The sequence below is a fragment of the Elaeis guineensis genome, chromosome 3 (assembly GCF_000442705.2).
Source record: "Elaeis guineensis isolate ETL-2024a chromosome 3, EG11, whole genome shotgun sequence".
In the NCBI taxonomy this organism is placed as follows: Eukaryota; Viridiplantae; Streptophyta; class Magnoliopsida; order Arecales; family Arecaceae; genus Elaeis; species Elaeis guineensis.
The window spans coordinates 109,941,521-110,074,597 of record NC_025995.2 but is presented as its reverse complement, the minus strand read 5'-3'; the positions used below and the strand labels follow the sequence as shown (position 1 = coordinate 110,074,597).

The 133,077-nt window shown below is 39.7% G+C and overlaps 7 protein-coding genes, 3 long non-coding RNA genes and 1 other non-coding gene across 18 annotated transcripts; 6 read left to right on the top strand and 5 right to left on the bottom strand.

Annotated features, from left to right (window-relative positions):
* Positions 1-9,735: 9,735 nt before the first annotated feature.
* Positions 9,736-17,509, top strand: LOC105040985 (uncharacterized). 2 transcript variants are annotated; one of them, XR_003800281.2, is made up of 6 exons: positions 9,736-10,002; positions 12,331-12,438; positions 12,877-14,317; positions 16,201-16,347; positions 16,441-16,621; positions 16,994-17,509. It is a non-coding gene; the product is annotated as an uncharacterized lncRNA (long non-coding RNA). The 2 variants fall into 2 exon arrangements; XR_012139946.1 differs by lacking the exon at positions 12,331-12,438.
* Positions 17,510-19,120: 1,611 nt separating this feature from the next.
* LOC105040986 (aspartyl protease family protein 2) lies at positions 19,121-21,510 on the bottom strand. The gene has a single exon (XM_010917758.4). The coding sequence runs from the start codon at positions 21,212-21,214 to the stop codon at positions 19,493-19,495; it is 1,722 nt and encodes a 573-aa protein (XP_010916060.1). The 5' UTR covers positions 21,215-21,510; the 3' UTR covers positions 19,121-19,492.
* Positions 21,511-45,178: 23,668 nt separating this feature from the next.
* On the top strand, positions 45,179-51,683 carry LOC105040987 (large ribosomal subunit protein eL20z). The gene is made up of 4 exons (XM_010917759.4): positions 45,179-45,549; positions 48,119-48,197; positions 48,403-48,517; positions 51,448-51,683. Exons 1-4 carry the CDS (start codon positions 45,189-45,191, stop codon positions 51,505-51,507), a joined length of 615 nt encoding a protein of 204 aa, XP_010916061.2. The 5' UTR covers positions 45,179-45,188; the 3' UTR covers positions 51,508-51,683.
* A 620-nt stretch (positions 51,684-52,303) lies between these two features.
* Positions 52,304-60,340, bottom strand: LOC140856587 (uncharacterized). Its single transcript, XR_012139945.1, has 2 exons — positions 59,617-60,340; positions 52,304-53,215 (listed from the first exon to the last, which is right to left on the bottom strand). It is a non-coding gene; the product is annotated as an uncharacterized lncRNA (long non-coding RNA).
* Positions 55,668-60,279, top strand: LOC109505591 (uncharacterized). Its single transcript, XR_012139944.1, has 2 exons — positions 55,668-56,719; positions 58,867-60,279. It is a non-coding gene; the product is annotated as an uncharacterized lncRNA (long non-coding RNA).
* A 5,677-nt stretch (positions 60,341-66,017) lies between the features above and the next one.
* On the bottom strand, positions 66,018-66,692 carry LOC105060724 (uncharacterized). Its single transcript, XM_010944533.2, has one exon. The coding sequence runs from the start codon at positions 66,690-66,692 to the stop codon at positions 66,018-66,020; it is 675 nt and encodes a 224-aa protein (XP_010942835.2).
* Positions 66,693-77,702: 11,010 nt separating this feature from the next.
* On the top strand, positions 77,703-78,516 carry LOC140856319 (uncharacterized). The gene is made up of 3 exons (XM_073253428.1): positions 77,703-77,820; positions 77,915-77,998; positions 78,079-78,516. Exons 1-3 carry the CDS (start codon positions 77,809-77,811, stop codon positions 78,514-78,516), a joined length of 534 nt encoding a protein of 177 aa, XP_073109529.1. The 5' UTR covers positions 77,703-77,808.
* Positions 78,517-83,286: 4,770 nt separating this feature from the next.
* TRNAR-ACG (transfer RNA arginine (anticodon ACG)) lies at positions 83,287-83,359 on the bottom strand. The gene has a single exon. It is a non-coding gene; the product is annotated as a tRNA-Arg (tRNA).
* A 12,885-nt stretch (positions 83,360-96,244) lies between these two features.
* LOC105040988 (uncharacterized) lies at positions 96,245-97,141 on the top strand. Its single transcript, XM_010917760.4, has one exon. The coding sequence runs from the start codon at positions 96,333-96,335 to the stop codon at positions 96,873-96,875; it is 543 nt and encodes a 180-aa protein (XP_010916062.3). The 5' UTR covers positions 96,245-96,332; the 3' UTR covers positions 96,876-97,141.
* A 4,732-nt stretch (positions 97,142-101,873) lies between these two features.
* On the top strand, positions 101,874-114,849 carry LOC105040989 (uncharacterized). 2 transcript variants are annotated; one of them, XM_010917762.4, is made up of 10 exons: positions 101,874-102,214; positions 102,340-102,431; positions 102,562-102,728; positions 103,523-103,842; positions 104,342-104,492; positions 104,790-105,036; positions 106,007-106,078; positions 107,105-107,183; positions 110,053-110,170; positions 112,050-112,710. In XM_010917762.4, exons 1-10 carry the CDS (start codon positions 101,944-101,946, stop codon positions 112,078-112,080), a joined length of 1,548 nt encoding a protein of 515 aa, XP_010916064.1. In that variant the 5' UTR covers positions 101,874-101,943; the 3' UTR covers positions 112,081-112,710. The 2 variants fall into 2 exon arrangements, with proteins under 2 accessions (XP_010916064.1, XP_010916063.1); XM_010917761.4 differs by lacking the exon at positions 112,050-112,710 and adding an exon at positions 114,067-114,849 and having other exon boundaries at positions 101,875-102,214.
* A 3,397-nt stretch (positions 114,850-118,246) lies between these two features.
* On the bottom strand, positions 118,247-122,194 carry LOC105040990 (transcription factor bHLH144). 6 transcript variants are annotated; one of them, XR_012139943.1, is made up of 5 exons: positions 121,959-122,192; positions 121,684-121,780; positions 121,356-121,536; positions 119,075-120,356; positions 118,247-118,655 (listed from the first exon to the last, which is right to left on the bottom strand). XR_012139943.1 is itself a non-coding variant. In XM_073254367.1 (5 exons), exon 4 carries the CDS (start codon positions 120,005-120,007, stop codon positions 119,276-119,278), a length of 732 nt encoding a protein of 243 aa, XP_073110468.1. In that variant the 5' UTR covers positions 120,008-120,356; positions 121,356-121,536; positions 121,684-121,780; positions 121,959-122,194; the 3' UTR covers positions 118,247-118,655; positions 119,263-119,275. The 6 variants fall into 6 exon arrangements, 4 of the variants coding, with proteins under 4 accessions (XP_073110468.1, XP_019704507.1, XP_073110467.1 ...); XR_831312.4 differs by having other exon boundaries at positions 118,247-118,571; XM_073254367.1 differs by having other exon boundaries at positions 119,263-120,356; positions 121,959-122,194.
* Positions 122,195-133,077: the final 10,883 nt, after the last annotated feature.

Below are 133,077 nucleotides of genomic sequence, written 5' to 3'. Positions count from 1 at the left end.
ATGCGATCTACGGTACTATTTCATGGATCGGAGCGCGATCGAACGGTGTGGATGGCTTCCGGTCTTGATCCGACGGTCCAGAAGTTATTTGGGTTGATTAAGGAGTCCTAATCATGGTCTAAGTCGTGATTAAGGCCTATAAAAGGTCCTGTACATAGAGAACAGAGGTAGTGGTTTGGTTTTTCGCACTGTACGAGCCGTACGGAATCCGAGAGAAGAGAGAGGTGGAAGCGTTGAAAGAGAAAGAGCAGGAGGCTCTTGGACAGCAGTCGCCAGGCACTTCAGGGGTTCAAGGGGTCTTTCAAGAGAGAGAGAGCTTTTATGAGGGGAACTTCTAGTGAGAGAGAATTGGGTATACAAGAGTTGAGGATGAGGTCTCCTCTTGTAAATTTTTTTTTTTCATAGTGAAGTTTGTATGCCTCGTGGAGGCGAGCCCTTTTGTGGCTGATCCACGTATTTTGATTGTTTTTTCTTTTTATTTTGTTTCTTCTTTCTTCCTGCTGCATCGCGTAGTACTGAAAAGGTCTTGAAAGGTAGTGTCCAGGCCAGACATCCACCCAACAAGTGGTATTAGAGCAAGACGGTACAAGAATGCAGATTGCAGTGGTGGTGAGCAAAATTGAAGATGGAGAAGACAGGAACAATTAAGATGGAGATCAACAAGTTCGATGGTAAGAGCAATTTCTCCTTGTGGCAGGCAAGGATGAAGGACGTGCTCATCCAACAGGGGTTGATCGATGCTCTCTTATGCGATGAGAAACAGACCACCATGGAGGTGCGGGATTGGAAACGGCTACAGATACAGGCGGTGAGTACCATCCGCATGTACTTGACGGATGAGATGATGATCCATGTACTGAGCGAGACTTCCCCGACGGTGCTGTGGTCGAAGCTCGAGAAGTTGTATATGGCGAAGTCTCTCACCAACATACTTTTCCTCTGGAGGCAGTTTTACCAACTACGGATGACTGAGGGACAGAGCGTGCAGGAGCATTTGAGTCACTTCCAGAAAATCCTCACCGACCTCCTCAGCATTGGCGAGAACGTTGAGGAGAAGACCAGGGCGCTGGTTTTTCTGACATCGCTTCCCCCTTCGTACGAGTTCTTGGTGACTGCTCTTCTAGTGGGGAAGAGCACTATCAAAATGGACGAGGTCACCGTGGCGATACTCCAGAACGAGGTTCTCAGAAAGGAGAACCCAGCTTCGAGCTCAGGTGGCGATAGCTCAGCTTTGGTGGCTTCTGGAGGAGCAGGAGGCGGTAGACGGAGCGACAGGAGATCGCAACGAGGACGGTCTAAGTTCAGGAGGGACTTGAGCAAAATCAGGTGTTACCGGTGTGAGGAGTTAGGGTATCTAGCCAGAGATTACCCTCAACTGAAAAATCGGACAGTGGCTGCTGTAGCGACGGCCGGCAGTGATTTAGATGGAGATGTCCTGGAGATATCTGATGAGATATCTACTTCTTTCCAGCAGTGGATATTAGATTCTGCGTGCCCCTATTATATATGTTGCAGAGAGGAGCAGTTTGACTCTCTGGAGAACAGTGAGGGCACTGTATATCTGTCGGATGGATCGAGCTGTGCGATCAGAGACATTGGGACGGTCAGCTGGAGGACACATGACGGTGCAGTGAGGAGATTGGGGAAGGTCCGATACATACTCGATTTCAGGTGGAATCTTATCTCACTTAGCAGACTGGATTCGAGAGGCTACAGGACAGTAGCTGGTGGTGGAATCCTGAGGGTGCTACGTGGCAATAGGATTGTACTGGAGGGAAAGAAGGGGAGCAGAAGACATTATTACCTGGCGGGGAGCCCAGTGAATGTGGAGCTTCGGGAGCCAGGTGGAGCCCAAAGCGAGGTGGAGCTCTAAGAGGTGGATCGAGCACGAGACAGGAGACTCGGGAGGACGAGAGGCGACGTCGCAAGGTGAGATTCCTATTGCCGCAGGACGATGTCCCGAGCAGGTCTCAGGTCAGGAGGAGCACAGCATACGATGGAGATGGGATCGAGCAGCTTGGCTCGACTCCTATGTTTGTCCATCCATGATCAGCAGGCGATTGCCCCAGGGCATGGGGGGAGGAGATCCAGAAGCTCTCAGAGTTTGGAGGAGGCCGAATATCGAGTCGAGATGAAGATTGTTAGAATTTGACGTCTCGAGATTCAGTCCACAGCAAGGTTTGCGGCGAAAAATGGAGTCCAACGAGACCAAGATCATCCGAAACGGAGCTCGGATGGAGGAGATACGAGATTTTGAAGTCGGCACGAGACTCGAGGCGGCAGAGGACAACCGGCGGCGGGCAGCAGCGGCGCATGGCCCAGCCGAGCGCATGGCCCAGGTGGGCGCGCGGCCCAGCCGGGCGCACATCCCAGGCGGGCGCGCGGCCCAGTCCTGCACGAGCGGGCCGACCCAGGCCCAGGTGGCCTGCCTGGCCCTTTACACCGGTCCATCATGGATCAGGTGGTCCACGGCTGGGCCTGTGGACCGCGTGGGTGTTTTCCACGCATTTCACGCGGTCCACGGCACTATTCCGTAGACCAGAGCGCGATCGAACGGCGTGGGTGGCTCCCGATTTTGATCCGACGGTCCAAGGGTTATTTGGGTTGATTAAGGAGTCCTAATCATGGTCTAAGTCGTGATTAAGGCCTATAAAATGCCCTGTACATAGAGAACAGAGGCAGTGGTTCGATTTTTCACGCCGTACGAGCCGTACGAAACCCGAGAGAAGAGAGAGGTGGAAGCGTTGAGAGAGAAGGAGCAGGAGGCTCTTGGACAGCGGTCGTCAGGCACTTCAGGGGTTCAGGAGGTCTTCCAAGAGAGAGAGAGTTTTTGTGAGGAAAACTTCTAGTGATAGAGAATTGGGTGTATAAGGGTTGAGGATGAGGTCTCCTCTTGTAAAATTTTTTTTTTTTCATAGTGAAGTTTGCATGCTCCGTGGAGGCGAGCCCTTTTGTGGCTGATCCACGTATTTTGATTATTTTTTTTTTATTTTATTTCTTCTTTCTTTCTGCTGCATCGCGTGGTACTGAAAAGATCTTGAAAGGTGGTGTCCAGACTAGACATCCACCCAACATACATCAAGTGGAACTAGATTCAGAGAAAATATATAGATCCGAGTTAAATTGCAAATAACTAGTTCTAGCAACGTGATCAACTTGAGTTGAAGAATTGGTTCCAGGAATCCATTTCCTCTCCCGGTCGAGAACGACAACGAATGCATGAGAACTTACCTACCAAACTTAAAAGAGCGGGAGGCCAAACGCCATATCAAAACACACATACAAGTAGAACATCCTCGTCCTAGAAAAGGACCCACCATCTAGCTATGTTCTTGCTCATGTGAATGCACGCTTGGAATATGTCTCTCAATTTCTTCAAGAAAATCCTTAGCGTATTTTTATTAACAAGAAACGATGCGAGCACATGAAAATTTTTAAATCACATAACATAATTCAGTGCCAGCGTTAGAAGTTCCAATTGGCTGCAACCCAAACTATAGAATGTTCACATAATTTGGGTATGTGTAGGTAGCTTATTGAATAATGCTTTGGTGTAATAACTTTCGAAATTAAGGGTGGCAATTAATTCTATCCCAATGGATACGTAACCCCTTCCGATCCTAATGAAGCCAGTTTTGGATGTAGCTAAAACGCACCTTGAGTCTGATCCGAATATATATAGACCTTCACGGATCCTCGCCAAGACAAAAATAAGTTGTGTTGCGGCCAATCTCCTCGTCGCCTGGTCGTCGGGAACGAGCGCCTGCAAAAAGAAAGTCCGCACTGACCGGAGGCGGCTCCGACGGGACCCTCCGACGGTCAAGTCAGAGAGGAGACTGGGCAACAGTGAAAAAAAAATAAGGAGCTCAACGAGAGAGGAAGAGAGAGAGAGAGGGAGCAAGCCCAAGAGTTTCGAAGGGACCTCTAGCACTGTTGCCTTCCCCAATATATAGTGGAGCATGGTATGGCGTCGTCATTAATGGCGCAGACAATTGAAGAATTGTCAACTCACTGAGGACTGTCAGAGTCGCCGTAAGGGTGTCAAATCACCGTGGGGCTGTCAAATCACTAGGGTTGCCCCATGCCTTAGGTGGGATAATGCCCCTAAGCGGCAGTGCCGCATGCCGTTGTCAGGACTGACAGTTTCTGGCAGTCGTACGGTGTTTGGGAGGGCTGGCCGATCATACGTCGGTACTCGACAATCGGGACGTCGGGTGATGATCCGGCGGCACCGTCGGCTGGTCTGGTGTCTTGCTTAAGTCGGACGTCGGCTGCCATCCCCGACAGTGAGTCGGTAATATGGGTTCGACCGCTCGGTCGGTCGGGAACAGCATGGATCGGTTCGGCCGACACACCTTCGGTTTATCCGACACACCTTCGGTCGGATATTGTCGGCAGCCGTCTGTCGGGGTCGTCGGGGTCGTCCGTCGGTCGGGGTCGTCCGTCGGAGTCGTCCGTCGGGGTCGGTCGGAGTCATCCGTCGGAGTCGTCCGTCGGGGTCGTCCGTCGGAGTCATCCGTCGATCGTCGGTCGGGGTCGTCCGTCGGAGTCATCCGTCGGGGTCGTCCGTCGGGGTCGTCCGTCGGAGTCATCCGTCGATCGTCGATCGGGGTCGTCCGTTGGGGTCGTCCGTCGGAGTCGTCCGTCGATCGTCGGTCGGGGTCGTCCGTCGGAGTCGTCCGTCGGGGTCGTCCGTCGGAGTCGTCCGTCGAGATCGTTCGAAGGAGTCGTCCGTCGGGGTCGTCTGTCGGAGTCGTCCGTCGATCGTCCGTCGGGATCGGTCTGTCGGAGTCATCCGTCGGTCGTCCGTCGGGGACGGTCGGGGTGGTCCGTCGGAGTCGTCCGTCGGGGTCGTCCGTCGGAGTCATCCGTCGGAGTCGGTCGGGGTCGTCCGTCGGAGTCGTCCGTCGATCGTCGGTCGGGGTCGTCCGTCGGGGTCGTCCGTCGGAGTCATCCGTCGATCGTCGGTCGGGGTCGTCCGTCGGAGTCGTCCGTCGGGCACAGTCGGGGTGGTCCGTTGGAGTCGTCCGTCGGTCGGTATATCCCAACAGTTGCCCCCCCCACTCCTAAGTCCGATGTCGTGTTGGCTCGCATGAACACGTGGGCGACGGCTTCGGACGAAAGGAGTGGTTTTCCGTCTCGTCTTGCCCCGACTCTGGCGATCACATCAACGAACGATCCAATATCGGTCGTCCCGACTGTAGGTCAAGCATGCACGTCGGGTCGGAGGTCGGCCAACCTCCGAACGTTGCTCGTCGACATGATCATTCCGCAGAATCTGATAGTCGAGTAGCGTCCGACGTATTCGGATAGGATAACGATGGCAAGTCGAATATCCATTGTCCAGCCCTTGGTCGGACGTATGCGTCGGGATGTATGATAAACGGCGGCAAGCCGAATATCCTTCGACCGGTTGTGACCAGATCGGTATGTCGCGAATGCGACTGCGGTCGTCTTGGTGTTTTGCCCTTCTTAGTCGAAGCTAAGTCGGCAAGTTAGCCAGCCGCATTAGTTGAAGCCCTTCGCCTTCAGAGGTGGGGGCCATCGTAGATATTCCGCCCCTTCGATCTCCATCGTAGAATCCGATGTGTCCTCAACGATCGAGACGTAGATTGAGCCGTTGGTTCGGCGATTCGACGATCAGGCCGACGACGGAGTCGTAGATTCGGCGATCGGCAATCGAGCCATGTTGGTCGGGACCTTTTGCCTTCAGAGGTCGAGGCCGTCGGTTTCGACGATCGGTGATCGAGCCGTTGATTCGGCGATCGATGATCGAGTCATGTTGGTCGGGGCCTTTTGCCTTCAGAGGCCGAGGCCGTCGGTTCGGTGATCGATGATCGAGCCGTTGATTCGGCGATCGAGTCATGTTGGTCGGGGCCTTTTGCCTTCAGAGGCAGAGGCCGTCAGTTCGATGATCGGTGATCGAGCCGTTGATTCGGCGATCGATGATCGAGTCATGTTGGTCGGGGCCTTTTGCCTTCAGAGGTCGAGGCCGTCGGTTCGGCGATCGGTGATCGAGCCGTTGATTCGATGATCGACGATCGGCTGTGTTGCTCGGGGCCTTTTGCCTTCAGAGGCCGAGGCCGTCGGTTCGGCAATCGATGATCGAGCCATTGATTCGGCGATCGATGATCGGCCGTGTTGGTTGGGGCCTTTTGCCTTCAGAGGCCAAGACCGTCGGTTCGACGATCGGTGATCGAGCTGTTGATTCGGCGATCGACGATCGACCATGTTGGTCGGGGCCTTTTGCCTTTAGAGACCGAGGCCGTCGGTTCGGCGATCGATGATCGAGCCATTGATTCGGCGATCGACGATCGACCGTGTTGGTCGGGGCCTTTTGCCTTCAGAGGCCGAGGTCGTCGTAGATTCTCCGCTCCTTCGATCTCTATCAGGATCTGCGCACGAGGAGCGGAGAGAGGGGTGTAGGAGTCATACCTGTGATGCGTCGGTCTCGGACTCCGTCGTCGGGGCAAGACCCATCTATCGGTGGAGGGCCTACTGGGTTCAGCATGGGCCTGACCTTTCTTCCATTTTTTCTTTCGGTCCGTGCCTTAAGTCAGACGCCGGTCGGAAGCTCCTTCGTCCACGCGCATGTACTTGTACGCGCGCTCCAGCAGTTCGGCGTATGTTCGGGGGAGGGTTTTGTCCAAGGAGTATGTGAAATGGGACCCCCTTAGCCCCCTCTTCATGGTCGAGATTGCCATGTCTTCGTTGAGGTCCCGAACCTCAAGCGTGGCCGCGTTGAATCGCATCACAAAGTGTCGTGGAGTCTCATTTTCTCTCTGCTTGAGGGAGAAAAGACTGTCCGAGGTTCGTGGCGGCTTCCGACTGGTGCTGAAATGGATCACGAAGGAGTGTTTGAGCTGCCCGAAGGAGTGGATACTTCCCGAATGGAGGCCGGAGTACCAGGTCCTAGCAGCTTTGAGGAGTGTGGCGGGGAAGCCGATGCAAAGAAGAGCGTCGGTTGCCTCCTGAATTGTCATGAGAGCCTTGTAGCTCTCCAAATGGTCGACTGGGTCGGTGGAGCCGTCGTAAGGCTCCACGTATGGCATCTTGAATCGATTGGGGATCGGTTCGTCGAGGATGAGTCGGGAGAGAGGTTGGGTGGTCTGGAAGTCAACGTCGTTTGAGGACTTCTGTCCGTCCATCTGCAGCTGGGCAAACCGACGGTCGATTTTTTCGAACCTACGTTCGTAGTCGTCGACCCGTCGGTGCTGGGAGACCCCAGGAGTGGAGGGAGAATGCCGTTCTAGCTGGGAGGGAGAATGCCGTCGGGATCGATGGGTGTCGCACCACGGCCGCCCCTCCTCCTCCCTGTGGGAGCGCTGTGGCAGGTGCTCCTGCGGAGGCGACGGAGATCGACGCGGACATCGGCGGCTGCTCCTGGAGGGCATCAAACGTGCCGCCGGTTGCCCGACCGGTGATGGCGGCAGCCCGACCGGCTGTTGCTGAAGGCTTTTGACCGCGTCCGTCAGCACGGTCATCTGCCGCACGATCGCCGCGATCTGTGCCTCCGTGGTCACCGCGGGGTGCGGAGAGCTGGATTCCGCCGCGGAGGGTGGAGGAGAGGCCTCTTCCCGACGGAAAGAGCGCCTCGCCGACCCGGTGATCCTCGATCGCTGAGCTCTTGTCTTTGTCATCCCCCCTTCCTGGCGCGCCAATCTGTTGCGGCCAATCCCCTCGTCGCCTGGTCATCGGGAACGAGCGCCTGCAAAAAGAAAGTCCGCACTGACTTGAGGCAGCTCCGGCGGGGACCCTCCGACGGTCAAGTCAGAGAGGAGACTGGGCAACAGTGAAAAGAAAACAAGGAGCTCAACGAGAGAGGAAGAGAGAGAGAGAGCAAGCCCAAGAGTTTCGAAGGGACCTCTAGCACTGTTGCCTTCCCCAATATATAGTGGAGCATGGTATGGCACCGTCATTAATGGCGCGGACAATTGAAGAATTGTCAACTCACCGAGGACTGTCAGAGTCGCCGTAAGGATGTCAAATCACCATGGGGCTGTCAAATCGCTAGGGTTGCCCCATGCCTTAGGTGGGATAATGCCTCTAGGCGGCAGTGCCGCATGCCGTTCTTAGGACTGACAGTTTCTGGCAGTCGTATGGTGTTTGGGAGGGCTGGCCGATCATACGTCGGTACTCGACTGTCGGAACGTCGGGTGATGATCCGGCGGCACCGTCGGCTGGTCTGGTGTCTTGCTTAAGTCGGTCGTCGGCTGCCATCCCCGACAGTGAGTCGGTAATATGGGTTCGACCGCTCGGTCGGTCGGGAACAACATGGGTCGGTTCGGCCGACACACCTTCGGTTTATCCGACACACCTTCGGTCGGATATTGTCGGCAGCCGTCTGTCGGGGTCGTCGGTCGGAGTCGTCCGTCGGGGTCGTCCATCGGTCGTCGGTCGAGGTCGTCCGTCGGAGTCGTCCGTCGGGGTCGGTCGGGGTCTTCCGTCGGAGTCAACCATCGGGGTCGTCCGTCGGAGTCGTCCGTCGATCGTCGGTCGGGGTCGTCCGTCGGAGTCATCCGTCGGGGTCGTCCGTCGGAGTCGTCCGTCGATCGTCGGTCGGGGTCGTCCGTCGGGGTCGTCCGTCGGAGTCGTCCGTCGATCGTCGGTCGGGGTCGTCCATCAGAGTCGTCCGTCGGGATCGTCCGTCGGAGTCGTCCGTCGATCGTCGGTCGGGGTCGTCCGTCGGAGTCGTCCGTCGGGGTCGTCCGTCGGAGTCGTCCGTCGGGTCGTCCGTCGGAGTCGTCCGTCGATCGTCGGTCGGGGTCGTCGGTCGGGGTCGGTCGGGGTCATCCGTCGGAGTCGTCCGTCGGGGTCGTCCGTCGGAGTCGTCCGTCGAGGTCGTCCATCGGAGTCGTCCGTCGGGATCGGTCTGTCGGAGTCGTCCGTCGGTCGTCCGTCGGAGTCGTCTGTCGGGGACGGTCGGGGTGGTCCGTCGGAGTCGTCTGTCGGGGTCGTTCGTCGATCGTCGGTCGGGGTCGTCCGTCGGAGTCGTCCGTCGGGGACGGTCGGGGTGGTCCGTCGGAGTCGTCCGTCGGGGTCGTCCGTCGGAGTCGTCCGTCGATCGTCGGTCGGGGTCGTCCGTCGGAGTCGTCCGTCGGGGACGGTCGGGGTCGTCCGTTGGTCGGTATATCCCAACAAGTTGATTTCTATGCCAAAAAATAAGAAGATTTTTATAACTTCATTTGACCAAAATCCATCCATTTGCTCGTCTAACTCTATCCATCCTGCCTCTCCTAAGTCAAGAATAGGGCAGGTACAGATAGTAGCCTACATAACCTATATGCTACTATCTTTCTGCACCGTGTGCAAAAATATTTTTAAAAATTATAAAAAAATATTTTTATTATTAAAATTTATAAAATTTTTAAATAATAAAAATATTTTTTTAATAATATTTTTTAATTAAATTATAGATAAAAAATTATAAATTATAGATAAAAAATTATAAATATTTTTTTAATAATTTTTTAATAATATTTTTAATTTTTTTAAAAAAATATTTTTATTATTTTAAATTTTAAATAAAAAAATAAAATTATATGTATTAAATATATATTGAAAAGTGATGAATATATGGTCCAATAAGGCAGAGTGGTGTATATTTTTTTTCACTGCATACAGTATACTATCATAAATTATTTTAAGATTGGGCCCAGATCGGGCCCGGCCCATTTACAGTATTACGTCCCCAGAGGGAGGAGAAACGGCTGGGACGCAGCACCAGCCATTTATCTGCCCGCGAGGGAGCCACGTACCGGAAAATAGAACAAATAAAAACCATCCCAAAATATGCTACTGCTTCGTATCCATCGTCACCTCCTCTTCCTCCTTTCCGTCGAGATTCCTGTCCTTCTCTAAGCTCCCCTTCCCGGGGTCCCAGCTCCAATCGGGAGTAATGGCGGCGGCTGTGGCGGAGGAGCCACCGAAGCTCCTTTTCCGCCGGCTGTTCACCTGTACCTACCTGCTCGACGACGTCGCGATCCCAATAAACCCTCTCTGGTAACACCGGACCCCTCCTTTTATAGTCGTTTGATTATTTTTGTGGGATTGTTCGCATAAATATTTTTTCAAGAAAACAAAATCTTTCTATGGACTGGATGTCTGCTTGATTTCAAGATTTTTCCCCTTTCAGTCCATAAATTATGATTCTATAGATTGAAACCTTATTTAGCTGTAGTTGGCACTGAAATGTTTCCATTAGATCTTGCTCTGAAGAGGACAATGATTTTGATCTAGGGGTCTCATTTTTTCGTCTTGTTTGTGGTTCTCTTTGTTAACAGATCAGAGAGAATGCCACTCTTTTATGTTTTTATTTAATTTTTTCCTAATACTTATTGTGGGTAGGCTAGGGATCCTCAGATGGAAATAGTTTTTGCATGTACTGAATAGTCCGAAGTGCTTTACTGATTTGCTGCAATTTATATGTTTTCTTAGAACCAATGCCACTGAATGTCCACTCTCCATCCTTGGTGACCAGATTGCTGACTCTTAAACATGAAAGGAAGACACCATGCTGCACCTGCACTACGTTTTCTCCATTATGTTAGAGCATTTTTATCGTCTATTTTCTAGGGTTTTTTTGGTTCTTATGATGATGAAATACTGGATTATTATGGTAAAAGATTGGAGAGAAAGCAATTCATGAGAGAGGTAAACTTAACCCTAGATTATTTTGACATCCGATGATAAACAAGGATTGAGTCAATCCTCCTCTTTACTTCTTTTGACTGACTTCAATTTTGAATATACTCATAGATTGTTGCTGTGCTTGATCCAGCCATGCACGAAGCAGGAAAACTACTCTATGCCTAGATCTTAACCTTTCTTTTCCCCTCTTTGATCATTTACTAAATTTTTGACCTTAGATTGAGCAACCTGAATAATGATTTCTTTCTTAGTGCATAACAGGGATCCAATGAATCGAACTCGATCTGTAGATAAGAAATTGTAAGACTTCATGGAATTGTTTAAAGTAGTGACAATTGTTTGTTATCTTAGTCAAAATAAGACAATCTAGTTGAATTGTTTATTATCTTAGCTTTCCACATGTGTCTAGAGGAAAATATGCCAACCTTTTAGGTATTAATAGAATGTAAAGCACAAGTAGTCTCATTGGAAATTCTTTTTCCATTTCAACAATCAACTCTTAAATTTTCCCCAAGCAAACTTTCTAAAGCAGAGGCTGGACAACATGATAAAGTAAAGCCAGATAATAGTTGATAAGGGTGTGGGATACCTGAGCATAGTTGCTGGTTTACCACAAGCATGACCATGTAGTTTTCACCGCCAGATACTCTGTTATAAGTAGCTTGGGCCTTAGAAGATGCAACGACAAACTTGGCTATCAGTTAAGACGGCGCTTGTAACTCTGACCTGAGAGGATGAATGTCACGTTGCACGACTGTTATGGAGATGAAATATATATATATGGATGGATTTACCAAAGCATTGGACAGATACTTGACTTGCTCTCTCTCTCCCCTCCCCCCCCCCCCCCCACCCCTCCTGCACATGCCTGACCCGAAAAATAGATGAGACCTAACACAATGGTGCTCCCTGAGATTTGATTTTAGTCCATTTAAGAAGCATATATATATGGTTTCCATTTGTCCAAAACATAAATCCCTTTCTGTCTTAGTGCTACTCTTTGTTTTTCTGTTTTGGAACATCTATGTATTTCATAGGCTTAAGTTGTGAAAATTAAACTTCAAGATTCATGTAGGTTGGTGGGTGGTGTTGGTGCCTGACTTAATTAAGATCAAGATATAGACAGATGGATCTAACCTTTTCCATGACTCTAACTTCCTTTTCTCGTAATTTATTGTACTCTTGCATTTTAAACACTTGCACCTATGTATGGATCATTCTTGGTGATTAATTTGTCTATTGTTTACCAGTCTATTTTAGTGATTTCTAGGTACATATAGTTCTCTGCTTGACTTTTTTTATTATCAAAACCAATAGTAGGATACACATCTCATGGATGAATTTTAGTTGATTGATCCAGTGGATAGAACAGTTGGTAGTGATATATCCCTTGTTAAAGGCCTGGGATTGAAGCCCATTTATCCTATAGACACTGATATCCATGCTGATCATGTCACTGGAACAGGCTTGATAATGGTTAGTGACATCCTTTGCATCAGTGCAATTAATTAACAGCTAGCTTAGTAACTTGAGTAAGAACAGAAATAAAGATAATTCCAGTTGGTCTAAGCCTTATTATGTTTTCTATTCCTAACATTGGATTTCTCTTAACTTTTTTTCCTTTTATATTCTTTGGTTAATAATGCCATTTTGTACCTCACTTTAAATTGTTCCTCCTAGGATATGGTGCCAGGTGTAAGGTCCATAATTTCCAAAACTAGCAATTCAAAAGCAGATCTTTTGATAGAAGCTGGGGATAAAAGATGTTTTGGCAATCTGTTCCTGAAGGTAGGGCTTCATTCTCATTTAGCGAGCACAAGGCATGAACTAATTGAGACCTTTGACAACATTCAAATCTTCATTTTTATGTTCATAAAATACTCTTTTCTTCTATCCAAGAGTTCCAAGCAGCAAAAATTAAATCTGGATGCATGTATAAGCTCCGGTAATTTGATAATCTGACTGCATAAATTTCTATTTATGATCCTATTTTTGTTTTTCCTAAAATGCTCAGGCTTTATTGATGGTTTATTAATGGTGCATTTTGTTCAGTTCATCTGTAAGTTAAATGATATTCTGGTGTTTCTGACATGAAAATGATATTTCCACCAGGAATTTGTGCATTAAATAGGCAGCATTCGATCCACAATAATGAATTATGATAGAAAATACATGCATTTAACAGCTTTGGGTTGCAATGACAGTGTGTGAAGTATATGCATGCAGGTTCGAGCTAACTCTGGTCATACTTTGGGCTGTGTTACATTTATAACAGGAGATGGGAGTTCATTATCCAAATAATATTAAAAAAAAAATTATTTATCAAATAAATATATTTTTTAACTTATTTACCAAACTAATGCAAATCTATAAAACGTCATTTCAAATGGCGTTTTATAGTGTCTACGTCACCACCTCCCCATCCCACGTGGATCTTCAAAAAAAAAATAAAAAAAAATCATCATCTGAAATGGTGTTTTTGAAAGCGTCATTTGTTTTCAAAAACGTCATTTCAAAAGGCATTTTCAAAGAAAAAATAAAAAAAATCATCATTTCAAATGGTATTTTCAAATGAAAAAAAAAAAAAAAAATCATCATTTGTAATAATATTTTAAATAAAATAAAATAAAATAAATTTTAATTTTAAATAAATTTTAATTATTAAAAAAATAAAATAAATTTTAATTTTAAATGATATTTTCAAAGCCCTTCAATGGCCACCCTAAAAAAATAATAATAATAACAAACAGAAAATCAATCTGTATCATCTCCGTACTGACCAGTATCTATGCCGTACCAACTTATACTGGCCCAAACCGCACCGCACCGAGCGGTTGGTGCCTGCACCATATCATACCGGTGCCTTACCGACCTGTACCGGCCCATACCGCACCGTACATAGCGGTTCGTGTCCATATAGAAATACATAAAACAATATTGAAAATACATCTTCAGAGCCATCATCATGTGTCGGTACAAGTCGGTAAGGCACGAACCGCTACATACGGTGCGGTATGGGCCGGTACGGGTTGGTAAGGCACCGGTTCGGAATGGTGCAGGCACCAACCGCTTGGTGCGGTGCGGTTTGAGCCGGTATAGGTTGGTACGGCAGTGGTACTGGTCGGTACGGGGATGATACGGATTGATTTTCTCTTTGTTATTTTTTTTTCTTTTTTTTGGGAGGGGGCATTGAAGGACTTTGAAAATGTTATTTAAAATTAAAATTTATTTTATTTTTTTACAATTAAAATTTATTTAAAATTAAAATTTATTTTATTTTATTTTATTTAAAACGTTATTACAAATGGTGATTTTTTTTTTATTTTTTTCTTTGAAAATGTCATTTGAAATGGCAATTTTTTTTATTTTTTTAATTTTTTTTTTATAAAAATGCTATTTCAAATGGCGATTTTTTTTTTTTTGATGGTCCACGTGAGATGGGGAGGTGGTGATGTGGACACTATAAAACACCATTTGAAATGGGATTTTATAGATTTGCATTTGTTTGGTAAATAAGTTAAAAAATGTATTAGTTTGGTAAATAATTTTTTTTTTAATATTATTTAGGTAATGAACTCCAGGAGATGGGCCTGGTCAACATCCTTCTAGGATGGCATTCTCTGGTGATGCATTGCTTGTACGTGGCTGTGGAAGGACAGATTTTCAGGTGTGAATATTTACTATATTTCACGGCTTGGAAAAATGTTAACAATGCTTTATTGCCTGGAGAATAAATTACATATATTTTTGAGTTAAAAAATAGAGAGAGCACATGACAATTGGGAAGAAAAGGTTCTATGATGCCTTTGAAAGTTGGAATTTCATGAAATTATCATGGACACTGTTAAATTTGGAGTGGAGTTTACCTGATATTATTTTAGGGCTTCTTGAATGGGAATCCTGTTATCTCTTGTATCTTATCTTTTGCGTTTTTATATCATTCCATAGTGTGAAAGGTAAGCCCTTGAGTTTGAGCATCATTTCTTGTATTTCCTTATCATTTTACAAATGGACATGGCGAAACGTACAAGTCAGACATAATATGTTCATAAATATGTAGGGTGTCCCTCCAGAGTTTGTTGATTAAAGATGTTGCTAGGAGTGTATGCTCAGAATAAGAGCGAAGTGTAGAGCTGGCGGAAATAGGGAGGGCACTACCATTAGATCACCCATGCAGATACTGTGACATTGTTATTGACTTTTTGATTCTTCATCTATCACTATTGCTTTAAAATCTGCAATCGTTATTATTTGTTCCTTGTGTTGGCTTAGAATATGATGGGACAGGGCAGTTCCACAAATAAACAGTAAGGCCTTGAAGTCAAGGTACATGTACTGAAAGTGTCTGCTACAGTGAGCACAACTTTCCAAAAAGAAGTAATAACCGTTTGTGCACAATCAAGGCAAAGGTAAGATGAGATGCCTGTTTGTTTGGTGGAAACTTAATCATCATGATCCGCTCTCCTTCAATTGAAAGTAGAGGTGGGTTCAAAATCATGTGGTTATATGTAACTATAAAAATCATTTAGTTTCTTTCAGATTATTGACATGGTTGGGCATTCTCTTTTTTCAATCTAATGGTTGTCAACAGGAAAATGGATTGGTTTTTGTAAAGCTTCTCAAGAGGGAATTATTTTCTTATAGAGAACTTCTGGTACTTAAATAAAGTTAGATGTCTTATGACGAATTCTTAGTTAATATCTTGTACAGTATGTGAAACATACATCCACATCAGTAATTCTTATAATCTTCTTCTCCATTCTCATCCACTTTCTCACTATGTCATGTACCGCATTCATCCACAGAAAGAAAGGTGACAACACATGTGATGAACACAAAGATGATAGAAATAATCAAATGTGGATGGACATGTGGAGTGTGGTAAAAACATATAGTTCTGCATATGAGTGCACTTGAGGAAAACTAGAATTAGTATGAGAGAAGATAGAGTAATTAAAAATCACTTGAAATGGTTTTATTACTTGCGGCCATTATCAATTTACAGCCCTATGTGGACAGTTGCTTGAGTTTGTCTATGGCAGAACCCATGGGGACAGGGAAGATGAATCAAGATAATTTGTGTCTGCTTTTGCAAAACCGTAATCCTTTATTCTAGTATGTTGAAGACTCAATAAGATGACCAAGGAAGTCATCAAAGGTTTGCTCATCATACTTGTCATTATGGCTATTATGTTGTTTAATTGTATTGATAAATGTTGCAAAAGCCTTAAGTTTTGTTTCTAATGACTAATTTCATCAGAATGCCAAGAATCATAACCAGATACAAAGAAGGTGCTTATTATCTTGAGTGTGATGATGAAAGCTTTCTACTATGATATTATTATATGTTGATACTTGGATTATTACTCTAGAAAGAGACATGGATAAATTCGATGATCCAGCCTAGTAGGATTTAATGCTTGTGCGGCAAGCGAGCCTTGTGCTCCTGACTCTCATATTTAAACCTTACATGCTATTGGATAGGCATTCTCCTACAAAGCCTAAGATATTTTGTGAAAGACAATTTAGTATCATTACTTCCTATATTAGGTACATCTTATGTTCTCAGCGTGGCGAAATGGAACCGGTAGAAAGTATTTCTTTTGATAATCAGCAGAAACAGAGAGACAATTTTCATTTTTCCTTTTTTTCTGGGGAGGAAGTTGGCGTCAGCTCTCCCAATCAGTTCATTCGCAGGCAAGTAAATGAGAAGCTGCATTTTTCTGATCATGCTTCTGATGTTCACGAGCAGTATCTTGATGTATCAGCTTGTTGTCTCTTCGAATTCAGATATTGACATTGCCAATGATGCTTTGGTGTATCCTGCTCGTGAGTACAAAGACTCCACTGTAAGCAACACCAGACCTTCTAGGTTCAAGTTCTTTTGAGCTGGTGGCCTCACCAACTTCTCATTCAGGTTACTACAGTTGGAGAGGGGATGCCCTAGAATCCTCATCTGACAAAAGATGGGGTAAATTCTCAGTTAGATTCTCACTTTTATTTATTTTGTATTTAATGGTAGTGTACAAACAACTGCTTGATAAATCTGCTGAGGAATTTACTTTATGAAACTCCTGTCAGACCCATTCTAGCTGTTTTTTTCCTGAAAGGCTCTTCTATCTCTTAGGGTTATGGTTTATTCCCTTGACTAGGCTTCTCCTAGTCATTCTTTCTGTGGAATCTTATTATAGGAAACATTCAGGAGTAATATGAAAACTGAGTATTTGCAGTAATTCTGCATTCAATAAGACTTACTGTACAATGCTTCTGGATTATCATATCATTTATGGTTGGTAATATGTAATTTTTTTTGAGTGTTTGATTTTCTTTTCCTCTTTGCCAGATCTGAAATTGCCATATCCAAAAATGATCAATGTGGCAGTGCCTGCAAATATGGTCTGTGGAGTGCAAGATCCAGCAATAAAGGCCTCACCATTCCTCTGGTTATATCTGACAGGTTAAAGCCCTAAAATACCATACGAAAGGTGGTGTAGCAGAACTTTTCTACTCTTTTTCTTTTGGTTTATCATGTATAGATCTACATCATTACACTTGAATACCTGATCGTTCCACGTAGCTTAAGATACATGAATCTTCTGGTCATAAATTTAAATATTATCAATTATTCTGGTATGTTACTTGCTGTTTCCATCATTGAAGAAGAAAATGTACTGCATGGAACAAATAAATAGTTTTAGTGACGTGTATGGAAACAAACCAAGATAGTGATATATATTTATTTTGCATTTATGGATCAGTTAATTACCACATATGATGAGGCATGTTGTCATCGCCGTCTTTGCATAAAATATTGACCACAATATTGTGCTGTTTTAATCCAAATACTGTTTCTTTACAAGTTTTACATGGTTGGTTGTTGTATGACAGTAAACGGCCTAATTTGATGAACATTACTAATCTCTATAATAAACTTTATTTTTAATCTGATGCTTATCGATGCAAATCCTAGACAGTGGAAATAAAAAACATACTAGAATTATGCTGGAAAATCACAACCTAACCTACCAGTTCGCTGCTTATTTACCTGTTTGTTACTTAAAGTGCATATTTATCAAGTTCTACCAATACTGACTTGATATTAAGGAGATTTCTTTCGCTTCTGGAATTCAATAATGTAAATAAATGCCCTTTACGAGTGAACTATGTTATTTTTCCACTGTTTTTATTGCTTGCATGCTTCAATGTCAAGGCGCTGCGGAACATGCAAGACTTTGCAACCACATGAAGCACATATCTATACAAGACGAACACGAATATTGCTGTGTGGAAAAATGTAAATTCCCGTTGTCCTTCGAAAAGTTTGGTGGATAGGCTGTGGTTAACTTATGATTGCCAACATGTCTCTCAGGCAGTTGAGGTCTGGGACCGGACAGCTAAGAACCTTTATGCTCCATGATGGAAGGTATGAAGCTCGTCAAGAAACATCCACAAGTGGAATGTGAAGGATTTGGACCTTTTTTTTGTCTCCAAATAAATTATAGTAGCCTAGAAGCGTCAGAACTTCCGTTCCAATTTTGCGCACTTTGTTCCACAAATTAGAACTTTGAGGAAATTATTGAGAGGGAATCATCGATTACTATGATAACACGAATGGATACAATTGAAATACAATCTTGCTGTAGTATTCTTTAAAGCAAAACACTGAACGAAGTGTTTTACAAGTATAATGATTGAGGAACAAGTTTATTTGTTTGTTGGGAGTAGAGTAACAAGCTGATTGGTTAGCTGGGGGACATGAGAGAAATGGGTTTAATGCAAGGGTCAGCAGTCAGAAGAAGAGGAAGATGCATTGATCATAGATCAGAGTAGAAGGAAGCATAAAAGATCAGTAGCACTTGGTATTACTGGAGATTGACAGGAAGGGTCATTGATGGTCGTGGTGAGAAAGAGACATTGAAGAGTAGAATAAAGTAAACATCAATAATTTACATTAACCCTTCAGTTCCTCAGACTTTAAGTGGGAACACGATTTCTTGTATGAGGGGATGGCATTTATTCATCGTAAAAGATTGAATCACCAAAGGCTTGGTATTAATTTCATTCGGTCAAAGATGAAACCAAAACCGTCAATGACTCATAAGGCCATAAATAATTTCCTTATGCTGCAAGCAAATGAGATTTACGACTGATGGAATATTTTTCTATCATTGTTTACATCATTCAACAATACCTGCGGCTGCTGGAAGAACGGTCTAATCCATTGAAGATGGTTTACTATGTAGTATGTGCAATAAACGACATGAAATGTGCTCCAAATGCTGATATCATACTATACCAAAGACCAAAGAATTAGAAGATATTAGTCATGAGTATTAAATAATACCAGGAGGATCAGCTTGGGAATCACAAAACAACAAGATGAACAGATGACATTCTGAATAATTACTTGCTCATTTCAAATGCTTGTGAATTTTTCAGGAATTTTAGACACAGCCAATAAAGCTAGATAGAAGAAACTCGAAGAAAAATTATAGAAGTCTTGAACTTTCTTTCTCACATTTATCCAAAGGGAGTTGAAGTTATTGATTCCCATAAACCAAACCGTGTTTGTTTCTGTACAACAAGTGTATCAGCATCTTAATCGACCATTACAAAAGCACACGAAAATTCAAAAAAAAAAAAAAGGTGAGGAGAAAAAAAAACAAAAGAAAAGAATATGACATAACGTATAGCTTTACCTCTTCTTGGGGAGGTAAAAACAATTCCCATCACCTCCCTCAAAGTCCCAAAATTCTCAAGAGTCTAATTATCATCCTTAATCTATCTCTCTGTCGACCTCCAGAAAGCCAATGTGAGGACCGTTACTAATAGTGCAGAGAAGCTACACTTGAGCACACCTCATCGGCGCAAACCCCAACCGGAACTTCTTCATATCATACATGATGTGGAAATTCTGCTGCTGATAATTACCCAGTATCGACAGCGGCGAGCTCGGCGTGCCGAGGATGGCGAGGCAGACGATCTCCTCCGGATCCAGCCGGATGAAGTAATTCTCCACCGGGAAGTTCCACACCGCCCCGTCCGCGAACCGGATCGCGAACTCCGGCAGCTCCACTTTGTCGACACCCGACACATTGTAGCAAGGACTGAGTATCGGAAAGTCCTCCACCACCGGATACTTATTGTTCACCTTCTTGACGAAGGCCTCCTTTATCGCTTGGTAGGCCGGGTTCGCGAAGTAGCTCAGCGTCGTGCCGGAGTCCACGATGGTTCCGCCCGCCCCCTCCGGCGACAATTCCCACGTCTCTGGAGGGATGTTTAGCACCTCCCGGCCGACGACTATCTCCTTTATCCGGACGTAGTAGAAGGTGTCGGCCGTGTTGTCCTCCTTAGCGGTGGTGTTGACGAAGGAGGTGTAGTTGAGATCGGGGTGGGCGAGGAGGTTGCGGTCCTCACCGAAGATGAGCTTGCTGGAGACGCTGAGGTCGCTGTTGCGGTCGACGAGGCAGTAGGAGAAGGTGTGGCCGTAGAGGGAGCGGAGCTGGGAGGAGAAAGAGAGGGGCCCGCGGCCGAGGCCCAGGAGGCCGGCGGCACCGTGGAAGAGCCCCCGGTTCCAGTGGCCGCACCCGAAAATGACGTTGTCCACGCGGCGGAACTCGGTGGCGGTGCCGTCCGCGGCGGTGAGGTTGACGGTGAACGTCTCCAGGGCGAGGTCGCCGGTGGTGTTGGAATGGTCGCCATACCAGTAGAAGTAGGGGCAGGACCGGTCGCCGGAGCGGCAGGGCCACGGCTGCGAGACGAGGCCGCAGCGGGGATCGCCGCAGCTGACGTTGTGGTAGGTGGAGGAGGCGGTGGGGTCGTAGACGGGACCGTGCTGCTCGAAGCAGTCATGGCACGGGAGGCATTGGATCCAGTTCAGGTCGCTGCCCGTGTCGAGGATCAGGGAGAAGTGCCGCGGCGGCGTGCCGACGAATACGTCGATGAAGTACTCGCCGGCGCCGAGGGTGACGCCGGATTCCAGGGTGGCCATCAGCCGCCCAGCAAGCTCCGGCTGCGCCGAAGCTGCCCCCTTTTCCATCAACTCGGAGGTGACCGAGCGGTTATCGGTCTTGCCCGCGGTCGTCCTAAGGCGGGACACGGTGTTCTGCTCCTCCTCCTGCTCTACAAGCCTCCTCATGAGAAGCGTGTGGATTCTTGAAAGGTCTCTGTGGGTGGAGTTGACCAGAGATTCTTTTCTAGTCCACTCGGCGGCACCGGGGACCTTCGCGAACCGGTGCTTGAGATGGAGCTTCAAGGCCGAAGAGGCCGGCACGGCGTCGTCGTCGTCTTCATCGTCGCTGTAGACGGGGTCATCGTGGCGGTATTGACCCTTCGCTTCGGAAGGGCCGGCGGCATCGAGGGGGTGATTGCAGCTTGACTTGTCGGAAGAGGTGACGGCGTTGAAGCTGAGGAGGGTCGGCAATTCGATGCCGGGGAGGGGAGAGCCATGGGATGTCGCCGAGCTGCTCCAGTTGAAGAGAGAAGCTGAAGTGGGATACGGGAGGAGAAGGGAGCACAGGAGGAGAACCAAGAAGGGGGGAACTGTACTATAAGGAGAAGTCATTTCTAGAGCCTTCCCATGAAACTAATAGCCTACTCCGAGATCCGTCCGGATACAGCAAGGAAGAGATTGGAAGAATAGAAGGCAAAGAGAGAGGTAGTAGCGGTTTTCTTGACAAGGAAGCAGGGATGGAAAGAGGAGGAAGGACGGAGGACGCGTTTTATATTAGCTTATTTCCTATGAAAATTTCGTTCCGCCTCTAGAAGACCGACCATAGAGGAAGCTGGGGCTTTGAAATCAAATGAAATGGGATTGGAATGGGGATGCGATATATGGAAACCTCCTGTGGAGAAAACGCGGTTTCTCCAGACGGGAAGGAGCGGAAGAGGAAGACCCGCTTAGTAATTTATTCTTATTCTTATATTTTCCGTCCTTTTTTCTGAATTTTCTAAGTAACGCCGAGAGACGTGTTTACCTGGTGTGCTTACTCATGGCCACACGGCATGGTTTCATTGTTTCTTTTTAGGTCGTGTTTTAATTCTGCTGAATTCTCTATTTCCTTTTTAGAGACGAGCACTTGGGTTGGAAATGGATTTAATATCCACTAAGTAAGGCTTTTTTTATGGGAGTATCCACTAAGTAAGTTAAGAAGCGGGAAACTAATATAAAACATAACTTAGTGGGAGGTAGAAAGGTCCTGGCTATTCCAGGAGAGTTGAATTCCGGTGCTACTCTGTGGGTCTTTTAACATACCCTGGGCCTTCCTCCAAGACAAAGTGGTCGTCGAGGAGTTGTTGAGAACTGTACTCTTTCCTATTAATTTATGCTACGGTCTAAAGGGTTCGGGAGGAACGGTAACCATGCTTGACTCCCGTTATGCTTCTCTCTATAACGTATGCAGCGTCACATGGTGACTGGTCAAAATAAAAAAGTTGAGAGCAAAAAAATTGATGGCTTCGGCTTTGGTCAAATGTTGGGCCGACGACGGCCGGTGCTTAGTCTCACCGCCCGCGTCCCCACACCTCCTCCAGCGCCGACGCCACTGGTGGAAGGAATGCGCATTGACACCTTCCATGGTCCCCCGTGACACATTTAATGGTCGCCAAACGAATCCATTAACCGCAGCCGTGCATCCGATGGTCCTTTCGTTTAAATCATCCAGGAAACATAAGATGATCTCGAACTTAGTTGGTCCTTTCGGTTTCGAATGAGAATTTATTTTAATGCCGTATGACTTCCAAATTTTGGTCACCAAAATGAAACAAAACTTTGTCTGTTTAAACTTGTGTGTGTGTGTTGATTGTGTCTCCATAAGAAACAGAAACGTAGAGGGAGTATTAAAGACATCTGATTGATGGCATACTGGAGTAGACAACAGCATATTTTATTTTTCCTTGCAATAACTCATTTATTGTTCAGAGAAAAAGGTGGAAAAAAGATGGCATATGGGACTACAACACAACAGCATATTTTATAACTCATTTATTGTTCGTAGAAAAAAAGGGGAAAACAAGAGCCTCAACTCGTTGGAGCAAATATTTTGTTGGCAGCCAATAGGAACTATAAATTACTATTTACTAGCTTAAACTACACCAAGCTTTTTTTTTTAAAAAAAATTATTTAATAATGCAGCTTGCTTACCGTTACATCAACCTCTTTTTAAAGAAGAAGAAACAAGGTGAACAAGATGAAATACAGGGGTTGCGTTAGTTTAAGAAACTATACTATGATGACTTATCCTATGCTACAAGCTTAATGGTGATTGAACATTGAGCAAATTATAATATCTAAATGTCTTCAAGATATTAACTGTCCTAGCATTGCCCTTGCCCAAAAACACTTAATTACGAAATTTTGATGGGATCCTGTGCTCTAATGTTAGATATACCGACTGACCTCCGTCCGTCGATTTATCCTCGAACCGATCCGAACGACGTTCGACTCTATCCATCGGACCGACGGACGACTCCGACAATGACTGCCAACAATATCCGATCGAAGGTATGCCGGCCGAACAGATCCATACTGTTTCCGATCGGCCGAACGGCCGAACCCATATCATCGACTCACTGTCGGGAGTGGCAGCCGACGTCCGACTTCCATAAGGCACCAGATCAGCCGACCGTGTCTCCGAGTCACCACCCGACGACCCGACAGCCGAATCCCGACATACAGTTGGCCAACCCATCCAAATACCGCATAACTGCTATGGGCTGTTCTCCTGCCAAGGACATGCTGTACGACCATCGTGAGGCGTTATCCTGCTAAGGACATGGGTTAATGACCTGACAACCCACGCCAATTTGACAGCCCCCGATGATTTGACAACTCTCCAGTTGTTTGCACCATTAATGGCGGGACCATATCGCATTCTACTATAAAACGGGGTAAGGCAACAGTCTTGATAAGCATGGGTAAGCTCTCAGAAGCGCCTTTAAGCTCTTGAGCTCTGTCTCTCTCCCGCTGAGCCCCTGATTTTTCACTGTTGCCTAGTCTCCTCTCTGACTTGACCGTCGGAAGGTCCCCGCCGGAGGCATCTCCGATCAGTGAGGATTTTTCTTGCAGATGCGTGACCCCGGCGATCGGGCGACGGAGGGATTGGCCGCAACAGATTTGGCGCACCAGAAAGGGGTATTCGACAGAGGTAAGCCAGTGAGCTCCATAGAGCTTGAAAAATCTCTCGAGATGATGAAAACTAGGGCTCAGCGATCGAGAGCTACCGGATCGGCGAGGTACTCTTTCCGCCGGAAAGAGGACCCTCCTTTGCCCTCCATAGCGGAACCCAGCTCTCTGCACCGATGGTGACCACGGAGGCACAGATCACGGCGATCGTACGGTAAATGACCGTTCTGACGGACGCGGTCAAAAATCTCCAACAACAACCGACCGAGTCACCGCAACCGCTTGCGAAACAACCGACGGCACATCCGATGCCGTCCGAAAGCAGCTGCCGATGCCCACGTCAACTTCCATCTCCTCCTCAAGAGCAACCGTCTCAGCATTTCCACCGAGAAGGAGCGAGGCGGCCACGGTGTGACACCCATCGATCTCGGCATCCCTCTCCTTCCCAGCTGGAGCGAGCGAGGAAGGAGAAGCGGCTGCGGACACCGTCCGCCTCACTTTCAAATTCGTTGAGAGGTTCGACCCCTGGGGTTTCTCAACACCGATGGTTAGACGACTACGAATGCAAGTTTGAAGAAATCGACCGTCGGCTTGCCCAGCTCGACTTTCGGACCACCCAACCTCTCTTCCGATTTATCCTCGACGAATCGATCCCTAGTCGGTTCAAGATGCCTCATGTGGAGCCTTACGACGGCTCCACTGACCCAGTTGACCATCTGGAGAGCTACAAGGCTCTCATGACAATTCAAGGGGCAATCGATGCCCTCCTCTGCATCGGCTTCCCCGCCACATTTCGTAAAGCTACCAGTGCCTGGTACTCCGGCCTCCGCTCAGGATGTATCCACTCCTTCGGACAGCTCCAGCATTTTTTCGTGGCTCATTTCAGCACCAGCCGAAAACCGCCACGAACCTCGGACAGTCTTTTCTCCCTCAAGCAGGAAGAAAATGAGACACTCCGACACTTTGTGGCCCGATTCAACGCAGCCACACTTGAGGTCCGAAACCTCAATGAAGACATGGCTATCTCGACCATGAAGAGGGGGCTAAGGGGGTCCCGATTCATATATTCTTTAGACAAGATCCTCCCCCGGATATACGTCGAATTACTGGAGCGCGCGTATAAATACATGTGCGCGGACGAAGGAGCTTCCGACCGGTGCCTGATCGAGGGCACGAGCCAGAAGGAGAAGCGAAAGAAAAATCGAGCTCCTGCTGAACCCAGCAGGCCCCACCATCGATAGACGGATCTCGTCCCGACGACGAAGTCTGAGACTGATGCATCGCAGGTATGACTCCTACACTCCTCTCTTCGCTCCTCGTGCGCAGATCTTAATGGAGATCGAAGGAGCGAAATATCTATGATGGCCTCGGCCTCTGAAGGCAAAGGGCCTCGACCAACGCGGCCCGATCGCCGAACCGACGGCTCGATCGTCGAATCTACGACTCGATCATCGAATCTATGGCTCGATCATCGATCGTCGAATCTATGGCTCGATCATCGATCATCAAATCTACGTTTCGATCGTTGATCGCCGAATCTACTGCTTGATCGTCGATCGCCGAATTTATGCCTCGATCGTTGATCGTCGAATCGATGGCTCGATCATCGAATCTACGTCTCGATCATCGATCGTCGAATCTACGGCTTGATCACCAATCGTCGAATCTACAGCTCAATCGTCGATCGTCGAATCTACGGCTCCATCACCGAATCTATGGCTCCATCGCCGAATCTACGACTCCATCGCCGATCGCCAAATCTACGTCTCGATCGTCGATCGTCAAATCTATGGCTCGATCGACGATCGTCGAATCTATGCCTCAATCGTCGATCGTCGAATCTACAACTCGATCACCGAATCTACAGCTCGATCGCCGATCATCGAATCTACGGCTTGATCACCGATCGTCGAATCTACGGCTCAATTGTCGATCGTCGAATCTACGCCTCGATCATCGATCGCCGAACTGACGGCTCGATCGTCGAATCTACAGTTCGATCGTCGATCGTCGAATCTACGTCTCGATCGTCGATCGTCGAATCTACATCTCGATCGTCGATCGTTGAATCTACGGCTCCATCACCGAATCTACGGCTCCATCGCCGAATCTATGGCTCCATCGCCGAATCTACAACGACCTCCGTCTCTGAAGGCAAAGGGCCTCGACCAACGCGGCTGGCTAACTTGCCGACTTAGCTTCGACTAAGAAGGGCAAAATGCCAAGATGACCGCGTCGCACTCGCGACATACCGACTTGGTCACGACCGATCGAAGGATATTCGGCTTGCCACCGTTTGTCATACTCCCCGACGTGCACGTCCGACCAAGGGCCGGACAATGGATATTTGACTTGTCATCGTTATCCTATCCGAATACTTCGGACACGACTCGACTATCAGATTCTACGACAAAGATCGAAGGGATGGAATATCTAAGACGGCCTCCGCCTCTGAAGGCAAAGGGCCTCGACCAACGTGGCTGGCTAACTTGCCGACTTAGCTTCGACTAAGAAGGGCAAAATGCCAAGACGACTGTAGTCACACTCGCGACATACCGACTTGGTCACGGCCGATCGAAGGATATTCGGCTTGCCACCATTTATCATACGTCCCGACGTATCCGTCCGACCAAGGGCCGGGCAATGGATATTCGACTTGCGACATACCGACTTGGTCACGACCGGTCGAAGGATATTCGACTTGCCACCGTTTATCATACGCCCCGATGTGCATGCCCGATCAAGGGCCGGACAACGGATATTCGACTTGTCATCGTTATCCTATCCAAATACGTCGGACGCTACTTGACTATCAGACTCTACGGGATAATCGTGTCGACATGCCACGTTCGGAGATTGACCGACATCCGACCCGACGTGCATGCTCGACCTACAGTCGGGACGACTCTCGACCATTGGATCCTATGCAACCTGTACGACAGTCAGGATGCCGATCTGCGATCGGGGCTTGCACTGCCCCTAGCACGGCGCACGCCATTGACTACTTTGATCGGCTATGCTGGATTCTACCGAACGTCCTAACGAGGTATGTCGAAGCTATGACCTATACTTTCGAGGATGGCTCGACGAGTCAAACACTTTGAACCGTACGCAGAAAAAAGTTTGAAAAGTCTTTGATTTCATTTAGTTGAAGTGACTTACAAAATTAGACCGAAATCGAGTTACAAAATTGGGACGAAGCTCAATTACAAATATCAAAGAGGAAACAGAAACAAAAGAATACAAAGATAATGGAGCAAATACTCCGACTATTCGTCGGAGTCGACTTCTTGCACTGGGGAGAGTTCGGGAGCAACCGGTGTGCCCGCTCGGGTCGGGGTGGGATCGGAGGTTGGAGCCGCCTTGCCTTCGGCAGCTCATCCCGCCGGCAGTGGGTCGGCCTCCTCCTCTGCGGCTTGGTCTTCCGACCCTGGAGGGATGACACTGCTCAGGTTGAGCTCCGGGTGCAGACTCTGAATCGCGTCTCGGGTGTCCTCATACCCCACCCGATAGGAGGCGAAGCTGCTCTCGAGATGCTCCTCCCGGTACTCGTCCGAGCCACAGAAGTCCTCCACCGCCTGGCTCAGCGCCTCTTTAGCTGACTCTGCCTCGGCTCTCGCTATGTCGGCGTCGGCTTGGGTGGAGGACAGGTTCTCCTCGGCCTTAGCCAGATTCTCCAGGCTAACCCGAAGTTGCTCACGCTCGGCCTCGAGCTCTCTGATGCAGCCGTCCCGCTCACGCCGCAGCCGGTGAGCGGAACGGATCTTGCGCTGGACCTGCTCGCGAGCCGATTGAAGTTCAGCCTCCGAGGCGGTTAGGCCGTTGGTGAGTCGGGAGATCTCCTCCTCGAGCCTAGCCTCGCGGTCGACCGACAGCTTCAGCTGGTCCACCAGCGCTGCTTTCTCGACTTCGATGGTTCTGGCCCAATAGCTCCCTGACACATGGCGAAAAAACTGCATCTCGGAGTTAATTAACCAACGACGGTTTGCATTCCCAATGAGACGGCGGTTTGCGTTCCCAACGAAATGTCTGACACCGGATCGTCCATTGGTATGATCGCCAGAGTCGGGGCATGACGTGATGGAAAATCACTCCTTTTGCCCGAGGCCGTCGCCCACATGTTCACGCGGGCCAACACGACATCGAACTCAGGAGTGGGGGGAGCAACTGTTGGGATATACCGACTGACCCCCGTATGCCGATTTATCCTCGAACCGGTCCGACCGACGCCCGACTCTACCCATCGGACCGACGGACGACTCCGACAATGACTGCCGACAATGGCTGCCGATAATATCCGATCGAAGGTATGCCAGCTGAACAGACCCATACTGTTCCCGACCGGTCGAGCGGCCGAACCCATATCACCGACTCACTGTCGGGGGTGGCAGCCGACGTCCGACTTTCACAAGGTACCAGATCAGCCGACGGTGTCTCCGAGTCACCACCCGATGACTCGACAGTCGAATCCCGACATACAGTCGGCCAGCCCGTCCAAATGCCGTACAACCGCTATGGGCTGTTCTCCTGCCAAGGACATACTGTACGACCGCTGTGGGGCGTTGTCCTGCTAAGGACATGGGTTAATGATCTGACAACCCACGTCGATTTGACAGTCCTCGGTGATTTGACAACTCCCCAGTTGTCTGCACCATTAATGGCGGGACCATACCGCATTCTACTATAAAACGGGGTAAGGCAACAGTCTTGGTAAGCATGGGTAAGCTCTCAGAAATGCTTTTAAACTCTTGAGCTCTCTCTCTCCCGCTGAGCCCCTGATTTTCCGCTGTTGCCTGGTCTCCTCTCTGATTTGACCGTCGGAGGATCCCCGCCAGAGGTATCTCCGGTCAGTGAGGAATTTTCTTGTAGGTGCGCGATCCCGACGATCGGACGACGGGTGGGTTGGCTGCAACATTAGTAAAATTGTAATTTATCTCGAAGAATTTGTAGATATTGTGTGACATACAACAATTGGATTAAAACTGGCCAAAAAAAATTTTATCAAAAAAAAAAAAAAAAGGCCAAAAAGAAGATGGAATCCTACTGGGAGGATGGTGGTCTCTCAATCATACGAGCCACAAGAGCTGGTCATAGATTCTGCAATGGAGATGTGTACAGTTAAACTCAATGATACTATATGGAAAAGACAAATCTATCATTTTTCTTTCCCTCTTGTCAAGGACACCACCACTTTTGTTTCTTGGAGAAAAAGGGTTTGGAATTTAAAAAAAGATGACAAATCTTGATAATCTAGACAGCTATTGGCAATGAACTCCTCGCGTTTTGAATAGAAGTGGTGCATGAAAAAAATGTGGTTGAACTGCTACAAATTTAGATACGGACCTTGATAGACTGTTACACCATTGGACCTTTGCTCGCATCTTACTTAGAAAACTTTAGAAAAATGCTCTCTCTCTCTCTCTCTCTCTCTCTCTCTCTCTCTCTCTCTCTCTCTCAAATGGTTATATATATACATATAGAAATAATAATAATAATAGTAACAACAATAATAATCCTACTAGATTTAACCTATAACCATTTGGTCTTGCTACTAAAAAAGTTGAGAGACCTAACTTTGTCTTTTACTAGAAGCTAAATACAGTAATATGAATCATAAAATGATGGATATTATCAATTAGTTAACTTAGGAGAATCTTGTCAAAAATCATATATACATACATACATAAATAAAATACAGGTAACAAGATGAAAGCTTGAGAGTAATACAATCTCATGAAAGCACAAGGGCATAGCAAGTAAAGAGTTTGACAAAGAAAAGGCATGCCGATTAAGCTCAACGAGTGAAGCAATTAATGGTGATTCTTGTCTCAAGTGTCACCAAAAGTGAGAGAGGAGATTGGAATAAAGTATGAGGGAAAGTTATGGAAAAGTCTCACACGGATGTACCATACAAACTGGCAAGCAGGTCCATCTGTTAAACCTAACCCAATCCAAATCTTAAGGTTAAGAAAAACATCAAAGTCGTTATCAAGACTCATTAAAAAAAGCATTATCCATTTGCCCTGTAAGCTGATGTGACCAAAGGTAAGGTCAAGATTCAATTAGATGCCACATCCAAATTAAGATCAAATGATATATTATATTAGCCTTTTTATGACATGCGAGGACTTATATGGATATATATTTTAGTCCCGTAGGGCCTATATACTAAATATATCTTAACCACTTATGTAAGATCAAAAAATTCAAATAATAATTTCTAACTAGCTATCGTAGGTAAGATCATAGATTGTTCTATGACACAGATCGATGTGATGCTGTGCATATGGCCAGCAAATGTCACATGACACAAAACACATTGTCTCCTGCATGCCTAAGCACCATGTGCACTGTTATGCGTGTAAATTGTTCTTCCTTCAAATATACAACAGAGTGCATGATGATGGAGAATGACAAGTTTTGTGCTGTCAGAGGATCTGTTTCACTTGAACAGCCCTTCATTTTCCTTTCTTGATTAATACACAAACCACATTGTTAAACATCCACGTAAAATGTGAACAACCAAATTACATATATTTGATGCCATAAGGTGGTATAGTTTCTCTACTCCAACATTACAGTTATTGCCAATCTATGCAAAGGTGGATTGAAGTGTGGATGCATGCGGGATTTGTGAATTCCAAGCCGCGTGCTGAGAAAGCATTCCATGCATGACTTATAATTTATGTAAGCATAAGATCAAAACTTATTCGAATAGATTTGGTTGGGTATTGGAAATCGTCATTTTGTCTGACCTTCAATGTTAACCAATTCTATGGTGTTTTCATTATTTCCAGTCCAAATTATTACCAAGTCAATTGCTTGTTTTGGACGTTCACGCCATATGCACATAGAAGGAAGAATACAATGAGGGGATGCTTTCTATATGGTCTACAGTGAGGAGCACATGCCTCAAAGTAGGACTTAATGGCATGAGGATATGCCTAAATAAAAGCCTGGCGGACAATGACTTGCTTCCCACCATCTTATAAGGTACCCTAGGTATGATGTTATGCTGATGTGTATTTGGACTTGGATCTCATGGTTTGGCTTGATCCTTTCTATTTTTCCTACCTTAAGAAAGGAATTTTGCAGACCGAAAATAATAATAATAATAATAATATACATCCAGTCCTCTCCTTTCAACTCAAACTTGACTATGAACATAAAATAAAAACATGTTTGCCAGACTAGGTAGAAGAAATTCGAATAGATAAATTTTCTGTTAATAAGCCACCATGATGAATCTCACAGCTGGAACTCCCAGATTGGTCCGCACGTAATTTCTTGGTTGAAAATTGGATCCAAATTCACCATTCTTATTACATGGAATAAATTTATTTTGCACAGTTAAAAATCAACTGCAGCTAAATAAATATTCACACATCTGTTTATCTGCATGCATATGATGCAATATATCTCATGTACGAGCCCTTGAAACGTATCCTTATTGGGAGTGCCTTTACATCGCAGCCGGTATGCACTGCATATCACCATTCCAAAGTGGAATATATATATACCCTCAAAATTTCTCATGTCTCGCGTGAGTCCAAAAGATGGCCAAACTCGCTATTTAAGAAGTCAAATTAGTCAAAGAGGATGTCACTAGTGCTGCCTAATGATAATTATAAGTAGATTACTGACTTTTCTTAGACCTTTTTTTTTTTTTTTTACATCTTTTGCCGCAGAGGAGACTTCCATGTACCAGGTAAATGGATTCAAGTCTTTTTGCTTTACAAAAAGCAAAAAAGCTAAAATCCGTCTCACTTTTAGTTTTCACATATTTATAATAATAGGAAAGGCTCTTGCACCCATTCTTGCGCCACCTAACATTTTCCCCACACGCCACACGTTTGTGTGATGGGAATTCCCCATTGGCTGGTTAGGCCGGCACTTAAAAAGTTACATCAATCTCCTTTTGTTCTATGATACGATAAATACTAATTTTTCCATATTAAAAATTCTATGAGTCTTCTGCATTTCATTGTCTAGCTGGATTGGCCTTGTATCTTTCACGCAAAAGCTAGAGTGACTGATGTTTTATTTTTTTATTTCACGACATCAACCGTTGGATCGCATTTTATATGGATTTAAAATACTTCAATCTCTTTCTGCTTTTTATCTATTCAGATCTTGAAGCAGATATTGCGTGATTCATGAACTGTTGACGTCCCAAAAGTAAAGGAATCATTCTTTTGCAGAAAAGATACAAAAGATACAAACCAGAGCCATGCAACCATGTCAACATTAGAAATATATACATATATATTAAAAAAGATTAATTAATGGCATAACTTCTTTCTCAGCCTTGCTTCAAGTAACGTGTATCTATTTTTTTTTTTTTTACAGCCCCTTGTTTCGAGGGGGTTGAAGGTCTCGAATTTGACCCCTGCAAGGGAATTTTAACCACGTCCGCCATTAATCATCTCCAAATTCCAGGATCTCAATGCCATGGAACCTTTGAGTTTGGTGCTTGACCCCAACTTCCAAAAAAAAAAAAGAAACTTTTTTCTCTCTCTATCGCCCATTAATTTGTAGATTTATTTCATCGGTTTGTTTCGGAGTTTGGAACCGGAGAAGAAAAGGTTTCGTTGCCAACAATTATACCAAACTTGCATGGTTTCATGTGTATCTTTGGAGTTTTTACTCGAGAAAGGTGGAAAGTAAAGAAAGTGATATCGATTTTTGTTTCATTATTTATTAAAACTGGACATTCCTTGCAAGACGGTTTGTCTCCCATGTGATGTTTGAATTCAATAAAGCTTGAAATAGTTTATAGTTTGAAAGTAATTGGACAGTCAAGCTTGAGGGTGATGTACAGTTGTGTTAATTAAAAGCTGGTCACACCCACGTACAGTAAGAAAAATTAAAAAAAACGACAATTCATGGGAAAATTTAAGATCAAGTTTGCTTATTTTGAAGAGCTCTATGAACTTAATTTTCTCTAGTTCAACAGTCAGATATTGGTTGTAGTGGAGAAAAAAAAAATTGGCGTTCTGAATGGTTCATGCATGCAGTCAACTTTCTGTTTTCTTAGGCAGAAGCATGGTAATAAGCGATAGATTGTTTTGTCTGGTATATATTTGTTCTTTGTCCTTTTTCACAGAAAAGAGGTCCAATACAGTAGAGTAGCCCCAAAACCTCCCGAGTCTTTAGTATTTACCCTTCTTAAGGAGCTAAGAAGCCGACTCCCGATCTCTCGCTTAAGGATCATAGAAGGACCACTGGAAAGATCATTTTCGGGTCGGTTTCTTTGAAAGCCTTAGAAGAAAGAAAGAATCAATTCTTCAAGTTCTGGTATAATGATAAGGTCTTTCCATGTCATGCCACCAGCCTACTTAGTTTTCTTACTGTCCATTGCTAAGCTAATTCGATGTATTTCTGCACTTATCTTGGATGGGGTAGGTCCGAACTAAGAGCTAATGAGTGAGTTTCATTTCCTGAAGATTGAATTGGAGTATAAGTTCTGAGTGATCTATTCTATGTCTTAAGAGCATCTCATTTGATTCCTTCTGGAAGGAAGTTCGTTGAAGTATTTCTCCTTTCAAATACAGGAAAAACAGATTACTTGACAGCAGCCTTAGCTTCACCTAAATGGATAAAGGGAGTAAAATTAGCATTTTGAGTACAGGCTTTGCCTTCTCCCAGTTCAGATATATAGTACTGGAATAATTAGAATAATATTCTGTATTATTTAATTAAATTAATTCATGAGCATAAATTTATTCAAATGTTCATTTTCCTCACAGATTTTACTTATAAATCGTTCACCATATTATTCAGTCGACACCATAAAGTTTTCAGCACTTATCTTTGGTAAACTCAAATCTACCCTATGGTATGAGAAGCACCCACGCGTCTCACCTACCATGCCCTAAAACGATCGGTTTCGCTTATATTTGAAATTTACTAATTCGTGGTGCTTCTCCAGAATTCTTACTAATTCGTTTTGTTGATAGCAATTCTTAGGACAGGCCTGGAAAACAAAATTTTTTTTTTCATTTAAGTATCTCGCTTTATTCCATTTGTCAACAAGTATACAAATCTTTGCTTGTTACAAATGCCTTAACTAATCTGCAGTAACGTGGTGGTTTTGGCCACTGTCTTCTTAATAAAGATTTGATAATATTACTTCCTGTTGGGTGGATGTCTGATCAGGATACCACCTTCCAAGATCCTTTCAGTACCACGCGATGCAGCAGGAAGAAAGAAGAAACAAAACAAAAAAAAAAACAATCAAAATACGTGGATCAGTCACAAAAGGGCTCACCTCCACGGGACATGCAAACTTCACTATGAAAAAAAAAATTTACAAGAGGAGACCTCACCCTCAACCCTTGTACACCCAATTCTCTCTCATCTGAAGTTTCCCTCACAAAAGCTCTCTCTCTCTCTCTTGGAGACCCCCTTGAACCCCTGAAGAGCCTGACGACCGCTGTCCAAGAGCCTCCTGCTCCTTCTCTCACAGTGCTCTCGCCTCTCTCTCTCTTCTCGGATTCGTACGGTGCGAGAAAACCAACCTTACCCCTCTCTGTTACCGATCAGCCCTATTTAAAGGGTTAAACACGGTTTAAAACCTAATTAATGAAGGATCAGGAGTCCTAAACAAAGCCAGATAACCCCAAGATCGTCGGATCAAGACCGGGAGCCACCCACGCCCTCAGATCGTGCTCCGGTCCAAGGAATAGTACCGTGGACCGTGAGAAACGCGTGGGAAACGCCCACGCGGTCCACGGTGGGCGGCCCCACCATGGACCGTCCGGTCCACGGTGGACCGGGGCAAAGGGGCCGCGGGCCTGGGTCGCGCATCCCGCGCAGGCTTGGGTCGCACGTCCCGCGTGGGCCTGGGTCGCGCATCCCACGCGCCGCCGCCTGCGGCCGCACCGCTGCCGCCCGCCGGGTCGCCGGCGGTCCTCCGCCGCCTCGATTCTCGTGCCGACTTCAAAAGCTCGTATCTCCTCCATCCGAGCTCCGTTTTAGGTGATCTTGATCTCGTTGGACTCTGTTTTTCGCCGCGAACCTCACTGTGGGCTCAATATGGGCTGAATCTCGAGATGTCAAATCCTAACAATCTCCACCTCGACTCGATATTCGGCCTCTTCCAAACTCCGAGAGCTTCTGGATCTCCGTGCCCCCATGTCCTGAGGCAATCGCCTGCTGATCATGGATGGACAAATATGGGAGTCGAGCCAGGCTGCTCGATCCCATCTCCGTCGTATGCTGTGCTCCTCCCGACCTGAGATCTGCTCGGGGCATCGTCCTGCGGCAATAGAAATCTCACCTTTCGACGTCGCCTCTCGTCCTCCTGAGTCTCCTGTCTCGTGCCCGATCCGCCTCTTGGAGCTCCACCTCGCTCTGGGCTCCGTCTGGCTCCCGAAGCTCCACCTCGCACTGGGCTCCCCGCCAGGTAATAATGTCCTCTGCTCCCTTTCTTCCCCTCCAGCACAATCCTATCGCCGCGTAGCACCCTCAGGATTCCTCCACCAGCTACCGTCCCGTAGCCTCTCGAATCCAGTCTGCTAAGTGAGATAAGATTCCGCCTGAAATCGGGTATGTATCAGACCTCCCCCAATCTCCTCACTGCACCGTCATGTGTCCTCCAACTGACCGTCCCAATACCTCTGATCGCACAGCTCGATCCATCCGGCAGATATACAGTGCCCTCACTGTTCTCCAGAGAGTCAAACTGCTCCTCTCTGCAACACACATGATAGGGGCATGCAGAATCTAATATCCACTGCTGGGAAGAAATAGATACCTCGTCAGATATCTCCAGGACATCTCCATCTGAATCGCTGCCAGCCATCGCTACAGCAACCACCGTCCGATTTTTCAGTTGAAGACAATCTCTGGCTAGATGTCCCAACTCCTCACACCGGTAACATCTAGTTTTTCTCAAGTCCCTCCTGGACTTGGATCGCCCTCGTTGCGATCTCCTGTCACTCCGTCTACCGCCTCCTGCTCCTCCAGAAGTCACCAAAGCTGAGCTACCGCCACCTGAGCTCGAAGCTGGGTTCTCCCTCCTGAGAACCTCATTCTAGAGTATCGCCGCGGTGACCTCGTTCATCTTGATAGTGCTCTTCCCCACTAGAAGAGCAGTCACCAAGGACTCGTACGAAGGGGGAAGCGACGCCAGCAAAATCAGCACCCTGGTCTTCTCCTCAACGTTCTCGCCAACGCTGAGAAGGTCGGTGAGGATCTTCTGGAAGTGGCTCAAATGCTCCTGCACGCTCTGTCCCTCAGTCATCCGCAGTTGGTAAAACTGCCTCCAAAGGAAAAGAGTGTTGGTGAGAGACTTCGTCATGTACAACTCCTCGAGCTTCGATCACAGCACCGTCGGGGAAGTCTCGCTCAGCACATGGATCACCACCTCATCTGTCAGGTACATGCGGATGGTACTCACCGCCTGCATCTGTAGCCGTTTCCAATCCCGCACCTCCATGGTGGTCGGCTTCTCATCGCACAAGAGAGCATCGATCAACCTCTGTTGGATGAGCACGTCCTTCACCCTTGCCTGCCACAAGGAGAAATTGCTCTTACCATCAAACTTGTTGATCTCCATCTTGATTGTTCCTGTTTTCTCCATCTTCAGTTTTGCTCACCACCGCTGCAATCTGCGTCCTTGTACTGCCTTGCTCTGATACCACTTGTTGGGTGGATGTCTGGCCAGGACACCACCTCCCAAGATCCTTTCAGTACTACGCGATGCAGTAGGAAGAAAGAAGAAACAAAATAAAAGAAAAACAATCAAAATACGTGGATCAGCCACAAAAGGGCTCGCTTCCACGGGACATGCAAACTTCACTATGAAAAAGAAATTTTACAAGAGGAGACCTCACCCTCAACCCTTATACACCCAATTCTCTCTCATCTGAAGTTTCCCTCACAAAAGCTCTCTCTCTCTCTTGGAGACCCCCTTGAACCCCTGAAGAGCCTGACGACCGCTGTCCAGGAGCCTCCTGCTCCTTCTCTCACAGTGCTCTCGCCTCTCTCTCTCTTCTCGGATTCGTACGGTGCGAGAAAACCAACCTTACCCCTCTCTGTTACCGATCAGCCCTATTTAAAGGGTTAAACACGGTTTAAAACCTAATTAATGAAGGATCAGGAGTCCTAAACAAAGCCAGATAATCCCAGGACCGTCGGATCAAGACCGGGAGCCACCCACGCCCTCAGATCATGCTTCGGTCCAAGGAATAGTACCGTGGACCGCGAGAAACGCGTGGGAAATGCCCACGCGGTCCACGGTGAGCGGCCCCACCGTGGACCGTCCGGTCCACGGTGGACCAGGGCAAAGGGGCCGCGGGCCTGGGTCGCGCGTCCCGCACAGGCTTGGGTCGCGCGTCCCGCGCAGGCTTGGGTCGCACGTCCCGCGTGGGCCTGGGTCGCGCATCCCACGCGCCGCCGCCTGCGGCCGCACCGCTGCCGCCCGCCGGGTTGCCGGCGGTCCTCCGCCGCCTCGATTCTTGTGCCGACTTCAAAAGCTCGTATCTCCTCCATCCGAGCTCCGTTTTAGGTGATCTTGATCTCGTTGGACTTTGTTTTTCGCCGCGAACCTCACTGTGGGCTCAATATGGGCTGAATCTCGAGATGTTAAGTCCTAACAATCTCCACCTCGACTCGATATTCGGCCTCTTCCAAACTCCGAGAGCTTCTGGATCTCCGTGCCCCCATGTCCTGGGGCAATCGCCTGCTGATCATGGATGGACAAATATGGGAGTCGAGCCAGGCTGCTCGATCCCATCTCCGTCGTATGCTGTGCTCCTCCCGACCTGAGACCTGCTCGGGGCATCATCCTGCGGCAATAGGAATCTCACCTTTCGACGTCGCCTCTCGTCCTCCTGAGTCTCCTGTCTCGTGCCCGATCCGCCTCTTGGAGCTCCACCTCGCTCTGGGCTCCGTCTGGCTCCCGAAGCTCCACCTCGCACTGGGCTCCCCACCAGGTAATAATGTCCTCTGCTCCCCTTCTTTTCCTCCAGCACAATCCTATCGCCGCGTAGCACCCTCAGGATTCCTCCATCAGCTACCGTCCCGTAGCCTCTCGAATCCAGTCTGCTAAGTGAGATAAGATTCCGTCTGAAATCGGGTATGTATCAGACCTCCCCCAATCTCCTCACTGCACCGTCATGTGTCCTCCAGCTGACCGTCCCAATACCTCTGATCGCACAGCTCGATCCATCCGACAGATATACAGTGCCCTCACTGTTCTCCAAGGAGTCAAACTGCTCCTCTCTGCAACACACATGATAGGGGCATGCAGAATCTAATATCCACTGCTGGGAAGAAATAGATACCTCGTCAGATATCTCCAGGACATCTCCATCTGAATCGCTGCCAGCCATCGCTACAGCAACCACCGTCCGATTTTTCAGTTGAAGACAATCTCTGGCTAGATGTCCCAACTCCTCACACCGGTAACATCTAGTTTTGCTCAAGTCCCTCCTGGACTTGGATCGCCCTCGTTGCGATCTCCTGTCGCTCCGTCTACCGCCTCCTGCTCCTCCAGAAGTCACCAAAGCTGAGCTACCGCCACCTGAGCTCGAAGCTGGGTTCTCCCTCCTGAGAACCTCATTCTAGAATATCGCCGCGGTGACCTCGTTCATCTTGATAGTGCTCTTCCCCACTAGAAGAGCAGTCACCAAGGACTCGTACGAAGGGGGAAGCGACGCCAGCAAAATCAGCACCTGGTCTTCTCCTCAACGTTCTCGCCAACGCTGAGAAGGTCGGTGAGGATCTTCTGGAAGTGGCTCAAATGCTCCTGCACGCTCTGTCCCTCAGTCATCCGCAGTTGGTAAAACTGCCTCCAAAGGAAAAGAGTGTTGGTGAGAGACTTCGTCATGTACAACTCCTCGAGCTTCGATCACAGCACCGTCGGGGAAGTCTCGCTCAGCACATGGATCACCACCTCATCTGCCAGGTACATGCGGATGGTACTCACCGCCTGCATCTGTAGTCGTTTCCAATCCCGCACCTCCATGGTGGTCGGCTTCTCATCGCACAAGAGAGCATCGATCAACCTCTGTTGGATGAGCACGTCCTTCACCCTTGCCTGCCACAAGGAGAAATTGCTCTTACCATCAAACTTGTTGATCTCCATCTTGATTGTTCCTGTTTTCTCCATCTTCAGTTTTGCTCACCACCGCTGCAATCTGCGTCCTTGTACTGCCTTGCTCTGATATCACTTGTTGGGTGGATGTCTGGCCAGGACACCACCTCCCAAGATTCTTTCAGTACTACGCGATGCAGCAGGAAGAAAGAAGAAACAAAACAAAAGAAAAACAATCAAAATACGTGGATCAGCCACAAAAGGGCTCGCTTCCACGAGACATGCAAACTTCACTATGAAAAAGAAATTTTACAAGAGGAGACCTCACCCTCAACCCTTGTACACCCAATTCTCTCTCATCTGAAGTTTCCCTCACAAAAGCTCTCTCTCTCTCTCTCTTGGAGACCCCCTTGAACCCCTTAAGAGCCTCCTGCTCCTTCTCTCACAGCGCTCTCGCCTCTCTCTCTTTTCTCGGATTCGTACGGCGCGAGAAAACCAACCTTACCCTCTCTGTTACCGATCAGCCCTATTTAAAGGGTTAAACACGGTTTAAAACCTAATTAGAGAAGGATCAGGAGTCCTAAACAAAGTCAGATAACCCCAGGACCATCGGATCAAGATCGGGAGCCACCCACGCCCTCAGATCGCGCTCTGGTCCACGGAATAGTGTCATGGACCGTGAGAAACGCGTGGGAAACGCCCACGCGGTCCACAAGCCCCACCGTGGACCACCCGGTCCACGGTGGACCGGGGCAAAGGGGTCGCGCGTCCCATGCGCCGCCGCTTGCGGCCGCGCCGCCGCCGCCTCCGCCTCGATTCTCGTGCCGACTTCAAAAGCTCGTATCTCCTCCATCCGAGCTCCATTTCAGGTGATCTTGGTCTCGTTGGACTCCGTTTTTCGTCACGAACCTCGCTGTGGGCTCAATGTGGGCTGAATCTCGAGGCGTCAAATCCTAACACTTTCTTTACATAGACCTTGGTATTTTTTTTGGTAAAAATGGATAAATTAAATCATGTGATACATTGGCGGGAAAGAGCAAACAAAATATTATAAACAATGGACAAGAAAGTCTTTAAGAGAAGCATGCGTGGTGGTAATATGCCAGGCCATCACAATTTGACTCTTAAACCTGGTTCTGAGCAAGCCTTCAGGAGAGGAGTGCCATCTTGGAACCCAAGCCCTCTTAGCCTGCATAGGCAATTGAAATAAACCCAGAGGGTGTCAAAATCCTTTTTTATTTAAAAAATAAAAATATGAGAGGGAGGGGGGACGGGTGGTTGTTGAGAGGAGGGAGAGACATGTGAAACATGCACGAACTCGGGTATTGGATACATAATTTAAAATGCAAATTATACAAACTAGTAACAATAAAACAAAAGACACAAGTGCTTCAGGCTACGTATGATCTAAACCCCGAGCCACGGAGCCCTTAATTTGTCAACCCACGTAAACGAGGAAAGATCCCATGATCTATCCTACAGAGCCAAGAGCACTCCTTTCATTGAGAGCCATGATCTGTCCTACTCGATTCCTAGCCGGCCCTCCTTCAGGCATGATCTTGATAGGATGATCACGGGCCACCACTCGTCCGTCCTTTAATTCCCAAACACCCGATAAAATCCTGTCGGTCTGTTATTCTAAAATCTACGTTATGTACCAAAAAAAAAAAATAATTCGGCACCTCGTGTCCATACACAAACATAGTGCAGGTCCAAACCCAGGTCAGTCTGTTGGCCACCGACCAGACCAAGAGGACCCAACACCAAGATGCCGTCTTCGTCTTCTTTGCTAGCTTTTTCTTCCTTGCTCCTTTGGCCAAACTTTTCCATGCTGCAACCCAATCTAACTTTCCCGGGCTACCTTTTTCTCGTATTAATTAAGACGCCATCAACCTGCTTATAGCTCACGAGAAGCGCATGGGAGAGCAATTCAGAGAAAAAGATCACTAATTATCTCCGAGTCCATTCCATTTGGGCCACTTTCAGGACAATTTCCGTGGTTCTTCCTCGATGTCTCCCTCGTGTTCCCTGCTTCATAGGTAATCCAATTGGACCAGCTTCTTGACCACGTTACCGGATGCTATGCTATGCTATGCTATGGACCCGGCACCGAAACTTAAATGTCATGGTGACTAGCTATTGCGGACCCAATGGCTGTCACCGCTTTTGCCCAGGTGCAGTGACCGACGTTAGATGCCGCGATCGGTGTTTGTGGTCGTTTCCGCGTACGCTGACTAGACCGTGTCACAACCCCAATTGGGCGATGGTGATGTTCTCGGCTACTGCCAGCGTCATTAATGTCCCAAGTATGAGGTTCGAGGCCCGGTCCAGTTGTCTAAGACACCCACACGAAGCGCGTTTGAAGACTTCTGCGATAAGAAGGCCCAATAGATCTCTCTGCGTTGAATACTTTTTGTGTTCGTTTGCAGTCCAAAATAATATTTGAGTACCAATTGCAGGCAACTTAAATTTTACCCCAAAAAAAAAAAAAAAAAATTGCATGCAACTTAAATTAACAGAGGACATATTGAACTTGGGAGAAATAATGGGTTATATTAGAGGAATTTCTTGCAATATTGTGGAAAAAATTCGTCATGATGACCTCTGTTGAGTGATCTAATTATTAAGGTAAGACGAATGGTTCGAGACAAAAAAAATTATGATATAATGCATTTGAAATGCTAAAAACGTAGGTTTGGCAGGTAGAGGTTGGGGAGGTATGTCTAATGCGGTTGTAGTTAATGGTTCAGCAATTGTGATCCATCAATAATTCATGTTGCCTTTGGAGAAAACCCAGATCAATGGAGAGGCTCGACCCTAGACTGTTAGTGCGGCAAACAAATAAAGAGAAAAAGCGATTCCATTTCCAGAACCAATTTCTTAAATTATAATTTCATTTCTCAAATTCCATGGGCTCACATCATACTTGTCCACAAATTCACAATAAAAATAATTGTTAAAAATAGAAACTTTGGCAGCTAGAAGAGCCAAGCTTATGTTTAATTTTTTTTTTCAGAGACTACTATTGCTCAGAAATCCCACACGCCAACATAATGATGCAACTAGAGTTTGCTTATTGTTTTACATGGCAAATGCATAAGTACAAATCCATCTGTGAAGGGTAACATTTACTGAAATATATTGAGATAACGGATGATGATGAAGATGGGATTTAACCTAGGTCATTAGCATCAGTCCCAATGACTTTGCCAATTGAATTACTTGATGACTTCAAATTTACGTTACATATAATAATGATGACAAATTAAATAATAACTATTATTAGTCTGAAATCTTGCTATATTAGAAAATGATTGACTATTATTTGCATGGTTTTTGTACGGTGCATTTTTATTATTTTTTATAAAAAAGATGTTAAAGATCCTAGCCATCCATTAGTAAATATAGTTAGGATAATTTTGTTTTAGCAGATCAAGAAACTGGTTGCCATCCATTTTTATCTTTTTTCTAAAAATATCCCCTCCTTTCACCTGCCGTTCAACCTCATCCGATCTGGCTGCCCCTCTTCCTCCTCTATCTTTAACCCATCAACTACTCTTTCTCTTACTCTCCTCCTCCATCTTCAATCTAACCCTCTTCCTCCTCCTCTCCTCCATCTTTAATACAATCCTCCTCTGTCTTCAACCCACCCCTTTTCCATCTTCCCTCCTCCATCTTTAACCTACCCCTCCATTCTCCTCCAAGTTCTATAGTAGGGATCGGATTAGATTGAAAGGGCAAAGGTTGTTTAAAAAGAGCCCCTCAATTTCGATAAAATTATGTTCCTCTACCATTCATCTCATTATGAAAATAATCTTGAATTTCAAAAAAATTACAGGATATAGCCAGTTACCGATAGATTAATCTTGACCATCCATATTAGATCGAATGGCCAGAAAAACCCTTTGGAGCACTATAGAAAATCTCATTTGTATTTGTATGATCTTTTTTTTTAAAAAAAAAATTGTGTACATACCCTTCTAAATATTAAAATTTTTATGAATATCTCCTCAAAATTGATATATTTGCATGTAGATCTTTGTAAAATACTTGTTTTAAGTATATACCCTTCTTTTCTCTTTTTTCTTACATATGCACCCATACCATCTAATGGCCTTAAGAAGTGAATGATTTAAAATTTAAATGAGTTTGAAATATTGTTAATGGGCAGATATACAAAAAAAAATTATTTAAAAAGACATACATGCAAATAATAGCTTTGCGAGGGTATTCATACAATTTCACATATTTAGGACTGATATGCAAAAAAAAAAAAAAATTAATTTTATCTATTTCTATTTATTTAACACTCAAATTAGTCTAATACCCACTCTTCATTTTTTTTTTAAGGATATCCTTTGAGGGCCTGTTTGGATATCTCAACCCAAAATCCTAAAAGATTCGTGGGTTGGGCCCAAACAACCAGCTAAATAAGATTGAAATAAGCTTATAATTATAAGAATTTAATCTTTTTTACACTCTATAAGATTTAAGCCAGCCCACTCTAGTGGTTTTCTAGATTTTTATAATTATAGATTCAAGTTAGTCTAATTTAGTTGGTCATCTGGGTCCAACCTTCAAATCTTTTGGGTTGTTGGACCTAAGCATCTAAATAGGCCCTTAGAGAGTTTTTTTTTTGTTTACTAAACATGAGATTATTCTACTTTATTCTTGATTTATAACAAATATTTCATCGAAAATCAGCTTGTAATATTTATTGTTACAGGTGTATATATGAAGGTATGTATTAGAATATAGAAAGGGATTAGAATCTTTTAAAGACATATAATAGATTGCAATGATTAAACTTCCTTGCTATTGTTGTCCTCATGCGTGGAAGAATATTAATCATTTTCGAGCAAAATAATTAAAAGACTTTAGAACTCTTTAAACCTTTTTTTTTGACGCTTCAATTTTCTAGAAGAAGCAAAGATATAGTGTATAGGAGCATCTTGTCGTAGTAATTTTACATCAACCATGTGTCTGCAACAAAAATAAATTTAAACTTTTAAAGTTAAATATTGCAAATTTGATGCACTAAAAGATAAATGCTATAAATATCTCTTAATACTTTCCTTTAAATAATTTGTAAAGCTAAAAGTATGACTTGACTATCTTAATATAAAAAAAGATACAATAAATGAAGGATTTCAATGGCAGTGAGAGGGACTTAAATTCTAATGATGGAACCTTCTGCAAACAAAAGAGAGAAGAGAGCGGTGACATAAAAAAAAAAAAAAGTTTAATTGGTTAATAAGTTTTCAGTGAGATCTATTAATCTATTATCTACTTTCGAGATAAAAAAATATAATTTTATTTTTTATTTTTTAAATTTAAATAAATATAATTTTGGCTAAAAATATCAACTGAATCATTATATTAAAAATATTCATCCAAAAATAATATTCTATGAGGGTATGCATATAAATATCAATTTGAGAGGGTATTTAAGTAAATTTTAATATGCAGGAGAATATTTATGTAAAAATTTAATCAGAATTTTTTTTACATATATATCTTTTTGAATATATAAAATTATATAAATATCATTGTAAATCATTATTTGTATGTATAATTTTATAAATAATTTTTTTTTTGTATGTTCACATATTAAAGTCATTTTGGAAAGATATTTACATAGATTTTAATAATTAGAAGGATATGTATGTGAAATAATTTTTTTAAATTAAATTTTTAAAACACATCTTTTCCTCTACGTATTTTAAAAAAAAAAAACATTGGATGAACTGAAATTTGGACAATGACATTAGGACGTTATTGTCCTTTATTTCCGGATGCAGTTATACTAACCGTTACATGATTTATTGATTTGTACTATATAATATTTTTTTTTTAACAGTTACATCATTCCCATTTTAATACCGAATAATTTTCTAATCCCAAATCACTATAACGGTCAATTAGCTGTTTACGTTTCAGTTCGGTTCCGTTTCAATGGAATAATAACGCCGTTACTGAAATCTTGCTCCATATCGGCTCGCGTCCCTTTCGCGTCTGATACAAGTCAATGTCCATGTGCAATTGAAAGCCATAATCCATAACGCCCAGAATTGACATGTGGTGTCCACGAGGCCACGTTTGCCAGACGTAACCCGGGCCCAAGAGAAATAATATCCAACACGGCGTGCACCTGTGTCCGTATACGCGCCAATCATAATCGTTCGTTCCTGTAGATCTTATTCATCAAAATGTTCATCTCGATGCACAACTGCGGGAACGTCTCGCTGTAATTACCGGCGTAGCGTGCACAGCCACGTGGTGCATGCCGTACAGGGCCTTTTTTTAATTATCCAACGGTTCGGATCTACCCGAGCACTCAGCTACCGGACAAATAACACCGAACGAGTAGATATGAAGGGAAAAAATAAAAATAAACTCAATAAAAGGGCAGAGGAAGACCAGCGGGCTGCTCTCTGGTTAATTAATCACCAAGAAACTCTCAAAGTCTCCAGCGGGAGGAAGCAAGCAGAGAGCAGGAAGGAAGGAAAGAAGATGAGTGACGAAGAGGGGAAGAGCAAGGGTGAGATGGGTGATCACCACCACCACCACCACCATCACCAGCAGTACGGCACGTTCCAAGGCGCTCCCAACTATCCTCAGCCGCCGGCGATGGGCTTCCCCCAGCCGGCTCCTCCTCCCGGCGTCACCGGCTCGCCTCCTCCACCAACTTCCGGCATGCCCTACTATTCTCAAGGTTACCAGGCCGTCCCAGGTACATCTTTCTTTGATCTGGATCATCTCTGTCTTACTCCCTCTCTTGAGGTTAGGGTTTTTTTCTTTTCTTTCTTTTTTTTTATAAAAAAAAAATTTCTCTCCCTTTTTTCAACCTAATTGGGATCAATTTTGCTCTAAGCGGTTCTTTATGTTTATTTCTTGGTCGAAAGTGGAAAGTCGAAGCAAATGGAATTCTTGATTTTTTTTTTTTTTTTTTTTTTGCGAATTTACGAGGAATATGTACTTGATTTTCCTTTTTCTTTAATGAAATGATTTGAATTTGACAATTGGTTGCTTGATTGGTCATATTGGGGTTCTTACATTGACAAAAGATCGTTAAAATCATTAGCCCCGTTAGGACTTTGGTGCGACTTCTTTGCAAAGGAAAGGCCATTAGATGGGACTGTTTTAAAAATAATACAGCAGCAAGGATCAATTAGCTTAGATCCTGATCTGATGAATATGGGATCCGACTCGTTGGTTTCTTCTTTCTATTTCTTCCTTCTCTTTCTTTCATGGCAATTGCAAAAATTTCGTTAAAAAAAAAAAAAAAAAAAACAGAGACCAGCTACTGTGGGCAAACTTCAGTATATGACTGGCATTACAATCTTTCTTCCAGTTGGCATTCTTCTGACCAGATATGTGTGCAATTTGATGTCTCTAATTTATTGCTACCGCTTTGATTATTAGCCACAAATTAGTCTGCACTACTAAATGGTTAAGTCTCATACTGTCCATGCTTTTGCACTTAAATTCCACTTAGAAATCCACCAGTTGGCTTTAGTAATTTCTTTGCATGGATCAACAGTAATACTGTGAAGCTGTGCTCTCATAACTACTAGCTTTGAAACCTTTCTGCTGGAAGAGAAATTCTGCTGGAGCGGTCCTAGTAATCTCTTGCAATCTCTGAAAATCTTACTAATTCCAGATTGTAGGCCTACTTCAAGCCAAGCCAGTTGACAATAAGTTCTTGTAGGCATTGATGTTGCATCTGTCTGTTTATGTACAAATCCAATATTTTGTAGATTGGGATGCATGCCTGAGACACATTTAGAGATGAAATATGTTTGAGTCTCGATATTCAATATTCACCCGTTTTTTCTCTCAGTGGGTGAATACAGTTTAAAGTAGATTATCTCTGGCTCAATGCAGTTTTTGTTGCAAGTTTTGGGCAATACAATTTTCGGTTGGTTTTGCAAGTTTCGGGTAATGCAGTTTAAAATAGATTATCTCTGGGCAAGATTTCTGTGTGCCTAGAATTTTTTTTTGTAAGAATAATAATCTTGTACCTAGAAATTATATTGTATCTGTGTTCATTATTTAGGAATGTTATCCATGTTTCATACAAATTCATATCATTCAAGTCTAGCTAAGCACTTTTTCTTGACAATAGTGATGCCCAATGGGCCTGGTGTTGGAGTTAGGACTATCATAAATCTTTATCAGGTTGATTTTTGAGGGTTTATTTTGGAGATCTTGAGTAAGTTGGCTGTACTGAGCTCAGGGCCTAGGATTGCCCAAACATAAGGGGCCTTAAATGCTTATTAGTCTTATGATGGTCAGGATGAAACCCTACTGGATATAGCATCACTGGTATAAAAGATAGATCCTTGGTTTTCTCAAAGCAAAGAGGGAATAAACCTACTTTCAATTATTACTTTTCAAAATTTCTTTATTTCATGTTTTCTAGTCAATTAAAATTCAATTAGAGAAGAAAGTCCTCTCTCCAATCAGGCTATTATGTTTTGTTAGTTAATGATATTCTACAATTTCTTCCAACATAAATTAATGCACCAATTATTTGTCAATTTTTACAAATGTCAAGAGAAGCACTTGCAAAAGACATTTTAAATTCTCTATTAGTGATGGTGCTCTTCAATACCTCTAACCAGTTTAGGATGTTGCTACGAAATACTGGAATGCAATTGCAGTTCTCTTTTTATATGCAATATTATATGCCGAAACATAATTATTTGTAGATATCGTGCTTATGTACATGTTAGCTTGTCGTTATCCAACAAATTTTCAGCTTTCTTGCAACTGCATTTTTATTTTTTCCCTCAATGAATCCAAGGAACATAGTTGTTTAAATCCCCAAACAAAAAAAAAAAAAAATCATTATATCTCGCAGTGCTAAGTTTGAGTAGAAAAGCTTTATGATTGTGTCAAATACTGTCAGCAACTCAGTTGCAAGTTGCGCCTATGTCTTTCTATACCTTAATGAATGCAAGGGATATAGTTATTTTAATCCTCAAACCAAATAATTATTATTATCATGTCATTCTGAGTTTAATAAGGAGAAATCTTATGATCCATGATTCAGTCAGACATCTGCTAAATATGTTTTGCATAAGACATTGTACATCTAAAAATTTTCATTATTTTGTGATTCATATCACAAGGTTGGGCTTTTATGACAAGCACACTTTAAGTTGTTTCATGGATTAAGTGATATTCATGTGTATACGGGGTTGTATTTCTCTATGTCTAGACCATAAATCATAAATAGTCATCTGAGTGTCAATTCCATGCGCTTACTTGTCTCTATATTTATGATTCTTTTCAAGGTTATGCACCAGTTGTTGAAGGAAGACCTTTAAGAGAGCCACGTCTCCCTTGTTGTGGCTGTGGTATTGGGTGGTTCTTGTAAGTAATTATGGTTTCTTTCAATCAAATATTGCCTTTTCTTTTATCTATCTAGTCAGTCAAAGCTTGTACAATTTGCTTGCATTACATGATTCATGATCAGGCTGCTTTCTTTCTTTTAATTTTCTGTTGAGTATGATGCATCTATTCCCTGTGTTTTCAAGTGGTGCATGTTTAATGACTATAGATTGGTTCTTATTGAAAGGTTCATAATTGGTTTCTTTCTCGCGGCTATCCCGTGGTATGTTGGAGCTTTTCTTCTACTTTGTGCTAGAATAGACTACAGAGAGAAACCAGGGCTTGTTGCCTGCACAATTGCAGTAAGTAAAAACTTTCTGTCTCATATATGTGTAAAGTTTTTTAGGATGCATTTTAACTATTTATCTTTATCTACTTGTTAGCTCATCTTTTTCCAAGTGCAGATATATGTTAGAAGCCGTTTACTTCTATTTGTGTCATTATTTCTTCAAAGGCAGGCCTGACTTTCACTTGCCATCAATCTCAAAAAATTATGTCTTTATAATCTGTGCTTTATTGACCTGTAGTCAAAAACTTATTTCTTTACCACATGCAACCTAAATATACAAAATCTGAGTGCTATCACTGGTACATCCTTATCTATAAGTGAGTGAAGGAGATCTGAAGATGGATGGTTTGGTTTAGAGACCAGTCTATTTTAGGCCTGATGAAGGCTTTTGTTCTATCCTCTGGTTGGACCACCTTCATTGATGTTGGTGGTCATTTCTTTTGCAGCTGATAGTAATATATTTAGTTTTTTTCTTTTTCTTTTTTTTTTCTTTTTTTTTTTTTTTAACTGCTGGCAACACAAGTACCATGTGGAAGGCAGTAATTAGTTCAAGTATGGTATGTGGGTTATAATAACAAAGTTGGTAGCTCTAGATGCACTGGATGTTCAGGTATAAAAAGTGGGCTATAAGGTGGCATTTCAGAAAGGCCATTTGAACACCTTAAGCTTCCTAGCTACTCTCTCTTGTGCATGTGTGCCGGGTTGGGGGGGTGATGTTTTAAGCATCCAGTAAACTTTATATTTTATTACATTTAACTTTAGTTATTGTATCTATTCAGAGGAAATACATTTTCTACCTTGTGCTATGCAATTTAGGACTCTGATTTTTTTTCTTTGTGATTTTGACCATGTTTTGGGTGTTTCACTTAACTTTATTCTTCAGTTCTTGTCCCTAGACATACCTTCTAGAATATCGAATTGATAAAGTTAGATGTTTGAAAAGTCATTACTTAGTCTGTGCTGACATATCCAGCTTGGATGCAGTTTCATGAACTATAGTAGAAAATGCTTGAGAAATGGACACTTGCTGTAAGTAAAGGGGACTCATATGATCTCAAGGATTGATGACTTGGGTCTTATAAAGCCGGACATCTTTGAGTTGAAGTCTTGTGACGTGGCAAAACCTTATAAGCCTCTTTATCAATCATATACTTGCACATATTTAATATATTAGATTTCAAATTAGACAGTTGTAGTGATATTCAATCCAGAGTAGTTAATCATGAAGAAACAATATAATGTTCCAGGTAGGTACTAATGCTGAAGGGAATAGAGTTCGGGAAATATATGTTGAAGGGTCATTCGTTGCTGAACAAGAGAACTTTGTGGGAAAAAATATAATGTTCTTGGTAGGTACTAACGCTGATGGGAATAGAGTTTAGGAAATATATATTGAAAAGTCATACGTTGCTGAACAAGAGAACTTTGTGGATTTTTTTTTTTTTTTTGTGGTGGTGCGGCGGCGGCGGCGGCGGGCAAGGTGGGGGGGGGGGGGGTGTGTGGAGGGGGAGGTGGTGGTGGTGTTGGGAAAGAGGTTCTAGGCCCAGCTGAATCTGTTAAGGAATGAAAGAATACAACAGCCCTTCCAAGGGAAAGGGAAGGTCTTACAAATCAGGCAATAGGAGACTACAGGAGTCAGTTTATCAACCACCTTCTCCAAGCTTGGATATTCCTATTTCTGCACAGAACTTTCCAACCTGTTACAAGATAGATGATTTTCCTCACAAGTTCTTTTTTAGATGCAGCCTTCTTCAAGAACAGACGGTTGCTTCTCTCTATCCATAAGGACAAACAGTTTGCCAATGCATCCTGATTCCGGCCATCCTAATTGCCTTCGCCACCCTCATTGTTCTCCAGTCTGTCCAAAAGGAAAACAGTGAAGAAGCTCTTCCCTTAAGACCATATTGATTTTTCAGCTCTTTCCATATTTGCCTAACAAAACAACAATTAAGGAGGAGATAAGACATAAATTCTTCTAGGTGAATCCTACTCTTGATAGTCAGGCAGGAGAGGATTTTTACCTTCTCGAGAGCTGCAGCTTTCCAGAGAGCTGAATAATTGGGACAAAAGCAGGACTATTGTGTTTAAAAACTTGTAGGGAGAGCTGATAGAAATCTGGTCTCCTGTGTTTAAAGGCTTGGAAGCTTCCAACTTCCATCTAGGTCGGTCCTTTTCATCTTTCGAAGAAATTTAGTATTTCTATTAGTTCCTCCCACTGTTGATACTAGCTCCATGTCAAGAGGTGCTGAAACATGGGTTTCCAGAGACATTCCCTCCTACTCCCAAGTCTCAACAATGTGGCACAGCTTGATTCATCTATACTGATTCATCATGACAGAAGGAACAAAATGGCTATTGTTCAGTCCATGTCTCTTCACGAGACCTAATGTTTTTACCATCACCAAGGGAAAAGGCAAGAGCCTTCCAGCAAGGAGAAGATGTTTTTATTATTTCTCCTCAAATAGTAGATAATAAAGAGCATTTTCTTTTATTCATGGGACCAAATCTTCATCAATTCTAGTGGGCTCTCTTAATATGATCTCTCCAAGATGAATTTTTGCAGGTGAAGCTTCTCCAGCACCATTTGTTTAGGCAGGCAGTATTAATGCCATCAAGGTTGTTAACACCCAGTTCGCCTTCTTCAATTTGAAGTTTGAACACTGACATATAATAGATTTGGAGGTCGGCTAAAACAGCATTAATTATGGGTGCTCATCCAGCAATAGATAAGAATTTACCCTTCCACCTAGACAACCTTTTGTCAAATTTCTTTGGTTTTGAGATGCTAGGAGGAAGAGCCAAGCAAATAATTTATTGGTTTATACTAGGTTCCTTGTTATGCTAAATAAACTTCATCTTTTGATAAACAATTTGATGGTATTCTTTGGAAAAACATGGAGATTTTCTTGTGCTCAATGTGATCTGTTTTCATGTTGTGAGCAGGCCATTATTGCTGCAATCGCCATAATTTTCGGAGCAACAAGGGGAGCTCATGTTTGGTGATTCATAAACAGCATGTTATCGCTTTTGTATATGTAATTTATTCAACCTTTGTGAGCTGCCAGATGTTTATATATGTTTGGAATGTCATTAGTTGTCGAAGGTATGAAAACTCCTGGTAATGTATATCAGTAGTTATCTGTTTGGTTCTATTAAAAGTGACCAGTCTTGTGTTCGAATCCTTGCATTTCCATTCTAGTGTTTTATGTGGCAATAAGTGGTTGTCTTCTTCTTCTTTCTGCTTGCTTGCCTTTGGATGTACTGTTGTACTAAATAGCTTAGTACCCTGAGAGCAGGAAACCTTTTACAAGCTTGGCACATCATGGCATCAATAAGCACAGGCCATCCGTATCATGAGGCTCCCACTGGATGCGTCTTTGTCCCCTTTCGATTCAAGCCAAGAGAGCATAAATCGCTAGAGTTCAGGGAAAAATCCAAAACAAAACCTGTATTGATGTACTCCGGTGCAGAAGCCTCCGGTGACTAGAAATGCAAATGGACAATGAGTTTTTTATGATCATTTTGAATCTCTCAAACATGAAAGCGTGTCTGCCATCCAGGGTGTCCCAGAGGATCTGCAGGTCCTCCACTTTGAGAATCTTCCCGTTATTTTTAACAGTCCGCATTAATATGAGTAAGATCCCGTTTCGCAGGGGTCTTATTTAGAAAGCCAAAGAAGCCAGAACATGAAAGCATCATGCCCTGCAACAGCGTCCCTTTCTCTCCACGCTCAAAAATCAAATATACAAAATATAGTCCTCCAGCCGGGAGAAGCTGTAGCATAGTGAAGTGAAGCGTATTAAGCAGGGATTGTACACACATTACCATTTACCATCCCATTGATAACACAGTTTATCACATACTTTAATTACATTTACTATTTTCATGTACATAAGAACTGGTGAAGAACATACGCATTTAACAAAAAACAGTCTAGTCCAAACACCACCTTCCAGCATCTACTGTAGTTTATTAAACCACAGTGCCGTCTCTGCCGTCTCGACCAAGACGTGAATTGCAAGACTTCAGCACCCACTTCATCAATTTGATGAGAATCACCACGACGTGGTAAGAAATCATAATTGTCGATGCCGGCAGCCAACAGATTAGTATTAAAGCTAGAACTGCAAGAACGGTATTTTCCCTTCAAAGGAGAGATTCACCCATCCAGAAAGCATGGGCCATCGACGATACAGCCTCCCACAGGGTGATTATAAGAACCCATCTCATTAGCCGGTTTTTCAAAGGCAAGCCACTAACAAGAGAGAGAATAATAAGCATTGATGCTCCTAAGGCGATCGAATCAAATATCGCAAATGAATTCAACAGTCCCGGATCCTTAGCGTTATTGCTTTCTCCAGGAGGAGGATTAAGACCAGCTTGAAAGGTAGCACCGGCAATTACCGTGGATACTGTCATCATAGTGTTGTGCACATCTTTAAACAAAATGTCATCCTTCTTACAAAAATTGTTTAAGCCAATCCGCAACATACTCTTCCATGTCCACCTTATGTTAGGCTGCGAAGCAATTTGCTGCAGTGAAGAACATACTTGCCGGCCTTTCTTGCTTCCAGAACTCAATAGCAGTTCACAAACTTCCATGTCGCCAATGTCACTTGGACACTGAAGCAAGAGATCAAGAGCTGTGCAGCCATAGTCATTCCAAAACATTCACCTCAGTGGTGCTCTCTTGAAGCAAAAGCTTTAGCATCTGAAGTGCATTGAAAATTAGCAATGATAGACAGAAATTAAACAATAAATAAAACTGAAAGATGATAGTCTAAGCAAAAGAATTTTTAAGATATTGAGTGAAGGCCTGTGATTCTAACTAGAATTGACTAGGTTTTCATTGCCTCTGCAAAGATTAATTCTTGGAGAATGGTATAGGCTACTAAGTCAATTTTGTTTCAAGTTTGATTGGCTTCTTTGGAACTTGAGCATTAACTGCCATACCTTCAGTAGAGACTTGGAAGAAAACATCGACTTATGCCTTCTATTGTGAAATCTGAAACTAGTTCACATAAGTACTTTGGTTCCGCTTCATATTTCTCTGGGGCCTAACAGAAGTTGATGGAGAGAGGGAGGTGTGGGCGGTAACGGGGAAAGTCCCACACCTGCTCTACTTGATTATTCCCACTATCGTGAATAGTAGTGGAGAAGGTTTTTTTTTTTTTTTTTTGATGAAAAGGGATGCAGCTAGGCCACCCGGCTTTTATGTAATGATCCGGCCAAAAGACTTCACGAGCCCAATCTTCCTCTGTACGAATTTCAGAGCATGAAAAAAAAGAAAAAAAAGACTCCTAATGAGAATTGCCTTTCTTCTTCGAGCCTGATGAAAACTGGACTCTTTTTCCTTGAGTCCAATCGGGAAACAAACTTATCCAAACCATCATTTTGCCTATTTTAAAAGTCCTTCTACCCCTTCCTTTAAAATCCGAGTTTGGGATCTCTCGATGAATTGGGCCGGTTTTTGATTCTTTTTATCAGAGGAGTTCATTGTAATTTTAGTCACGAGACCTCATCGATGGCAAAAATAATGTTGTTATACCTTTCTTCTTTCTTTTTGCGTGTTGTGGTATAGGTGCTGCGGTCATGGGTTAAGAGGTCGGATAGCTCGGATGGTTGGCTTATATCTTTGCATCCGCATATATTAGATATTGTCTGCTTTGATCGCTAGCGCTGTCGCATGAGGCCTTACGATTTTGTCCTTTAAAAGATACCTCACATGAGAGAGAAGGTTCTAATCCATATAAAATATATTCTCTCTTGATTCATAATCGATGTATGAGTAAAGATGCCCTCTATACCACAACATAGCCCTCCAGTCAAGAGAAAATATGTGTGTGGGGCAAGAGGCACTCTCACAGACAATGCCAATATTATGGTCAAGGGTCAAGAGGTCGAATGGCTCGGATGCTTGGGTTGACTCCGCACCCGCATATGTGAGGTATTGTCTACTTTAGTCTCTGGTAATGTCGTATAGGGCCGCATAATTTTATCTTTTAAAATGCACCTCATGTGAGAGAGAAGGTTCTAATCTATATAAGTTATACTCTCTCTTGACTCATAATCGATATGGGACTAAAGATATCTATCCCACCCACAACATAACCTTCCAGATAAAAAAGAGTATGTGTGTATGGATATGAGGCTTTTTTCCACAGACGGCGCCAATCTTACAGTCATGGGTCAAGAGATCCGATGATTCGGATGGTTGGCTCATGCCTTCGCGCTCGCATACGTGAGATATTATCCGCTTTGACTTTTAGTGCTGTCGTACAGAGCCTCACGATTTTATCCTTTAAAAGGTGTCTCACGGGGAAGAGAAGGTTCTAATTCATATAAACCATACTCCATCTTGATTCATAACCGATATGAGACTAAAGATACAGCCTATACCACAATATAGCCCTCAAGTCAAGAGAGAGTATATATGTGGGGGCAGAATGCATTCACACAGATGGCGTCAATGTTATGGTTAAGGGTCAAGGGGTCGAATGACTTGGATGGCTGGATTGACTTCGCACGTGCATACGTTAAGTATTGTCCGTTTTAGTCTTTGGCACTATCGCACCCACAACATAGCCTTCCAGGTAAAGAAGAGTATGTGCGTATGGATATGAGGCTTTTTTCCACAGTCGATGCGAATTTTACAGTCATGGGTCAAGAGGTCCGATGATTCGGATGGTTGGCTTATGCCTTTGCGCTCACATACGTGAGATATTATCTGCTTTGACTTTTAGTGCTGTTATACAGAGCCTCACGATTTTATCCTTTAAAAAGTGTCTCACGGGGAAGAGAAGGTTCCAATCCATATAAACCATACTCTGTCTTGATTCATAACCGATATGAGACTAAAGATGCAGCCTATACCACAACATAGTCCTCAAGTCAAGAGAGAGTATGTATGTGGGGGCAGGAGGCATTTACACAGATGGCGCCAATGTTATGGTTAAGGGTCAAGGGATCGAATGACTTGGATGGCTGGATTGACTTCGCATGTGCATATGTTAGGTATTATCCATTTTAGTCTTTGATAATTGTCGCACGAGACCGTATGATTTTATATTTTAAAAAATATTTTATATTAAAAAAAAATTAATTCATATAAATTATACTCTCCGGGCCGATCGAAGGGTAAGTCCATCAAATCCTTACTTTAGATCCATCCTCTCGTTAATAGTCTGTAGTCATCCGTTTCCGCCACCGCATCGCATCCATCTATGAGAAGACGAACGGCGCCGGGAGGTCGGAAGCTAAATCGACTCGTTATCCATCGCCACACTCGTGACGCTTGGATTTTTTCTTCTCAATTAATTTTTTACCGAGAGAATGCCGTCGGCATGCTCGCCCCTCCTCCCTGCCCTTTTTAAGCACCACCTCCTCCTCTCTCCTTTGGTGGAGTCCTGCCGTCCTTCTCTTCTTCCTCTTCCTCCTCCATTCCGTCTTCCTTCCACTGTGCTCTGAGAAAAGAGCTATAGCAATAGCAAAGGGGCTGGAGTTAGACGGGGAGCCAAGCCCTTCCCCTCAGAAGAGCGTTGGCCACTTTCTTCTCAAGTTCTTTGGTTCCGCATTCCTCCTGGCTTTCTCCTACCGCCTCCTCTTCTCGGGTGCCATCGGTTTCTTCGTCTTCTCCGACTCCCCTGCCTCGGAGATACCAGCAGCTAAAGGTGGGAATTTGAGGAGAGGTAAGAAGATTTTCTTGGTGACATCTTGCGTTTTTTGAGTTTGGTTTTGCTTATAACGTGCAGTGGAAGAGATATGAAGTGAACAAGGTTTTGGTAGTGAAAGAAGCTAATTTTGGCTTAGTTGCCAAAAAAGAACCCTTGCTTTTAGAAAAAATAAGAAGAAAAAAAAAAAGCTTAATGAAGCTTCTGGATGATTCCCAGAAGGAATTTTGTTTGAAAGCTCAAGTTAAGAAGCCAAAAAGGTTGGGGATTATTCTTATCCTCCTTGTAAACGAATAGGTGATTATATTGCATATTTTGTGTATGCGTTTTTGAGAAAGAGGGCTCTTGGAAGCATGTAGATGCTGGGTGAGAGGAGAGAACAAGCAATGCCTAAAATTTATGGTTTTTTAAGTTAAGCTTTTCTGCTAATGTTTTTAGTGATGTGGTCATGTGAGGCTGGTGATGGTGAATGGCTTATGTTCTAAGTGATTGAAGGGGCAAATCAAATATCAAAGAGGTGATGAGTAACCTGCACACATATTATGGTAAGCTTGTAAAAGATACTTCCTGTAATTTGATATGGGCAAAAAGAGCTATATAGCCCAGTGGTTGCACCTCTCTTCTGCTAAGAGGATCTTGGGAGGTATTGTCTTAATTGCTTGAATGGGTAATTCTTTCATCAATTTTATGCAGACAATGAGTGGTGCTCACCCACCATTGTTATCAACAGAAGGGGGAAAAATACTACTTTTGCTAAAAAGAGACTCCATAGTAGTCTTTTCCTTGTTGTCCTAAAATGTGGCTTATCAAAAAAACTAAAAAAATAAAATTTTAATAAAAAATTTATATAATTTTTTTTAAAAAATATTTTAATATTTAATTTTAGACCTCTATATTTGTTGAGCCGGTCCTGATACTTCCTCTTGACTCATAACTGATGTGAGACTAAAGATGCCCATCCCACCCACAACATTGCGTTTTGGCTGTCGTTATCACTCTGATTGGGTCTGACAAGCTGTTGGAGTAGCATAAAAATACTTTTTTTTATTTTTGTGCCTACTTTCTTTTGTTTTTCTTTTCTGACCACCGATGGCTATGACCAAGGTCATCTCCTCTTTGTCACCAGATTCATCTCTTTTTTGTCATCGGGCATTGCCGTCGGCTATCTGTTTGAGCCTTATATTGTTAACAAGAGAAGAAAAGAGGAAGAGAGGGATTGCTTTATTTTAACGAAGAAGAGGAAAAAAGAGAGAGCTATCTCTCTTCCCTCCCTTTTCTCTATTATCTTCCTTCTCTCTTCTCTCACTAGCTAATTTAAGGGATTTATAAAAAAAATAGAAAGGGAATTCAAGAGACTTAGTAGTTGATGCAGAAGTATCAAGTTGTTAATATACATAATATGATTTTCTTTTGATGATTGGGTTGATTTTATAGAGGAGAAGTTGTCTGAGGAAGAAGGTTTTGAACATAGTGCACAACATCCTAGTTCGTAGGTCTCAGTGTGGGACTGTACTTATTGTGTTAACTCTATCTTCAATAGAGATAAAAGTTCTTAGACACAATCATCTACATGATTATAAAAATTTTTATTTATAATTATACCTGCATGCATGATTAGGTGTTTTATTTATATACTGGCTGGTGTATCATGTGTTGATAAATTAAAGTTGTATGGTTCATGATAATTGATATTTAATTATAGATATCATATTGAAAAAGAAAAGTTGTGATTTAACATAATTGATGGGGTGTGGGTGGTATTTAGATTAGTCGTTATACAAGAAATATGGTATATATACTGGATCAGTCTCGAATTGAGGTGCTGCATTATTTTTGACCTATTACGGACTAGAGAATGACTATGACTAATCTAATACCAAAAATCAGATTCTAACTTTAATAATATAGATAGGGCATGAGTGGTAGTTGCATTAGTTGATAATGCAACAAACGTGATATGTGCTCTAGATCAATCCTTAGCATAGGTGCTCTAGATCAGTCCTTAGCATGGGTGCAGCATCGTGTTTGACCTACCACGTAAGCATAGAAAAAGGAGAGCATGTGAACTAGTCGGCCTTGTGTGAAATATGGCGTATCTACCATAAACTGAGACATTTTGGTCTACTATGAGTTAGAACATGATTATAACTAGTTCAATGTCAAAATTAAATTAAGATAATAAATCATGTCTAATTGAAGGATACCTGGATTAGCCGGTACTTGTGAAACATGATATTTATGATATTGGCTGCATGTTGAGATGTGGTTGTCGGTCACAGATGAAAATGTGATATATGTTCGGTCTATCACTGACTGAAGCATGAGTGGATCTAGTCTAATATTGGAGTGATAATATGGGCATGATCCAATTATATTAATCAGATAATGAAAAATAATTTCGCTGAAATATTGTTAAATCGAATTATTGTTTATAAATCATATATATCTCGAAATTTTTGTAAGGTGATATATATACGACTGAATAACTACACGATTAGACTGGATGTGCATATTGGCATGGTTTATGTGTGATTTATAGTATACATACTATTATATTGAGCATTATTTAAATATGAATCTTACTATTTTCTTATCGGCTAATATTATCACAAAGGTGTTCATATGTATGTTGGTGTGATTGCAGGAGATCTTGGTGGGTTGTAAAGCTCACGACCTTTTTTTCCTTTTTCAGAATTGCAGGATAGTTCAAGCAATGGAGTGATCCTATAGGCTTTCCATGATCTCTAGGGTATTATTCTAAGGTTCATGTGGTCGTGTCATATATTCGATCTGAGTGTTGGATTCGGGTACGATATTTCATTAACGTAAAACTAAAATAGAAGGAACTGTCACAAGGATTCAGCTCCTCTTGGAGCAACCGGAAAAAACAAATGGAACTGAAACTAGAAAGCAGAGCAGATGGAATGAAAAGAAACATTAAGATGGGATGTTCAACATCCAAATACTGGAGTAGGAAATCAAAACTGCTAAGAATCAGAACGGAGGGAAAGCAAACATCAAAGAGATGTCAAGCAGCCGGTCTTTACTCTCCGGAGGCATGAAAAAGTCAGGACTGGTTTATCAAAATAGAAACTGAAACTAGCCCAGGTTCACTGACAACTCTACCCATCAAAGGATGAGTGACAAGTCTGCTAAAAACTGCCATTGTGAAGCAGACTTCTATCAAAAAGACCTCATGCAGAAAGGCTATTGGCGGTGACTAGAAAGGTTAAACATCAGCTGCGTACTTTACGCGTGTGTGTGTGTGAAATTTTTATGTTATGAAAGCATGTCCCTTGAGGTCAATAAAATCCCCCAGAAGTGTGTGTGTGTGTGTGTGAAATTCGTATGTTATGGAAGCATGTCCCTTGAGGTCCATAAAATCCCCAGATGCGAATCCCACCAAAACCGTAACTATTGAGTATATGCTGCAATAATTTACCTTGCTGTGTCTCCGAGCTGTAGCGAGGTGCAAAGCTGTGTTTCCACTCCCATCCTTCATGTTGACGAGCTCCTTGAAGTTTTCTGCAATGAACTTAGCTGCCTCAAACTGGTTATATTTCACACTCAAGTGCAAGACCGTCTCTCCTTAATTTATCCGTCAGCGCTTGGCTAAAAGACTGATAAGCTGGCAATAATTCATTCAGCAGAGCAGCATGATTCTTGGCTGCGGCCAAATGGAGAGGGATTCGCCCATCCTTATCATGGCAATGGCGTAAAGAAGCATCCACCTCCAAAATTTTCTTCACGATACCCTCATGTCCTTTGGTTGAAGCCAGGTGCAATGGGTAGAAACCTCGCTTGTCTCGGACTCCGATTAATCCTGGTTTTAGTCTCAGTATCTCTGCAGCCAAATCAGTGTGCCCCGATCCAGGAAGCTATATGGAGAGGCGTGTCTAGAGCAACTGGAATGGTGACTGTATCAAAGGACTAGTGGTTCTTCTTGTAGTAGCTGGTGTAGAGCTGCCACATCTTCATTTACCGATATCTCAAAGAGTCTAGCATCCATAGTTCCCTTAACCGTTGCTACTTCATTAATCTGTTGTGGAGTTGCAGATGGGCGAGGAAAATTAATAGGTTAATACATTGCTAAAGTTTGAATGTCCATTGGGCTGCTTGCTTCGTCGAAGTTTGTAACAATCACATCACCTCCAATTGTCATCAGGGCTAGGTGGCAAGTGCATGAATCAAGAGCCGGCTGAAAAGTTGTCAGCAGTATGGAAGTTTGCTTGGAATGAAACCATCCAAAGGTCACATTTCAGATAAAATATCTAAACTGGTGGACCTGAGCAACCAAGCGTTTTTTCCATGGACTTACAATAAGTCATCCATCTGCGAACAAGTCTCTTCTGTAGTAGAACCTAAAAGACAGGAATGCAGTGCGTGCGTTATAATTTAACAGTAAGGAGTTCTTTATTACGATAAGCAACATTTTGACTGAATTTCTTTATGTATTTGTTGAGGGCGCTCCCTGGAGTTGGTGAATGAAAGGAGATTAAAGAAAGATATATCCTACGTCACAAGAATAGATTAAACTTGTTATCGAAGCCTATGTGCTAAAAACATGCTTGCAGGTGAATTAAATTCCAAGTTTCCAATTAGCATTGCTTATTTATGTTTAATGGTAGAATTGAATGTGATTCCTTTGTGCATGCTGCAATGTTTAGTCAATTTGACTTTAGTATTTTGCTTATAGCGCATCATGGCTAACTTCATACTCTGCTCCAGCAAACCTGAATAAACCTATGGGTCTTGCAAATAGATAAGACTAGCAATACAAGGCCAATGTGCTGAACTTTGTATGCGTTTTAAATTCTAGATCAGTAATTGGCATTGCCTTCTTCTTCTTCTTCTTCTTCTTCTTCTTCTTCTTCTTCTTCCACCATTAACATTGACTAATTCAAAGAATGCTTCACAATTAACTAATCAAGACATGTTTAGTTGTCTATAAATGAGTTTACAGGATCCACTTTGCTAAAGTGACTTTGCTAAGAACCCTATACCTAGTTTATGCATGACTTTGAGGTCATATTTCCATTTCCCGACGATGATACATGAATGCATCAAATATTGAGTCTGAAAGCTCACTATATGAAATGAACTTGCATCATTTAAGCATTTGAGAGAGAGAGAAACAAGCACATGTGATGGCCTTAGTTATGTGCAAAGGACACGTAAGAGATAGCTTGAATTTAAGCATGGCCGTCTATCATCCAAAAAAAAAAAAATTAAGAATGGCCGTCTAAAGGTCAAGCGAAATGTATAGTTTTGGGCAAGTACATATCAATGTTTTGATCGTTACAGCGGCTGATATAAAAGTTTCGGCTACCTATGCTACATTATATATAAAATAATAAGTGAAAATTAGATGTTATAATATGTAATTTGGTCTTATTAATAGTCTATTATAAAATAAATATCTTTTCCTTAATAAAATACTACTTTATCCAAAATTTAATTTTTATATCAAATTTTTCTCCAAATTGATTGCATGGTTCGAAAATATAATATTTCTTATTCAATAAAAGGTGAATAAAAAGATGATGCTATTATTTTCATCTTATTATCTATTATTTTTCATTATAACAGCATTATAATAATGTTGTCGAAATTTGTAGGATCAAAAAAATAGGTAAGGCGTTTCTAGAATTTTTTTTTTTAAAATAGTTATTTCTCCTTCGTATGCAAAACATACAGAAAATCTTTTTTCCAAGATACAATAGCTACACAGAACAGTTGTTTACTATACTTATAACTGCTATTGAACCAAAATGTTGCTCAAAAAATGCAAGAGAGAGAAAGTGTAGATTAATGATTATCTCCAATTTTTAAGTCTTTATATAAGACTCCAACAGGTGCTTAAACATCTTTTTAGAAGGTTACAACCTTCTGAATTAAAAATTTGAAGTTTAAACTGATTTGGAACTTAGTTGGCGGTTGCCAACCGCTCCCTACTTATCCGCCCCCTCTCCCAACTTCTTCTTTTCGTTCTTATAGTATATTATATATATATATATATATATATATATATATATATATATATATATATATATATTAAAAGCTTTAACTAGAAGCTCTCCAAAAATTTTATTAAGATTTTTACTTGAAAATATTAATATATATACAACAATCCCCCATTATTTGTAAATAAAAATTATTAGATTAAATCTGGTCTCTAAGTGATACATGTTCAAAAGTGGCCAAGACTTGAACTTTTAAATTGAAAGTAAACATGAAATATTGTATTCATACCACAAAGTCATTCTGGTTCCTCCTGGACAGCGTCTTTAATGGGTCGTGTGCACTTAAGGATTTTATGAGTTAATCCATAGAAGCGACCTCTGACTTCTCTACTTACATAGGCGAGCTCATCAAAAGTGTTCACAACACTTTCTCACTTCACTTTATTTATGTATAAAGCTATGAGTCTCGTTAAGGATTTTTAGTCCAATCTACCTTGTTGTGAAATGTAGTGCATCGGCTAAGCATAGGAATTTCTTAGGAATAGTCTTTGTCCCCACTATTCCATAAAAATTTTGATGCACTTGAAATGTCAACCTCGTTGATAATTTAATAGTAAATCTTGCTAAAGTGCCTTTGAACTCCTATGCACATAATTTTTGATAAAAAGAAAATTTCTTAAATCGATATCAAAGTGATAGAATAGGATTTAATCAAGATTACTTTTATGAACCGGTAATAGTCCCATACTTCTCATGGCCTTATCAATCTTTTCACCAGATAATGGTTTAGTAAAGGGGTCACCAATATTTGATCAGTGGGTAAATACAAAGTACTATTTTATCTTTTTTCACCACACTTCTTATGTGGTTATATCTCATAGCAATATGTTTACTATTGCTTGAGATTCTCTTATTCTTTATGTTATAAATAGTTGCTTGGTTATCACAATCCAAAGTGATTGGTCCTTTGGGTATTTCAATAAAAGGGATACACCTCAGAAATCTTTTCACCCATAAAATTTTTTTACTTGCTAGTGACATAGCAATAAACTTAAATTTCATAGAGGATAAAGCCATACATGATTATTTTTTGGAAGACCAAACAATTATAGTACCACCCAAGGTAAACAACCAACCACTAGCGGATTTGAGTTTACTTTGTCACATGCCCAATTGACATCACTATAACATTCTAAAATAGGAGTAGTATAATTATAATGCAATCCATAATCAATAGTATACTTATCTCAAGCATCTACTAATTTCATTCCAATATTTTACACTAGGGTTATCAATAAATCTACTCGAAATTTCAAGAGCACATGCAATATCAGGCCTTGTATAATTCATAGCATACATCAAGCTTCCAATAATCTTAGCATACTCCTTTTGATTTATTGGAGGTCCGCCATTAGGAACTAATTTAGTATGAGGATCTACAGGAGTCTTATTAGTTTTACAATCAAAGTGATTAAACTTCCTTAACAATTTCTCAATATAATGAGATTGAGTTAAAATATATTTATTATTCTCTTTAATTACTTTAACTCCTAAAATAACATCAACAACTCTTAGATCTTATTAAATACTTGAGTTAAGTAAGCTTTAGTCTCATTAATACAATGCATATTAGTGCTAAAAATCAATAAATCATCAACATAAAGTGTTGTTAAAACTTTAAAATCATTTGTACTTTTTTATAAAAATATAACTTTCTACTTTACTACACTTAAAATCAAATTTTTTAATCTCCTTTTTAAACTTTTTGTACCACTGTCTAGATGCTTGCTTAAGACCATAAAGAGATTTGTTAAGTTTATATATCTTGTTTTCTTCACCAGAAACAACATATCCTTCGGGTTGACCAACATAAATTTCCTCATCAAGCTCTCCATTTAGGAAGGCAGTCTTCATATCCATTTGATGTACTTCAAGATTATAAATAGATGCAATTGCAAACATAATTCTAATAGAAGTAAACTTAGTGACCGAAAAAAAAATCTCAAAATAATCTAACCCTTCCTTCTGACTATAACCTTGAGCTACAAGCCTCGCTTTATATTTATCAATGCTTCCATCATGTTTGAGTTTCTTTTTTTAAATCCACTTACAACCAATAGGTTTAGTATTAAGAGGAAGATCTACTAAAGTCCAAGTGTTATTATCATTTATGGATTTAATCTCATCATCCATAGCCTTTCTCCACAAACTAGCATCGAGTAAAGATATAGCTTCTTGAAAAGTTCTAAGATCCTCTTTCAATGTATATATAAACATTCCAGGACCCAAATTCTTTTCAATTCTACACCTTTTACTTCTCCTTAATTCATCTTTAAAAATTTCTTTTCTTTTTTCACTTCCTTGTGGATCAGACAATGAAACCACACTATTAAAATTATTGCCACTATGTAATAGTGCAGAATCTATGGAAACATCATTATTCACCACATGAATATTCAATTCACTTAATAATTTTTTTTCAATTTCTATCTTATCAGCATCTTTAATATTTAAATGCTCAAAAAAGATTGCATGTGCAGCTTCAAATATTCTACTTGATTTAATATTAAGAAATCTAAATGCTTTACTATGCATAGAATAACCCAAGAAAATAGATTTAACCACCTTAGTACCTATTTTGGGTCTCTTTTGAGTATTATCTAAAACATATGAAATACATCCTCAAACTCTAAAATATTTTAAACTAGGTCTATGACTATTAATCAACTCATATAGAGTTTTCTCTTATTTTTTATGCAAAATTATGTTATTAATACAACGAGCAGAATATAAAGCTTTACCCCAAAAGCTAATAGATAATTTAGAATATATTATCATGGTACTTACCATATCTAACAATATTCTATTTTTTCTTTCAGCTACTCCATTCTGAGGAGGTGTATTAGGAGGCAGAAGTTTCTCTTATAATTTTATTTTATTCATAAAATTTAATAAAATTATTATCTTGATACTCACATCCTCTATCAGATATAATTTTTTTGATTCTCTTATCAATTTTATTCTCTATCTCTTCTTTAAATATTTTAAATTTATCAAAAGCTTCATTTTTATGTCTAAGCAAATAAACATAAGTAAATTTTGAAAAGTCATCAATAAAAGTAATAAAATACTATTTACCTCCTCTAGTCAGTTTACTATTATTCTTACATAAATCTGTATGAATAAGTTCTAACAAAGAAATAATCCTTATAACAGATTTAAAAGGTGACTTGGTAGTTTTAGATTGTGCACAACATTCACAAATTTTCATAGTTAAAATAGAACTATCTTTTGGAATAAAATCATATGAAATCATATGATTCATAGCATTACTACCAAGATGTCTTAATCTATAATGCTAAATATTACTATCATATGAATCAATAATATATGTAGAAATAGAAGTATTTTATTAATACTAAGCAAATACATATTGTCTTTGGCAAAGTCTTTTCTAACAAAGCATCTCTTTTTAGAGATTATAACTTTGTTGGACTCAAATACAACCTTAAACCCATGATCATCAAGCTTTTTAATAGATACAAGACTCTTTCTAAGACCTGGAATGTGATAAATATCTTGAAGAGTTAACACTTTTGCAGAACTAAGGGGCAATTTCACATTCCTTTTCCAATAATAGTGCTTGAAGAGGAGTTTCTCATAAAAATAGATTTTTCATCTTTAAACTCTTCATATATCTTGAAGATATTCTTGTAGGGAGTCACATGACATGTTACACCCAAATCTACCCACCAATCATCATCTGTGTTGATCATGAGAACCTCGATGAGCATGGCAATCAAATCATCCTTTTCTCCAACCATGTTGGTTTCATCAAATTTTTTTCCTTTGCGGTGGTAGCACATCTTGGCAATGTGCCTCATTTTTCCACACACACAACAGGGACCTTTCTTCTTTTTCTTGAATTTGTCATTCTTTGCTTTAAGCCTCTTATTCTTAGCAGAGTCTTTCTTCCACTTTGGGATTTTTGTTTTAGGTTAGAGATTGAAGGCTTTTTAGAAGATGGGCCCTCAACGTTATGCACTATTACTTCTTTTCCTTGATTAACAACTTCATCTCTCTTTCGGACTTCACTCTCAATTTGAATATGCTTAACCAGATCATCCAATGACAAAGACTTCTTCTTGTGTTTTAAATATTTTTGATAATCACTCCATGAAGGAGGTAGTTTTCCTATGATAGTAGAAACTTGAAAAGTCTCTGAAATTGGTTCACCAGCATCAGCACATTCAGTTGCAATATCATTAAGTTCATTGATTTGATCAATGACAGCCCTTGAATCATCCATTCTATATTCAATAAATTTGTTAATAATGAATGATTTATTGCCAGCATTTTCATTTACGTACCTATTTTGTATTACACACCATAACTCAACAGTAGTAAAATATTTATGAAAGATGTCGAACAGTGAGTTGTTCATGGCATTCAAAATGGTGTAACGGCAAACATAATCATCATCAAGCCATTTCTTCTGCTTTTTAGAAAGTTCACCATTTTCAGATGCATCTTGTGGATATGGAGTTGACAGCATGTATGCAACCTTTGCAACAGTTAACTAGAAGAAGATCTTCATACTTCATTGCTTGTAGTTCAATCCATTGAAATGCTCAAGCCTTTCTACATTAATCGTCTGTGCCTTTACAATTTTCGGATCCATAGAAATAACTATTCTTAACTTATTGTAGAAATTTATAGGATCAGAAAATAGGCAAGGCGTTTCCAGAAAACTTTCTTAAGAATAGTTATTTCTTCTTCATATGCAAAACATATAGAAAATCCTATTCCCAGGATGCAATGCCTACACAGAACAATTGTTTACTAGAAAATGCAATAGAGAGATGGTGTAGATTAATGATTATCTCCAATTTTGAAGCCTTCATAAAAGACTCCAACAGGTCCTTAAACACGTCTCTAGAAAATTACAATTGTTTGAACTAAAAATTTAAAGTTTAAACTGATTTGAAACTCAGTTGGCAGTTGCCAACCGCTCCCTACTTATCCGCCCCTTCTCTCAACTTCTTCTTTTCTTTCTTATATTATATTATATTATATTATATATATATATATTTTTATATATATATATATATATATATATATATACATATATATATATATATATACATATATATATATATATATATATACATATATATATATACATATATATATATGTATGTATGTATGTATATGTATATGTATATGTGTGTGTATAAAGCTTTAATTGGAAGCTCTCCAAAAATTTCGTTAAGATTTTATTTGAAAATCTTAATATATATACAACAAATAACTATTTTAATGGTTATCGTGTTAACGTTAAAATTGAAATACTGCTTTTGTGAGAAATAATGTGTGGTTTAAAATCTGGAACATACTTTAAAAAAATGAAAAAAGAAAGAAAATTTTATAGATGTGATTTCTGTGCAACCGAATAGAAGACTATGGTTCCAGTGATTAAAGGCTAGGCTAGCTTATCATTATCATCATCACTAATTGTGAACATAATAATGATAGAACCTTCAAAGCAAAGGCCAATCGTGCTCTCTATAGCATTACTACCTCATTATAGATTAGAGCTGTTAAACTTGGCTCCCACAAAATAATCTAGTTCAATGAATGGTGTCATACATCCTGTCGAAATCCAATCGCCCCTCCCAGTAGAAACCATGCGGTTTTTATTTCCAGAAACGAGTCAGGTCTTTTCGTTTAAATATGACTGTTGTGAATTTAAACCTCCGCACACGACTCCACCACCGCAAGGGCAAATAAGGATTAAATTATTGGGTGAAAGGAAGGTCATCTGCCAAACCTCATGAGAAATTATTGGATAGAATGGTTATACTGCGTGCATCTTGCATCATCCAATAACGAAACGGCGCATCATCCAAAAGAATGAATATTTTTTTATTCAATAATGAATGGTACATTGGTTTGTTATTAAATGGTGCAAGATAGGTACAATTGGACTGTTCCAACTAATAATTTCTCAAGCCCCATGCAAAGGAGATATTATTACAATAAATGCTATTGATCCAGACAATGAACACGACTACATCTATGCAATAATTTTTCCACACGGAGACTGCGGTAGAATCTCAGAAGAAGATGATGAAGGGAGCATGTACCCGGCTCCATCACATTCCACTCCCCTACTGGACGCTGGTACCTCCTTCGACCGTTGTTCTGTCGTCGTGAGCGCTGGCTGCTCTTTGTTCTCAGTGTCCGTTCTTCCTTCCTTCGATCACTCTCTCACTCTCGGTTCAGGGGACGAAGAATGATAGGGAGAAAAGCAGGGGAAGAAGAAGAGGAAGCACAGGGTTGGACATCATGGCTAAGTGCACGGTAGAAGAGAAGAGAGAAGATAACAAAAGGGAGGAAGCGGCGGAGTTGGAGGGGCATCCCTACGACTTCCACGTATCGGGTCCTCACAGCCTCGCCTCCCCCAGCTGGAGAGATCTCATCCGTTCCAACTGGTTCGTGTCTCTGTTCACCCCATATAAAGATTTTTCTCTCTTCTTTTGTTTGGATTCTATTAAAAGTCGATTCTTTCTTTCGTTTTTCGAAGATGTTTTGTTCGTTTGTTGGTAAAAGAGTTTCGTGGTTGCTGTGAAAACGTGGGAAAGGGAATCTTGGGATGGGAAAATGGATGGGAGAGATTATTCTCGGGTGGATACCTAGTCAGGACACCATCTTTCAAGATCTTTTCGATACCACGTGATACAGTAAAAAAAATAAAATAAAATAAAAAATAATCAAAATAAGTGGATTAGCCAAAAAAGAGCTCGCCTTCACGGGAAATGCAAACTTCACTGTCAAAAAGAAATTTTACAAGAGAAGATCTCACCATCAATCCTCGTACACCCAATTTCTCCTTCATAAAAAGTTATTCTTCACAAAAGCTCTCTCTCTAGAAAGATCCCCCTGAATCTCTGAAGTGACCGCTGTCCGCTATTCAAGAGCTCTGCTCCTTCTCTCTATAGCATCCTCGCATCTCTCTCTCTCTTCATGAGTGTTCAGGCTCCTTCACAGTCGCATAAAGCCATCCACGCACCACACCAAAAGCCGAGCCACACCATAACCCTTCTGTTCACGTTCACAACCTTTTAAAGGCTTAAAATCCATATTAAAACGTGATTAGGAGTCCTAAGATCAACCAAAAATCTTTTCGAATCGTTGGATCTCGACCGGAAGCTCCCTGGGCCGTCGGATCGTGCACAAAGACCTTTGAACCACACATGGACCGCGACTTCGGTCCACGCGGCTCCCGTAAACCGCCAATGCCGCACGATCCACAGTGGACCGCACGAGCACTGGGCTGTCCCGCCCGCGTGCACTGGGTCGGCCCGCACGCTCGCCCGCATTGGGCCCGCCCGTGCTTGGGCCGCACGCACGCTTGGGCCCAACCGTGCCTGGGCTGCGTGCGCCCGCGCTGGGCCCGTCTGCGTGCTGGGCTGCGTGCGGCTCCGCACTGGGCGTGTCTCCACCAGGCCAGGCGGCGCTCCGTCGATTGCCGTCGCCTTGTGCATTGTGCCACTACTTCGATCGCTCGTATCTCTTCCGTCCGAACTTCGTTTCGGGTGATCTTGAACTCGTTGGACTCCATTTTTCATCGCGAACCTCACTGTGGGCTCAATATGGATCAAATCTTGAAACGTCAAATCCTAATAATTTTCATCTTGACTCGATATTCGACCTCCTCCTGACTCTGAAAGCTTCTAGATCTCCTCGCCCCCATGTCCTGGGCAATCATCTGCTAATCATGGATAGGCAAACATGGGAGTCGAGCTAGGCCGCTCGATCCCATCTCCATCGTATGCTGTGCTCCTCCTGACCGGAGATCTGTTTGGGGCATCATCCTGCGACAATAAAAATCCCACCTTGCGACGTCGCCTCTCATCCTACCGAGTCTCCTGTCTCATGCCCGATCCACCTCCACTGGGAGCTCCACCTCGCTCGGGACTCCTCCTGGCTCCTGAAGCTCCACCTCGCACTGGGCTTCCCGCCAGGTAATAATATCCTCTCCTTTCCTTCTTCTCCTTTAGAGCAATCCTATCGCCGCGTAGTACCTTCAGAATTTCTCCACCAGCTACCGTCCTGTAGTCTCTCGAATCTAGTCTACTCAATGAGATGAGATTTCGTCTAAATTCGGATATGTATCGGACCTCTCCTAATCTCTACACTGCACCATCATGTGTCTTCCAGCTGACCATCTCGATGCCTTTGATCGCACAGCTTAATCTATCCGATAGATAAACAGCACCCTCACTGTTCTCCAGAGAGTCAAACTGCTCCTCTCTGCAACATATATGATGGATGCATGCAGAATCTAATATCCACTGCTGGAAAGAACACTACAAGAAATTTGATTTTTTGCGACGAAATTTTAATGACGAAATATATTTCGTCGTAAAAAAATAAGCTTTTGCAACGAAATTTAAATTTCATCCCCAAAAATTAGGTATTTGCGACGAAAAAAATTGCGTTGCAAAAAGTTATATCTTTTGCAACGAAATTTTTATTTTTGTTGCTAGAAGTTGATTTTTAGCGACGAAATTTTTTTTCGTTGTAAAAAATAATTTATTTGGTGATGAAATATTTTTTTTTCGTAGTTAAAAAATTATTTTTTGTGATAAAAAATAATTTTATCGTCAAAAAATTATATTTTTTACGACGAAATTGATATTTCGTTGCTAAAAAGAAAGGCTTTTGCGATCAATTTTATTTATATTTAGCGACGAAACTATTGCGTCGCTAAATTTTATTTTATTAAAAAAATTTTGAATATTTTACGACGAAAATTTAAATTTCGTTGCTAGAATTGATTTTTAGCGATGAAAGTTTTTTCATCGCAAAAAATTATTTTTTTTGACGACGGAAAAATTTTTCGTTGCTAATTTTTTTTTTGCGACGAAAATAATTATGTCACAAAAAATTAGATTTTATGCGATGAAATATTTGTTTCGTTGCGAGAAATTTGATTTCTCGATCATTTGCGATGAAATTAAATTTTCGTTGCCAAAAATTAATCATTTGCGATGAAAATATTTTTGTTGCAAAAAATATATTTTTTTACGACAGAATATTTATTTTTAGCAATGAATGTATTTCGTCGCTAAATATTTTTTAATTAAAAAAAAACCTTTGATATTCTGCCCTAATTGAAAAAAATCCTGTTGATTTCTCCCTCCCCGATCTCCGGCGACAGTCCTCCTTCCCCGGTCGCCGGTCGTCCTTCCCGGTAAGTCCTCTCCCTCCCCGCCACCATCCTCTCTCTCTCTCCCTCCCCACCGCCGTCGAGCCCTCCCTCCCCGCCACCGTCGCCGCTCGAGCCCGCCCCCCGTCGCTGATCGAGCCCACCTCCCAGCGCGCCGGCCATCTCCCTCCCGCCTCGCCCCCCTCTCCTCCGCGCACCGAATCCTCCCTCTTCTCTGCCTCCTTCCCTCCGGTTCCCTCCAATCCCTCGAAACCCTAACCTTCCAATCCATAAAATGAAGGTGGCGGCCACCTCTCCTCCCTCCCTTTCCTCCTCCTTCCATACTTTCCTCCTATTCTTCCTCGTCGGCCGCCGCCGAAATGACTACCTCCTCCTCGTCTGGGCTACTCCAAGGATAAGGCCCTCGTCGCCTCCAAATCCCTCCTCCACATCACCACCCCCGACAAGCCTGACGCCGTCCTCGCCTTCCTCCGCCGCCACGCCGGCCTCTCCCCCCGCCAGCTCCACGCCTTCGTCCGCCGCCGCCCTACTGTCCTCGCCACCAACGTCCCCTCCAATCTCCTCCCCAAGCTCAAGATCCTCGAGCGCCTCCTACCCTCTCCCGTCCCCCGCCGCCGCCTGCCGCTTCGGCCTCCCGTCCCCCGCCGCCGCCTACCGCTTCGGCCTCCCATCCCCCGCCGCCGCAGCGTCTGCAAGGCAGTCGCCGTTGGTCGACCCATCCATCCCCTGTCTCTCTCCCTCATTTTCTTTCTCAGTCTGGTTTGTCTGGTTTCGTAGGGCCGCCGCCGTCGTCGCGTCGCCGTCGGGCCGCCACCGCCGCACCGCCGCCGGGCCACCACCGCCGCGCCGCCGCCGGGCCGCCACCGTCGGTTGCCGTCACTGTCACCATCACTGCTCACGAAAGAGTTGAAGGTGAAACCATTTTTTTAATTTATATATTTTTTTAATTTTTTTAATAAATTTTAATCATTAAAAATAATTATTTATTATTTTAGTAATTAGATATAATGTTAGATATAATTATTTGTTTGATATAATTAATTTTAATCATGATTTAAAAATATTTTAAAAATAATTTTTTTTAATAATAATATATTAATTGTAGCATAACAAATTTATAAGCCTTAGAATTTCCGTTCGAGGATAGCGTGCATAAACCAATATTTTTTTTATGAAAAAAATATTGGTGCTTTACACACTATTCTCGAATTGTCCTCGTGGACAATTTGGGCACGTGAATGAATTTAATATTGCAACACATGTGCTTCTATATCGCAGAGTTTTGTCGGTATTTTCGATCATGTTCTCTGGATACATAGCACAATTTTAATGCTTGTGTATCTGGAGAACTGCGTTGAAATGTTGCCGAAATTTTTTTGGTATACAAGACATGTATTGCAATATTAAATTCTTACGTTCCTGAATGGAATAGGACCATCACCCTATAGGTAGGAGATATAAGGCGTTAGTCAACTATTATTACATAAAATTGATTGTATAGTTTGCATCATAAATATGTAGGTATGGATCGTGGTTGGATGTCTTTGCGTGATAAGTTCTGTCCCGAGTATATTACGGGTGTGACGACTTTTATGAATGTGGCGTCCAATCATACTAGAGAAGATGGAAAAGCTCGTTGTCCATGTCGTCGATGTAGGAATTTATTTTGGTGTACCTTATCGGACATTCAGAATCATTTATACGAACACGATATAGATGTGACTTACAAGAGATGGACTTGTCATGGTGAAGATTTGCCGACTAGCTCGAACATGTTGTCCAGGAGTCCCATAAATCTGTCGTCAGTCGGTGGATCATGCAGTCGTGAAAGACAAACACTTGGTGAAGAAGATAGAGAAATTTTAGAGGATCTTCATCCGAAATTATTTGAAGTAAATGTAGAAGCGAGAGCAGAATATCAGCATTCCATTCCGAGACAAGAAGCTGAAGAGGACAGTAATATATCTATAAATGATAGATTCGAACGTCTATTAAGAGATGCACAAAGTGATGTTTATCCTGGTTGTAAGAAGTACTCTCTGTTGTCCGCCGTAATAAAGTTATTACACATGAAGACACTTGGTAAGTGGTCAAACAACTCGTTTAATTGGTTGCTCAAATTTTTGAAGGACTTACTGCCAGAGGGAGAGTTACTTCCGTCAAGTCATTATGAAGCCAAAAAATTATTGAAAAGACTCGGTTTGGGAGTCGATGACTTGGGCCTACGCTGTGAAAAGATACATGCATGTCCGAATGATTGTGTTCTGTTTCGAAAGGATAAACAAGATCTACAAGCATGTCCAATTTGTCATTCAAGCAGATGGAAAGAAAGTCGTGGTAAGGATAAGAAGAAAAAGAAAATACCATGCAAGATTTTGCGGTACTTTTCGATTACACCACGATTGCGTCGATTGTTCATGTCGAGGCATACTGCTTGTGACATGCGATGGCATAAGGAGGTAAATAATATGGACGATGATGTCATGAGACATCCATCAGATGGAGATGCATGGAAACATTTTGATCGTGAACATCCGTGGTTTGCAGCTGATTCACGAAATGTCAGGCTAGGGTTGGCAACAGACGGATTTAATCCATACGGTAATCTTAGTACTGCTTATAGTATGTGGCCTGTTATGGTATTTCCTTATAATTTACCACCATGGAAGTGCATGAAATCACCTTTTAATCTATTGGCCTTGTTGATCCCGGGTCCCCGTGCCCCTGGAAGAGACATAGACATATTTTTAGAGCCATTGATCGAAGAGTTACAATATTTGTGGGAAGAAGGATGCGAAACATATGATCATGTTGTAGGAGGCATCTTTCGTATGCATGCAGCATTGCTTTGGACAGTTAACGATTTTTCTGCATATGGCGATATTTCTGGATGGTGTACAAAAGGGTATAAAGCATGCCCAACTTGTAACGATGATATTACATCGGACCGTATTCGTGGAAAGATTTGTTTTACCGGCCATCGACGTTTCTTGCCAGATGATCATAGATGGAGGAGAAGTCTTAAGTTCAATGGCAAGCATGAACGACGTGCGCAGCCAAGATTCTGGTCTACGGACAATATTTTAAATCAGTTACCAAACTCACAGGATGTCATATTTGGTAAGGATCTGGCCAGCCAAGTAGGGGTGCGAACAAGTATCGAAAATTGGAGAAAAAAGAGCAAGTTGTTTGATCTTCCATATTGGAAAATGCTTCTTCTTCGACATAATCTTGACGTCATGCATATTGAAAAGAATATATTTGATAATATATTTTATACCATTCTCAATATCGAAGGAAGAATGAAGGATACCGTGAAGGCTCGTCTTAACTTAGAGGATATGCGGATTAGAAAGGAATTACATTTGATTCGACGAGGGGATAGGCTGGTGAAGCCATTGGCATGTTATACACTGAATCGAAGAGAGAGAAATCAATTTCTTTCATATTTGAGATCAGTGAGGTTTCCTGATGGATACGCCTCAAACTTGAAATGGTGCATCAAGTCGAAAGATGGGAAGATCGTCGGGATGAAAAGTCATGATTGTCATGTACTTCTACAGCATGTGCTCCCAGTTGGTTTGCGCGGATTGTTGTCGGATAATGTGTGTGATGCGTTACTTGATCTGGGAACTTATTTTCGGGACTTATGTGCGAAGACATTGAGACGAAGTCAGATTGACATATTGGAGAAGAAGATTATCATTACTCTCTGTAAGCTCGAGATGATATTCCCTCCCGCTTTCTTTGATATCATGGTGCATCTTTCTGTTCATCTTCCACATTAGGCTAGATTGGGTGGGCCAGTACATACAAGATGGATGCACCCAATTGAAAGGTAATTGCATGATATTGTAATATTTATTATTTATTATTGTATTTTTATTATATGTGATATCAATTGATAATTTATTGAATAGGGAGATGCGTGAATACAAGAGTGCCGTCACTAACAAAGCACGGCCTGAAGGTTCAATAGCAGAGGCACATGTTATGAATGAATGTCTGACGTTCTGCTCTATGTACCTTCGACGAGTGGAGACCAAATTTACAAGGCCACAATGGAATATCGATGTTGACGAGATTTTGACCGATGGATTGTCCGTGTTCTCCAATGTTGCCCGACCATATGGTAAAAAAGATTTTCGAATGTTGACACCACAAGAAACGGATGACATGCATTGGTATGTGCTAAACAATTGCGAGGAGGTAGAAGCCTACATGATGTGAGTATATACATTTAATTTTTATTTGTTGATATATCAATGAATGTACGTGGACTCTAAATTAAAATATACATGGTATTACTGTATCACTTCAGAGAACACGAAAGTGAGCTCAGAAGAAGTAATCCTACATTAGCAGCGGCACGACATAGGAATCAATTTGCATCATGGTTTGACGAACGGGTAAGTTATGTTCATGTTCATCCATGATTAAAAGTTTGTTTATATAGTATTTATTTTGTCAAATTTAACCTGCTTATTGTTCTTTTAATTGTAGATAGCTCAGCTACGTATAGACAATCCTAACTGTATCAGTAATGACTTAGCTGCACTTGCACGAAAACCTGACAGACGTGTATCAGTATATTCAGCATGCATAGTCAATGGTGTGCGATTCTTAACGGAAGATCGCGATCGTGATCGAACCACACAGAATTGTGGAATAAGCGTGGAGGGCGAGCACAAGGGTGAAATAATAGATTTTTTTGATGTTCTGCATGAGGTTATAGAGTTGAGATATAGTGGTCTTCGATGGATTGTGTTATTCAAGTGTCGATGGTATGACTTAGGACGACACAGACCAATTGTTATAGATCCTCAACTCGTCAGTGTCCACACTGATCATGTATGGTATGAAAGTGATCCTTATATTTTTGCAAAGCAAGCAAGACTAGTGTGGTATATTGATGATAACAAAATGAAAGAGCCTTGGCGAGTTGCAATAAGGGCTCAGCATAGGCATTTGTTTGATCCTGCGCTTTTCACATGCCCGAACGATGAACATCTTAAGAATGAAGTCTGTGCAATTATTGAAAACGAAGCATATCAAATGCAAGCACCAGATAACATATTAGTGCCAGATGATACGATTGACATAGGACAATTACAAAGAGACGACTATGAACCTGAGGATATTTCTGTTGTTGGATCGTCGATAAGGGCACGGACACGAGCACGATCCAATAATGACTTCATTAACGATGATGATGATAGCACTTCAAGGTCGAAGTCTTCTATGACTCCCGTCGAAGATGACTATATGGACACGAGTTCAGAATCTGAGAATAATAATTAATATGAATAAGTAATTCAATTTATTTTTTTTTGTTATATCATGTAATACTTGAGTTTTTTTTATTACGTACTGATTTAAATTATTTTAATCATTGCAGCATCATGACTGGTCCTGGACGTAGACATTCACGGGGTAGGCAGCAGGCTCCGCTTGATGATACACATCCTCACTTTAGCATTTTGCATGATGAGTCAGAGGATTTAGATGAGACTCAGTTGCCCGAGTCCACAGAGCAGACTAGTGCTCAGCCAGAGCTTGCCCAGCCGGAGGCCATGGTACCGCAGCATCATCCCCTTACAGGTACATCTCTATCAATTTATAAATCATATATATTTTTTTGTTATATGCATTTAGTGATACATGATATATGTTCATTTCACCAATTTTTACATGTAGGAACACAGCATCGACGTGCAGTGCGTGGTCCTAGTAGGGGTCTTGTTTTAGAAAAATATGTGCATACACATAATGAAAAACCGAAAGTACATATATTTCGAGATCATCTGGTTGGCACAGAGGCTAGTATCGTCGCAAATGAGATCAGTTTATATATGTGGAATCATTTTTCGTGGGCTGCTGAAAGTTTCAAGCATGTAGCTCCTCGATACCGTGATGCTCTAGTCTCTCACATCAAGGTAAGAATTAAATTTGGATGTCTTGCATATCATTACATGATCCATATTATTTTTGGTTATATAAATAAATTTTTTATTATATGAATAATTTCATGTATTTGCTTTTTGGTATGATTACTGTGTAGGATAATATTGACTTCGAGGATTGCACTGACGAAGAAGTGACGGCATGTATTCTCAAAATGGCTGAAAATAGATACAGAGATCGACGATGTAGGCTTCATAAATACTGCAATGAGCTGCAGGCGAAGGGGATTGATCCTGTGACCCAGCCATACAGAAATTGGGCTGGGTCTAGTGACGATTGGCGGTGTTTATGTGAGCATTTTGGAAGTGAGGCATTTCAGGTATGTCTAGTATTCCAAGTTTTTTTAATTATGTTATGTCCTTTATTGGTTATAATTGTATGTATTTTGTAACGACGATCGGAGGCGAATAAGGTGAATAGGAGCAAGATTGATTCTATTCACACGCAAGGAAGTGCCTCTTTTGCACAGGGAATGAAGAGGATGGTACGTAACTACATTTGCAATCATACTTTGTAACTTTTTATTAAATATTTATATTATTTTGATATCTTTTTTTCTTTTTTTTTTGTTTGAACAGGGACTATCCGGAGTCGACGCCTATGCTAAATTCTATCAAAACAAGAGTGGCGAGTTCGTGACCGAGGAGGCGAGGCAGCGTCATGTAAGTATCATTACTTTACATTTTGAATACTTTTAAAGAGTTTGAAAAAAATTTATGATTTTATTTGGTTTATTGTGAAGGAAAAAATATTAGAATTGAGAGAGCAGGCGACGAGGGAGGTGGGATCTGACGGTGATACTGGATCGCAGCAGGTTTGTTTGATGACAGATGATACGATTTTGGATACCGTCCTCGGACGGCAGCTAGGATATGGTCATAGCATGTGGTCCAAAAAATCACGCAGTTCGTCATCCGATCGGTCTGATAATGCATCGGTGTCAGAGGCAGTTAGGACATCCATGAGCATGATGCAAGATCAGATTAGTTACTGGATGAATCGTAGTCAGACGCTCGAGAGGATCGTAGCTGCGGTGGCGGGACGGCTCGGTATTGATGCTTCTGAGTTAGCACCTCTACAGTCACATGATGCCGCCTCTGCACCACCATCGCGACACATATCGGGTCAGGGATCGACGCCTGGAGAAGGGAACGAGGCCAACGAGTCAGATCATACTTAGTTTGTACTTATTTTAAATTTAAAATGGTGTATGGACTTATATTTTTGTATATGACAAAGATGATTATGAAACTTTTTGATACTTGAAATTGGTCTTTTGACTTAGAATATTTTTATTGTGTTAACATACTATTTATTTAAAATATGTTTGATCAGATAATTTGTATTTGAGTAGGTTTTTTTGGAAAATAAATAAAAATTTTATTTTTTATCCAAAATTTATTTTAGCGATGAAATATTAATTTCGTCGCAAAAAAATTTGTGAACCTAAAAAAAGTAAAACTTTTATTATTCATTGCGACAAAATTTTTTATTTCGTTGCTATTTTTGCGATGAAAAAATAGTTTCGTCGCTAAAAATTATAACTTTTTACGATGATATTTTTATTTCGTCGCAATTATGGCGATGAATATTTTTATTTCGTCGCCCTTCTAGCGACGAAATTATTATTTCGTCACCATTATAGCGACGAAATTTTTTTTTCATCGCAATTATAGCAACGAACATTTTTTTCATCGTAATTATTGCGACGAAATTATTTCGTTGCTATTTTTGCGACGAAAAAATAGTTTCGTCGCTAAAAATTTTACCTTTTTGCGACGAAATTTTTATTTCGTCGCAATTATAGCGACGCATTTTTTATTTCGTCGCAATTATGGCGACGAATATTTTTTTCGTCGCAATTATTGCGATAAAATTTTTGCGATAAATTTTTTGGCGACGAAATCCATCGCTAAGTTTTGCGACGAATTTCATTTTCGTCGCAAAAAATAAGAAAAAAAAATTTTTAATCAAAATATTTAGCGACAAAATTTTTTTTCGTTACAATTTTAGCGATGAAAATTTAAGCTCTTGCGACAAAATATTTTCATCGCTAATACAGCACATAACTTCGTCGTCTGGGTTTACTATTTTTTGCGACGAAATAAAATATTTTCGTCGCTAAGATCTTTTGCTACGAGGCTTTCTCTACAAATTTTTAGCGACGATATATTTCGTCGCAAATACGTTTAGCGACGAAAATATGATTTTTAGCGACGAAAAAATTTCGTCGCAAAAAATCAGATTTCTTGTAGTGGAAGTAGATATCTCGTCAAATATCTTTAGGATATCTCCCTCTAAATAACTGCTGGTCGTCGCCACAGCAGCCATCGTCCGATTTTTGAGTTGAGAGCAATCTCTAGCTAGATGTCCCAACTTCTCACACTGGTAAAATCTGATTTGGCTCAAGTCCCTCCTGGATTTGAACCGCCCTCATCGTGATCTCCTGTCACTCCATCTACCACCTCCTGCTCTTCCAGAAGCCACCAAAACTGAGCTACCACCACCTGAGCTCAAAACTGGGTTCTCCTTCCTGAGAACCTCATTTTGGACTATCGCCGTGGTGACCTTGTCCGTCTTAATGGTGCTCTTCCCTATTAGAAGAGCAGCCACCAAGGACTCATACGAAGGGAAAGCGATGCTAGCAAAACCAGCGCCCTAGTCTTCTCCTCAACATTCTAACTAATGCTGAGAAGGTCGGTGAGGATCTTCTGGAAGTGGCTGAGATGCACCTGCACGCTCTGTCCCTCAGTCATCCGTAACTGGTAAAACTGCCTCCAGAGGAAAAGAGTGTTGGTGAGAGATTTCGTCATGTACAACTCCTCGAGCTTCGACCATAGCACCGTCGGGGAAATCTCGCTAAGCACATGAATCATCACCTCATCTGCTAGGTACATATAGATGATACTCACCGTTTGCTTCTGTAGTCATTTTCAATCCCGCACCTCCATGGTGGTCGGCTTCTCTTCGCATAAGAGAATATCAATCAATCCTTGTTGGATGAGCACATCCTTCACCCTTGCCTGCCACAAGGAGAAATTGTTCTTTCCATCAAACTTGTTGATCTCTATCTTGATTGTTCATGTCTTCTCCATCTTCAGTCTTGCTCACCATCGCTGTAATCTGCGTCTTTGTACCGCCTCGCTCTAATACCACTTGTTGGGTAGATGTCTGGCCAGGACACCACCTTCCAAAATTTTTTCGATACCGCATGATGCAGTAGGAAGAAGAAGAAATAAAATAGAAAATAATCAAAATAAGTAGATCAGCCAAGAAAATGCTCGTCTCCATGGGGCACGCAAACTTCACTATGAAAAAAAAATTTACAAGAGAAAATTTCACCCTCAACTCTCGTACACTCAATTTCTCCCTCACAAAAGCTCTCTCTAGAAAGATCCCTCCTGAATATCTGAAGTGACCGCTGTCCGCTGTCCAAGAGCTCTGCTTCTTCTCTCTACAGCGTCCTCACGTCTCTCTCTCTCTTCATGGGTGTTCAGACTCCTTCACAACCGCACAAAGCCGTCTGTGCACCACACCAAAAGTTGGGCCACACCATAACCCTTTTATTCACGTTCATAGCCTTTTAAAGGCTTAAAATCCATATAAGAACGTGATCAGGAGTCCTAAGATCAACCAAAAACCTTCTTGGACCATTGGATCTTGACCAAAAGCTCCCTGGGCCATCCGATCGTGCACAAAAACCCTTGAACCACGCGTGGACCGTGACTTCGATCCATGTAGCTCCCGTAGACCGCCAGTGCCGTGCGGTCCATGATGGACCGCACGAGCGCTAGGCTGGGCGCCTACGTGTGCTGGGCTAGCCCGCCTGCGTGCGTTGGGCCGTCCCATGCACTCGCCCCGCTGGGCCCACCTGCGCGTGCTTGGGCCCAACTGTGCCTGGGCCGCGCGCGCCCGTGCTGGGCCTGTCTGCGCCCTGGGCCGCGCACGGCTGCGCGCTGGGTGCATCTCCGTCGAGCCGAGTGGCGCTCCACCGGTCGCCACCGCCTCATGCATCGTGCCACCACTTCGATCGCTCGTATCTCCTCCGTCCAAACTCCGTTTAGGGTGATCTTGATCTCGTTGGACTCCATTTTTCGTCGCGAACCTCGCTGTTGGCTCAATATGGATCGAATCTCGAGGCATCAAATCTTAACAATTATAATTTGCAGCTTTCATTTTCTCTTCGTTATCCCTCACTTCCCAGCAATAAAAGGAGAGATTTTTTTTTTCCTCGAAGGAGTGCCTGCTACTACGTCTCAAGGGAGATTTAGGTGTTTTGTTGGTTATTTAGGTTAGTTTCTTCAGGAGTCATACAGGATAGATGATAGAGGAGTCCAGAAGCTTTTGGGATCTATCGGTTGTGAATTAGGAGTAAATATTCATTACAACGGTGATATCATGTCAAATTTATCACAATCTAATGAGAATGCTTGCATTTCATCAATTGTCGTGTATTTTATCGATTCTTATGATGATATCCTACACTATTCCATCAGTTTTGACTTTTGATTGGTTTGTTACAAATTTGATGGGGTATCATCGTTGCAACGAATATTTACTCGAGAAGTAGAATGGTCAAGGAGGATCTTGCAAAACAAGATTGTGGCTTATGCATTTTCGCTAGTAAAGAAACATTGTTATATTACCTTCTAATGTGTTTTGACGAGAATATACTTGGTACTTAAAATGTTGTAACGTTGCAGGAAGTGAGCTTTAGTTTTGCTTTCAGATGCATATGTCACTTCCATGTGTCCAGTAGTTCATGAGATAGGAATTTCAGCCATGACTTTGCACAATTGGCAGATTCGTATACAAGATTTTGATTATGAGACAACTCGCAATGATGTGTCATTTTAATTTTTGGGCCTCATGAATTCATGTCACGGCTGTCTGAAATGGAAATAGATTTGAGAGGACCATGGAAGCAGCATCCTGTATGGTTAGGAACCCAGACATCATGATGTATTGCCATGTCAAATGAAACACGATGCAAAATGCTATATGAACATCACTCATAGAAGCATCTGCATTGGACCGTTGGAGCACGGCTCTGTATCATGAAAAAGAACCTTGCTGTGAATCAAGAAACACAAATAAATAGCAAGCATAGCAACATATACAAATATATGCTACATATAATAAAAAAGCCCCGTGTCTAGCATTTGTGTACAACTATTCATAGGTTGGGTAAAGGCTTTAGGGGGGAAAAAAAAAGTAAAGGATAAAAACGCAAAAAGTATCGTAGTTAAGGACTTGGAGTCAGAATGCAGAGCTCGAGTAGACATCCAAAGTAATATTTTGATAGAGCAATGCAATTATACGCGTTTCTTCTTAAAATTTCTGTTATCTTTGATCTCTCCTCCAACAAAAAATGACAAACGAGTTAGTGGTTTCTCTGAACTCTTATCGTTGACTGGCTTATACACGAACTTGCTACATATCCTGATTTCAATGAAATTCGGATATGTGGGGATGACAAAAGCAATTGAGCTCCCATTTTTCTCTCATTTCGGCTCCTATTATTTCTGTAGTGGAAGCGTTTTAGACCCTTTGACCTGGTTGAATGCTCAGTGATCATAGATATAGAGGTTAAAAGCTGTGGAATAATATAGCCCGTAGATTAGCATTTAATATTTTGATCACTGCGTATTTTTTGTAACAAATTTTTATAAAACGAAATAAAAGTTTAAGAATTTCTCTCATTTTAGCTCCAATTATTTCTGAACGAAATAAAAGTTTAAGAATTTCTCTCATTTTAGCTCCAATTATTTCTGTAGCGGAAGCGTTTTAGACCCCTTGATCTGGGTAATTGCTCAGAGATCATAGATATAGAGGTTAAAAGCTTCGGAATAATATGGGCAGTAGATTGGCATTTAGGATTTTGATCACTGGGTAATTTCCGTATCAAATTTCTATAGGAGGGCAAAAAATTAAGGACTTTTATAAAGAGCGACTCCGCTGGGGATCGAACCCAGAATCTCTGGTTCCGTAGACCAGCGCCTTATCCATTGGGCCACGGAGTCTTGACTAGTGACGAGAGCACTGAAAATCAAAAATGAATCCTCGCATCCACAGCATCCACGGCATCCGAGGACCCCACGAATCGTGAGTGATAAAACCATTTATAATCCTAGATACTCACTCTATCGATTTATCTAGTTAGATAAATTAGTAAAAACATGATGCATCAATTTGGGGTGTTCTATTTTATTACCATCGAACATTTTAATATCATGTTTCTAAGGAGTATTTCATGGAGCATTTTGGTTTCATCAATTGATACTGTCCTCTTATTCAAGTTGAAATATCTCATGGCACACCGTGATTCCATTAGTTCTAGTGCTTGGCTGATCCAAGTGGAAGAAAATGTGGTGGATGACCATGAGATCCTCAAGTAATAATTTATTTTTAATTGATCTTTTTTTTCACTCTTAATTTGGCCATAATTTTTTTCCCCCTCCATTTATCTACTAACCATTAATGTAAGCTTGCATGGTCATCATAGTCACGGTGTGCCTTCCGAAAATATCGTTTACATATCTCCATTAGGTTTTGCCATCAACTTTTAATATTTTTGCCTTTTGTTTGATAATTTTTTGTCCTTTTTAAACCAAAAAGAACCCACAATTATATGTTAGTTTCATCTAAACAATCTTAAATCTTATCTTGCAAGCATATTGATAAAGATGTTTCCATAGCGTCTTTGAAATCTCAGGACTACATTGTCATGGCCCTCTGATTTCTTTCTCCTTGCTTGCTTCCTTCGCTCACACCTAAATGGTGACACCAAACCAATAACCAGCTCAGGCATTCCAACAGCCACACAAACTCCTTACAGCCACAAGTTTGTTAGGATAGCATAAACACAGCAGACACAACATCCACATCCATTATAGTGCAAAGAGCAAGTGATGGTAACTTCTACCTTAATAATTGGTGGTACATCAACAGATAACATGTTTCTCACTTCTATTCCTTCTCAAACCTCTTATGAAGTTCTGACTGGCATCAACAAACAGATCCATGAGGGTTCTCTTTGAATTAAAGGTTCGTTTCATATACCTCAAGGATGAATAAACAAAACAAAAACCCATGATATATCAAACTCTCCTGGCTTATTGGGGAACCTATGATCACCGGTGTCAATTCAGTAAATCAAAGTCAGTTATCAGCTTTGTGATGACCTCCAATAAAAATGTTATCAGTTATAGGCTGTTGTTACTAACCAAGATCTTTAAACAGAAAGAAGAAATGGAAGAAAAAGAAACAACACCGCTAAAACATATGAGTGTAGCTATGCTCATAAGAAAGCTGCCAATATCATACCTTGCATTAATTATCAGACCATCAGCTACTCATCCTTCTTGGTGAAATTTTTAGTTGGATCAAATCTGTTGCTGAGCCGATGGTCCGGTCCAACCGTAAACTAACATGCACAAACACATTTGTATTGCTCCTTGTTTTTCTCTTTTATTTTTTTATCCATCTTTGTGTACGATGGTTCATGGTTGGATTGGTCCACCGCTGATGTGGCATAGAGCCTGGATCGGACATTTACTTTTGCTACAAAGAACAAGACATTTCAGCAAAACATGACTGTAGAAGCGTCATAAGGCAAGGGGCTTGTGCATGTATTCAATAAATCCAAGCAACACCAATAAAAGAAATGTTTGGTGTCCTTGGTGTAATAGCCAGCTAGGAAATGACAACAAATGCTCCATACCAAAAGAAAATCCCTCCAAGAGGCCCTCTTTTTAGGTAGAGATTTCAGGGACTACTTGACAGCCTACCTCCTTGAATCATTTTGCTTGCAGCTGCTCCATCAACAAAGAGTTGGCACATCCCTTTTCCTTGCTCCACAGATATCATTCATTCATCACTATTATAAATGAACTGCTGTATCCCCTGCCTCCCCATGCAAATCTCCTTTTCTTTGTAGTTTTCCAATATCTGAAGCCAATGGAGCGCCTCAGTCTGGTTATGATCTTTAGCATCTGTAGTCTGGCCCTCCTGAACTCTGGAGCTGCCACCACAACAGAAGAGTTGGATAGCACTGCCCCGCCGCCAATGATGGTAACCGCCACCCCTGGTTGCGCTGCAATGGCTGCACCGGCCATCGTTGTAGCCATGGCTTCTCTGCTTGCCTGGTTGCTTTGAGTCTTTGACCAAATCCAGATGCTGCTGCTTTATATTCTGCTGTAAATGGTTCCTTTTCCAATGAATGCCTGTAAATGTAACAAATATGTATAATTTTGGTGTACGTGCATATTACATCTGTAATTGGATCAGTATATGAAAAGCAGTTTGTATACTCTAGTAGATTCATGATTGTTAACAGTTGAGCATGGATGGAAATCTAGATAATAGCAAGATACTAGGATAGCAACTCACATAGAAGATAGCTTAAAAGATGGTATGATACTAAGATGTAATGGGATACATATTGGAGTACCTGGCAGGTGAAATTGGAACCTGCTAGAATGGAAGCATTGTTCGCAAAATGATTACCATCTAAAAACCCTCAAGTCCAAATGCTGTAATCTCAAGAGTAAAGAATTCCGAAAAAAAAGAAAGCTATATAAAAAAGAACACTTAGATTGCAAAGGTTTAAGTGGGCAACCGCATGGTTGGTTCAGCATTATCTAATGCCAGAAAGACTTCTCTAAGACTGGTGGTGTACAGGCTAAACTTTTTGATTCAATGAAGAGTAACAAGTAAGGCTGCTATTTTTGAAGCAGATGAAACTCGTACATATTTTACGGACAGGTAATTACTATGCTATCACCAACTTCCTGAGCACACTATAATTGATAAATGTCTCAGAAAAGATCATAAAGGATATCGTTGTTACAGTAATCAAGTTGTGGCCAACAAAAATTATCCAGCTAAAAGACAATGAATCAATGATATTCCAATATGTAAAATTAATATGCATAAGTATAGATATTCCATATATATTTGCAAAAAATATCATAGCAGGAGACAGTTACCATGGCCGTGAGCTGCCATAATGTAAGGTATACAAGAAATGAACAGGGTCATGACAAAATCAATCACGAACGTATTGCTTATGGATGATTTCCACTGACTACATGTCTCAAGTACGTTTTTTGACTCCCCTAGATTGACATAAATATACTAAGGAAGCTATAATTCCATTCTGTGAAATGGTTGGGTTTAACTTTCACTTCTTAGTGAAAAAAGGGGGAGAAAACATAGCAGGATAAAACTACACACAGAACCCATAAAGAGGAAGAAGATTAAGAATGTTGCAAGCCATACCCATCATGCCTCACAAGACATGATTACTTTTGTCTGACAGCACTAAACAGATCCCTTAATGAACATTTTGGAGCTTCAATGCGAAAAACAATTTCCACCATCTTGTAGAAAGAATCTTTGCAGAACAACGCTTCCGCAGCAACTTCAGCAACTTGATCTCTAGATATGGAACCTTCATAAAGAGTATTCTGCAAAGCATTGCAAAAGAAAGAACAGATCAACAAATTAAAATAAGAAAAAATGAATATTTAAGTACAAATTAAAATTGAAAGGCCAAAAAGGGATATTGTTAGCTCTGGTTCCGTGACTATATTTCCAGATGGGGGACATTCTTAACACTCCAGGCCTTTAGCCTTATGATTGTATAATTTATACCAGATTTCCTAATATATTGCTCTGCCTGCAGCTTTGCTATCAAAGTAAATCCAAACACATTCAGAACTATGTCAGCTGGTTTGGCCAACGCAGCTCCATTTACCAACATAGAACTGATAAGAATGAAACTGCTCTTTTTTTTTTTTTTGACTGAAACCGGAGGTAGCAGGATGCTACCCCTTTTTATTGCTGGTAAAAAAAAAATAAAAAAAATCAAAGTTACACTTTCAAGATAAGCGAAATATAGAAACTACATTGCATATAAAAGGAAGAAAAAAAATAATGAAACTGTTAACCCCAATCTCGCGGCGTGTTTCTGCAAGATTCATTGTGCCAAAGTAGTATACCTGCAATATTATTAATTTCTAGTTATTGAAGACTGGATCAAATATATGAAGACAATGTCTGAAAAACGGCACAAAGTAGAATATACGAATTGCCAAAAATTGAAATTGCAAAATGATGGTACCGAAAGCAAAAAAAAGCAACTACAACCCAATAAAACATGCCAGGCATGATCATATCATATCTATATGCACATTAATTATGTTCTGATGAAGAGCAAGCTTGATTTTCTCTGAGTTAATTATGTAAAAATATGAACTCAACAAACAATTACTAGGCAAAAAAAAAAACAGAGAGAGAGAACCAACCGGATAAAAGGATTTGACCATGATAGCCACTTTATAGAGAGAGAAAGAGAGAGAGAGAGAGAGAGAAGATATGACAGCAGAAAAACAAAGAGTAAAAATGACCTCCGCACGAGAGAAATTTAATGGGGGTTTATTTAGCATTCCTTGTCCTTTGGTAACGACGATCAACCAAGATCGCTCAAGTTATCCGTACATACTCCCACTTGCATAACGAGCTCTTTTTGAGAATAATATAAAAAAAAAATTTAAATACCAAAATAATTCAAAATCAAACTTTTTTACCAAATTAATGCAAAAGAAAAAAATATCATTTTGAATGACGTTTTTTCCCCCTCCACGTCATCCTATTTTCCACGATGGCATCATCCCAAAAAAAAAAAAAAAACGCCAATTGAAATAGCGTCTTTAAAAATGCCATTTTGAATGGCGTTTTTAAAAACGCCATTCAAAATAGTGTTTTCAATTTTTTCCACCAAAAAAAAAAAAAAAAAAATCGAGAATTAATGAAATTTTTTTTTAAATTTGAAATTAATAAATAAATTAAAATTTTAATTTTGATTGAAATTTAGAATATAAAAATTTGAATTTGTAATTCAAAAAAAAATAAATTTGGATTTTTTTTTTCAATTTTTTTTAAAAAATGTGAAAAAAAATCTTAAGAAAAAAATTTAAAAATTAAAAATATTATAGAAAATGAAAAAAAAAGAGAAAGAAATATGAAAGAAATAAAAATTTGAAATTTAATTGAAAAACATCATTTCAAATGCTTGTCAAAAAAATTAAAAAAAGAATTTAAAAAATAAAATGTAGAATTAAAAAATAAAAATTTTTAAAAAATTAAAAAAATAAGAATTATAAATTAAAATTTAAAAAAAAAAATAAAAATTTAAAGATTAATTGAAATAAAAATATTTTTTCAAATTATTTTCTCAAATTAAAATTAATTTATTTAAAAAAGATTCAAAAAAAATTTAAAAATAGCCTAAAAAAATTTCATAAAAACATAAAGAAATGAAAAAAAATAAAAATTATAATTATAATTGAAGAACAAAGTCTATAATTTTTAAATTTAAGAAATAAGAATTAAAATTATAATTAAAATTAAAAAAAATATTTTAAATTACTAAATTGTTGCTCCTTGGATTGATTTTGATGATTATAAAGCATTTGAAGGGGTACTAATGATTTTCACTTGAAAAAGACTTATTGCTTTTCAGGGGCAAAATCATAATTTTATTGAACCCTGATTTGAAAGTATCAAATGATAGAACAAAAGATTTGTGATCCATTGGTGAAAATTTTATTATTTTTGGACTTATATTTTAAAAGATATGCATGTTTGAAAAACATGAGTCGACCCATGAGTCGACTCATGGCACATGAGATGATTGGCACGCTGAATTTTTGGATGGCACAAACTTGGCACACCCTGTGAGTCGACCCTCAAGGCATGAGTCGACCTCTACGGGTTTTGAGCCAATTTTACAGAACCTTGCTTCCCTTTTGGTTTTCTGGTGTTTTTCCACACAGGTCGACCCATGAGTCGACCCCCAGACATGAGTCGACCCATGAGTCGACCCCTGTGACGGGATTGTTCCACAACGGCTAGTTTTTAACCCGTTTTAAGTACTTTTAATGCTCATTTAATGTGGTCTAACGGCTCTATTTTAGTCCAGAATATTTTTCACTATTTCTTGAAGCTATAAAAGGGACAAAAAGGTGAGAATCATTAAGAAGAATCAATAAGAGAGATTTTGAAAAAGGAATTTCAAGCAAACTTTTCAGTCCTAGCAAAAGCTCACTCAAAGCATTCAAGAAGCCTTTAATCCAAGTTCACCAACTCTTCAAGTGCACATTCAAGTCTCCAACCACCTTGAAAAAATCAAAAAGGGTCTTCTTCTTGAGTAAAGTGTATTTAAAGTCTCATACGCTCATTAAAGGAGCTTTCTCTATACTTTTTGTGCTATTCATTGTTATACTCTGTTTGAGTTAGTGTTTTTGCTTTGGAAGGGTTCCAAAACAAGAGAAAGTTGATTCGAACCTTGAATCGGAGTGTATTGGGTTGGCTTGTACCCGAAAAATAAGTGGACTAGCTTGGGATAGCTAGAGTCGGAGTTTCCGACATTTGTATTCTGGTTGAATACAAGATTAGTGGATTGGAATTCCCAAGTAGGAGCTTGGGGAGTGGATGTAGGTGCAAGGTTGGCACCGAACCACTATAAATCTTTTTGTTTGTGTTGTGCCTAATTGCTCTTCTTTGACTCTCCATTATTCTCTTGCATTCTTGCATTTAGCCATTAGTCTTGAATTAACTTTACTCTCCCAAGTTATTTAGCTATTGTCAAACATTTTTTCATAAGACATAAGTTAAGCATAAAATTTTTAGAAACCCAATTCACTCTCCCTCTTGTAAATATGGAAAAATATGAAAAAATATGAAAAAAAAATTTGTAAATTGAAATTAAAAAAAAATAATTTTTTTTAAATTATTGTAAAAAAATTATCTGAAGAAAAGAAAAAAATATTGTAAAAAAATAAAAAATACCCTAAAGAAGAAATAATTTCATAAAAATAGAAAGAAATGAAAGAAATTAAAAAATAATATAATTGTAAATTAAAATAAAAAAAATTAAATATTTAATATGAAGTAATAGAATGTCAAAAAGATAAAAATGGAAGAAAACTAAAATTATAATTTTAAATTATAAAAATTATAAATTAAATTAAAAAATATATCATAAAAGAAGTAAATAAAAGAGAAAAAATGGTAATAAAATAGAAATTATAATTATAAATAAAAAAAATTAACTTTAATTTAAATTAAAAATTATCATTCAAATTACTATCCTCATTAAAAAATTTAATAAATCAGAAAAAAAATCAGGAAAAAATAATTATCATTCAAATTACTATCCTTATTAAATTAAAATTTTTAAAAAATATATAAAAAAATAAATTTAAAAAATAAAATTTATCAGAAAGAAAGCCAAGGGATCAACTCACAGAGTGTGGCAGTCAAAAATTTTGCATGCCGTTAAGCCCTTTTAGCCATGAGTCGATTCATGGGGTCGACTCAAAAATATAAATCTATTTTTCTTACAAAATAGGCTTCCAAAAATATTGAAATTACATCCAATAGATAACACATCTTTTGTTCTTGCTTTTGAGACTTCCGAATCAGATCTGATAAATACTTTGTAACCATTAAAATCAATTCAAAGAGCAATTAACATTCGATATATTATTATTTACGTTATAATTTTTATAATCCTTTCAGCATAATTTTTTCTCTCCTAATGTTCCGAGACACGTTCGAGTATGTGTATCCATATGCATAAATCATAATATCCGATCATTTGAAATTAAATAATATAAAATAAAATCAATATTTAATATTATTAAATAAAATAAAAATATCAAACGTACAAAAGAATAGTATAATAAAAATATAAAAAAATACTAAATACAAATATAACAAAGACTAAGTCCCACAAGGACGTCGCGGCGCCCGTGGTCGCTTGGACCATCTCAGGAAGGTCCTCGCCGGCTGCTCCTGCTGTGATGGCTCCTCCCCTATATCAGTGGAGGAGATCTGCTGATCATGCTGCTCAGAAATAAATGATGCTGTCGGATCATCTACGGACTGAGAGACCCGTTCAACTCTCTCATCTGGATACACGGATGGACCTGAAAAGAAAGTATCATACTCATGTGGCCAACTGGTACCCGGTAATGTCATCTGGGGGATGTAGGAAGAAGAAGACGCTGTCATCTGTGGATGAAAAGGCGGTGGCATCTGTGCAGCATCGAATGATGACATATGCGGAATATGCGGTGATGGCATATGTGAAACATATGGTGACGGCGTATAACTCATATCTGGCGCCCGAACTGCTCCATACCAAGGCGCACAGGTATGTGGATCAACACCAATCGCCATCAATATTTCGAAACTTGTTCTCTCTATCTCCCGCAATATTTGAATCTGCTCGTCCTCATCAGTCGTAGATAAAGCACGACGAGCGTCCAACACGAGATCCGACATAGAATCAGTCTATAAAATAAAAATAAAATAGTTAGTATAAAACAGTCAGTATAATGTAAAATATAAAACAGAAATATAACACAAATAACATGAAGTAATTTTCATAATCTTATCAAAAGACGCACAGTAGAACTCTCGCCCTCGTATCCAGAAACTGCATACTGAGACTGTCCAATGACTCGCACCGTAATGCTAAAAAACCAAGCCATGTAGTCATCAGTATATGAACGGCCTCTCAAAATAGGATCACCATGAACAATGTGATCTCGACGTGCATCCCAAATATCGATATACTGTGCATGTCTGATACGCCAGTCAATACGAGCTCTCCCTCGTCGATCAATACGATGAAGTCCCTGGCTGGTATCAAACTGCTCTGGGATGCCCTGAGTCCGACCAAACTGCCGCAGGACACGATCGGGAAGATGCCACTCTACCACATCAAAACAAATAAGTGGCACCCTAGCAGTCCATATGTCGTGTCCAACTGTACACATCTGTGGCAGTATAGCCAATATCCCATCTGTATATGGCTCCCACAAAAACTGATATAGTTAAAATATCCCATCTGCAAGGAGAAGGGAGAGAGAGAGGAAGAGAGAGAGGAGGGGGTCGGGGCCCACCGTCGGGATGCGGGGCCCACCGCCGGGGCACGCGGCCCGCCGCCGGCCGTCTGTGGCCGACAGCCAAGGGAGAGAGAGGAAGAGAGAGAGAGAGAAAGAGAGAGAGGAGGGGGCCGGGACCCACCGTCGGGACGCGGGGCCTGCCGTCGGGGCGCGCGGCCCGCCGCCGGCCGTCTGTGGCCGGCGGCCAAGGAGAAGGGAGAGAGAGGAAGAGAGAGAGAGAGGAAGAGAGAGAGGAGGGGGCCGGGGCCCGCCGTCGGGGCCCGCGGCCCACCGCCGGCCGTCTGTGGTCGGCGGCCAAGGAGAAGGGAGAGAAAGAGAGGAAGAGAGAGAGGAGGGGGCCGCGGCCCACCGTCAGGACGCGGGGCCCGCCGCCGGCCGTCTGTGGCCGGCAGCCAAGGAGAAGGGAGAGAGAGAGGAAGAGAGAGAGGAAGAGGGAGAGGACGGGGCCGGGGCCGGGGCCCGTCGCCGGCCGTCTGTGGCCGGCGGCCAAGGAAAAGGGAGAGAGAGAGGAAGAGAGAGAGAGAGAGGAAGAGGGAAAAGAGGGGGCCGAGGCCCGCCGTCGGGGCGCGCGGCCCACCGCCGGGATGTACGGCCCATCGCCGGCATGAGAGAAATAGAAAAAGAGAGAGAGGGGAAGAGGGAGAGAGAAAGAGGAAGAGGGAGAGAGAGGCGGGAAGAGCTCACCGCCGTCGAGAGCTCGCCGCCGTGCCGTCGGAGAGACGCCGGAGAAGATCGAGAAGGGAGAAGGGAGAAGGGAGAAGGAGAAGAGGGAGAAGGAAGAAGGAGGGAAAAAGGGGTTTGGGGAGGGAAAAACGCCATTCTCTTTGGCGTTTTCTCATTTTTTTTTTATTTTTTTTATTTTTTTTAATTTCTTTAATTATCTATTTGTAATCTTTTAATAAATAAATTTAATTAAATAATAAAAATAATAATTTAAATAATAATTTTTAATTTAAATTAAAATTAAATTTCTTTCAAATTTATAATTATAATTTCTATTTTATTACTATTTTATTATTTATTTTTTTTATGATATTTTTTTAAAATTTATTTTAAAATTTTTATCATTTGAAATTATAATTTCAGTTTTCTTCCATTTTTATCTTTTTAGCATTCTACTACGTATTCTTTTTCTTTACTTAAAATATTTTTTAAAAAATTATATTTAAATTTATTTAATTATTTAAAATGATATTTTTTATTTCAATTATAATTATCAATTTTATTTTTTAAAATTAAAAATTAAAAATTTTATTTTTCAATTAGAATTATAATTTCTATTTTTTTTCAAATCTATTTTTTTTCTTTCTTTCTTTTTTAGGGTATTTTTTATTTTTTTACAATATTTTTTTCTTTTCTTCAGATAATTTAAAAAAAAATTATTTCTTTTAAAGTTCAATTTACAAAATTTTTTTCCTCATTTTTTAACTTTTTAATGTATTTATTTTTTGATCAAAATTTAATTCAAATTAAATTTTTTTTAAGTCACATTTATAAAATACCCTAAAAAAGAAATTATAATTAATTTTATTTTATTTTATTTTTTATGATATATTTTTTTTAATTTAATTTATAATTTTTATAATTTTAAATTTTAATTTTAGTTTTCTTCCATTTTTATCTTTTTGACATTCTATTACGTATTTTTTTATTTTATTTAAAATATTTTTTAAAAATTATATTTAAATTAATTTAGTAATTTAAAATATTTTTTTAATTTTAATTACAATTTTAATTCTTATTTCTTAAAATTAAAATTATAAACTTTATTCTTTAATTACAATTATAATTTCTATTTTTTTTTCAATTCTTTATGTTTTTATGAAATTTTTTTAGGCTATTTTTAAATTTTTTTTGAATCTTTTTTAAATAAATTAATTTTAATTTAAGAAAATAATTTGAAAAAATAATTTTATTTCAATTAATCTTTAAAATTTTATTTTTTTTAAATTTTAATTTATAATTCTTATTTTTTTTGATTTTTTAAAAATTTTTATTTTTTAATGCTACATTTATTTTTTAAATTCTTTTTTTAATTTTTTGACAAGCATTTGAAATGATGTTTTTCAATTAAATTTCAAATTTTTATTTTTTTCATATTTCTTTCTTTTTTTTTTATTTTCTATGATATTTTTAATTTTTAAATTTTTTAAGATTTTTTTTCATATTTTTTAAAAAAAATTTGAAAAAAATATCGAAATTTATTTTTTTTTGAATTACAAATTCAAATTTTTATATTCTAAATTTCAATCAAAATTAAAATTTTAATTTATTTATTAATTTTAAATTTAAAAAAAAATTTTCATTAATTCTCGATTTTTTTTTTTTGATGAGAAAAATTGAAAACGTCATTTTGAACGGCATTTTTTAAAAACGCCATTCAAAATGGTATTTTTAAAAACGTCATTTCAATTGATATTTTTTTTTTTTTTCGAACGATGCCATCGTGAAAAATAAAGTGATGTGGAGGGACATTTTTTTCTTTTGCATTAGATTGATAAAAAAATTTGATTTTGAATTATTTTGATATTTAAATTTTTTTTTTGTATTATTCTGAAAAAGACCTCCTTGCATAATGCTTGAAATTATTCCTGCGATTGGTGGTGTGCACCACGCGGCGGTACACCGCTATATGAACGAGGGATTATGATTAGTGATGTATGCCGTCACGTGGTATATACAATATAAAAAATAAATTTTCGTACGATACCGCTTCGTAGAAATATAGTTTGGATCGGAGATTGAAGAATATTGCAAAAGAAAATTAGAATAGCATCATTGTGCTGTGGAGTGGGCAGTTAGTTTCGTAGCCAAACGCTCAGGAGGAGCTTCATGCATAATTGCTGCGATCTTGTCTCACTCTTTTCAGAATTTTTTTTTTTAATTCTTAAATTACATTTGATGCATTATCAGATAGATTATATAAATTATTTTCAAAATAAATTATTTTTAATTAAATTATTAATAATGTTAATTATTATATTTGATATATATAAATAATATTACAATAAAATTATTGAAAATCTTGAACGATATATTTGATATGATAATTAAATTTTTTAATAATATTAAATTAAAATTTTAAAATATTTTAAATAATTTTTTAAATATTTTTTTTCTTCCTAATGAGAAGCGACAGAAGTAATATCAGTGTGATGGTAACGCAGATAAGTGATGAAAAATGGCACAGAAGAGCTATGGAGGTGGTGGGAGACAAGAGTAGAAGAGTCATGGGCAAGCAAGAGGGCACGTGCAGAAGAGTCGTGAGGGTGGTGAGGATAAGAGAGGAGGAGCCACAGATAGGTAGGGGGTAGGGGATAGAGAAGTCATGAGTCGAGAGGGGTATGGGCACACGTAGAGGAATAGTAAGAGTGAGGGAGACAAATACAGAGGGGCAGCAGTGGTGTGGTAGGAGATAAGTGCAGAGGAGTCACGGACAAACAGGGGGTAGAGGAGCTATAGGTCGTGCAGTAAAGAGAGATAGAAAAGCCACGGGTGTTGGAGAAAGGTGTGAGAAGAGAAGAGCAACTTCATGAATTACAAAGAAAGAAGTGCTGGTTACAGATTTTGTATAACTTTTAAAAAAAATAATTTTATTCAAAATTTTTATTATAATATTATTAAAAAAATGATAATTTGAATAGTCAATTTTTTTCAAGACTATTTAAATTATCTCAGAGAAGATCATGTGGGTTGTCAAAAAAAAAAAAAATTATTATCTAAAAAATATATCAAAAATAGCAATTCAACGGATTTATTCTAAATTGTTGGCGATCTGAAAAGATATCGGCCATCAAATGCAATTTTATCGGTTGTTTTCCTACCGATGGGAGGCAAAAAAAAAAAAAAAAAAGTATCTACGGATTACAGATGCGTGGAATTTCGTATGCAGTGTAGTGCATACGAACTGTTCGCATGTGAACTGATGGTACACGATGATTAAGGCGGAACCCGCCTGCGAAAGTTCCCAAACCCTAAAAACCCCGCGGTCCAGAGCGGAGGGCGAATCCGAAAGATGCGACCGAAATCCGATCACGCCAGTGGCGGCCGTGCCGCCACTGCGTCCGCGGCCTCCCCACCGTCGGAATTCGACTCGATTGACCCGATCCTCCACCTCCTCCGCTTCCTTCCCTACGGCTTTCTCCGCCCGCCGCACCTCCGCCTGAAGCTTCCCTCCTCCTTGGCCCTGCCCTCCCCGATGACCGTCTTCTCTCTTGTCCTCCTCACCTACTTCGCCGTTGTCTCCGGCCTCGTCTACGACGTCATCGTGGAGCCCCCCGGGATCGGCAGTACCCAGGATCGATCAACCGGCACCGTCCGCCCTGTCGTCTTCCTCCCTGGCCGCGTCAACGGCCAGTACATCATCGAGGGCCTCTCCTCTGGCTTCATGTTCGTGCTTGGTGGCGTCGGCCTCATCCTCATGGACCTCGCCCTCGACCGCAACCGCGCCCGCAGCGTTCGTATCTCCTTCGCCTCCTTCGGCATCTCCGCCATCGTCATCGCGTACGCGATGAGTATGCTCTTCATCCGCATCAAGATCCCCGGCTACCTCTGGTGATCCCCGTTTCGGTATGTCTCAAAGTTAGCATCTTGGATGATGTGGACCCTTTTTCTGGATCTAAGCTTAGTAGCTTCGAGGGTTCTTGGAGCTTTGTCCCCTTTATCTTTCACTGAGGAAGTGCGAAAACCTTTAGGTCTGCTGTTGAATCAGTTACTTTAAGTTCATGGATAATCATAAGTTTTTGTTCGAATCAAAATGGATGCTTGTTACTTGGTCTGATTTGACTGCATTGTGGAATATGTTATAGTTTGAACCTTTTGTTAGATGGTAGTTTGCAATGGTAGATCTTGGTTTTAATTGATCATTAGTCTTATGTTTTCTTTGTAATTCATGGCGTCGTTTGATTCCGGACATGGTGAATGGGAATTCTTTGATGTTGATGTCTTGGTATCTACTGAGCCATATTGTGAGGCACCAATGATATGATCATGGACATTTCATTGTGGATTTGCTGATTATGTTATTCATCTTGAGAGCAACAACAAAAGCAACACTTGGAGAAAGATTGACCATCTTCTTTGTGATAGATCTGCAGCAGGTTCCAATATAAATTTTTCTCCGTACAAAGTTCAGGATTCGCATTTGAATCAAAATGTTCGTGAATTGCTTTGACAAGTTCCTGATTTACAGAATCTGGAAAATGCTTTCCCTGATAGATGAGTTTCATTTGAAAGTATTATATCCCATTTGATTCTATTGGAAATTCCATGAAAAATTGGTGGTAACAGGAACAGCAAAATGATTATTGTCTTTAGATTAAATTCTTGTATGTTATATGACCACCAATTTGTTACAATAATCGCGTTAGCAGAACAGCACAATGCTTTTTTCTCATCAAAATCTCTGATTTTCTGAAAATAATTTTTTGTTGTCTTTGTGCTGCTAGACAGTGTGCCCCTTCTCTGTATGTAAGCTAGAAATCCCTTTCAGAATATTTGCTCAATTTAGTAAAATGTGCTTTTGTTCTTTATGAAAGTATCTTGTTTTTGAAAAAAAAATCAATGAAAAATTTCTTTACCATGTTTTCTTTTTTGTGTTCTCTCCATTTCTGCAGATGTTCCTCTTCTTCTTCCTTTTTTTTTTTTTGAAATCTGTTCTGACGATTTAAATCTTGAACTCCTTAATTCTCCAAAAAGTTTTGGCATGTGAAAAATTGTGTTGTTGCTTGTTCAACATTGAATCATTTAAGTAGATAGAAAACACAAAGAAGTTTAGCAATCAAAGCCCCAAATGTGTCAAACAGTAAACCCTCACCTAACAAATTTAAAATTCAATTGAATTGCAGGTGGCTTTTCTATGTAGTCTTTCATGGTTGATATGAAAGTTCCGTCTTGTTTTCAAGTATCATATGTTTTTCTTTACCATTTCTAACTATGCATGCTAGGATGAAACGTTATCTTGGTTACTTTTCTGGCACCAATATTTCAACTTTCTTGTATCTACGTCTCCTACACTATCAAAATATGTGGACACACCAATTTTTGTCATGTGATCCTCTCTGTGGACATGAAGCAATATGAATTTTATTTCCATTCTCAGTTTCTAGGCACCCCGACTTTCTGTTGTTTGAAGCCGTTTCAAGGAAAATTGAGCATCCATTGGAGTCTATTCAGGAGAAAGCACCATGCACTGTTAGAACTGAAAGTCTCGTCTCACTAGATGGGTTTTTCAGGCCAAGTATTTTATTTGTATGTCCAACAATATATAGGCAGGATGTCAAGTGCTTCTTTTAGTTAAAACTTAAAAGCAACACGATATTGATCTAAGCCATTTGATGCATATGGCTATATCTTTTCTGTATCATCTTTTAGGAATAGTGTTGCCCATATTGTTGACAAGATTCATAGTTTCTGTGTGACTAAACATATAAAAAAAATCTAATCAGAAATGATCAATGTTATAATTTAATTGCAATTAAGCATGTTTATCGGGGAGTTGTAGTTTATTGAATAAAAAACTGTATTCTACACTTGTTGCTGTTTTAGGTAAGTGTTGATGCTGATTCCAACAGAAATTTAAAAGACTTCAGTGTTAAGAGAAACATCTTGCTGGCTCAGTATGAACATTCATGCAAAATGAGCTCATACATAACTAATAGTAGAGCATGGAGGGAAGGTTATAACGTTTGTAAGGAAGGTATTGGCTTGTTTAGGAGTATTTAAGTAAAGTCAAGGGAAAAATCTTTTTGGTGCTGTGAACTTTGGGGTATTTGCAGAGTCGTAGTGGGTTTTATGAACTAAAGGTAACTAGTCTGGCTGTTTGAGTCTATGGAGTTGGAGGCTCTGATGTAAAATCATCAATATCTATTAGGATTAGATTTTTTTTAATTGCCATGTTGTCCGATATTTGCAAATAGTTTTTGGCTTCCTACATGAGGAAACTCATTGGCTTAATGTGGCAACTGGTTCTTGTTAATGTATTCAAAGGACCATGCTGTTTGATTTAAAAGTGAAAATGATGTTCATGCTGGACAACATCATGAGCTTTTCCTGATATCAGATTTTGAGCGTTCTTTTTTCTCTTTTGTGTTTGTTATCTACCATCATGCAAATATCCTTCAGCCTCCTGTTGGGACTCCTATTATAAACACGTTCAGTGTTTTAACAAATATACTCCCTTCATGACTCCTCTCCATTGACAAAGGAACTAAAGTACATAATGGAAGTCGGTTTGTTCCTTTTGAATGTGACATAGCTCACATGTGCCAAGTTCTGGTTCTGTGGAATTAATTAATCTTATGAAACCTCTGTTACCAAATCTCCTAATTTATGGGCATTTCTTGGCCATATTCATTGGAAATCAAGCTAAATGGTTGCTTTCTTCTCACCCAGTATGTGAAAATGGCGTATACTTGAAGCATTACATGCAACTATCGATGAAATTTAAGATATTTTATTGCTGAAATTGCAAATAGATGCTTCTTAAGTTTGATTATTACAATCTTCAAAATAGGCTTTTTAAAGGTATCGGTCTCCTCATTTTGGAGTGGAGTAGTGCTAGATTGTGCATGCTCTTATTGTGATATGAGATCTGTTATGCTGCAAGCTATACATTGTTCTGGCTTCTTGGTGGAGGTGAAAAGTCCTACACAAGCTTATGCTGTTATTACACACAACTGTTGAATTATTAACAGATTCTGAAGTGGAAGTTGAGTCCTGCAATCGAAAGAGCAACTGCTTGAGGCTGAATTTCAATCTCTAAGCACGTACTCTCAAGATTATATTTTCTCTGTGTTTCTTATGGATCTTGTGGGCTACATTATGTAACAGTTATTTGCAATTTAATGAAATCGATTGGTAAATGACCAGACCTTTATTTCATCACAAGCTGTCTTGTTTGTTATTCTTGATCAGAAAAAGAAAGCACTTGAACTTAAGACACAGTGACAAGCAAAAGAACATAGCCAGAAACATACATGGTGTGGCCTTCAGGTAAAATGAAAATACCTTCTTTGCAGAAACACTGTGGGCATTAGGTGGGAGAAGAAACTTCTTGACAATAGCACCGCTTTTCCTAACCAAAGAGGTTAACATCGTAGCATTATGTCGCTCCCTGAACCTCCTGCAGCTCTGCTTCAACTAGCATTTTTCTCCATGACCGTCCATGGTATTGTATGATAACTTCCTCAGAAGCACATGCATTCATGAACAAAAAATTCACAAATCCCAGCCAGTTATGTCTGTAACCCATGTTTACTTGGATTTTAATAAGCTAATTCCTCTCCGAATCCGCATGTTCCTTATCATGAAAATACGATAGAAAAGAGATTGTTAATCATTCTACAGAATAAACACATTACAAACTGAAAATTTTGACATATGATGCAACACCGGAACGACGTGCTATTGTAAATTTGGTTACAGATCTTGAGCAACAAAGACAGCCAAAACAATATGAAAATTGCACCTGTTATTAAACATGACTAGAAATCAAGTAATATTGCAGTTGTTATGTTCAGATGGTTGACCAAACCAACCTTGGCAAACGCTACCCAAAATATCAGCAGTAGCGTCTTCACACAACCTTGAGAGACATCCATCAGTAGTTGGACCGGCTTGTTGGCTCGAACATCATCCTCATCCTCACTGGAATGGTATGTATGTGTTCTCCGGAGCGTATTGGAAGCTTATGGTAAACATATCTTAGTTGAACCACATGCTTCAGGGAGATTCATCCATTCAAGGTGGTCATCTCAAGTGATGATAGCTTTCCGCTGCATATATCTTCAGATGCCTCAGCTTAATGCAACAATCCACCGCTAAATTTTAGAGGACCCTACAACGGGAAGGGCTCCATGAACAACCAAACTTGTTGCAGGCCCTCCGCCACGGCGTCTACGCGTCCATGCGGTGCAGATATCTTATACACAGATCTGCATTAATTTGTGGATAAAATTATCTATACGAATTTAGGTCCGTAAATATATTTTATACACTTACACTGCATTTTTTTATGTAGATATTTTTTTATTTTTAATAAAAATAAAAATAATATAAATATTATCCATTCAAATTTATTTTTATATCCGAATTAATTTATATATGAATAAAAATTTAAAGATCCAACTAATAGGTACATCCATATTCATATTTATCAAAAAAAATAAATATAAATATGAATAAATAATTATCCAATTTATATCTAAATCTATACGTAACTCTATATAATTTTATATAATACTTATTAATTTTTAAAAAAAAATATAATTATATAAATATATTATTAATTTAATTTATTATTTATTTAATAATATTTTTTTTGTAGTCATAAAATTTGATTATTTAAATTATATCTATTATAATATAGATATTTTTAATATCCGAATTAATATTTATTAAAAATAAATATGAATATAAATTTTTATATCTGATTAATATTTATATTTATATTTATTAAATAAAATAAATATAAATATAAATATATTAATATTCGATCCGTATCCGATCAGATTTCAAGGTTTTTTAGCCAGGTTAGGAAGAGAGGGTTTACGGGCTTTAAAACGGTTCTACGCGTGAAATGGAGTTGTTGAGGGGGCGTCTGAGTCCGATTTGTTGTTCGTCGGAGAATGGAGGGGAACGAGATGAGCGTGGCGTTCGAGAACCGGGTGTTCAACCGGCGGTCGGGGCTGGGCGGCGGCCGGATGGGGTGCACCCTCGTCACCGGCTTCCTCGGCAGCGGCAAGACCACCCTCCTCCGCCACCTCCTCCACCACCGCGGCGACCTCCGCCTCGCCGTCCTCGTCAGCGAGTTCGCCGACTCCGACGTCGACTCCCTCCTCCTCGACTCCGCCCGCCTTAACTCCGCCTTTAACCTCTCCACCGTCTCCCTCACCCACGGTACGCTCTGTCGTGTCATTCTCAAACCCTTCCCTCTTTTTACGACTCATCGATCCTATTTGCTTGAATTCGTTTCTTTTTTTTGCTGTCGGTCTTGGATTTCCATCATCATCGTCCAACATCAGGTTGTGGTTGTTGCGATGTGAACGGCCCGTTCAGAGAATCTCTCCAGAGGATAGTCGATAGCAAGCACAACTTCGATTGCCTGCTTGTCGAGGTTTTCTTATATTTCTTTTGATTCCTCTTTCTTGTTCGTGTTGTTCGGCATGTTTGTTTGTTTATTTGACTGCTTAGATTACAATCTATATGGTTCTTGTTTACCTGAATCAACCGAACATGTTCTTTAGACATCGGGTTTGGCAAATCCTGACAAGTTTGCAGCGGAGCTGGAAGAAGTTGGCATAAACTTGGATCTCACTGTTGCCGTGGTTGACGCTGAATCCATTGATAAGATTATAAACCTTGACATTGTAAGGAAGCAGTTGCAGCATGTGGACATTGTCTTATTGAACAAGTATGCTTTCATAATACCGGTTTTATCGTTGTTATTTCATAATTGGTGGATGCATCATGGTATTAGAATATTGTTGTTAGCTTTAACTCTTTCATCATTAGTTTTATGAAGATGTTTGGAGGTGGAGGTATTAGTGTGAAAATATCTAGAGGGTTGGCCTGGTGCTCCTTATGCTGTTGATTTTGAGACTTGCTGAGCTTATCTCCATGTTCTGTGCCGCATATAATCCATACAATTCTTGTAAGCTTGCAAATCAAAAATTTAGGACAAGAGTTCATAATGCCCCATTACATTTTTTCTTTCTTTCTTTCTTTTTTTGCTTTCTTAATTGTCTCCTATCAAACCCATTTTTGATTCTGATCCCCGACCCCTTTCACTTGGCTTTCTTCAACATCATAGGGTCTTTATTTCCATGTAGTTCTATTATGGGAGAAACTATTTTGAAGCTGTACCATCATTACAAATGGGCTACTTGGGGGGAAGAAAGAAAGAATTTACTTAGCTAGTCATATTTATTTAGTGAAATATGCAAGTTTTAGAGACTTAAATAGCATTTTTGCACTATCAGTTCAGCTTTCTGAAGCTGAAATTTGTGCAACCTTCTTTCATGGTATTTATCGTACAGAACTTTAAAAGCATATTCTGTTTTACTGCTATTTTTTTTTTTTTTAAAAGAAGCTAGCTTCTTCTTATGTTTCTGTTGGGATCCTTGGTATATTAAGTTCAGTATTAACTTTCTTTGAATGTGAAGATGTAAATCCTCAATTGAAATCATTATTAGTTATCTCTTGCAGATGTGATTTGGCTAGCCTTGGTCAGATATCTGATGCTGAAGATCTTTTGGAAGGATTAACAGGTGGTGCTAAGGTTGTTCGCACACAGTTTTGTAGAGTTCCTCTGGATCTTGTGATCGATTGCAGTAACATGGAAGCTTTAAATGTGGTGGAGGAAGTTAACAATGCGCCTGCAGTACTTTCCCATGAATCTTTGCCTAAGATGGTATTCCGAGGAGATATGTATGCTAATACCTCAGCAACCATCTCATCTATCAGCCATTCTGGTGACCAGCCTGAAGCTATTGCAGATAGATTGAAGTCTGACAATTCACAAGCTGGTAGGGCACATACCCTATCATTTCTATTAGAACTTTATTGCTTAGGTTGGATGTATCCATTTTTAAAAATGAACAAGCCAATTTATTAGTAATTAATCCATTTATATTTGCATCATGATATAGTTCTTGATGTCAAATGTTTCAATAATTGCAATGTGCTTTGCGTTTATGCTGACTGGTGTCATGCTAGTAAATTTATAAAATTTATAATGCTTTCTGGATCTTAAAATTGTGTCATAGCTCACAAGTATAAATCATAAATGTATGATTTCTCATTTGGCGATTTAATTTCAACTAATGAACATCTTAAAAGAAAATAAAATTAGGATTGCATGGCTTGGGTGGTTATTGCTGATTTATGTCATAGCAAGATTCATTGCTTGCACACACACACATATGGGCTTATCCTCTTTGGTTGGATGACCCATGGTAATTGCAATAACTTGAGACTTTGGCATAGTTTTTTTGTTTGCCCTGAATATTTTCCTTATCCTTGTAGGTTTACCACAAGGGGTATCTTTTTCATCTGTTACTTTTGAATGTGAATCTCCCTTGTCTTTGGCCTTGTTCCAATCAAAAGTTCTTAGAAGCATGAGATGCGCAACCGGACTTCTTAGGTCTAAAGGAATTGTATGGTTTGCTGAGGATAGGTATGTCTGATCTTTTCTTTGTTATTTCACTGTGTATTAGAACAGCTTCGAAGCACGTTTCTTCTGTATTTTTTTCTAATTTAATTTTGTTGGCTTCATTTCATTGACATGCTTTGCACATCTACTTTCCTTCGCTGTTGTTATCATTTCTATCATTCCCTTGACAAGTAAAAGATATAGTAAATCATGTGAATGGCATTTTATTCCATATGTTATTTTCTGTATAAGACTTATTAAACATATTAGGGCCAGTCTACATGGAGTAACAAGTTGATTCTCCTCTTCTTTTCATTCCAGAGAAAGTCGTTTTGTTTTCCAATGGAGTGGGGTTAAGAGGGTGGAATGTATGAGTGGACAGCCTTGGGAAAGTGCACCAAAAACTTGTCTTGTGTTTATTGGCATTCATAAATTTGAGCTGGAATCTATCATTTTACAGCTTTCAGAATCAGCTGATCCTCATACAAAGGTATCATCGGAGTCTGGTATTTGCAAAGACTTTGCCCGAACTTTTGCACTGAAGGTTGCAACTGATGGCAGATTTAAGGTAAGGCTCTTTATTTGTGCTATAGAAATAACCCTTTCCCCCTTTACTATGGTTCCTGTTGGTAAAAAAAAATTGTCTTCTCGGGCATATTTTCAAATTAGTTAGCTTTTATGGAATTTTATACAAGGGAAGAACCAAATAAAGTTGCTTCTAAATAAGCATAAGCTCAGCAATGAACATCATGATAACCAATAAGCTTTATTAGCTAAGCTTATTCATTATGCAACTTCTGCAGCTTAGCATACTTCAGGAATCCCATTCAACCAAAAATAAATCTAAAGCAAAATTCCAATATTACATAGGTTGCATGTCAATCATTTTAATTATTGCTTATGAGGTTCCATTCATCCTGCTGTTACCTCTAATATTCCTTCGTCTTTAAAAAGGTTAGAAGTTTGTCTATCCTTGTGCATGGAGATTTTTGGTTCAGTTTTCCATATGTATGTATGTATGTATGTTATGTTATGTTATGTTATGTTATGTTTATGTTTATGTTTATGTTTTGTTATGTTAATGTTTATGTTATGTTAATGTTATGTTTATGTTTGTGTTTGTGTTTGTGTTTGTGTTTGTGTTTTGTTATGTTAATGTTAATGTTAATGTTGATGTTATGTTATGTTTATGTTTATGTTTATGTTTATGTTGTTTATGTTTATGTTATGTTATGTTTATGTTAATGTTTATGTTATGTTATTGTTATTGGTATTGTTATTGTTATTGTTTATGTTTATGTTTATGTTTATGTTTATGTTTAGTTATGTTTAGTTATGTTATGTTATGTTATGTTTATGTTATGTTTATGTTATGTTATGTTAATGTTAATTTTTATGTTTATGTATATGTTTATGCTATGTTATGTTATGTTATGTTTATGCTATGTTATGTTATGTTTATGCTATGCTATGGTTATGCTATGCTATGCTATGTTATGTATTTATTTATTTATTATTTTTTTTTATTTTTTTGGTAGGAGCCTTCTCTTTGTAAGGAGCCTCTTGTTATATTTGGCCTGAAAGGATCACCATTACGTGGAATAAAAGAGGTAATATCAGTACATGTTTTATGAATTTTCAATGATTGGTAATGTATAAAATTGAGGATGTGTTTGTGATGACTAACGACATTAGATATCTTTAAAGTTTTATTATTATCTGTCATTTCTTCTCATTCATGAACATTCTCCTGCAAATATATACCAATAATTATTTGCAGCAGCTTTATATGGCAAAATAAGTAATTTTAAGTAAAAATTGGTGTATACTGTCGAGCCTAATAAACATTCTTGACCCAGCTAATACCTTAAGCTTTTGGATTCAAGTGGTTATGTAACATGGTATTGAAGCTACGGTTGCTTGAGGTCATGAGTTCAAACCCATCTAGGTGAATTATTTTTTAATTAATTAATCCATTTTTTATTTTGACACACATTAGGTCCCAGCTTATTTGTCCCTCCATATGTGTGGTCTGGGGCCAAACATGTGGAGTGATGTTAAGTCTCATATGCATCATTGATCCATTTCCTAGCAGCCTAAGCTTCTGAGATCAAGTGGTTAATTGACATACCCAAATTTTTGTTTGCATTGTCTTTCTATTGGTTGTCTTGAAACAACATTATAGAACACAACATATGCAAGTGTGAAATGCAAAAATATGTGGCTGAAGCATCAATCATATTCAAGAATCAAGATGTCAATGGATCATATATAATGTGTGACCTTAAGTACTCTTGCTGTAGTAATAATATATGGTTGAAGCATCAAGCATGTGCAAGACGTGAAATGCAATGACAGTGATACCTCTGTAAATCTTTTAGTCTATCATGCTTACTGTCATAAAATCATATTAATGTCCCATGTTTTGTCATCTCTTTTATTGCAACAGGTTCTGTATATTAGTTGTTCTCCCTTCTTTTTACATTGTTCTAGTTTTTGCCTTGAATCTATTTCTAAGAAATGGTGAACCGCACTAGTATAACAGCCTCATGTGGCAGCTACTTAGAATCCTAGTATTGATAGCAGTTTCTGAATCTTCTATATATTAAGTGATCCTTTTCTCTTCCTTTATACAGTCTCATCTGAATGGAGCTCTAATGCGTGTGGTTAATGGTAAAGGAAGCATCTTCCTAACTGCTACTTCTTCTGGTGAAGGTAATATTCTCACTTAACATAGGACTTAGTGCTTGAATAGTCTCAAACCAACCATGTAATGTGTGTATGTTGCTGTAGAACAAGAATAGCAATTACATTGACTATCATTTAGACTTTTAGCCAAGAAATTGTTTATACGGAACAATCACAATGGACGGTCCAACCAATGGCTACCTAAACTGGCAGTTACCAATCCATTATTTTTAACTTGATCATACTTTTACTTGATCAAAGCATTAAAAAGATATCTGTTTTGATGGATCATATGATTGTCATAAAAAAGCATAATGGAAGTGTGAAAAGAATATTTTATATCCAAAATCTTTAAGCCTCTGTAATTGGATGTGATGGAGTTTCAGTGACTTAGTGGGTGCTAACTTTTCAAGTTGTAAAGTCATTTGGGATGGTACTCAATGACCTAGATTTGAATCCTGCCTCCAGCCAGGTGGCTGAGCAGGGGTAATCCCCTTCCCCTTTCTCAAAAAAAGGTTTCAGTGAGTGCAAAATAGATTATCATCTTCTATTGCCTGGATGTTTTATGTTATTTGTTTTTAAACTGTTCAGTCCATAGGCTAGTGAGCTTGCAGGCTACATAGCAAGGGTAACCTCTCTTTAACAGATGTGCTCTGGAATGGATCGTGAATGCATCTATCTGACCCTGAACCACCCTGAACCAGACAAGTTAATTGATGCTATCAATGTCTTAGTTAAATAGGATATGCTAAAGCTTATACGCATAGAGGATATGACAGTTTGCTGGACTTCTTTAACCATATTAGGAAATTTTGAATAAGAAATTCTTATAATATCAGAACCACTTAATATATGTACTTCTATCTGATGTAGTATCATTAATTCAAGAAGGTTGCCCACTTAAGATGTTGGGCGGCCAGGGGATCACATAGTGTTTGGGTAGGTGCACAAGTAGGCAAACTTCTTGAATTCCCCAAAAAGTGTGTGTGTGTGTGTATCTGTCAAACATATGAAAGTAGTAAGAGAATTAGGAATAAATCAGAAAAAAGGGTAAATAAAATAATCATGTTTGCATTTATTGGATGATCTATCTCATTGAAACATGGCATATTTTCTAGTAAAGCAACAATGTCTTTCTTATTATTTATTTATCTGACGATATTATTAATAGATCAACGAAGAAGCAATAAACTAGATAAATTAATGTAATAAGCAACTCTACCTAATGACAAATAATCAACAAAAACTGGGGAATAAGCAACTAACATAGTTATATTTTAATTTATAACCAAGATGACTTGTTAGGTCAATAAAGAGAAAGATAAGTGGAGCCATAGTTTGCCTGCCAGACTGTCCTATTGCTTTGGCTTCATCAACTAGTTAACCTTCCCTAGAAGATACACTGGACATGCTCTAAGTTCCTAGGTTGCATATCGGAGCTTGCTCATATAAAGATATATTCTTGTTGGTGTTTTTTTAGCCTCTGCATAACAAGTGTTCAGCTAACTAAGTGGAAGCTAAGGAAAACTAATATACATACATTATTTTCATAACAGCAAAACCTTTTTATCTATAAAGGTGCTAAAGTATCAGGGGCCTGCCCAAACTGTCCATCCAAATTGGCATGCACCATGCTGGGCTAGTAGCAGCATCCATCACAAGTTGGAACAGCCCCCATTAATTATTTTTAAAAATATTTTTTAATTATAGAAATGGTATTAAGTTTTTTTTTCAATTTGGTGTGGTGTGGCACATGTGCGGGCATGATGCTGGCACTTCATGTTTTGGGGATGCCCCTTAAATCCCCAATAAAAGCTTGAGGAATTCAAAATGAAGTATATGTTTGACAACAAAGAAATAGCCACTGGCATCTTTTCTCAACATATACAAATTTAGATTTCTAATTCTTATTTAGTTTTCACCTCATATGATAATCTATTTATGATGTAAAATTTAGTAACAATAAGATCAAGAAATAAAACCAAATTCATTAACAAAAGTTATACGAGGACTTTGTTAAAACAAGACTCTCCAAGACAGCCACAAAAATCCTGAAAAATGGTAAAATTTACTCAGTTTACTTCTAACCTGGTAACTGTTGTTTCTCAACAGACTTCACAAGACTAAACTGCTGGAAAACAATGGTGCATTGACCATATGTAATAACAGTTCACCTGATATCTGTATGTAAATTTATGGGAACAATGGTGCAACAACCATATGTGATAACAGTTTTCGTGATACTTGTATGTAAATTTATTGGCTTTCGAAGCTTCCAACCATTTTGCTTCTAAAAGCTGAGTGCACCTTGTCCACATCCTTAAACATTTATTGTTTTGGTTGGTGGATTAAGTTCAACCTGCTTCAGATGACAGTGAAAACCCATATATTTTTCGCGTCACGAGTTAGAGGGGGAAAAAGATAGGAAGTAAAAAGTCAATGAAAAAAGTTCATCTATACTATGTGTCTGTATGCATGCATGCATTATATATGTGTGTATGCATGGATGGATGGATGGATGGATGGATGGATGGATGTTAGGCCCTTCAAACTTTTAGTTGACTCTTTTATTGGTATCTGGAGTTCAAACAACGGGATGACAAACAACAGGAGTTCAAACAGCATTTTTACTATAGTTTTTCGAAAAAGGCCTACCTATCATACCAACATTTGTTTACATGTTTTTTATGGTCTATCACTACCAAGTCGTCACGACTATTTGATGCTTACATGTCACCTACTTGAGTAGCTAGTGATACATAAGTTTCTTGTGTATCATTGACTGGTCAACCCTGATTTTTGATAGAATACATACATGAAAATATAAGTTTCTAGTAGTTGTAAAAGAGTTATATTTCTGAAAATGGATGTAGCATTTTTTTTTTTTTTTGCCCAGAGCACAATCTGCAGATTATGCTTTGTGAAGAGTCAAGTGTAGATGAAGCATTCCATGAAATTCGATTGGCTACCAGTGCAGTGATCTCCAAATTATGCAAAAACTTTTGCCCATGCAGGTAAGTTGAGAATGATGTACAAGTAGCACATGCTTTCTGAGTTGTTAATTAAGTCATTGATATTTGTGGATGTATCTTTTTTTCCTTGTCCATTAATTTGACCATGTTCAATATGAATTCTATAATGATTATTTTCGTTAAAATGTTACCTAATCATGTCCTTGTAATCATCCTACCCATTGATTTTGTTAAAAATTGATACAAATAATTTAAGCAGAGTAATAAGAAAGTTTGTATGTTGGAATAAGGGCATGATAGCTGCCAGCAGAAATTTATACTCTAGTGCTCTACCAGAGGATTTTGTAGAAAATTTTCTATCTCCTTTGAATATGCACTGTTTGGATTTTTTTGGAAATCCAATCTTTATCAGTATATAACCAACACAAAGCAGAAGACTTTTAAGCCACTCAGAAGCTGATATTCAAGTATCTTGTCGAGGTTTTAATTTTAAAATAATTGCCTTTTGTAAGAAGCATTTGCAAGCAAACAATAAAGTTGTGTAAGCACAAACAAAGTAATGGATCAGTGCTTAATTAATTCTATGGTCATCTGAAATGCTAATATGACATTCTTTATGCATTTGCATCCTGTCTAGCAACTCTTCCCATGTCTAGTCAGAGATGCATCAAACATTGTCTTTGGCTAGAGAATTAGGATCTTCAAAGATAATTTGCTGATCAGAGACCTTTGAATATAAGATCAATACGTTATAACATGAGAGACATGTTTAAGTAATATTAGAACTGGAGCAGAATAAATGACTTAAGATGGCTACCTGAACATTTTTCTTCTTAAAGGAGAATACTGTAGATGAGATTGAATTCATACCAACACCCTCATAAGACCATCAAAGACAAGTAATGACCATATGGGCATGAAGGTAAGGTTGCTACAGATACTGCATATCATCAATTGATGCCAGAATAACAAGGATATCTATATTGCTTTTTGCACAAGAACTGTGTTAGCTCCTGTGCATCCTAAAGTACAATTTTTCATGTAGAGACATTTCCAGGAGAAGTTATTACATTCAAAGTTTTAGCAATACAACTTTATGTTTCATGGTTGAATACCAAAGATCAAGGTTGATGTACTGGTGCATACTGTCCTGCATCAGGCATATAGTATCATACCAATACCAAACTGAGACTCAATACAAGGCGTACCAAGTCTCGGTTTGTAGAACCAACCCTTGTACTAAGCATACCGACACTGTATTAGCATGATACTTATAGGGTGTCCAGTACCAAGATTGCAAACCTTACCCAAGATACAAGGTAAAAAGATATAAAATATGTCATTTGTCAAGTTTTCTAATACTCTTCATTGTGAAGTAGTTACTTGATCACCTTCATATGGTTAAAGAGGAAATCTATTAGATGCTAGTCTATATTGTATATAAAAATGACTTTCAAATCAGGGAATAATCTCGTCTATCTGTTAATTTTTATACCAAGAATATCCCTCCTATTTATCTTAAAATGCATTGATTGCCCCACTAGTTTTCTGACCTTTAACTACCATACAGACTCTCTCTCCTCCTTTCCCAATGACCTCTTTCATAAATCTCCCAAACAAGTCAGACTCTCTCTCTCTCTAATAAGAATAAAAAAGAATGGGCTTTCAAATTCAACTCTCAACCAGATTCTATCAGTCTCTCTTCTCTTAAACATGCATGTTTCTCAAAGTTTTCAGGGTGGCAGTCATTCTCTACTTCTCTGTGCTCTATCTACATGCATCGATGGCATGTGGCAACTTGCTAAATCAGTTACATTTGGGAGTTATATTTTAGAGGGTGCAAGAAAAATTATATCTGACATTTAGTTAAAGAATTCTAGTTAGGTTACTGAACCAAAGACCTCATGCCTTTATCTGATAGGTATCACATCATGAAGGTTGCATTAAATTAGCCTGATGATCATTTACCTTGGAAGCAACATCAGCAGGCACTAGAGGATTGGCAAGAATATCTAGAAGACATGTTTGTCTGCACTGGACAAGTTTGTCTGCATTCTGCAAGGCTAGATCACCAAAGATGTATTGAATGTGAAAGCCCAAGCCTTATTGAAAGGTTTGATATATCTATAGTCAAAAAAATTAAGAGGTTCCGAAAATATAATAAAGTTATAATAGCCAAATGAAGACAAAATGTCATTTTTATATGACTGCTCAAATATTCTATTTGCAAAACTAATTGATTCAGAAGCGAATGCTTCAATTTCTTCTGGTTTACTTTCATTTAATATAATGCTTTTAGTACATAGTTCTTATAAACTATATTAGCAATCAAGAAATGTTATGGTAGAAAACTAGAGCACCATGATGTCACCATCCGAAGTAGTCCATTTCTCCATGATGGTTATATACATAGCATCTTTTTTCACCACCATTTCTCTATTATGGTTGCTACCATTGATCTTACCATGATAAGTAGACAAAGAACCTAAAGTGATGGCAAGGTTTGCTGAACCAGTGTTGGAGGGTGTATCAGCCGGCAAGCAATTCGGTACCGTATGGGGTCAGTACCATGCCATTTTGGGGCATATCAAAATGGAGAGAGTTGGAGAGGGAGGGAGGGAGGCTGAGAGAGTGTGATCGAAAGTACCAATCATTGTTGTTGGAGTGGGGAGAGGAGGGAAGGAGGAAGGGGGAAGGGGGAGGGCTGAGGGGAACCCGAACTCTAACCCTAGTGGGGGGGTGACACTTGGTGGTGATGATCGAGCCGGCGGGTGGAGGATGATCAGATGGGGGGTGCTGCTCTCATGAGTGGGGAGGGGGTGGGGTTGGGGGGCTTCATCACGAGCCTCAAGGCATGAGGGTGGGGAAGAGGGAACGATCACGATTTGTCAGCAAAACTGGGGGCGTGGGGGGGGGGGGGGGGGGGGCGGGGGGGTGGCCAAGGCCAGCCTATTTAATCGAATGGCTTGAACTAGGCTTTTTTCTTCTCTCGGCCTATTTACTGAGCCAATAGGACAAGCCATCCTCGTTCCCTATCAATTCGGGGCGGTATGGCCAACATTGAGTGATGGAATGGTTATCATGAAGTTTTTTTTAGTATATAGCACTTCTCTGTTCACTACAATAGGTTTGACAAAATTTTCTCATCAGCTGAAAGATGGACAATGTTTTAATCAAACCAGTAGTGTAATCATCATGTCAATGTGAATGTGTTGTTTCTGTTGTTAGTATTTTATGAACACTGCTGTAATAAGATAACGCAAGTTTAAATCACATAATGAACTAGAGTTGACTTCCATCAGAGAAATTCCGGAGTTGCATCTATAGTATAGCAAAACGAAACTAGTTATAGTGCTTTATAATGACAAGCCCAGTGCTGTTGGATATGGGTTGAAGCAACTTGCATGGAACTTGTTTTAATTTGATGGAGATGAAAAAACACTTGTAAATTATACTAGGACAGGTTAGACTAGGTTGCTGGCCGTGGTTTTAGGCAAAGTTGTCTGTTCTTAACTATTGAACCAATATTGGTATCAATATTTTATTAGCGAGGCATGCATAGATAGGCTCCGATAGGCAAGGCTTTAATTCTCGTGGAATGAAGCTGTCTCGATTTTTTCATGGAACTGGACATGCCGCTGTTCTATCTTGTCCTGACACATGGAATGGTCTTGTGGAATAGGAGATGTCCCAAGAAGTGCTATTCGAGATATTGGAACGATGGTGAGATGGTCCTGTCTTAGCACATGGCATGGTACCCCATCCCAGTGTCTCGCGGGACATCCCACCGGGACTTGAATCCTCGTTGATAAGAATCGTGATGTTTGTTGATTATGATTTTTGCTCTGATAGTTGCAATATATTTTCATTTCATAGCTTATGATCATTCTCTAACATTCAATTTGCATTGCATTGCATGGATATCATTTCACCACCAGGTCAGATCTTACAGCTCATCATGTCCATTGATAATGCCACATTATCCAACATGTTTTGAAAAGGACCAAAGGATTTCAAGGTATTTATGACTTCTCTGTCTCCAGCATTCAGAGCATGATATTGTTTCTGACAAGAATCTACATAGTGCACGAGGTTCCTTTGCTGCAATCAGAGACCATTTGATTGAATAACTTTTATTCCTTCGATGAGATCTTTGATTATGCTGTGGTTAATGACATGATGTTGCTTGAGCCTCGAGGAACTCCATGCAATTATCCATGGCCGCCAATTTCACCTGGAAATCAGATTCTATAGTTTAGATGAAAAGGTCATCCAGCAACTAGTCTATACAGCTCATCCCAGAGAATGCGGCATTGCTAGCTTCCAGCGCGCATGGTTTTTTGCTTGTCAGATGCAGGTTTTCTGAAATATATGCTTTGCTGATCTTACTTGGAAGTCATGATGGCAGCCTTTATATGAGGATGTTTATAAGTTGACAGGCACAACAATTTACTGATTCATTCAGCTTAAAACTATTTATGCTTACCGAAGTAAACATGGTATACTGCATAATACTGCACTTGGAATTGGAAAAGATCTGTTTTTGTTCAGTTGAACGAAGCAAATCCCTCTGAATATACTCAATCGAGAGATTACAAGTTTGGATAACTTATTTGTACTAGACAATTGTAAAAGATGTATAAACCGCTTAGTGATCCTCTGAACAAATGTACTTTGCCGTTTATAATCTTGAAGAGCTAGAGAATCAGCTGTGGTTGGAAGGAGGCGTGTGCTTGGTCTTTGCCATTCTGTCTTCTCAAGAATTTGACAGCTATTTAAATTTCGTGTTTCAGGTTGCCCCCCAAAACTTATGTAAAATGATGCAACCATTTCGCGAATAGACGAATTAGGTGGACTCAAGAGTATAGCATGGGCTCCATGTTCCATGGCTTTCAAATGTTCTCAAGACTTGACTCTATATTTAGTAATTAAAACACTCAGATCAAAAAGTTTGTAATTTGAGCTCAGGATTTTGGTGTTCTGGTTATCGGTTCTTGATGTCCAGGCTATGCTCCCAACGATACGGTGGTGGTGTCTTTCCAATTGCATGAGTTGTTGATTCGGGATGAATGGCATTTGGTAGCAAGGATATGTTTGCCACCATGATATCTGTTGTTGGGGAACGAGAGAGTGAATAGGCCTGAACAAATATGTAGGTGGGGCCGAGCGGCTTTATGTGGAGGATTTTTCTTGAGTATGCTACCGATGGATCGGACTCGATGTCACCATTGGTAAATAAATGGGCTTAGGTAAGGCTAGTCAACTATATAGGATACTGGCACCACACACACACACACACACACACACAAAAAAACAAAAAAAACAAAAACAAAAACAAAAACAAAAAACAAAACAAAAACAAAAAAAAACCTAACTGGGATAGTCGCAGCTACGTGGTAGGAACCATGTATTTTCCTGTAAATATCATCAGCCGATTTAAAATTTTATCAGCAAGGACTTGGGCACTAAGGCAGAAAGTAACTCAACTAAAACACAGCTCCATGATCAGCAGTGACAAGTGGAGGCTTGGCCATACCATTCCGCATTTGCGTAAAGATATCTTCCACCGTCTGGCTAGTCATTATTGAAATCACATTGCACCTCCACTTATTTCCAACTGTTATACAGCACGCACCGTACTGTGATGGCTTAGCCACCCGGAATAAACCGCAGGAAGAAATGACAGGAAACCCCACCACAAGGTTCCCAGTAGGTTTTGGCTGATGACAATGACGATGAATCATATAAAACCTTAATGTCAACTTTGATGAGGTCACATAACTCAACCAGCGCAAGCATGTAACAATGAGCGTATATATTCTATTCATTTGATTGAAGGGATCTCTAGTTGATGTAAGCTTACTCATTAAGAAATTGATCAAGTCACTGGGTGCGAAACTTTTGAATTCAGAGGAAACAATTTTCATGTCTCACATCACGTGCCTCATACCAATCTTTAAAGTAATAGGTGAATTTTTCTTTACCAAAAAAAAATAAAAAAGGTCATAGGTGATTTTCTGTTGTTTCAACCAAAGGTCCATTCAAGCATGTGTAAATAACTGGTTCTTTGACCTTTAGATCATGCAACACAGAATTTTTGGTTTTAATATTTTCAACTTTCATCATCATTGAATTCGCTTTCGTAGCATAAAAGATTGCCAATTTGTTCAAGATTACAAATGGTTAAGACTTGATTGTTACTTCACAAAGTTTGTACACAAACAAGAAGAATGGTTTGATTACGGGAATTCAAGTTTATCATGGATGTTTAATCAAGTTGAGACGGTTGCCAGTTTGTTCCTTGATAGGACTCCATATTGCTATAATTTACATCTCAAAAGATTTTCGAAGTTCCCAATCGACAATACTAATAGCTACACATATGTTTAATAGTAACCAAGGGTTATACACGATGAGCCTGCATGGCCTAATCATTCACAAAATGTGAGGTTAGAGGCACCGGCATCATAAACAGGCAGATAACTTTTCTGACAAAAACAAGTAGATAATTAGCAGACATACGAGCACTGTCGGATGACTACCGATGATATCACTTATTTTTTATTCACGATGTATATCAAAATTTCACTAAATTTAAGCAAAAATTTTCTATTCACTTAACCATGAACCTCTCCTACCCCATTTTATTTCTAGGTGCATATTTGAAAGTTGAAGAAGCAAAAGAGATATTCACAATATTTGCGTAGGGAGTAGAAACGAAAATAAATTTTGTATCAAAATCTATAAACAAAAAATTATTTTGTTTTCATATTTATAATAAAAAATATAATTATTGTAAATTTTAAAAATAAAATAAAATTTTCATTTCAAATTTTACAAATGAAATCAAAATTCCGTTTCCAATCTTAAAAACAGAATATATTTTTGTTTCTAATTTAGCAACAAAATTATAATTTTGTTTCTAAATTAAAAATAAAAATAATTTCGTTGCTCAAATAAAAACAAAAATATCATTCCGTTTCTAATTTAAAAAATAAAAAATTCAATCCATTTTTATATTTTAATATAAATAAAAAAATTATTAAATTAATTTTTATAAATATATTGATGAATTTTTTGATTAAACTGTTATTTATTTATATAATCATATAAAGATATTTCTTGATAGAACAGTTACTTTTTAATGAAGTAATTAGAAAATGATTGAGTTAGAATCGGACGAAGAAATAATCTTAAGATTGAAAGAGATGCTAGAAACACTGGCTACTCTATAAGTTGAAGAGATCAGAGAAGAAAATATGAGCTAAATAAAATTATCAATATGAAAATAATTGAAAGATGATTATTTAATATTTTAATAATTAAAATAACTAAATTGATTATATATATATTAATTAATAATATATTAAATTAATTTACATAATATTTAAAAATTTTATTTTAATTTATTATAAAATATAAAATAATATTAAAATAATTTTAATTTTAAAATATATTACAAATAAAAAAAAATTATTATCCTTATTAAAAATAAATATTAACTATCCGTTGATAAATTAAAAACAAAAACTCATTCCGTTTCTAAAATTAAAAACATAAATTCTTTTGTTGCTAACATTAGCAACAAAATTTTATTCCATTTTTAAATTTAGAGACGGATGATTTTTTCGTTACTAAAATAAAAATAAAAAAAAATTCATTTCTAATTTAACAACAAATGATGATTCTATTTTTAAATTTAATAATAATTGATATTTTAATTTTTAAATTTAAAAAAAAAACTTTATCTTTTTTAAAATTAAAAATAAAATTATTATCTATTTTTAAATTTAATAACAAAATTTTTTTTATTTTTTATTTTTAATTTTTATTACAATTTTATTTTTAATCTATTTCAAAATTTTTCATCAAATATTGATCCGTTGCAAATCCATTTCTAAACCATTTTTAATATCTTTGAACAAAATTTCTTTTCCGTTTAGAAACGAAGAAAATCCGTTCTTCATTTTCATTATAATTTCGGCTATTTTTTTTGTAGTGACAGAATTTTGACTTAAATCTGCAGCCTTACCAGAATTGCCTGGGGAGTCAAATTGTAAGCAAATTTCTGAGAAAAAAATGGCTAAAATAAAAAGCCAGTCACAAAGAAAATTAAGAGAAGGAAACCCCTCCACAAAGCTTTTACCACTGCATATTCCAATTCGAAGACATGTCACCTAATAAGAAAGAACCAACACGACAGCTGTGTAGAAATCTCAGACTTGAGAAAGAAATGAAAATACCTGCACCACCCAAACATAGGAAAGGGTCATTTCCAACCTCTCGAGTTACACTGCTCACAAACTACAAGGTGGAGAGAGAGATGCTGCAGACTATCAAGTGCAGGGTTTCATGGGCTTGACCAAAAGGACGCCACGTCCATCATTGCACTCGATTCAAATGTCTCGTGTATGCTAGCTTTTGTTTGCTTCTTTACCAGATCCTGCGCATCATAGAAAGAAAAGAGCAAAGCGTGGGTGCTGCCCGGTCATCCATCAATTATTAGTGTTTCTCTGCAAATAATTATCTGTCAAAAAAGAAGAAGGCAGAAGGCAGGTCCATTCTGCCACAAATTAACAAACAAATCGCAGCACCTTAAAACAACAAGAAGCACCATAAAACAATACACATCTAAAAATGAAATACCACTAAATAAAAACCTAGCGAACATAGACATGAGAGGCAGACAGATGTAACCGAAGCCGGGAATTTCATACTAGATTGACCACTAAAAGGATATGGAGCTACAGGTCAGACGTAGTAGTTTGGCCAACATAACAGAAAGATCACACAGATCGAATGGTAACATGATCTAAGCGCTACATCATAAGAAAGTAAGGGGCAAGAAGAGAAGGCATAGCCTTTTAATTAAGAACAGAACCACACATTAGGCATCCAAACACCGTGGGCAATACCAAGACCCACCACAAAAGAAAAGGTGTGCACCTCTCCACTCCCTCGCTGCTGCAGCATTTTTGTCCCCACTTGTCTCCATCCATGCTCTCGCCATGGAGCATAAAGCCGGCGTACGTGGGGCATAAATAACACAACCAACATACAGCATCATGACAGTTTATGCTTTTAGATGAGGATTCAGTTTCCTTTTGAGTGGTAAGCTTAGTGAGACTACCCACCATGCGCGCCATTTCAGCTGTCCAAATTCTGCACTCCAAGCTTCTTCACTTCCACCTTGAGGGATTTCAGGTACTTGACAGCTTCGTCGAGAACGGCAGGCGTGTCCATCCGGTCTCCACCGGGAATGATTCCTCGAAGTGTTTTAACCATCTTCTTCATTTTCTCCCGCTTCCTCTCGCTGCTGCTCGCATCAGTAGAATTGAACTTCGACTTGCTAGATCTAATTCCATCTGAAAATGAACAGGACGAATCCGGAGAACTGCCAACCCAATTGCCTGGAGTCCGACCGGTGCTGACCACATCATCATCTTCTTCCTCTGAACTAAGCAATGCATCGATTTCTTCCGCATCCTCTATGTGAGGAGAGGAATACTCTCCCTTGTTGTAGTCATCTCCATCCATACTTTTGCCAGCTTCATGGGCATGAGTTCCATGTACATCAAAGCTTGAAGAGCCAAAATTGTGGGCCAAAGAAGGGTGGAACATGACCCGGCTTTTGTTATACGTCTGGTCGAAGATGACGAAGTTCTTAGGACATGTTTCAGAGGGTTGGAACTCAACTCCATTAAGTGGAACGGGAAATTCATGATGCTTCATGCCTGTCAGAGCTTCGCCAAAGGAAGGCGCAGCGGCAGAATCATCAGCATCGCAAGCCCCAGCAGCAGAGTCAAGAGCACAACTGCCCACTTCATAACCACGAGATCGGGAAGCCTTCTTAGAAAAGAATCTTCGGTCTCTCTGCATAGGTCTCGACCGGGTATTATCAGACTGCTACACTGCTGTAAATGGAAGTGATCTGACCTGTGTTTAACTGCTGCTAACAAGAATGATCTGAAAGTACTAAGTTGGAAATGTTGGAATTCTTCAATCAAACATCCCAGTCAGAGTAGCCATTTGATTCTAACAAGTAAAGAAGAGCTTATCTTTCGTGAGTTGGCTCTCTTCCTGATTGGACTTCATCAAAAATTTCTTTGAGATGGATCAAGTAACGAAGGAAAAAGAAGGTGTTGCCCACGTGTTGCAGATCAACTTACGTTCGACCTAGGAGTTCAATCTACGTGACAGGCTTAAGCAACTGGCGGAAGTACTCAGCCTACCATTTGGCATAGAAAGTTGTCAGTCTACTGCAGCTTTCAAGCTGAGACAACAATCATAAAGGAGAATTCAAACAGGAATAAAAGATCAAAAATTGCAAAACTAAACTGACAAAAAAAGAACACATAAATTTCAACTTTATCATGGATTGGATAAAATAAAATGTCTACAACCTAGATATTAGATTCAAAGAATTCCCTTATATGAAGCAAATTAATTCAGCAGTGAAGTAGAGCAGCAAACTATGGGAATTCTGGAAACTTATGGTTTAGAGCCATCCACATCACTGACAACAAACAAAATGGACATGTCCACTTCCATCAGCCTATGAAACACGACGACTAAAGATACGTCAACTGGATCTTCAACAAAAGTTGACTGGTTAGTTAGTGGGGAAAAGGAAATTTTCAACAAAAGTTGACTGATAAGTTAGTGCAGAAAAAGAAAAATTCAACAAAAGTTGACTGATTAGTTAGTGGAGAAAAAGAAAAATACATGCCTGGTTAGGATTCACTCTTTTGAGAACTTTCTGAATGTCGGCACGAATGCTTTTCTATTGTGGGTGTAGCCCAAAAGCAGCCGTGATGAGAAACGGCATATAACATGTTTCCACTGGGTGTCAAAGAGGAAGGAGATAACTAAAGAGGACATTACATTCCATGGAGGTAGTAACCATGTTTCCAGTCAGCCAGCCTCTAAAGCTTACCAAAGGCAAAGAATGATAGATGAAGACAATATAATTGTTTATTGATACCGTGCACTTAAGATTAAATTGAACCTAAACATATGCATTTCCCATTTTGAGCAAAACGGTGGACTAACCACCCCACCAAACCAATACATAAGGAGTCACAAGTTAAAAACTTCATGATAGAATAACAAATTTTTGACCATCTTTTTCTACAGTATAAAAACATAAGAACAAAAGCACAATTATATCCAAAGGGAAATGATGTGTTCAATATAACTGATAAGAAACTTCACATATATAGTTCACCTGACAAACTTGCATCAATTGATAATAAGCAATAATTCTAACGCTCATTATAACGTCTCCAGCCTTCTTCACTATCCGGTTTATCTTCAGATTGACCGCAACGTACATTCTAACTTCCTCAACTCGATATAATCAAAATTCGGCGAAGAGTACTCCCGATGATCAAAATCCACGTCGTCAACTGCACACAAAATTAACCCCATAAACTTCCATACTTCCCCAAAAACGCCACACATGAGAACAGATAATCCCAAATGCTTCTAGTCGAGATGTAAACGGATTTAAAGAACTGGATAGAAATTGAAAGAAACAGAGCAGGAGATCACACAGAATAACACGGAAGAAGACGGCCAAGCGCACGCACTCCGCGAAATAGTTGGTCGTCCACGACACCCACGGCATACTGTCCGATTTTAACTCCTTCTCTGTGATCCAACATGAACGTAATCAGATTAAAACATAAACCCGCGCAGCTAGCTTTTTAAAGACAAGACTCCAAATCCAAGTTTCGTTTCAAAAGAAACCCCCTGACATGAAACCGCGAGACCAAAAAAAAAAAAAAAAAAAACAAGAATCAGAATGAAATCTCCATGAAACCACAACCTGGAATCAGAACCGAGCGAAGCGAGCTGGGATTCAGTTAACTTCCGGACGAATAGACGGCGAGAGATGGAAGAGAGAAAAGAGGGGGGAAAACAAAAATACGGCAAAGGGGAGGGCTTTCCAGTCTCTCCAGGAGACAAAGCGGTGGAGCCGGTGCGTCTCAAACTGAGATACCCAGCCCGAGGAGGCCTCACACCAACACTCTCGTATAAATCCTGTTGCCCGTTATTTCTTTTCACAAGGACATTATTTAAATGCGATGGAAGCGGTAATAAATGAGGCGTGGTGTGGAATGGATGGGCCTGGGAAGGCGCGCCCCCACCGCACCAGCGAGTATATAGGGGCTTCCCTTGGGATGCCGACCGTCGGATGGGGGCCTCGGGAAGCGGGATCTCCGTCGATCGCGGGTGGGAGGACAGCCGTCGGATCCAGCGCGCGTGCTACTAGATCCCGGGGTGGGGCCCAGCGGATCTGGGGGGACAGGCGGAGGGGAGTGGGGAACGTGGCGAGCCCTGGCACATGTGCGGCTGTCGGAGAGAGAAGTGGCCATCATCATCATCATGTATGTAGTAGTGTGGAGGGGGAACGGAGGGACCACGGGGGTTGGGATACGGAGCGACAGCTAGCCTAGAGCCATAGCACGCGCGGCCACTTCCGTTTATAGTAAGCCAAGCGTCCGGATTGATGGGTCTATTCCATGGCTACTTTGGGTATCATGTCCTGGTTTCCAGCAAGGATGGTTCTTATTTTTCTTGACAGGAGGGGGAAAAAATATATATGTGCATATAGTTTCAGTGTTTTGCTGTTGGACTGGCTAAGGGCAGTGATTATTGTACCCACTGCTGTAAGGCCATGATCACGAAGTCTGGGAATCATGAGTAATTGGGTCAGGAAAAGGAACTGCGAGGCAGAAAAAATATGATGACAAAACAGTCAAATTTCAGAATGGATATAGATTATGGGAAAGAAAAGCGAAGGGACTCCTTGTTCTTTTAAAATTTCCAACCGGCAAAGTTTGTGGGGTTAGTCTTTGGTTTTTGCTCAAGATTTTGTTTAAAAATAAATAAAATAGTTTTTATTTTTTTATTTTTTGGTAGCGTTCACAGTGTTTTGTGGCATCCACAGTTAGATTCGTGGTAAGTAGATTAGTATGCTGGCAATTGCAATAAAGAAGGAAAGGCGCAGCTGAACTGCAGCGGTGTCTACAGTGTCCACTGTTTTGCCCATGTTTATTTATGTATGCGTTTTTTTTGGTAAAAGTTGTTTATGTATGTATTTACAGGCAACTACCATAGGATAGGTAATGATAATGCCACCAACAATAGGGTCAGAGATCTTAAAATGACAGATACTGTCTCTAAATTTTTTGGATGAAACCTACTTTTCTACGATGTGTGATGTACTGTAGCATGCGATGTACTGTGTATGATAAACAGTCAACAAATAATACACACTGCATGTACGCACGGTCTGTGCTTACTCATTTTAGATTATCAATAATAAAATATCATATGTATTTATAAGTCATTTTTTCCAATAACATCCAAGTTTGAAAATAAAATAAATAATATATAGAAAGTCAATGATACTGTAAGATTTATTTATAATTTAGACAAGTATCATTAGCTTGCTTCTACCAACAACTAAGTGCAGAGTGTTTGCTTATGCTTGAGGTCTTCATGAGATGGGACCATTGTTGATAAGAGCACGTGAACAAGGGTGTTTTGATTAATCTGTGCCGCATAGGGCCAGCGGAATGGTGGAGAAAAAGAATCCCTTTCCCTCCTAGTGACATTTCATGTTCACGCCTAATCTCAATGGTCAATGGGCTTCTCAAATCTCTTCCGATCATCATGGTAAGGAACCCATGCTCCGATAATAAGAGGTGACCACAGAGATGTAGAGAAATTTTTTATGCATCGTGCACGATTATTGGCTCATGGATCGGATAGCGGTACGAGAAAAAAAAAAAAAATTTGTCCTGCACAAAGAATTTCTCCAGAGCTGTAATGGCTTGCTTTCTTTCTTAAAAAAAAAAAAAAAAAGTTGTTGCTGGCCTTAGGGTTCCCAATGAGCTTAAATTGGATTAGGTCGAATCAGGTCAAAATGTAGATGGAGGAGAAAAAGCACAAATTTGGATTCCTTTTCTACTGGGGCTTGGGCTTGAGGTATTGATCCTGGACTGGACTCGAGCTTTATTCTAGCTCTGGTCGTTGTTTATCTATATTTTATGTTTTTTTTTTTGAAAAAAAGAAGAAGGAGGAGATCAGAATGTATTTGGATCTGAGTCCTATACCACTTCTAAAAAGTATAATTTTTAGTTGGATTAGATCCACCACTTGGTGGATCAGTCTGGCCATGAAGCACTACGCACAAACATGTATATATCTTCTTCTTCTTGTTTTTATCTATCACACCAACTGAGCAGTGATTTAGTCCAACCAATAATCACTCATCCAACTTGCAGAGCTAAGTCCAAGCACTCTAAACTTTTTCATCATAGTATATTCTTTTTCACTCAAATCTTAAGATCTTTTTTCCATTACATCCTCTTTAAAAGATACTTGATTGGCATTTCTGAAGGGGAAGTGGATGCATTATGCATTCCAGAGCGTGACATCATGCATGATTCCTTTTCATCTGACGTTGTGTTTAGCTCTAAAGACATGATTCCAGCACTAGGTGCTCTTAGATCCAAAAAATCAATGCAGGCATAATTATACTCTCTTCTTGTTTTCTAAGGTCTATGATTCTTTGTGCCAGAAGTTTTTCTTTTTCACTATTTAAAGTTAATGAGCCAATGTAAACCTCGTTTGATTTGGTTAAGTCGATGAATTAGCAACATGCCATTGCGTTACCCAACTCATAATACACAATATGTGATCTAGCTGTCAACACTAACTTGCAAAGACTAGCCAACACCTAGAGGGTATGATGATATAAGGAATGTCAATTAGAGGTTATTGATTGAGAACTTAGTTCATTTTGTAAGCAAGTGATGGTAAACAATGATTTTTTAAAAAAATAATAATATTTTGAGAAGGAAATCAGGTAGCGAACTGGCTTGAAACCAAGGAAACTCTAATTTTGAGTAGGCTGGTATTCATTGATTTTTCCTTTTATGATCTTAGTAGAAGTATTGTATCAGATGTCTAAGTAGTTTACTTTTGAGCATTTGGTAATTTGAGATAGGCTTCTCCATATCAAAATAATAACAATTAAAATAATAATTTGTATATCTATTTTAAAAATATAAATCAGCATAACATGACTATAACTTGAAATCAATTCAATAGACTAATATCATTATCAGATGGGATGAAATTTGACGCAAATTTTTTTTCTAGTTGCTGTGGCAAGTTCTGTCCCATACTTAATTTGATTAAAAATTAAGAAATATGTGCCAGAAAATTCAAAAACTTAAGAGCAATGAATCATAAAAAATGAGTACGTATTATGCCTTCTACCGTGCTTTCAAATGCTACAATCGATCAATAGCTTTTGCTTTGGAAATAGAAAAATTTTTCCTGACAATATCACAGCCCTTTGAGAATTTTGATGACTTCCTTGACTGGGAATTAGAGGGTTTACTTTAAATTGAGTGTTGCTCGTAAAACATCTTGAAACCTTGATTTGTCAGACTTCAATTCATCAAGCGAACTATAAATAGGGTAAACCTTGATGCTTGATTTTATTTTATTTTGTTATGTTAGATAGAGAGTAGTTGTCATGAGACAATCAAATCCATAAAATGATAGATAGCCGGGACATCTCTTTCCTGAAAATTTGTTAGAACAAGATTGACATCAACAACAAATAAGTCTGTATATTATTTTCTTAGTCATCATTAATATTTGATTGGATTATGCTTGTTCTTACCATACAAGTGAGAGATGCATGAGCAAACCAACTATACAAATTTTGAATAATTTAGTTAGGGAACTTTTTATATACTTGATAAAACTAGTGCGCTTGGATGTCATATGCACTTATTATCTCTATCTTATTTAACGTACTAATGGACTCAACTCTTCCTTAAAATAAGAGCATGTAGTTATTAAAGAAGTTTAATATAATTCAAATAATAAACCACATATAAGTAAATCAAATATACATAAGTAATTTCAGTTACCCGGGACAAAGATTAATTAAAGGAATTCTATGAGTTGCTCCAAATTGCTGATCAAACGAATAATAAATAGGGACTCAAAGTTCTAATCGATCATTGTCAAGAGTGCGGCAAACCTTAGGCTTGAAAGTTGAAAGAATTTTAAATTAATCAGATATAATTATAAAGGCTTATACTTGACATTGAAAAAAATTATTTTAATATTTTTTTTAAAAAAGATTGAAGCACAATGATACCCCAGCATTGAAAGAACGAAATTTAAATGTTTTCAAATGCATATCTATTCTTTAGAAAAATTATTTACTATTTTCAAAATCCAAAATTATTTTTTAAGAGAAAAAAAAAAAAAGAAAGGAAGGTTCATCCATATTATGATTATTATAATTATTCAGATCGAAATATTTAGAAATAGCATCCATATTTTGAATCCAAAAGACAGTGGAGTTTGACCAGCAACACAAGTTCGAGTTCAAAGAAAAATAATTGTTATACTATAGGCATTATTTATACAGTGTTTCAGTAGAAATAAATTGAGAATGAAGCGAAGCCAGCATACAAGCACCAACCAATCCATGGTATTTGTCAAATGCCTTAGTATTTTGAAACAATCTACCTCTTCACGATACCGTTATGTGGTATTTGATATGAAGTGATGAGCCTAGGATCAAAGATGATTTGAGTGGTAGTGATAAAGTTGACATATTTAGTTATATCATGATGATCCTATGCGAAGGTAATCCTCAATCTCTTGTACTTCTCAAATCACCATCCAACTCGATGGTAGAAAATCTATCTTTGGAAATGAGTATCTAAGATCATCCTAAAGCAATGATCTTTAATTGTAATGTAAGGAGAAAAATAGCCCTTAATCCAATAAAAAGAATTGATATATCAATATATCATTAATATATATATCAATGTTATACATAGTATGTTATATTGATAATTGCATATAGAGTATTTATGACATATATTATATTATAGATATTATTAATCATGCTATTATTTAACTTTATTTTAAAATTATAATAGAAATAAATTATTATACATTATATTTATAATATAAAATTATTAAATATGTTAATTTTGTTTACCTTATTTTACTAATAAAATTAAATATTAGTATTAAAATAATAATATATGATTTGTATAAATAAAAATATTAAGTTTATAATGTCCATCAATATATTTTTACGGCACTGATAATTTATACAATTAATAAATATATTTTTAAAATAAAATTATATATTAACAATTAATATATCAATAATTATATTACTCATTTATTATAGTATATTTTTTATATGATTAATAAATATATTTTTTTAGAATACACCTAGAGGTGCAAATGGGTTAGGTTGGATCGGTTATAAGTGACCCCGATCCAACTCGGTTCCTTGAGGTTCTAATGTTGAACCTAAACCCTATCCAATAGAATATCGGTTGGACCGGGATCACAGCCAAAATTGTGGACCCAATGGATAATCTGGGTTTGGTCAGGTCTACTAGAACATTACAATTTCCAATATATCCGATAAATTTCTATCCTCTACTATATATCCATCATATACCAATATGCTTTGGAGATCCAGGAGTTTAAGACTCCCCAAAAATTCTCTCTACCAATCCTCAAAAGTTGTGTTGCTCTTCAATCCCCTGGCACCATCTCACTTAGAACCCATTCCAATAATAAAAAAGCTCTAGAAGTCCTCCAGTCGACATCCATACGAATATCCGATGGCCTATAGCTACTTCTGTTTTCAACTCATCCATGCACAATTCGCCTTTAGCCTTCCTAAGCGCATGTCATAGTCCCTAGAGAGCATCCTTGGCGCTACATTCAACCTTGCGTTCCCTACACAATCTACGTCTTTGATCTTGCAACTATTCCACATCAGTGTCAAATTTGGAGGTCCGCCGATGAATTTATGGTACACAAATCATGCTCATAACGATTCTAGAAATTTCGTTACAGCTTTACTTGGTAGTTGCATTGTGACTCTTGTTGTTGAATATAAATTCCTTTTCTTGTTGTTGCTTAGATCTTTATAATCACCTAGGCATGGGATATTGCAAGAATAAATTAACAAGGATTTTTTTTAAAAAAAATTGACTATCTCTATGAAAATGGCATATTTCTTAAGCTTAAGCATCCTTTAGACATAAAATGCAAGGGTCTTGGCTTTTCCACCATGCTAAATCCCTTACGGGGCTGCATTCCAAGTACGGAGCTGCATTCCAAGTTTGGATTTGGTGGGCTAGAGAGTAAAAAATTTAAAAATAATTTAGAAAATAAATGAATAGGTCAAATCAGATCAGATCAAAATTCAATAAATTCATATTAGACTCAAAAAATGAAGCGAATCTAATTTTAGAACCTAAGTCACCCCATGAACTTTTAAAGTGGTTCGGATTGCGTTGGATCGGATCATGAATCAATCCGATCCATTTGCAACCTTAAATATATTAAGAATAGTTTGGATATTATATGGTCAATGATATTCCTATAAAATACCAAATAGATTACTCATAGACAGGATTGGTTGAACGGTAAGGCCATCAAAGCCCTTACTTTAGACCCCAACCCCCAAGCCCCCCGCTAGTTACCATTCGTCTCGGCATCTCCATCGGACCACCGCATCCAGCCATCCACCTGCGAGAAGATGAACGATGCCTCTGCCCTGAAAGGTCGGAAGCTAAATCATAGCACACCGCTTCATGGTATCCCACAGCATGGTGTCGCCAAAGATTCACTGGGGGAATATCCGACAGCTATCACCAGCTTGCCGCCCGATCGTTGGAAGATCTTGCGAAGAAGACCCTTCTCATCAGGGACGGTGAGATGGGAGTCATGAGACTCAGAAGTGGTTCTTAGTGAAGAGGCGGAGGATGTCATCGACGGAGAAGAACAGATGCGTATCGAGGTCACAGGTGAAGAAGTCGGCAATCCGAGTGGTGGGGTCGTCAGAGAGCTTATAGAGGGAGGCTTCAAGGTGGGCGAGGGCGACATTGGTGAGGAGGCCATCGGAGGCACTGGCGGAACCATCATCGATGGAGAGAATGCAGACTTGTCCGACGGCAGCGGTCTGGCTTGAGGGGCATCTCTGACGGGGTACGGCGAACTTTCCAAACTTCCGACAGTGGGGGGGTTCTGGACTTCCAGCTGTCGAGCCCACTTGAGGGGCGTCTCCAATGGCGGCAAAGTTCCAGGCTTCCGATGGTGGGGGGGTTTTCGGACTTCCAGCGGCTGAGCGGTGGATCAGTGGTAAGGAAGATGGAAGGGCTTTGAGTCTCCGCATGATGATCCTTTTTTTTTATTTCCCGAGTCGTGATACACGTGGCAAGCCATGCATGGGAGGAAATAAAGGTGCGTCTCCAGCCTACCGTGATTAATACTTGGCTTATTGTGATTAATACTTGTCAATTCCCAATCAATCAACAAATTTCTCCACAATGATTATATTTTTTTTATAAAAGTAAGTCTATTTTTTGTTGCTCCATGATTTAATTTTGATGATTACAAAATATTTGACGGGGTTACTAATGATTTTGACTTGAAAAAAGATTTATTATATTTCAGAGGCAAAATTATAATTTTATCAAGATCTGATTCACAAGCCTCAAGAGTAAGAACAGAAGATTTGTGATCTATTGAAGGTAATTTCATATTTTTTGGATATATATTTTGAGAGAAAATTAAGTTTAAAGAAAAGGGTCGACCCCTAAGGTCGATCCCTGTCAAAAGAGATGAACGGCATGCTATTTTTGGCTGGCACACCCAAAGAAAATGATCCTATGAGTCGACTTCTGTTGCTGTGTAAGTTAGAGATACAGAATAGTTACTTTCTGTTCTGCACCATAGAGGTCGATCCTATGAGTCGACCTCTACGACGGAAAATCTCCATAACGGCTAGTTTTTCATCTCGTTTTGATCGTATTTAATATTTATTTAATGCACTCTAACGGCTCTAATCCTGTCCAGATTACTCTCCACCATCTATTGAAGATATAAAGGCACTTAAAGGAGGGAAAAAGCAAGGTTTTCAAGCATTCATTTCAACCCTAAAGAAAAAGCCCTCTTCAAGTAAAAGAAGCTTTCATTTCAAGTTCACCAACTTCTCAAGAGCTCATTCAAGTTTTTAACAATCTTGAGAAAAATCAGAAAAGCTTCTTCCTTATTATATAAACTATATTTAAAATTTTAATTTGCTCATTAAAGGAGCTAAACTTATATTTTCGTGTGATTAACTCTTATACTCTATTTTTGTCTTGGTCCTTAGTTTTGGAAGGATTCCAAAACTTAGAAAGATTGGTCCGAACCTTGAATCAGATTGTATTTGGATTAACTTGTACCCGAAAAATAAGTGTTCTAGTTTGGGATAGCTAGAGTCGAAGGTACCGACGTTGTATTCTTATTGAATACGTTTTAGTGGATTTAAATTCTCAAGTAGGAGCTTGGAGAGTGGATGTAGGTGCAAGGTTGGCACCGAACCACTATAAATCTTGATTATTTATGTTGTGTTTACTTGCTCTCTTTCTAAGTTTCTTTATTTTCTTGCATTCTTGCATCTCATTTCTACACATTGCTTAAATCACTTTCTACATATAATTTGCTTATTGTTATTTAATCCTTGTGGTTCTAAATTAACTTTAAAATTTTTAAAACCCAATTCACCCCTCCTCTTGGGTTGTATAGATGGATAATAAGTGGTATCAGAGCTCGGTGCTCTAGCCCTATTTTGATTTAACCATCAAAGAGCCAAAGATCTATGACAACTCAAGTTGGTGCTTCACTAATCGAGGGACAGTTCACAAACTGACCTTCACTTTTCAATGGATCAAACTACACCTATTGGAAAGCTTGGATGAAAATCTTTATCTAAGCACTTGACTATGATATGTGGAGTATCATAGTTAATGGACCACACACACCCACTAAGATAATTGATGGTGTAGAATCAACCAAATTCAAAAGAGAATGGGATGAGGTTGACAAGAAAATGGCTCAACTCAAATGCCAAAACCATGAATATTTTATATTGTACTTTAGATGCTAATGAGTTTAATTGTATTTCAATATGCATGTCGGCTAAGAAAATATGGGATAGGTTAGAAGTAACACATGAAGACACTAATCAAGTTAAGGAATCAAAAATTAATATACTTGTGCACAAATATGAACTCTTTAAAATAAAGTATAATGAATCAATAACTGAAATATTTACTCATTTTACGGATATTATTAATAGTCTAAAAAGTCTTAGTAAGTCTTATTCTAACAGTGATCTTGTGAGAAAGATTCTTAGGTCTTTACTAAGGACTTGGGAGGCTAAAATGATCGCAATCTAAGAAATCAAAGATCTGAATATTTTATCTTTGGAGGAGCATATAGGATCGCTAATGACACACGAGCTAAGCATGAAACAATATCAAGAAGAAGATGTCAAGAAGAAGAGGACAATCACCCTCAAATTCACTGCTTAACTCAATGAAAAATCTGATGAAACAGAAAATGAAGAGCAAAATGAAGAAATAGCCATCATCACTAGAAAGTTTAAAAAATTTTTGAAGAAAAAAAAATAAGAGATGAGGAAGAGGCCATCTATAAAAGAAGAGCATGACAAGGAGAAGGATAAGGAGCAGTCCCTTATTTGTTATGAATGTAAGAAGCCGGGGCACTTTAGATCTGAATGTCCACAACTTAAGAAGGGTCCCAAGAAGTACAAGAAAAAGGCTATGGTGGCTACATGGAGTGACAGTGATGAGTCAAGCTCCGAAAAAGAAGATTCACATGAGCAAGCCAACTTGTGCCTTATGGCACATGAAAATGAGGTAAACGCTGAAACTTCTGATGACTTTACTTTTGAAGAACTTCAAGAAGCATTTTATGATCTAGTTGATGAACTAAAGAAGTTAGGGGTAAAGAACAAAGAATTGAAATCAAAGAATCAATCCTTACTAAAAGAAAATGAGATTATATCAAATAAAAAATTGATCTTGACACAAGAAAATCTGAATTTATAAAATAAAATTGCTAAGTTAAAATCTATGGTAAAAAAGTTCACTCTAAGTTCAAATAAACTTCAAATGATATTTGATAATCAAAAGACCGTTTATGATAAAGTCAGTCTTGACTACAACTTTTTAAAGAAACAAAAATTTTTGAAAAACATCTATGTGAACTCATCAAGCAACAAGTTTTCAAATATTACTTACTTTAAATATGCTAAAGTAGGACACAAATCCTATACATGTTTCTCTAGCAAATTTAAAAATTCTAATGTGAAGAAAATATGGGTTCCAAAAGGAACCATTGTGACTAACCAAAAAGGATCCAAAAAAATTTGGCTACCTAAAGTCAAAACTCAATTTTTGCATGCAGGTGTATCTTGCATCCCAAAGAACAAATCGAAAATGGTATCTTGATAGCGGATGCTCAAGACACATAACCAGTGATGAATCTCAATTCATCACACTTGATGCAAAAGATGGAGGGATAGTCACCTTTGGAGACAATAATAAATAAAAGATCATCGGTATATGTAATATTGGTATCACTCCCTCCAAGTATATTGAAAATATTTTATTAGTAGATGGTTTGAAACATAATCTATTAAGATTAGTCAATTTTGTAACAAAGGGTACAAAGTTATTTTTGAATCTTCATTATGCATAGTAAATAATCCCAATAATGAAGTTATTAAATTTGTTGTGCATAGACATGATAATATTTATATAGTAGATTTGAATGATCTTTCCAAGATAAACATGCAATGTCTAGTAACTTTAAATATCAAAATTAATGAGACTAGTTGGCTTTGACATAATAGGCTTGCACAATTAGCATGTATTCACTTTCAAAACTTATTAAAAAAGAATTGGTTACCGATTTACCTAAATTAAATTTTAAAAATGATATAATTTATGATGCATGCCAACTAGGTAAACAAACAAAAGTCTCATTCAAATCTAAAAATATTGTTTCAACTA

Bases quoted from the DNA above. Each gene is read 5' to 3' on its own strand.
- LOC105040986 (XM_010917758.4), bottom strand. From the start codon at position 21,214: ATGACTTCTCCTTATAGTACAGTTCCCCCCTTCTTGGTTCTCCTCCTG.
- LOC105040987 (XM_010917759.4), top strand. From the start codon at position 45,189: ATGAAGGGAAAAAATAAAAATAAACTCAATAAAAGGGCAGAGGAAGAC. The intron at 45,550-48,118 runs GTACATCTTTCT...ATTCTTTTCAAG, and splicing joins AGGTTACCAGGCCGTCCCAG to GTTATGCACCAGTTGTTGAA. The intron at 48,518-51,447 runs GTAAGTAAAAAC...TGTTGTGAGCAG, and splicing joins TTGTTGCCTGCACAATTGCA to GCCATTATTGCTGCAATCGC.
- LOC105060724 (XM_010944533.2), bottom strand. From the start codon at position 66,692: ATGCTGTCAACTCCATATCCACAAGATGCATCTGAAAATGGTGAACTT.
- LOC140856319 (XM_073253428.1), top strand. The intron at 77,999-78,078 runs GTAAGTATCATT...TTTATTGTGAAG, and splicing joins AGGAGGCGAGGCAGCGTCAT to GAAAAAATATTAGAATTGAG.
- LOC105040988 (XM_010917760.4), top strand. From the start codon at position 96,333: ATGCGACCGAAATCCGATCACGCCAGTGGCGGCCGTGCCGCCACTGCG.
- LOC105040989 (XM_010917761.4), top strand. From the start codon at position 101,944: ATGGAGGGGAACGAGATGAGCGTGGCGTTCGAGAACCGGGTGTTCAAC. The intron at 102,729-103,522 runs GTATGCTTTCAT...TATCTCTTGCAG, and splicing joins GACATTGTCTTATTGAACAA to ATGTGATTTGGCTAGCCTTG. The intron at 106,079-107,104 runs GTAATATCAGTA...TCCTTTATACAG, and splicing joins CATTACGTGGAATAAAAGAG to TCTCATCTGAATGGAGCTCT.
- LOC105040990 (XM_073254367.1), bottom strand. From the start codon at position 120,007: ATGCAGAGAGACCGAAGATTCTTTTCTAAGAAGGCTTCCCGATCTCGT.